Here is a 105,266-nt window from a genome sequence, read left to right on the forward strand (position 1 = left end):
GAGGTTATGTATAAAAATAGACAAGCGATGGGCGTTGACACCGTTAGAGTCATTCCTACCCAACCGTTTGACGAGGAAAACAATAGACCATCTTAAAATTGTGCCATGTCATACGCAAGTCTTTGTTCCATGTTCTGCGATTTCGGTATACGATCGAGTGCAAGATATATATATATATATAAACAAAGAACCAATATTGGTGATAATTTCATTATCAATTGGTTATACATATTTGACTGAACTGTCAACTATGCAATCGTGGCATACGATCAAAAAGAGTATCATCTGTAAATGTGGAAATGGGTGTGTCGACTTCGATTACATCCGACTGTAAACTGTCAAGACAGACAACAAAGATCAACAATCAGGGCACATGTCTGAACTGTTCTCATCGAATGCAAGGTTAACTATTGCAATAATACAAATCAAACACGAATGTTACAAATCTTGCAGTCGAGAGACCGTAGACAAAAACCACCGCAACGACATCCATGGCCCTCTATTCTGCCCTACCCACTCCGAGAATATTGATGCAAGTTGCATCTGTCTGGAAGGTAGATGGGGAAGAGACAAAAGACTTGGCGGCTGAGCTAGTTAGAGCCCCAGGGCGCAGTGACCACACCTGATGACATCTCAAAAGACCATCCTCACACAAAGGCTCGCAGTAACACCCAGCACAATACTTAGCTAGCTAGCTATCACAAAAAGACTTCAGGTTAGATGGATGCATTGTAGTAGAGCTACAGTAGCCTAATGCCGCGCCCAACATACCAGACAATAAGACTTGCACTAGTGTCACAATAAACTTCGGTGTTCTGGGACGAAATCAACATGATTGTCTGACATTCGTGTACACATTTAGTATGTAATGAACAACATTCATTCAACATTTCTAACCTTTCACTAGGACAAAGCAGTTGCTAATTACGTAACTGAAGCGCAGATAACGTTTTCCTAGACTAGCTCAAAATAGGCTTCGAAGACATCGAGCAACAAAAGACACCCAAATGACTAAAGATAACAAGGCAGAGAGCTAGCTGAACCCAAAGTAACAATCCATGTCGACATTTTGATCAAGTTGGTCGATAAACATGTATCTATCTGATATCATAAAGCTGACGTAATTTCGTTATCGTTAACACCAACCTTTAGGTTTGGAGTCGATGAGGTGTGGTTCTCCTCGGTGATGGATCCGTGTTGAATGCTTCGCCTTCAGTCCGCTGCACAGTACTATCTGCCTCAGGACCACGACTATTCGCGCAAAGAAGGACTACAAAATCGACGTCACGTATGGTTCTGAACTGCCATTGGTCTAACATAAACCTATCAAAACTCTGATTTAGCAAAACAAGAGCACGAGACATTTTCACAAATTCTCGTCTTTTCCAGCGCCTTTGTTTACCGATGCATTTCGGTCATCTTTCGTCTTTATTGTAACATTTTGAAGAGACGAACTTCATTGATTATTCTACCCGACAATCCACCCGATAATCATTGTATATGAAGGAAACTCCCGCTGTTACATTGTTATTTTGTAGATTTGTTCCTGTGGTTGACCTGTTTCTGAGGGTAACATCCCATGTTTTACAATGGTGTTACGTAACATGAACGTTTACTCGTGTTCTGATACAAAGTTTAACACATACATGATGCTCCTACATCCGACACGTTTCTCCCTGCCCTAACAGTTTAAACATGTTCTCTCATCCAACATATTCTCTCACCATATATGAGCCACACAGCACAATTTATCCAGTGACTCTCAACCCTGGTCCTCAGGGACCTCAGTCTTGCATGTTAGTTTTTTTCAAATGCTACACGCATTTTTTTTTGTACTTGTCCTCTTTTTTTTTTTTACTGAACACACAAATCATACAATTGCACACACAAAATGCAAAAGGCCTCGCTTCTCTTGCTAAATGAAGTACTGCATTCAAAATATCACAAACACATCTCAAAAGCACACATTTGTCTCATGTTGCAAATACTTTTGCCATTATATTACATTTTTGGATATATCATATACACACAGTTATTCAAAACCTAAAGGTCTTCTTTCATGAGCTCCTTTGTACATTTTTGTTCAAAATTTAAAGTAAATGGCAGAGACGATGAAAAATTCATGGTAAACACGAAAAACAAGTTTGAAACCAAACTTATTTTTTTACTATAAGCATTTGTGGTTGTGAATACAGTATTACACAGTACAAAAGAAAGAGAGTAGTAGGACAGAAACCAAACCTAATTTACTAAGATATTTCCCTGTTCCAACACACCTGATTCAACTGAATGGTCTTTACCAGGCTTCTGCAGAACTAGATAACAACCCATTCATTTGAGTTTGTGTGGCCAATTTCCACAGGCACTGTGTACTATAGTTATTATAATATATATTCTATAGTTCCAGTAACCTGTATGTGTCTCACCGACATCACCGACTGCATCACAGGCACTGTGTACTATAGTTATTATAATATATATATATATACATATATTTATATATAGTTCCAGTAACCTGTATGTGTCTCACCGACATCACCTACTGCATCACAGGCACTGTGCACTAGTTTTCACAAAATCTTATTGTAAAATCAAATTGTCCCACTCCACTTCTCCTCGATTGAAAAATATGAGATTTTGTAAAATTTTGTTCATTGATCTGGTCTGGATTGGTGGTGCATGAAAGCAAACAGATATTAAGCCATTAGAGGATAATGTGGTTTTTACCACATCTCTGACTAGTGACTAAGTACATTTTGGATGAAAGATTTGAGTGCTTTGTATTTTTTTTATGACCTGGACATTTCAACATTCATTACAATACACTCCTGGGAGGCATTACTGTAAGACAATAGCTCCTAATGCACTAGTGTGCAATCTGGCCATCTCTTACCATCCTCGGTGGAATCAGTTGAGAAAGAAAAAGACTGTAAATTCATAATCAAAGTATTTATCTTTTCATTTATTTGACATGCTGTCCTCTTATGGGAAGTTATTTTAGGTGGAAGAGCTATAATTAGATGCAAACCAAAATACACCATCCTCTCCTGTTTGAACCACAAAAAAACTGGGAAAAAACTAAGAAATGCAGCTCTAAAAAACGGTGTATTTACACAGTGTTGTATATATACAGTGCCCTCCAAAAGTATTGGAACAGTGAGGCCAATTCCTTTATTTTTGCTGTAGACTGAAAACATTTGGGCTTGACATCAAACGATGAATGTGAAACCAGAGATCAACGTTTCAGCTTTTATTTCCAGGTATTTACATCAGGATCTGATGCACAAATTAGAAAATATCACCTTTTTGTTCGAACCCACCCATTTGTCACGTGAGCAAAAGTATTGGAACATGTGACTGACAGGTGTGTTTTGTTGCCCAGGTGTGTCCTATTACATACATTATTCAATCAATAAATACCACTGAATGTCTACACTCAGGTTCAGATTGGGTAAGATAGGTTTTGTCTATGCAGACTGTATTCAGAGGTGAAAACAACATGAAAACCAGAGCGCTGTCTTTGGGTGAAAAACAAGCAATTGTGAGTCTTAGAGAAGATGGAAAATCAATCAGAGCCATTGCAGAAACATTGGCCATAGCCAGTACAACCATTTGGAATGTCCTGAAGAAGAAGAAAACTACTGGTGCATAAAGTAACAGACGTCGAACAGGTAGACCAAGGAAAACATCAGCAGTTGATGACAGAAACATTGTGAGAGCTGTAAGGAAAGACCCTAAAACAACTGTTAGTGAGATCAGCAACAACCTCCAGATGGCAGGAGTGAAGGTATCACTATCTACTGTTCGCAGAAGACTTCATGAACAAAAGTACAAGGGCTACACCAGAAGATGCAAACCACTCATTAGCAAGAAGAATAGGAAGGCCAGGCTGGAATTTGCCAAAAAGTACAGAGATGAACCTCAAAAATTCTGGGACAAAGTTTTATGGACTGATGAGACAAAGATTAACGTTTACCAAAGTGATGGAAAGGCTAAAGTTTGGAGAAAGAAAGGAACTGCTCATGATCCCAAACACACAAGCTCATCTGTGAAACACGGTGGAGGTAATGTCATGGCTTGGGCTTGCATGGCTTCTTCTGGGACGGGCTCATTAATCTTCATTGAGGATGTAACACATGATGGCAGCAGCAAAATGAACTCGGAAGTCTACAGAAACATTTTGTCTGCCAATTTAAGGAAAGATGCAACCAAACTGATTGGCAGAGCCTTCATCATGCAGCAAGATAACGACCCAAAACACACTGCCAAAACAACAAAGGAGTTCATCAGGGGCAAGAAATGGAAGGTATTAGACTGGCCAAGTCAATCTCCAGACTTAAACCCTATAGAGCATGCATTTTACCTGCTTAAGAGGAGACTGAAGGGAGGAACCCCACAAAACAAACAACAACTGAAAGAGGCTGCAGTGAAAGCCTGGGAAAGCATCAAAAAGGAAGAATGCAAAAGTTTGGTGACGTCAATGGGTCACAGACTTGCTGCAGTTATTGAAAGCAAAGGATTTGCAACTAAATATTAAGTCTTATTCACTTAAATATGTTTTAAGTATATCTGTTCCAATACTTTTGATCACATGACAAATGGGTGGATTCAAACAAAATGTGATATTTCCTTAGTTGTGCATCAGATCCTGATGTAAATACCTGGAAATAAAAGCTGAAACGTTGATCTCTGGTCTCACGTTCATTATTTGATGTCAAGCCCAAATGTTTTCAGTCTACAGCAAAAATAAAGGAATTCGCCTCACTGTTCCAATACTTTTGGAGGGCACTGTATATAGTATATATATATTTAGATTTTAATCTATTTTTGAATGCTCAGGGGATTGACACAGACATGTATCTGTTGCAGCCCTCTACAGTGTGCAGCGTAGCTGTAAAAGGGGATGAACTGAAGGGTTATTCCGGCAAAAACCCACTTTAAGACACACTGTCAGGGTTCTGAGTCCTGACACTTTCAGCATCTCCTTCTTTTTCACCATTTCACTCTGGGATCTTATACAGCATTTCTTCTCAAACCGGAAAACAAACAGTTCTTTGTGCTTGTAACGTTTTTTTCTTTTGTTCGCCGTTGCGCAGCCGTTGCTGTAGTGGAAAACTACCAGCGTCCCGTTGGAATGAGTGATGAAAGAGAGGCGATTGATCGAGACCTAAGCCGTAATCCTGGCAGGCTTCTCCGACCACACAATGGGGAGGCAGATATCAGCTGCCCAACCGTCACCCGGCAAAACGAACTCAGCCGCTCCAGGACAAAAGATCTGATTCTAACTGCCTCGGAGGAGTGCGAGGAAGACCCTCCCTGGATGTTGGGAAGGGGAGGGAGGTGTGCAGAGCCGGGTCTGTCTGGGCACTCTCTTCCCTTTTAACAACCAGGCCTGTTTTCTGAAACCATTTGGAAGCCGAATCCCCCTACATATCTAAAAATACAGTGTGTTAATACTAGATCCCCCCCCCCACTTCCCACTGTGTTAGAATTGTCTTTGTGTGCAGAACTGTAGTATTGTACACATTTCCAACATATGCTGCCTATCCACGCGAGAGTTGCAGGCCTGTGAGTGAGAGCCCAGGAGCAGGGACCGCAGTCAGGCCAGGTCAGCCGTACCGATACCTTCGCTCCAGCCTCCAAACTCTCAGCTGGAGACAAGCGATACCTGGCCTGTGTACCCGGTGGGTGACAATGGTTTTTCACAGCACGGGCCTTGCTGTTACAGGCACTTTGAGCCCCCCCCCCCCCCACCCCCTGTTTCTTTGAATAAAACATGGCCGTTACATAAGGCGTTTCCCGGCAGTCTGAGAGCTCGGAGGTTCTTTGGCTCATCTTTCAGACCGGCAACCTCATCTAGCTCTCTCCCGAATGTGTCTAGCTTCGCCACCTGTTCCAAAAAACGGTACTGTTTCAATGTCCAAAAACAGTACAGTCATTGAATTGTACAGTGAACTTATTCTTATCAGTAGTAAGTATATTGGTACCAGTATTACAATTTTACTGTTGTCAGGGATACTATAAACATGATATATTATCGGTGACTCGTGGCCATCGATGCTTCGTTTCTGGGAGACTAGACGGCTATTCAAACAGCCCCTCCTCCTCCTCCTTCATCCCTCGCTTTCTTCAATCCTCCTTCAGCCAGCCAGGCAGACTGGCACGTTCTGTGGCATGTGCTTCGACCAACCCGCCCTGCGCCCTCCCTCCCTCCCCCCCACCGCTCGTCTCCCTGGCATTCCCCCCTCCTCCTCCTCCCTACCCTGGCATCCGTCCCCCCCCCCCCCCAATCCCTCTCTCCTACACCCACATGCCGTCCCCTTCCTCACACCCACCACGCGACCCCCTTGCTTGTGGCATCGCTTTTTTAATTGGCTGTAATCGATGAGTGATCAGGGCTGACGCCGCCTTTCCCCCACCCCAGACCCAGAACACTGTGGTGTGGGAAGATCGATGCGCAAATCTGGATTTTCATACTGGTTTGTGAGGGGGACCGCCACTGGACCGCACTGTGGCTGTTCCATTTAATACCCTTGTCTGATGGAAAGGTCAGATTTCAGTTGACATCACTCACAGCATTAGTACTTTGTACCCTGAGGTGAATACAACACAGGCTGAATGATTTTCTACGGATCGTGCTACCTAATTAAATAGAATAGATGAATCCCGGTTCACGCCGCACAACACTCAGTTAGGTCTAATGTGATCGGGGGGGAAACAAAATGCGCCTGTGTGATCGAGATGCTGTTCCCGTCTTCCATTTTGCTCAGTCTAGGCAGGCTCTGTAAGACTGTGTTGTTACCATGGTAATTACAGCGTTTTATTTTTAGCTCAGGGTGACAGTGTTTGGAAAGCATATCAAGCCCACCAGTACCACAGATTGAAAGATGCACGTTTCTATTTCAACCTCCGACATTTCATCAAAAATGCATCGTCCCAGTTGACGCGCTTCTTTGGAAATAAAAACCCTCCTCTTGTCTCTGAGCTCAGGTCTGGATCTTGTGTGCTCAGCGCAGCCAAGACAAACATCCGTTTGCATCACAGACTGAATCTCTCTCATCAGCACCGTATCTCCAGGCTCAGTAGCCATGGCAACACCAGAGACAGACAAAAAAAGTCAGATGGCGGTGACTGCACTGTCCCTTCGACTGGATCCAGGGGCGGGGGGGGTGCTGGGGTGGGAGGGTGGGGTAAGGGTTTGGGGTTGTTATGGTTATTCGTGCTGGCACAGATGGGGTACATTAAAAAGGATCTTACTGCGATTAAACACGCCTCTAATCTTAGCCACCAGATGTTTTCTGACCAGTCAACCCTGGCGTTAAGAATCAGACCACTGAAAGCTGGGGCATGGCTGGATGAAGGAACCCAAGGGTCATGACGTCATCCCTCCCCTTTTTTATGTTGGATATAATGCCTATTGACAGAGTAGGCTAATAGTATGAAAACTGAAGAGAAGACGTCGCCATGGTGAATACAGTGAAAATAAAACAACGTGTGATCATTGAAACTTGTCAAGTTGAATAAAGAATAAAGAAAGATTATTCTTTGTTCTCCAGTTATAAATAACCCATGATAGTCGGGCCAGCAATTGAGATCAGGAACATAACAACAGTTGGTCATTTATTTTCTCCAGAAGAAAACGCCTGTAGAGATCAGATGTGGACTGAAAGCAGTCATTTGGGTTCCTTTGCTGACAGACAGGAATTGACTGATGTTGACTCTGACAGAATAACAGCCTCCATGCTGGGCCAGGCTGGGCACACAGAACAGACAAAAGCAGCATCGGCCCTGGATTTCAATATTCACTGCAGTTTTCAAAAGTCACTGCCGTTGTCTAGAGTCACTGCAGTTTTCAAGAGTCACTGCAGTTTTCAGTAGTCACTGCAGTTGTCAGTAGTCACTGCAGTTTTCAGTAGTCACTGCAGTTGTCAGTAGTCACTGCATTTTTCAGTAGTCGCTGCAGTTGTCTAGAGTCACTGCAGTTCTAAATATTTCCCTATCCTGGACCACTAATGAAGGCCTACAGAACACTTTATAGAATACTGTTTTCCCAGAATGCTACATCAAGGTAAGATGTGTCTTGAATACTGTTTTCTACAGTTTTTTCAGGAAACAAATATGTATTGCAAGTAGACAACATATTACTGCATTTCAAAATGTGCAAGCATGTTTTTAGGCCCAATCTTTGGGCTGTAGTGTTAGATGTCTACCGAAGGCTGTCCTGTCTATACAAGATCACCAAGTGCAGAGAAAATGTCACCACCTGGTGGTACGTCAATGTACTGAAAAGAAGAGAGTCTGATGACTGGTATAAACATAATTAAGAAAATGTAAAATCTTATAAAATCTAACACATATATACTGGATGATAAAAATCAATTAAAGGGCATAGAAAATAACGTATTTATTCAAAACATGTACAGTTACAATTGTTATATAAAATGCCAACACAGATATTGCACATACAACATCACAAGGACTACTGTGTTGTCGTATGAATATGTGTTTATCTGAGTGCACGGTCTCATTATCATTGTTATTACCATTAGTAGATGACAAGGTCATTAATAGGATCGAAACGACATTTTTATACAGTTTCAACAGTAGAACATGATTCACTTAAAAACCTTCAGACCAATGTTGTCGTTTACTCTGAAGATGGCACATAGTGAAACATGATTCACGAATTCCACAAGAAACAACAAATATGTCATAATACTGTTACAGAACTTCCATGTATTTCCTCCATGTGGCCCATTTGACTTACTGCATATCAACACATTTAGCAGCACGTTTAACATTGGCGTTGCCATCCACAGTCATTTGTAAAAAAAAACCTTAAACAAACGACATGATTGTGAAGCCTGTCATTGAAAAAGCTCATTACAGTAATAACAGCATGGGGTTAGGTCAGCAGTGCAGTAATAATCCTGAGAGGTCGTAATCAGGACATGATATTCATGGGATTAAGCTGTCAACGCTATCGCTTTTAGCAGACTGGGAGAAGGATTATGCTACATATTTGATGATCTCTGTTCATTGGGCATGTAGTTCCCTTCTTTTGCGTCCAACTTGTCTTCCCTTATTAGAAAGCCATCCTACTTAGACCACAGTAGCGGAAACACACCACACAAACACGCTCACAAAGAAATTCGTATAACAATACCGTCACAAATTTGCCGGGTTGGCTGACAAACCACAGCCTGCTTTTAATGATGTTATAGAAGCCTTCTTTGAGGGGGCAGGTATAATCAACTCCGGATCTCCCCCCCCCCCCCCCCCCCCCCCTTCTCGTTTCCAGTTAAATTGTCCTTCTTTTGCTATATATCCTAAGCAGGTTTCTTTTTTCTTTGGTCTTCAAACGAGATTGCTCTATACCTACGATCTCATTTCGCCATCTCTCTCCTCAGTATTGGATGCCGTTCCCACATCCTTCAAATCCATGACATGATGACTGGTGCCAGCCACCAGCTCGGAAAAGTGAACAGCCTCATCAAAGCAGTCTATTGATCGTTGTCGTGGTCAAATCCATCCGGGGCCAAAAGTGTTGGCTCTGACTGGGAGAAAGCAGCATTGTGTCAGGCCCTGGTCGCTAGGACCCCGCCCTGCTCTCCGTCCCTCCTGGGGGGGTCGGCGGAGGGTCCTCTGTGCTCGGGGACTGGGCGCCTCCGGGTCCATCTGATAAAGAGGTTCAGTCAGGATACTCACATGTGGATTTCACCATTTGTCTCAGCAAAAACAGGTTTGATTACGGAGGAGGCGTGGTTTTATCTTAGGGGAGAAAACTCCCTCTCTTGGAGCAGTTAACGTTGCATGGGTACATGCAGTCGTGGCCATAAGTTTTGGCAATGACAAATGTTTGCTGGTTCAGTATTTAAAGAAAATGTTTTCACATGTTTCTATAGAATACTGGAATCCAATAAGGCAAATTTCATATTTTTTTAAGCTTTTTGGGGGATAATTTTTTTTATATATGCAAATAGTCCCCTCTTTTACAGCAGCATCTGCTCTTAAAATCCAATCAGAATGACTGAGTGATTTCACCTGGCTAGAACTAGTTCACACTTTCCCCTGTGCTGATGATATGACTTACTGAAGTTATGTTAGCAGTCATTTTATGCCAAGGCCCAGCAAGCTTTGCAAACACAGAATGTATGTCGCTCCCAATACTTGCTATTATAACAAGGCAGGGGGCGTGGATTCCAAATCCCCCCCCCCCCCGGTGGGCAGGAAGTCAAATCAAACTTTTAGCCATTAGAACATTCAATGTCACGACAAACACGGTAGAGGATGCATGTGAGTGAAATTCGATGTGTGTAGAAGTGAGGTATATAAACAGTTTGTCCACATGCTCACACGTGGTTGGAAAACTGACCTGTCAGAGACAGCTCAGCCAGTTTGAGGGACATGTCTGTGGGATTGACCCCCACCGGGGAGCCCAGGATGTCCGGCAGGGCGTTTCGACGACCAGATCGGTCGGATAAGGAGAAGTCCAACACGGGCACTTCGGTCATCTCAATGTTCCACAGCAGACTGGAGAAAGCAGCACGACAGAAGTAGAGTTGTATGAGCAAAAATGGGTGAAAGATGAAGGTATGAAAGATTAGAGAAACAGGACGTTTGGTGGACAAAAAGATAGGGAGAGGAAAATTAGTATTATTGCACATTGGAAACGTTGCAACGTTTTTACTACCTTTGACGTCCACTAGAGAGTGCCAAAAGGAAGCATTTCATTGATTCCTCGTATTGTTTCTCCTCTGTGAGATGCTATAAAAAAGATTTGTTACATAACCACTCCATCTTGACAATCGCTCTTTTTCTTTCAAGGAGGAACCAGGCAAAAGCACCTGTACTAACTGTGCTACACTATTAATGTCAAATCACTGATGTAATGTAGCCATACATTTCAATCAGTTTGTTAAGATAACCCACATATACAATACACCATCTACTCGTCTTACACAGTCACACCCCTCCATCTCCATCACCATAGCAACCCCAAGGAGCTTAGCATAGAAACAGGTGGACAGAAATACAATGGCAATGAACGTGTTTCAAGCTGTTAACCAACCCCCAGATGTTGTCAAGCAATGTAAAAAAACACGCGCGCACACGCACACACATACACACGCAAACACACACAGTTTCTAAACCTCTCGTTTGTTCATCCTGCTTCCAGTGAGTCTATCTATATTGTATGAGACTGGAGAGGATTAACAAGTGATGGGAGGCTGACGGCAGATCACCAGCCCCCGTGCGCCCCCGTGTCTTTCTACTCCTTCCTCGTAGGCTTTGCTCGACTGTTTCTCTTCTCAGCCGAGGTCCTTCGCGTCGGCAGTGGACAGAAGCTCCTTCCCCCGAACGCTTCGTTATCCTCAAGAACACTGTCCGTCGATATACAATGTGAATGAAATCGATTGCGAGGCCAAACAGCGAACGAAGATGGCCAGACGGAGTTTGTAACTATTCTGTCCATGCGTTTTTCTAGCACATCACCAGCATCAGCACCAGCTCAACTGCAGACTTCCTCAGAAAGAGTTACGCAAGAGATGAGGGTTGGGAGAAGTTCAGGGTGACATTGTAAATAAACAGACACAGCCATGACTTGAGGCTGTTACCTGCTACATATAGGGCCCCGCATGGCTAGCACAGGACTGTCCCCCAAATCACTGCTGGAGTCGATTGAAATTCAGCTGCATCAGTTAAAAGAATTAAAACGCACAGAACAATTCCTTATCTGCAGTTATGGAAAAGTTTGATCGCTGATCAATTGAAATGTGTAGGAAAAGTTACTTTTACAATGCTGCTTTTGAGCTCAATCTGAATTGATCCAACTGTCACACAAATCCGGGTGTTCAGTACATGACACCAGCCCTCAGGGCTTGTGTTAAACCACATAGATCAATCAGATTAATTAATGTAAAAATCAATCTGTATAGTATATGATGACAGTCAGCTATCCACTATTTAGAAGACAAATACACGTTTTTACGTTTTTACACTCAAACTATGACCTAGAAGTTTTTGTGTCACATAATTTGACATGTAGGCTACTTGATGTCCAAAACAGTTCCCTGTCAAATGGAGCCTTACATCTTTAGTCTGCATTTTGCTCAAGAATAACATGCCCAGACTATTCAATCTTCAATTTACTGCGTTTCCCAGGTTCCTTCATAAGGACTTGACAGGCCGTGTTTCTCAGTTATTACTGTTTTGACTGCTGCTGCCAAAAAAATACATTGACTGACATTATGCTGACTACACACACATACGGTTTCAATAAGCCTAAACATTTCATACGAATGTAAAATGTAAAAACCAAAACATTTCAAAAGGTGGTCATTTTGAATTGAATTTAGGTTAGCCTATAGTAAAGCCTTCATGAGCATGTAGCCTAACCCCCATCGTTTCTGTGTATGAAGCAACATGTAAAAACATGCTGAGACTCACCAGTCACCATATAATTATTCAACACCGAAAAGACAGCACCGTTAGATTATGATAATCCCGTGTAAACAACTGTGCCGGTAATATCACAATACCGAGGCGTTAGGAAACCCGGTTATCTTAGCTGCTTCAGTTGATGTGAAATAGAGCGTATTGTTACCAGAGAGAGGACAGTACCACAGTAAAACATGAGGGGGTGTTTACATTGTAACCATAAACAGTTCCTCAAAAAAAAAAAACACCGGGATGCTCTACTCAAACTAACTTGGACGAAAATATTTTACTGTGCTATATCTATTTAAGATTTTGCCTGCTGTCAGTTAAACCACCGGCTTTCTGTCCGTGATTCATAAAGATTCGTCAACCATTCAAGAGAGTGATTTCAAATTTGGCGTGGGAAAAACTCTAAATAATAACACATGATCAGTCCAGTGTAAAAAATAAATTAAAATGTTTTCCTATAACAGGAAAATCTGTTCTGATGGGACTTGTGCGCTATCCAGAGTGCTGGTGCCGAACGAAAGCATCATCACCGACATACGCGACCAGGGATACGTTCCACGTTTATTTAACTGCAAAGTCAGATGTAATGCAATTAAATAAATATACTTGCTAAGTAAGATAGGCTAACACATAAGCTAGAACTGTAAAAACGTAACAAGCCGAGAAACACTAGAAAACGAGAAGAGAACGCTAGGGGGCGTGGCAGAATCCGTCTTCTTCCGCATTCTCCATTGTAGTCTAGTATGACCTGGTTAGCCAGACAACGGCTGGACTCTGCCTGAGGACGTAGACTTCTAACTGTTTGGTTTCAACCTATCGATATAAAAATGGGGGCTTGTATGGCCTTGTGCTCGTTAGCCAGCTGTGTAAGTACCAAGGATTGACTTGCATTTTATGGTCAACTTGTTGTTTAAAGCTAGGAAGATACTTTACGTAGGCTAGTAGGCTAGTTTAGGCTACGTTGCTGGCCTTTTTTAAACAATAATAATAATTGTTGATAATGTAGTTGGGCTGTTGCGTATGCTAGACTAGTTAAATAACAAGTATTCATGCCCTTTATAATGGTGATCAATAGATGTGGATAATAGTCGGATTTCCGATAGTAGCAAAGTCATGTGTTGGATTAATCATTATCTGGCAAAATTCAAGGAAGTATTCGTCACACTACAGTATTTATTTGCATCTGAGCTCAGATACTATGGGTTCGCAGTACTGGGTGTTTTGTTATTCTTGGAGAGCGATTACGTTAAAATGTGTAGTTACTGCAAAAATGGTTCAGAGACGTTAAAAACGATTTACATCGATTAATTGAACGATACATTTTTCACAAGATTATTTGTCTAGCTGACAATTAAGTTACTCATAATTCCAGTCTTTCCAGTCAAAAGGGACAAAGGTCAGTTAGTCGACCTAGTTTCTTTTTTATATTACCTGCTTCTTCTCTGCTGACTTTACAAACCAGATTGAAGTTGATGAAACCGCAGTCTGTCATGAGGTAGCTTATTATTGCCAATTGAGAATGTGAAGGAAAAAAACAACTTTGAAATTCTGATTGTTGGATTGGAATGTCTTGAATTATCTGTGAGAAAACAAGGCATATGGTCACAGGTTGGGTGGGGGTTAGTGGGACAGGTGTCCATTTGGGATGGTCATCTCCTGGGGTTTGATGACCCTGTGACTTGGAGAGAGACCCACAAAGGTGTTTAGATCTGGTGGTGAGATCTTATCCACTGGGAAGAGTTCATTTGGGGGTTTCTTGTTGGTCACTAGCTGTCCAAGTGATTCATACTGCCTGAGACCAGATACTCATTTGCGGCTACTCCTTTAAATATGGAGGCTGAAGATAGGTTAGTCATCAGAACTGGTGAGACGCTGTTTGGGCGTGCACTACTTCTGATCCCATCTGATTCATGGCCAGCTGGTTTTGTGTTATTGTCTTATGTTTGTGTGTCAAAGATGGTTATGTTGGTGTAATGGTTGTTCTGTTGAATAAATAAGAGTATGAATGACATTTAACCAGTTTAACGATCCATTCTGTCAAACTTCCACCCCAAGAAAAAGCAATGTTATCTTTGTATTTATTTCTGCTCCGCGTTGCCCACAGCACATGGTATACTAAACTCAAGGTAACCCTTCTTTATTTAATTGCCCAGGAAGTCCCATTGAGATGCAAGATCTCTTTTCCACCTTTTTACCTGGCCAAGATAACAACATCAAAATAATTACATTTAGTCATTTAGCAGACGCTCTTATCCAGAGCGACTTACAGTAAGTACAGGGACATTCCCGCCGAGGCAAGTAGGGTGAAGTGCCTTGCCCAAGGACGCAGCGTCATTTGGCACGGCCGGGAATCGATCCGGCAACCTTCTGATTACTAGCCCGACTCCCTCACCGCTCAGCCATCTGACTTCCGTAAATATCAACACAACTGAAGTCCTCCACCTCTGTCCTCTCTGCCAGGCGTCCTGTCTGTGTGGTTCGGCTCCCTGCCTCCTCTGTGGGTGCTGCCCCTCCTCAAGCAACTCCACCGTCACCAAACTGGTGTTCTCCTTCTTCCTCCTGATGGGCACTCTGGTGTCCATCATCATGATCCTCCCGGGCATGGAGACCCAGCTCCAGAAAGTGAGTAATCCTCCCTGCTTCTCCCAACACCCCCCACCCGACATCTCACTGTTCCCCTGGGCCTGCCTGGCACTGCAGCAGGGCTGCCCAACCCTGTTCCTGGAGGCGACACTTCCTCCAGTTCCTGGAGTCTGGTGTTGCGTGTTTTACTTTGAATTCCTAATCTGCACCCTGATACCAGATACACCTGGAGCGGGTTGCACCAATAGGATTTAGGACCAGTCTTAAACTAAGACTGGCGTAACTCAACGTTCTATGTCTAAAATGATGTTGCGCCTGTTGCACCACGCTGACTTAAGCTGCTTTTTCCCTAAGTCTAGTCCTAAATGTTACGCCCTGTGGAGAGGAGTCTTATGTTAAAACAGAACTTTTTCTGTGTTGGTTTCATTAGTAGGCTAATTTTCACAAAACCGTTGAGTGCAGCTAAAACAACAAGTAGCCTATAACAATGGTGCGTCTAATTTATAGATTGTATAATGAACGCGCTTTAAGACGTGAGAGAGTAGTGCGAGACAGAATTAACCCGCTGGAAATGTACAACGATGAGGAGTTATTTCAGAGGTTTCGTTTCAGTAGGGTTGAGATTTTTTCTCTAGTGGACGAACCGTCCGACGATTTGCGCTTTCAGCCAGACCGAAATGCTGCCCTGACGCCAACTTTACAGTTTTTAATTGCACTGAGGTTTTATGCAAACCGTGCATTTAAAAACACCGTGGGGGACATGATCGGCGTGCATAAATCTACAGCTCGTAGAGTTATTCGTAGGGTCTCGCTGGCACTGAGTCGCCGCCTACCGCATTATGTCAACTTGCCTAACGAGGCCGAGGCAATCGCTGTCAAGCAGCGTTTCCGCCAGGTGTCTGGCATCCCTGGTATCATCATGGTAAAAATGTATGGGTATCATGGCAACGCACGTTCCATTATAGAATTCCACGGGCACTTTCATGAACGCCCATGTTACCACCAGTCTTAGTTAAGACTGGTCGTAAATTCAGTTGGTGCAACAGGCGTTAGATATGGGCCTAAGACCGTTCTTAACTAAGACTGACTTAGGACTTATGACAGTCTTAGCAAAGACTAGTTGGTGCAACCCACTCCTGGTTCTAAGAATAAGCTGAATCATGTTTGTTACAGCTGGGTTCAAGTTCAAGTATTTTATTTGTCAGGTACACAGAACAACACCAGGTTAGACTGGGCACTGAAATTCTTAAGACAAGACAACGCAAGCACCTGGCATAACATAACATATAAGTACACGGAACATAATTTACATCTATGCTGAGTTTAAATAAGTGAAACTTCCTAAATATACAGATAGCAATAAATAATCGACTATACTAACCCTAATACAAAAATTTCCTAAATTACAGATAACAATAAATAGTACACTATACTAACCCTAAATGCACATAAAACCTGTTTCAACCCTATAAGCTATTCTAACCTATGTGGAGTACAGTACAATAGTGCAAATTTGCAGATCAGTGACTAAGTCAATGACCATACAGGAGCCTGGTGGCGAGGTACAGTAGTGCAATGTTATTGATAGTGCAACCAGTAGCTGAAAGTGACAGTGGGGTTGGAGTGTACACTTTGGAGTGCCAATCCTGACGTTTGTAGCATTTTTCTTGTCTCTTATTATTATTTGTGGAACTTTCTATTATTCTTCTATTATTATTTCTATTATTATATAAGTAATAATAATAGGATCTATTATTATTACCTCTAGATGGCTTTCTGGTAGCATTAAATGACCCCACGACGGCCCCTTTCCGTGACCGTGTTCGTCAAATGACGATCGCTCAAGTAACTGATCCTCTGTGGTTTTCCGTGTCGCCTGCAGATCCCAGGTTTCTGTCAGGGCGGGAGCAGCATCCCGGGCATCGAGAACCACGTGAACTGCGACGCCATCGTGGGCTTCAAGTCTGTGTACCGCATGTGCTTCGCCATGACCTGCTTCTTCTTCCTGTTCGCCGTGATCATGGTGCGCGTGCGCAGCAGCAAAGACCCGCGAGCCGTCGTTCAGAATGGGTGGGTAAAGCAGGTGGCTCCCCGATGGTTCACCGGATGAGTGAGCGTGCCATGCAGGCTGAGGCCCGACCGCAGGGGCCTGGGGTTCAACCCAACCTGGGCCCTCTGCTGCAGGTCATCCACTCTCCTTCTCCTCTGCCGTTCCTGTCCCACTTACCTGGAACTGTCCTTTGAGGATGAAAATGCCCCCCCAAATTCGATCAAACAAAGAAAAAAAGAAGAGTAAATAAATTCTTTTTGTCTGGCCTTTTGCTGTACTCGGGATGGGTTTAACTCAAGTAAATCGAGAGCTCCCATGTTCGAGTTCCCCCTCTACGTCACTTTTATAACGGCGTCTGCTATGTAAACATGAATATTCTCAATGATCATGGCTGTTAGTCATGTATAATAGGATCCTCAGTAGCTTGCTATGTCAGACTGTGTCAGCGTGTGATGAAACTTGCGTTTGTTCCCCAGGTTCTGGTTCTTCAAGTTTCTGATCCTGGTCGGGATCACAGTGGGGGCGTTCTTCATTCCTGACGGAACCTTCCACACTGGTACTGTGCTCCTCCATCTGTCCAGGCCTAGTTTGTATTTGACATCACTTCCTGTCAGCATCATTTCCTGTTGGCCCTCGGGTTCCTGTTAGGCCTTCAAGGACACGGAAACTTGGAACACGAGCGTGTGTCTCCAGGCTTGGGAGGTTGAACACTGTATGGATCTGTCTCTCTCGTCTTCCTTCCTCTCCAGTGTGGTTTTACTTTGGCGTGGTGGGCTCTTTCCTCTTCATCATCATTCAGCTCATCCTCCTCATCGACTTTGCCCATTCCTGGAACAAGGTGTGGGTGGGCAATGCTGAAGAGGGCAATAAGAACTGCTGGTTTGCTGGTGAGAAATGTTCTCAAACCTACAAGCAACGTACATTTGAACCTGCAACAATCTGCATTTGCAGTCAGATGATTTTATTAATATGAAAATGAGATGATACAATAGTGACTTTATAGTCAGACAAGGTCTGACATTTGTCTAACAGTAGCATGTTCATTCACAATTACTATACACCCATTAGTCATGGGCACAGCCATTTCTGACCATGTTTCTGACTGTGTGTGTGTTTCAGGCCTGCTGTCGTTCACCATCCTGCACTACGCCCTGGCCTTCACGGCCGTGGTGCTGTTCTACGTGTACTACACCCAGCCCGACGGCTGCACCGAGCACAAGGTCTTCATCAGCCTCAACCTCATCTTCTGCATCATCGTTTCCGTGGTGTCCATCCTGCCCAGAGTACAGGTGCTGACGCGTTCCTCTGGAATGACGGGGGTGCAGGCTGTTTGGTTACCGTGGTTATCATACAGTGGGGAAGTTCTTTGTGTGTGTGTCTGACTGTGTGTGTCTGACTGTGTGTGTGTGTGTTCCAGGAGGCCCAGCCCCAGTCCGGTCTGCTGCAGGCCTCCCTCATCTCTCTGTACACCATGTACGTCACCTGGTCGGCCATGACCAACAACCCTGGTGAGCCTCATCCCTCTCCTCTCAGCCCGCCCTCCCCCGCTCCTCCAGAGTCGAGGGACTTCCCAGTACTTTCACGTCGAATCGTTTGGCAGATGTTTTGTTGTTCATGATTCATGCTTCATTGGACAGTTTTTTTTATTATTTTTTGTAAGTGAAATGTGTCAGGATAGGCCGGGAGAGAGAAGGGGGGTAAGTCATGCAGCGAAGGGCCACGGTCGGATTCCTCTGCGGTTAGGCCTCTGCCTGCACTTATCTGGTGTCTCACCGGAATGCCCCTTACCCGACGGTTTGATCCATAACAGTCCAGACAGTATGGAGAGCACACAGCAGATATTCAAGACCAGGAGTGCACAGTTCAAACGCGTTGTGTCCGAAGTTCGAGCCGTGGCATGGTCTGTGTCTGGCTCCAGTGTTTCTGACCCGTCTTTGCCCCCCCCCCCTCACCACGGCAGCCTGGTCTCTGCTCCGGTGAGCCTGCTGTTAAAGCCCTAACGCTTCTGTGTGTGAGCCGCAGCCCTCCGCTAGTCCGTGTCACCCACCCAGCACACCTGGCTTGTGTGCTGTGATTGTTTCGCTCAGGTAGCCCAGACGCCCCCCCCCCCCCCCCCCCCAACTATCCTGCCCCTCATGTGTTGTGTAAACACGAGTTGACCCTGTGTTGATGTCGTAGGGTTAGAACTCTGCTGTCCTCGCCACTGAATACTTACCGGTGCTCAATGCTGTCGGCGTTATGCTCTTGATGGTTATTGTATTGTTGTGCATCGTATGATAATCGTGTGTGTGTGTGTTTTAAGACCGTAAGTGTAACCCCAGCCTGCTGAGTCTGGTGTCCAACACCAGCACCATCACCACCGACCCCAGCGCCCCGCCAGAGACCGTCCGCTGGTGGGACGGACAGGGCATCGTGGGGCTGATCATCTTCCTGTTCTGCACGCTCTACGCCAGGTACTCTAACAGATCGCTGGTCCCACTCCCTGGTGTCTGAAACATCTGCTGAGATGAGACCTTGAGAGATCTGTTCCAGAACATTCTGGCTCGCTGTAACCTATTCTTTCTGTCTTTCTGTCGTTCTGTCTTTCCCGTTTCTCTCTCTTTCTCTCTCTATCGCTCTCTCTCCCCCCTCCCTCTGTCCTCCCCTCCTTCCTTCCATCTCTCTCTCTCTCTCTCTCTTTCTCTCTCTATCGCTCTCTCTCCCCCCTCCCTCTGTCCTCCCCTCCTTCCTTCCTTCTCTCTCTCTCTCTCTCTCTCTCTCTCTCTCTCTCTCTCTCTCTCTCTCTCTCTCTCTCTCTCTCTTTCTTGCTCTCTCCTATCTCTCCTCTCTCTCTCTCTCTGTCTCTCTCTGTGTCCTTCCCCTTCGTCCAGCATCCGTTCGTCCAGTAACAGCCAGGTGAACAAGCTGATGCAGACCGAGGAGGGCGGGGGCTCCGGGGGGGAGGTGGGGGAGGACGGCCTCCGCAGGGCCGTGGATGATGAGGAGGAGGCCGTCAGCTACAGCTACTCCTTCTTCCACTTCAGCCTCTGCCTGGCCTCGCTCTACATCATGATGACTCTCACCAACTGGTACCAGTAAGTACCTCACACACACACACACACACATACTCACCTGGGGCCAGTAAGTTACACACGCACACACACACACACACACACACACTCACCTGGGGCCAGTAAATTACAAACACACACTCACTTGAGGCCAGTAAGTCACACACACAAATACACACACTCACCTGGGGCCAGTAAGTTACTCACATACACACACTCACCTGAGGCCGGTACGTTTCTCACACACACACACTCACCTGGGGCCAGTAAGTTACACACTCACCTGGGGCCAGTAAGTTACATACACACACACACATCTGAAGGATTCACAAGCATGTATGGCCTGGGGAACAGATTTAGTACTAGAAGTACATTTTGACAGTTTAATTCCAGATGCTTTACTTTTCTTGTTTGCCATTTCATCTGTAACACCTCCAATTCCCTCACCTTACCTAATATTTGGAGGTCTGTGAAGAAAATGGTAAAAAAAAAAAAAAAAAGTGACTTGTATTTTGCACCATCTCAGTGTGTCTCCTCCACCATTGTTCCACCCCAGACCAGACACCAGCACCCAGGCCATGCAGAGCTCCATGCCCGCGGTGTGGGTGAAGATCAGCTCCAGCTGGCTGGGTCTGGGCCTCTACCTCTGGACCCTCCTCGCCCCACTCATGTTCCCCGACCGGGACTTCTTCAACTGAGCGGGCGTGACCCCGGGCTGGAGGCAGGAGGCAGGAGGCCGGAGGCAGGAGGCTGGAGGCAGGAGGCTGGAGGCAGGAGGCAGGAGGCTGGAGGCAGGAGGCTGGAGGCTTCACTGCCGTCTCATATGAAGGGATTTTAAATGGATCCAACGAGGTGTTGGTTTATTGATTGTCTTAATACATTGCTGTTTGGCTAGTTTTTGGTTACTTTTTGGTTATTTTCTTTGTATTTGGGTGTCATATTTTGTTATGTTTAATGTAGTCTTGATGCGTTGTACGATTTAGACATGTCAATGGGATTTTGAGAATCATCTTGCCACGAAATGAAGTTATAACACTTGCCAATGATAACCTGCACTAAATCCTCCCTACCTTTCTGATGTACAGCACCTACTAGATATTACGATATGGATCTTATGGCAATACCATCTGTGGTCCTATCTAGCTACTGTACATCTAGGGTATCAAGCTACTGTAAATATGGGACATCTAGCTCCTCTACATCTAGGGTACCTAGCTCCTCTACATCTGTGGCACCGAGCGAGGGTATGGTGCTACCATCTACTTACTGTACATCTAGGCTGTGATGTGTCAGCGTCCAGGGTGGACTGGCTGTTGGGGCTTCCCGAGTGTCCCCGTGCAGAGCCCCAGAGAGGTGGTGTGTGAGGGGGGAGATAAGGGCCAGGCGACACACCCTAACCCCCCCACCGGGCTCCCTGTCCCCGCTCTGCTCTCTCGCTAGTCCCCGAGACGTACGTCACAGCTCAGAGCCCGGGGGGGGGGACCTCCACACACCCCCTGGTGACCATAGCAACCACCCATCCCCCCCCCCCCCCTACACACATGCCTCTACATGAGATCCTGCAAACCGACGACTCTAATGGACTTTTGTTCTTCTGTCCTTTATAACTAGCCCTGGATTCTGGCGTTCTAGCATGGCGGTACCCATATTTTGAGCGATGCTTACCCTGTCTGTCACCACCCTTGCATACCTATCTGTGGTGGTCACCACGGCCCATCTCTGGCCCTCACCATGCCCCTGTCTGACTGGGGCCAAGACACGGGCAGCAGCCTGCTCTGATGGAAGCTTCTAGGTTCTGTGTGGAGCTCTGCAGTGCAGTGGACCTCCAGTGGAATGTTAAGGGTTAGCTGTGTGCAGTGGTTTGGTACAGGAAGTTGAATCTTGAACACTAACGCTGTCAGAATGTTCTTTTATTTATTTTTCTGTGTGTTAATGCGATGTTACTGAGTCTGTGTGGATCTGTTTGGCACAAATTGAAAATATGTTTGTAAGCAGAAGCTAATGTAACAATGCATTTGAATAGTTTGTTGTTGGGAATTGATCTGAAATTGGAACATTTCACAGCGGTTGATTTCATTTCTCCAATAAAAAGTGTTTACCTCTGGATGTGGCTGGGTAAATGAAATAGGATCGATATTAGTTTTGCAGGTAGTAAGTCTTTGCAGAAGTCTCGTTCAGTTTCTGCCTCCGTCATCTCCTGCATTTCAGTTATCCATAACTGTTTCAGGACTCAAACATGCTGTTCTCTGACACGATAAGTACTGTGATGGAAGTGTTTGAAGGTGGACGTTGGAATTTCACCTTGTGATTTGTAAATAGCATTGTGACGAAATCTTCGACCCAGTTGGGGTTTGCTCTAAGAATTAGTTAATCGATTTGAGCGATGATCCTTCATTATTGAGTGATAAGGTGTCAATGCTGTAACCAATGTGCCTTCAGTCTCAGTCAAAATGAATCCGTACAATACCTTGCATGTGCAAGATATACTGTATGTGGTCAGAAAGGATCCAGGAACTCTAATCTAATCTGTTATTCTTAAATAAAGTTTCCATGCTGGTGAATAATTATCTTCTGACAGTCTTATATCTGTTCTAACAGAACCATTACGGCTGCCTAATCCCTCTTTCACAAGGATTTGCTTTGTCCATCATTGCCCACTAGGTGGAACTAAAGATCTTCCAATAATCTGATTGGCCAAATTGATAATGGAGAAACAATAATGAACACGAACCAAGATAAGGTATCCAATAAAACAAATCATTCTCATTCAAATCTAATTGCAAAAACAATATGAGTGTGAAAAAAATGGATGTGACAGTGAATTAATTTCATCAAACCACCATCAGAATTGTTATTGGCTCCACATGGAGATTCCCTTTTTAATAAAGCTTGCCCTCACCAACACTGCCTGCGGTTATAGGCAGGGGGTCTGTTTCCTGTCTCCTAGCAGTGACGCTGGCCCCCCCCTCGTGATGTTTTCATGTTGTCGATGGGTTTGGAGCCATCTACTTTCTTCACCCCGGCTGACTGGTTATCTTGTGCAGTTTGCTCGCAGTAGCGCGCCTGTTATCTGGGCGCAGGGTCTGGCGATAACATGCCCATCAGAATTCAGTGGTGAGGGACCTACGGGGTTCCGACAGCACCCAGACAGAGATTAGTGTGGGGGAGACGAGGGGGTGCGGGGACACCCAATGTGTCATTCACAGCTGAGCCTCCTCATGGGCCTCCTCATGGGCCTCTGTGCTACGCTGGGATGATTTGATGGGCTGTGACCTACAACCTACAAATGCTCCTGAACAGAAGTCACAAACGTTTCAATTTGAAATGGCTGTGTGAACGATGCACATACTTTAAGTGGTCTACCTTTCCATGCAAGGATAATATATATATTTTTAATTTTTTTATGACTGAAAGCTTGGGATAATGTTTCTTCATCAAATAATTTCACTGTCAACACATCGTCTGTCCATATCCTCTAAACCACCAGTGCAGCAGTATATGTTTGTAGCGATGTTGGGTTTGAGCAGGGCAGGAGTCTGTCCGGACCCAGGCTGGTTCTAGGGTATATCTGCCCCCAGCAGAGGCTTCTGTTCTGGGCTGGTCTGTCACAGGGACTGGGTGATCCCTCTGGATGACTTACTACCTTCTCACCTCGCTGGCAGACGGGGCCTGTTGAATTTGGCCGCTCGGAGTTGGCACAGTCTGGCACAGTCTGGACACCCTGAGTCCTGTCACACTTTCTCCCCCCCCCTCATCCCGTCACCCCCCCCCCACCACCACCACCATCTCCCTGCCTGTCTCCACCTCACCCACCCCCTCCAACCTCCCTCCCCCACCTTCCTGCCTGTGGCTCAGCTTCTCTCCCCCCCCCCCCCCCCCCCCCCCCCCCACACCCAGACACAGAGACAGCTAAACAGCCCATATCACAAAGTTGTCACAGAACCATGGCAGCATGCGGAGCAGTGCCATGCTGGGAGGGGGTGGGGGGGGTCGGGGGGGGGGGGGGGGGGAGTGGGGTGCAGGGTTACTGGTGTGAGGGGTGCATGCGAGCATGTTTGTCTGCTTGGGGATGAACTCAGGGCCTGCGTGTGAAGCTGGTGGCCCAGCGTGACCAGCAGAGTGGAAGTCCTGTCTTGTCTCTCACAGGAAGTGCACACCGGGGTGACAGTCAGCCGTGCTTGGTGGGTCAGCTGGACAGGGGGTCTGTCAGGTCTTATATCATCACACACACACACACACATGCGCTCAAAGACACACATGCGCTCACAGACACACTTAACACGCACACTCACGCACGCGCACGCACCACCCCCCAAACGCGCACACTTCCAGGTAGCGAAACGTCTACTGGCCCTGTCGCGACACACTTTCCACATTACCGCCTTGCCCTCTGCAGTACGCAGAGCAGGCCGATGTGAGCGACACATAAAGATCCTCTCGTCCAGACCTTATAACCCACTCCTCTTCACGAACCCCGTGGTTTTCCACTCCTAGTTGCCTCAGTTGAATGTTACAGCAGCTTTCTCTCTCTGGCTCCCTCTCAACACCTGGTCCCAACAGAGAACTCAGCTCATCGGCCTGTAGAAAGACCCAAAACACACCTGGAAGCCGTCATAGCACACAGCAACACGTCCAGTGTCTTCCACGGCTGCAGCACCTCGGACAGACACGCGTCCACAGGACTGACGGGGCCAGAGTGAGGGGGGGGGGGGGGCGAGCAAGCGTCCTGGAGAAGCTGCAGGTTCACACGGGATGCCTTCTCCTCCCCAGGGCACCTGCTCTATCAAACAAGCGATTCAACAAGCTGCCAGCCGTCTCACCTTCATTGCCTCGGTTGATAATGGGTGTCATTTGTCGTTGAAATGAGAGTTGGGGTGTTATAATGTGTTGGTAATTGAACCGTCGGGTGAAACAGCCGTGTTCAGCCAACCGGCACGGATGTTAATTACATGCTGTTAATTACAAAGTCCACAATGGCTGCTGGGCACATTTGTCCCCTGGACAGCACCACTTCTGTTTCACCAGCGTTGCTCCCTACAGGGTTTCCAGAACTTCCCTCCATCCTTTCATCCCTCGCACTGACCCTGAAACGCATACTGCACACGTTGGTGCACCACCAGAAAGACAAAGTGGGTTGAAGCTGTCGATCTCATGAGAGGACTCCTCCAAACTGCCTCTAAGCTGAACGGCGCACAGCACAGCCAAGAGACTCATCCTCGCTCCTTCTGGATGGATTCAAACAAGAGCGATGCGAGCGGGACACTCAACTGACCACCAGCACTGATTACGACAATGACTGGAAATGCCCGTCGAAGGTATAATCGCATTTTAAGTGTGTGATCCAGGCACAGTGAATTATGCTGTGCATGCTTGAAAGCTAATTGTGTCTGGACCCTGCTGGGATGAGTGCACTGGACACATTTACCAAACATGAAATCCAGGATGAAGACCCCATAGGGCCTGGGATAGGAGCGGCCTGATGATTGGTGGTTGGGGGTCTAGCACCTTCTCCAGAGGTGATTCCCCCCCATAGCCAAACGTAACGACTTTGCGATTGGTCTGTGCGTGGCTCTTCAAGTCATGTTCCCGTGTCTGCGTCCTCTACACTCTCACGGTCTGCCTCCTCAGAGAGAGAGAGGGAGGGAGGGATGGGAAAAGGGAGGGAGAGAGGGAGCGATTAAGAGATAGAGGGGGAAAAAGAGGGACAGAGAGAGGGGGGGAAATGGAAAAATCGAAACCCCAATGCAGGAAAAGACGGACGGTAAACGTGAGAAAGAGACGGCGAGAGATAGAGAGAGCGGAGGGGGGGGGGGGGGTGAGCGCTGGCTGCAGCAGTGCGGTGCAGTCCCTCTCCCTGGCAAGGAGACTGGCAGGCCGCGAGAGCGGCCCCGCGCGCATTCTCCCCCCCCCCCCGCTCCAAGAGAGCGGCTAATGCAGTTATATAACGAGGCAGCGCAGCCGACGTCTGCTCTGAGACGAGTGCCAGGTTGCTGTGGTTACGTAAGGCAGCCAGAGCCGGACGGAAGAAACACGGCCAACTCACAGCACTCTGTGTCCCCCCCCCCGTTCCACCAGACCTGTCTGTCACCCTGTCTCGCGCTGCTCCCCTCTCTCTTCCTGGGCCTCCCTCCCTCCCTCTCTTCCTGGTCTCCCTCCCTCTCTTCCTGGTCTCTCTCCCTCTCTTCCTGGTCTCCCTCCCTCTCTTCCTGGTCTCCCTCCCTCTCTTTCTTACCTGCGCATGTCTCTCCTGCTCGGCTGATGTGCTGCTGGCCTGAACTCCACTCTGAGGACACTGAACATGCTCGGTGCAGATACACTGACCCTTCTCAGCGAGACAATCCTTTTTGCGTTGTACAATGTTGTATAGAAAATATAAATATAATTTTAACAATAATGGGCGTACTGTATATATACAGTATGTGTGACATCAACAAAAATTGCAGATAGAAAATAGAGCAGAAAATCTGGAGGAACAGTATACCATTTAAGATTCCTGAATAACTTGAATTATTCCCTCCCTTCATCTAATTGCCCGGAAATAAACATGTTACATGTTGTGTTATGTGTGTTACATATTACATGTGCTGACTGGCCAGGTTGTTTGTTGTTTCTGTGCGTGTGTGTGCATGGGTTGCGTGTCATAAATCAACACCTGAATTCTCTGATGCTCATTGACCTTTAGAGCACCACTGGGTCTTGGTCAGTGAGGTGGTGTTCCTCCACGTGTCACCTCCAGAACCACCATAACCTCTTGACCCACCATGTCCCCGTCACCTCTAGACCCACCATGTCCCCGTCACCTCCAGACCCACCATGTCCCCGTCACCTCCAGACCCACCATGTCCCCGTCACCTCCAGACCCACCATGTCCCCGTCACCTCCAGACCCACCATGACTGTCACCTCCAGACCCACCATGTCCCCGTCACCTCCAGACCCACCATGTCCCCATCACCTCCAGACCCACCATGTCCCAGTCACCTCCAGACCCACCATGTCCCCGTCACCTCCAGACCCACCATGTCCCCGTCACCTCCAGACCCACCATGACTGTCACCTCCAGACCCACCATGTCCCCGTCACCTCCAGACCCACCATGTCCCCGTCACCTCCAGACCCACCATGACTGTCACCTCCAGACCCACCATGTCCCCGTCACCTCCAGACCCACCATGTCCCCATCACCTCCAGACCCACCATGTCCCAGTCACCTCCAGACCCACCATGTCCCCGTCACCTCCAGACCCACCATGTCCCCGTCACCTCCAGACCCACCATGACTGTCACCTCCAGACCCACCATGTCCCCGTCACCTCCAGACCCACCATGTCCCCGTCACCTCCAGACCCACCATGTCCCAGTCACCTCCAGACCCACCATGACTGTCACCTCCAGACCCACCATGACTGTCACCTCCAGACCCACCATGTCCCCGTCACCTCCAGACCCACCATGACTGTCACCTCCAGACCCACCATGACTGTCACCTCCAGACCCACCATGTCCCCGTCACCTCCAGACCCACCATGACTGTCACCTCCAGACCCACCATGTCCCCCAGACAGGCTCACACCTCCCAGGCAGGTGAGCTGTGCAGACGAGTGGGACTTTCAGCAGGAAACGTTTGTTCTCATAAATTTGAAAGTACATTTGCATATGCAGCACACACACAAACACACATGTGCTCTCGCACACACACAGGAACACACACACAACAGTTCCAGTTCATCATTTACATTGTTGCCAGGGTAACTGTGTATCTTCTTATCTCTAGGTCAGACAGGCTGTTGAAGTGCAAATTGCTGTTTGGGTGTGCGCACACACACACACACACACACAGAGAACCAACAGAAAACCTATGCTGCATGCACAAACACAAACAGATATGCAAACGGAATGAACCTAAAATACACTGACACACTCACACTTCCTGTCTCTGTCTCTCTCTATGTCTCTCTCTATGTCTCTCTCTCAACTCCTCGTGTGTGTTCTACCTATGCTGGACTGACCCCCAGTCTGGGATATTGATCTGAGGCCAGAGCCCCTGGTTGACCCCTGCCACAGTCCCTCTGTGGGTTATGCAATGTGCTAGCTTGACTGCTGGGTTAATTGACTTGAACTGGCCAGCAGAGCCAGACGTTGAGTCAGCTGCTGCTGGTTGCTGTCTTCCTCCCAGGTACAGTCACTGTGACTGAGGATCAGTACCTCTGGCTGGACAGCTGGGACAGTATTTGATGAAGTCCTAGACTGGATTGTGTGTGTATCCTAAGTCGAGAGCTTCTTATATCTCAAAGTTGCCTTTCCTGTGGTATCCCTACGCACTCTTGCCATAAACTGACTATTATGTCGGCAAAAGAGTTCTGTCTATAAAGGTGTTTCAGCAACCGTTACATGTCTTTAAAAAAAAACTAGAATTGGTTCGTGTTTAAAATCATGATTACAGAACGTTGCACTTTTAACAGTCGTCACGTCACCTGATTGCGGCCATAATAAATTAGAAGGAGGGGACTGATCAGGAACTAGTCTTTTTTTTTTACCAATCATTTTTTCCTTTCGCGCGCACAACCTCATTAATATTAATGTAAAATATTAATAATCCACAGAGAGACGGGAAGGGGGCGGGGTCCTCAGTACGTCTCGTGCGGGTTGGTGCGGTGGCCAGGAGTCCTTGCGAAGAGCGAGATGGTGTTTTTGTTGTGCTGATCAGCTGAAAGTGGCGTTTGTAGTCCCCCTGTTTGTCAACGCAGAGGGGGAGATGTAGCTAACCTTTTCAGTTTGGTTTCAAGGAGCACTCGCGCCAGCTCTGCTCTACACTCTGCGAAACATTCCAGGAAATGCGGTCTTCTGGCCCGTTCGCTTGAGGATAAATGGCTGCAACACGCACAGAATAGAAACCGTAAGTACTATTTTACTCTGACAGTAAAGTTATATAGCCTACGTATAAGTGTACTGTATTGCATATGTTCCTATATGGAATTCAGTTTTGTAATAATGTTGCCGAGTCCAACTGTGAGACTATACCGCCCTGTTGAAGATGACTTCAAACCAATGTGAACTTGAGGACGTCTGGTCTGAATATAAGTAGCCTATACTGTGTACATTTTAACTGTTGCCACGACAGATATGCGCAGTCAAGCATTTAACACTTGTGCCACCTGAAAGCAGATTATGTCACTCTGTTATTTTGTCAGAGACATGGATTCATTTGGTTTGTTATATTACAGTTTTGGGCAAATTCACGAGATTATTTACTCGCGATTGCAGTGTGTTGTTGGTACTAGGAGTTCTCAGAACAGTCGATTCTTCGATCGTGCAGCAACCTAATTCTACATAGTGGGACTGAACTAAAACCTAGAGCGCACATACCTTCAGAAATCCTGGCCAGCGTTCACCAAACATTCTTTTTTTCCCGTCGTTCAACGGACAACATGTTCACCATCTGATTATCACCTCGTAGCCTTCTCGGCTTTCAATCGAACGGAAAATCATCACGTTGGCTATTTAAGCATCGACACTTGTCTCAATAGGACAGATGATGTATGACGACTGACGATTTCACAGAAAATGACATCATACTTTTTAAGCGACCTTTCATTTAGTTTTGGTTTAGCAATCCGGGCATCTGTTTATGCACGCAGCTATGCTCACGTTGTTGCGCATCAACACATCTCCGAGTTATAAAGCAGTCTCTCTCTTTTAAACTGTCTATGGAAGATAAGATATCCGCCGGACGTTTTAATGCTCTTAGATATGCGGTGGCCGGTGGGCTTAGGAATGATCTGTTTGTTTGGTAAGAGACCGCTGCCTTATTGCGCGCGGCAGTCGCGGACAGACACAGATGTTGAGGCGTGCAAGGACAAAGAAATAACTACTGTTCAGTCTCTTTCTCTCTCTCTCTCTCTCTCTCTCTCTCTCTCTCTCTCTCTCTCTCTCTCTCTCTCTCTCTCTCTCGCCCTCTCCTTCTCTCTCCTTCTTCTCATCTTTCTTGAACATACATAAAAGGTGATGACCTGACTTGACCTGGCTTGCCTTCTATCCTCATCAGCAACCATGCAGGCATGAAATATCAAAAAACCTGCATGTGTGAATATTCTGGTTGTGATGTCACTGAAGTCCTCCTTCTCCCCCTGATCAAAGTTGTTCCTTCACTGGTCATAGTGACAAAGTGGAGGGAGGGAAACCCTCTGTGAAAAGGTCAAAGGGCATCAGAGAACACACGGCATCAGTCTGACGGTGCGCAGAGCTGCGCAGAGGGTTGTCAGTTTTCACCGATGAAACCTTGTGAATCCCCCTACCAAGGAACCGAGGTCTCGTCAACTCTGCCGCCTTGAGTCAACACTGCAGCACGGTAAAAAAGGATGAACGCAGCTTCCTCTGCACTTCAACAGTGTTATTGTACACTCCAGTGGTCCAGTCCAGTCCAGCATGGTCCAGCAGGGCTGGAGTCCAGTGTGCAGGCCAGTGCAGCCCACTGCTGCACAGCCCGGTACTAAGACTCCTTTGGAGAGCTGTCTGAGGAGAGAGGCCAATATTCAATTATTTCTTATCGAATCAGCACAAAGTGATGGCCTCAGAGCCGGGTGTTCCAGTGGGGCTCAGCGGGGGCTGGGGGGGGGGGGGGGGGGGGGGTCGGAGGGGGGGGGCTGGAGTGGGGGACCACTTGTGGTGCAGGCTGAGGACAGTGGTGGAGAGGATCTGGCCAGCTCCACGGCAGGGACGTCAGGATGGGTCCAATTCCCCGTAAATCACTTTGCTCGTCGGGGAACGAGCCTTGGAGCGCTCCCTGCCCTGCAGCACGGCTGCAGAGTCCACTACTGTCCGTGGGGTGAGTTTAGGTTTGCTGTTTACCGTAGTGACTTGGCAGGGACGCTGAGGGAATACTGGCTCGTTAAGCATCATGACTTTGGTATAAAACTCAAACTCGTGTGTTATTATTTTTAGAGCCTGTCATTACAGTGGCCGGTTTCATCGTTGGGGATGGAATTCCAGATCCTGTGAGGCTGGTTGTTGAGTGGCCTTTGGTGCGCTGTAATGAAGACAATTCCCCTGCAACCTGTGAGCCCAGGTCAAATTCATGTGGTGCCTGCACTGACACAAGCCTCTGGAGAGGAGGTCACTGAGTTGACCATGTCAGTTAATACGGTTCACGCAGGTTCAGGTTGTGGTATACTTTACAGTAATACTGTGGGTGTGTGTGTGTGTGAGAGTGTGTGAGTGTGTGTGTGTGTGTTTGTGTCTCCTGCGGATCCTGCCTGCTTGGCTCACACAGCCCTCCAGATGGGAGCGGCCAATTTCCTGCCAATTAATGCAGAGCCTCACACACACACACACACACACACACTCACACACCTTGTATACCACCGCCAACCGCCCACCCTCCCTTCCATCTCTAAAACACTGCCGTAGCCCAGCGGGTGGCTGCATACTGATTTGAACGTCTGAAAGGTGTGCAGACTCCAAGATGGCCGCCAAAGCCTGCTCTGCCATCCTGACCTGCAGCGTCCGGCCATGTCCAGCAGCGCCCCGAGAGGCTAATGACTGCCCTTCTTGAATTCACAATAAGGAAAAGTATCGGCGCATCAAAGTCTTTGCATTTCAATGACTCACTGGACGTATGGTACCAGTGAGGGGCTGGTGCAGGACTTCAAGCTCAGATGACTCAGTCAGGGTTGAGGAGGAGAGAGATGGCTGGCTGATTTACACACCTAATTGTGTGCTGTGCATGTAGGGCCCGCCGTGCGTGTGTGCGCGCGTGCGTGTGTGTCTGTGTGCGCGAGTGTGTCAATAGCTTTTGTAGTTGGCATTGTAGTTGTCAATTGTCCTGCCAGTGCTTGCTTTCCCCTGCCAGTGGTCATTGACACACACACACTCTGTCTCTCTCTCTCACACACACACACACACACACACACATACTCTCTCTGTCTCTCTCTCTCACACACACACACACACACACACACACACACATACACATACTCTCTCTGTCTCTCTCTCACACACACACACACACACTCTGTCTCTCTCTCTCTCACACACACACACTCTGTCTCTCTGTCTCTCTCTCTCTCTCTCTCACACACACACACTCTGTCTCTCTGTCTCTCTCTCTCTCTCACACACACACACTCTGTCTCTCTGTCTCTCTCTCTCTCTCACACACACACACTCTGTCTCTCTGTCTCTCTCTCTCTCTCTCTCACACACACACACTCTGTCTCTCTGTCTCTCTCTCTCTCTCACACACACTCTGTCTCTCTGTCTCTCTCTCTCTCTCACACACACTCTGTCTCTCTCTCTCACACACACACACTCTGTCTCTCTGTCTCTCTCTCAGGCTGTGTGTTTCTCGTGGCTAGTCCCGGGGACAGAAGTAAACAGGCGGACCCAACCTTTTCATGTCCCTGCCGCTGGTCATTAATCCTGTTCTCTGAAACAACAGGGAATAATAGAGACACTGTAACCCTTAGAGAGCGGGAAAAGGGCGAGAGAGTCAGGAACAAGGCCCACACACACACACACACACACACACACACACACATAGACACACACACACACACATAAACACATGGTCGCTTGACCCCTGACCTGCAGAGTACCACTCTGGAACTTTCCCCTCTGGTCCCAGCAGGCCCAGGCCCAGGCCAGTGTGTTGGCTACTCCTGTAGAGGTGGACGGGATGATACGGCACCTTATTAGCACACGTCGCTGTGTGTACGCCTGTGGTTGACTGGTGTTTGATGTTGGTTTTGTGGTTGTGGATGTCTGTTGGTCGACTGCCTGCACGGTACACAACAAACGTACGCCTCACGAGGAATTTCCGAAAGGACAAACTAATATCAACAGTATCTCTGTCTGGCGTTTCCTTATCATCCCGGATGGATGTGCGTTCGCCAGCCCTGCTCGGTGCCAGCTGTGGTTATGTAATACACCCTCTCACAGGGCAGCACGAGCAGACAGGCAAGGCTGGCGTAACTCCAGCGCTGGCCCCACCTCTGGTTAATGATTACTGTGTTGTTCGGAGCGCTCTCTCCGCCAGCCTGCAGCAGCGAACAGGGTTCCCCTCGGGCCTATTCTGTTACGGCAGGAGTGTTGCGTTCAGACGGCTGTCCAGCTGGAGGAGCCCGTCATCCTGGTCCCAGCCAGGGAGGGACGGGAGTCAGGGGAGTGTCGACTGAGGGCCACCGTGGGGTTTCCTGATGTGTTGGGCAGGGGGTAGGACTAGGGCTGAATCTAGTACTGGGACTAAAGCTAGGGCTGGGACTGGAACTAAGGCTGGGGCTGGGGCTGAGGCTAGTGCTGGGGCTAGGGCGGAGGCTGGGGCTAGGGCTGGGGGTGAGAGTATGGCTCTGATTAGATTTAGGGTGAGGGCTGGGGCTGAACAAGGGCTGGGGCTGAGAATGATGGACAGTATGTGTACAAGTTGTTCAGTTGCTCTCCAGGGGGGTGTTCAGGGTCCTGGTGGTCAGGGTTGGGCAGGTGGAGGCCAGGGGTCAGGGGTGTTCAGGGTCCTGGTGGTCAGGGTTGGGCAGGTGGAGGCCAGGGGTCAGGGGTGTTCAGGGTCCTGGTGGTCAGGGTTGGGCAGGTGGAGGCCAGGGGTCAGGGGTGTTCAGGGTCCTGGTGGTCAGGGTTGGGCAGGTGGAGGCCAGGGGTCAGGGGTGTTCAGGGTCCTGGTGGTCAGGGTTGGGCAGGTGGAGGCCAGGGGTCAGGGGTGTTCAGGGTCCTGGTGGTCAGGGTTGGGCAGGTGGAGGCCAGGGGTCAGGGGTGTTCAGGGTCCTGGTGGTCAGGGTTGGGCAGGTGGAGGCCAGGGGTCAGGGGTGTTCAGGGTCCTGGTGGTCAGGCAGACTGGTGGAGGTGAGGTCAGGGAGATGAGTAGGTTGGGTGAGAGGATGGTATCCCTCAAAGCATCAAGATGGCAGCACTTTGTCTTGTTTTCATGAATGGCCTTATATGTAGTTGCAGGCTTAGCCTTCTAATCCTAGCACTGTCTGGATCAGTCCTCACTTTGTGTGTGTGTTTGTGTGTGTGTGGCGTTGTGTTAATCCTAGTCTATAAATATGTATTTAGCTAGGGAGCTTTCCTTTTGCCTTGAGAGATCCGAACGCAGATGCATGGCTTGCATACTTATTGATCGATGTTGCAAGCAAGGTATAGCATTACACTGCTAGAGCTCTCTCTCTCTCACACACACACTGAACACACACAGAACAAACACAACACACAGACACACAAGCAGAACACACACAACACATAGACACACACGCAAACACACACACAAACAGACACACCCAACATCCAGCCCCCACTTACACCAGCACATAACCAACAGTCAACACACACACACACACAAACACGCACACTCAAAGATTAAAGGCGGGATTTGACTGGTCTCATGCCTACCACACCCCTCTCCGTGCGGTGTGTGTTAAAGGTTTTGTCATGTTTCGATAACCTCCCTGTTGCGTCGCTGTTGCAACTTGCCGTACTGGGTTGTTCATCCTTGTGTGTATCGTTTCCCTCCCAGACATTCCTCAGTGGTAAGGTAGTGTGCTCTGCCCAGTGTGTACGGTAGTGTGCTCTGCCCAGTGTGTACGGTAGTGTGCTCTGCCCAGTGTGTAAGGTAGGGTGCTCTGCCCCGTGTGTACGGTAGTGTGCTCTGCCCAGTGTGTACGGTAGGGTGCTCTGCCCAGTGTGTACGGTAGTGTGCTCTGCCCCGTGTGTAAGGTAGTGTGCTCTGCCCCGTGTGTAAGGTAGTGTGCTCTGCCCCGTGTGTACGGTAGTGTGCTCTGCCCAGTGTGTACGGTAGGGTGCTCTGCCCCGTGTGTACGGTAGTGTGCTCTGCCCCGTGTGTAAGGTAGTGTGCTCTGCCCAGTGTGTACGGTAGGGTGCTCTGCCCAGTGTGTACGGTAGGGTGCTCTGCCCCGTGTGTACGGTAGGGTGCTCTGCCCCGTGTGTAAGGTAGTGTGCTCTGCCCCGTGTGTAAGGTAGTGTGCTCTGCCCCGTGTGTACGGTAGTGTGCTCTGCCCAGTGTGTACGGTAGGGTGCTCTGCCCCGTGTGTACGGTAGTGTGCTCTGCCCCGTGTGTAAGGTAGTGTGCTCTGCCCCGTGTGTAAGGTAGTGTGCTCTGCCCCGTGTGTAAGGTAGTGTGCTCTGCCCCGTGTGTAAGGTAGGGTGCTCTGCCCAGTGTGTAAGGTAGGGTGCTCTGCCCAGTGTGTAAGGTAGGGTGCTCTGCCCAGTGTGTAAGGTAGTGTGCTCTGCCCAGTGTGTAAGGTAGTGTGCTCTGCCCCGTGTATAAGGGTAGTGTGCTCTGCCCCGTGTGTAAGGTAGTGTGCTCTGCCCCGTGTGTAAGGTAGTGTGCTCTGCCCCGTGTGTAAGGTAGTGTGCTCTGCCCCGTGTGTACGGTAGTGTGCTCTGCCCCGTGTGTACGGTAGTGTGCTCTGCCCCGCGTGTAAGGAAGTGTGCTCTGCCCCGTGTGTAAGGAAGTGTGCTCTGCCCCGTGTGTAAGGTAGTGTACTCTGCCCCGTGTGTAAGGTAGTGTGCTCTGCCCAGTGTGTAAGGAAGTGTGCTCTGCCCCGCGTGTAAGGTAGTGTGCTCTGCCCAGTGTGTAAGGTAGTGTGCTCTGCCCAGTGTGTAAGGTAGTGTGCTCTGCCCAGTGTGTAAGGTAGTGTGCTCTGCCCAGTGTGTAAGGTAGTGTGCTCTGCCCCGTGTGTAAGGTAGTGTGCTCTGCCCCGTGTGTAAGGTAGTGTGCTCTGCCCCGTGTGTAAGGTAGTGTGCTCTGCCCCGCGTGTAAGGTAGTGTGCTCTGCCCAGTGTGTAAGGTAGTGTGCTCTGCCCCGTGTGTAAGGTAGTGTGCTCTGCCCCGTGTGTAAGGTAGTGTGCTCTGCCCCGTGTGTAAGGTAGTGTGCTCTGCCCCGTGTGTTGGGACCGTCTCGCTGTCGACCACCTGATGTATTCCTTCTCAACCGGATACTTTCACTTTCTGCTCCCTTTCATTGTCTGTGATACATTCTGGGAATCACTGCTTGTTTATCTCTCACTCTCTTACTCTCTGCCTCCATCTCTCTGTCTGTCTGTCTGTCTGTCTGTCTGTCTGTCTGTCTGTCTGTCTCTCTCTCTCTCTCTCTCTCTCTCTCTCTCTCTCTCTCTCTCTCTCTCACACACACACCTAACACACATCAAACACACACCTAACAGACACCAAACGCACACCTAACACACACCTAACAGATACCAAACACACACCTAACAGACACCAAGTACACACCAAACACACACCAAACACACACCTAACACACACCTATCGGCTCCTCTTCTCCTCCTTTCCTCTCCTCATCTCCTTCTCTTCTCCTCTCGTCTCCTCTCCTTCTCTTCGTCTCCTCTTCTCTTCCTCTTTCCAGTTCTCCTGTCATCCTTTCATGGTCACCTCCTCTCCTCCTCTTAGCACACGTCCTTGTGATGGCACTCATTTCATTCCTTAGTAACACTTGGGGTTTGAAAACTCCCCTATAGAGGATATAGGTGAGCTGTGCCCTTACAGCTAGCGAGGCAGGGTCCAGACTTTCCCACTGCACCACCAGGTAAGGTCACCGAAAGAACATGCTATTTAAAATGCTTTTAATTATGCTCGAGTGTAGCGTGACCTGCTATTACTGAGAAGGCTATTCCCTCGACACCCCTTTCAGAAGCGAGCAGAAATAGTTCCTTGTGTGTGTGTGTGTGCGTGTGTGTGTGTGTGTGCGTGTGTTTCTTCGTGGGGATTTCCAGTATATTCGGAGGGTTGTTTATAGACAGCCGCGTCATGAAGGCTCAGCCTAAGTGATTGTGTTGGGGTGCGGTATATTTTCACAGCGCCTGTGTGTGTGTGTGTGTTTATACTCGGCCTCCAGGTATGTGTGTGTGTGTTCCCTGGCTGTTAATGTGTGCCTCCGGTCCTCTTTCTGCAGACCCATGGGGGGAGGGGGTGGGGGGGGTGAGAAGAGCTGGTTTGGGTGAAGAGGAACCTGGCTGTGGGGAAGACTTGGTTGTGGGTCTGTCAGAGCCCAGTTGTACGCATTCTCTGCCTTATCATGAAATTCACTGGACACCCACACACATTCACACACACATTCACACACACACACACACATTCACACACACACATTCACACGTTGCAGTTCCCAGAGCCCCAGTCCAACAAACACACACTCTGAGGCTGGCGCGCACACGTACATGCCTGGGCTAATCTCTTAACACACTGTCACTGTGTCACCGTGTGATGCTGCGGGGAACCTCCGTCTGCAAGGCTGCTGACCCTCAGGGGAGTCCCCCCTCTTCCCCTCCTCCCCCCCTCTACCCCTCCTCCCCCCCTCTACCCCTCCTCCCTCTCCCCCCCCCCCCCCTCCCCTCCCCCCCCCCCCTCTTCCCCTACTACCCCCCCCCCTCACCCCCCCGTGCCTAACCTCAGAGCTGCTGACGAGGGGTAAGCAGCCGTAATTGAGAAAATAAACAGCAGAGACCAAAAATAATGGTTGCCTCTCTGCAAGGAGCATGTTTGCCCAGCGCTCATGGATATTAGAGCCCTCTCAAACACACACTCTCTCTCTCTCTCAAACACATACACACTCTCTCTCTCTCTCTTCTCTCAGAAATACACACACTCTCTTATATACCCATACTCTCTCAAACACACACACATACACTCATGCACTCTCTTTCAGACACACACGCACACACACTCTCACATACACACTTTCTCTCTCTCTCTCTCTCTCTCTCTCTCTCTCTCTCTCTCTCTCTCTCTCTCTCTCTCTCTCTCTCTCTCTCTCACTCTCTCTCTCTCTCTCTCTCTCTCTCTCTCTCTCTCTCTCTCTCTCTCTCTCTCTCTCTCTCTCTCTCTCTCTCTCTCTCACTCTCGGGGGGTTACAGGGGGAGGGGGGGTCAGGGGAGGAGGGGGGGTCAGGGGAGGGGGGGGGGTTGTGTGGACGGAGGTGTTTGGCCTCAACCTGGTGGAAGTTTCCAGGTTCCCGGGGTTCTCACACTGTGGACTCTGACTGGGCATATAGCCAATCATATATTGGGGTGGCCAATCAGATTTCAGGGGTGGCCCGTGCCACCCTAGGCCACTCCCTGGACACGCCCCTGCTCTGAGGGTCCATGAACCACACCATGAACCACGCCATGAACCACGCCATGAACCACGCCATGAACCACGCCATGAACCACGCCATGAACCACGCCATGAACCACGCCATGAACCACGCCATGAACCACGCCATGAACCACGCCATGAACCACGCCATGAACCACACCATGAACCACACCCCGACAGGACTCTAATAAGATGATCAGCTGCACTCTCATACTGTGAAAGAGAGGAATGATGGAGAGGCATGAGAGAAAGGGAGTGTGTGTCTGTGTGTGAGTGAGAGAGTGTGTGTGTGAGTGAGAGAGGGTGTGTGTGTGAGTGAGAGTGTGTGTGAGCGAGAGAGTGTGTGTGTGTGCTTGCAAGACGCGCTGCTGTAGAAAAGGCTGTGTTTGCCTGCAGTGTGTGAGGAGTCCAACAGTCTCCCTTCATCATAGAGGCTGCTCCCTAGGGGGTTTCTGCCATTACGCAATACCACTGTCCGTCCCCCCCCCCCCCCCCTGTCCCCCCAGCATACTGAGGTAGTCAGCAGAGTTTGGGCTCAGGTAGTCTACCCCCTTCTCCCATCCTCATTTCTCCTCTCTTGTCCTGTCCTGTCCTCTGCCCATCTCTCCTCCTTACCTCTCCTTCTCTCCATCCTGTCCTCTCTCCTCTCTCTCCTCTCCTTCCCTCCATCCTGTCCTCTCTCTCCTCTCCTTCCCTCCATCTTGTCCTCTATCCTCTCTCTCCTCTCCTCTCCTTCCCTCCGTCCTGTCCTCTCTCTCCTCTCCTCTCCTTCCCTCTGTCCTCCCTCAGGGCTCAGCTGAATCAGCTCTCTCCACCAGAGTCTGAGAAGGTCGGGGCAGAGGCTTAGTCACTGCAGGGCTTGATTTTCTCATCCCGCCCTGTGCCACTTTAATATCCTTAATGCCCCCCCCCCCCCAAACACACACACCTTCCCTCTCTGGGCTGCTCCCGCCCCCTCCCTGATGACTGACAGGGCGGGCGGCCAATGGGGAGGAGGTGCGTGAGAGAGCGAGTGGGGCAGCGCGCCAGGGAGCGGAGTCGGGCACACTGTGTTCCTGGTGGGGCTCTGGGTCGGGGTGGGACGGTGTATTTCACTCTGACACCCGCGCCTTCGGGGAGGCTGGGAGGGGTGAGGGGTCCTCCCTCTTCCCTTCACTTCCACATTCTATCCTTTATCTCTCCTCGCCCCCCCCCCCCCTCTCTCTCTCTCTCTCTCTCTCTCTCTCTCTCTCTCTGACTCTCTCTCTCCCCCTCTTTCTCCCCTTCTCTCTCCCCCCCTCTCTCTCTCCCCTCTCCCCCTCCCTCCCCCTCACTCTCTCTCTTCCCTCTCTCTTTTTTTTTTAAAATGAGCGATATCCACCGTGATACTCTGTCCTGTCCTCTGACACCCCCCCCCCCCCAAACCCCACCCTACCACCTTAACTAACCAACCTTCTGCGGGAAACCCTGCTTTCCCATCACTCTCTGTCTCCATCTACACCTGTTTTCCTCCGTACGTTTGATCCTGCCTCTGCTGTCACACACATCTCCAGGACCACAGTCCTTCCTAGCCTGAGTGTGTGTGTATGTGAGAGTGTGTGTGTGTGTGACAGTGTGACAGTGTGTGTGTGACAGTGTTCGTGTGCGTGACAGTGTGCGTGCGTGCTGTCACTCTCAGTTGTGTACACGGTGAAGGTAAAGGCAGCTCTGTGTCTCCATGTATGGCTCATCTGCTGGAAGAGGATCTGGAGGATGTTTACAACGTCCCAGTCAGCAACATATCACGACCGTCACCAAGATCTCTCTCTCTCTAAAACACACACTCATTGAGATGGGTGAGAGCATAATAGCAGGGCCCACATCCCTCTCCCTGGGCCCGTATGGAGGGATCCATTACAGAGACCCATCGAGGGAGGTAGGGAGGGAGGGAGGGAGGTAGGGACGGAGGGAGGGAGGGAGGGAGGGAGAAATGGGCTTGCCTTAGGTGGGAAGGATGGAGAGGGAGAGAGATGGATGGAGGGAGGTTTGTGTGGGGTTGGGGGGGGGGTAGTGGGTAGGAGGGGAGTTCCCATGGGACACTCTGGTCCAGACATGCTGTCACACACGAACACACACTCACACACACACACACACACACACACACACGCCCCCTAATAGCAGTACTGGGTGTGAGAGGATCAGTCCTTCATGCCCTCCCTCGTTTCTGCACACCCAGCCACTCTCTCACACACACACACACACACACACACACACACACACACACACACACACACACACACACACACACACACACACAGGTTGTCTTGCTATCCTAGTGAGGACTGGCTATTCACTCCCATTCAAAATCGTTTTTAAATGACATTCAAGCATACTCTTATTCTGCTCGGGGTACTAGAGGTATGTAAGATACATTCTGTCTTTTTGTTCCCAGTGTTACACCTCTGGACCGAAATCCCTCGGATCTTAAAGCATTCAAACGTTTGTTTAGATGGGTAGCAAGATGTGTGTGTCTAACTCTCATGTGTGTGTCTGTGTGTGTCTGTGCATCTTTGAACAAACGCGTCTGCCAACGTGTGTCTTTCCGCCTGGTTGTCTTGCTGTGTGTGTGTGTGTGTGTGTGTGTGTGTGTGTGTGTGTGTGTGGGTGTGTGTGTGTGTGTGTGTAGAGAGAGAGGAGGGTCTGCAGGAGCTGTGGGGCTCTCCAATTCATGATGTCGTATTTACGGAAAACTGGACTCATTTAGCGGACGCATTTATCCAAAGCGACATACAGGGGGGAATTTGAACCCGCAAACTCTTGATTTTCCTTCAAGTGCTCCACCACTGAGTTAAACCTATTGCCGCTTGAAACACAAAAAGTTCTGTATGATCAGCTCTCATGCAGATGTGGCCCAATTGAGGTTACTGTTGGAGTGCTGGATTCTTACATTTACATTTGTTCATTTAGCAGACGCTTTTATCCAAAGCGACTTCCAAGATAGAGCTTTACAAAAGTGCATAGGTCAAGGATCATAAACAACGAGATAAAGCCAAAAACATTGTGTGTAGCCAAAACATGAAGCATACATTGTGAAAGGCAAATAAGTGCTAATGGGAAGAAACATAAGAGCATGTAGTTAAATGAGTTACAGTTAAACAACATGAACCTCAAAAGTGCAAGAGTGTACCTGTAGGACAGCAAGCAACAATAATATAATTCAAAGCGAGTACAAGAAGTTAAATCAGTTACAACTAGCCAAGAAGAGCAACAAGTCCCTCAATAAGAGTCAATGGTTTCCTGGAGGAAACTAACATCAGGTCCAGCAAATCATTCTAAGTACTGTTGTACTCCCGGAACAAGTGCGTCTGGAGCCTTTTCTTGAAGGTGGGGAGACAGTCAGTGTCTATGATGGAGGTGGGGAGTTGATTCCACCATTGGGGGGCAGACAGGATAAGAGCTTGGGTTGGGAGCGGGCGCTCTTGAGAGGTAGGCCACCAGACGGTAGTCAGAAGAAGACCGTAGGTGGCGGGTGGGGGTGTAAGGCTGGAGGAGAGACTTGATGTAGTCGGGTGCAGTCCCGTTCACCGCTCAGAAGGTCAGTACCAGGGTCTTGAATCTGATGCGGGCCGTGATGGGAAGCCAATGGAGGGAGACTCCGCTACTTCGAACAGTGGAACTTTTCATATTTGCTCTTGGGGTCAGATGGCTGAGTAGTTAAGGAATCAGGCTATTAATCAGAAGGTGGCCAGTTCGATTCCCGGCCGTGCCAAATGACGTTGTGTCCTTGGGCAAGACAGTTAACCCTACTTGCCTCGGGGGGAATGTCCCTGTACTTACTGTAAGTCGATCTGGATAAGAGCGTCTACTAAATGACAAAATGTAAATACTCTCTAGGTCAGATGTCCTTCCTGTAGTCACGGACGTAAACCGGATCCTTCCCCGCCATCTTCAGGTAAAACGTAGACCTTTTCCAGAAGGCAGTCTACAGAGAAGCATTTATTGATGCAGCCTATTTGAAAAGTTCTGGAAAAGTATACAGAACAAGCATACACAACAGTAAAAATAAATATATATATATAAGTACCGTTGTGTGGCCTACTGGCCTGCCATTCAAATCCTGTGTTTACATATTGCAGCTACTCTGCACGGTATCCGACAAAGTACGCCCCGAGGACAGAGTGTCAACAGTAGTCGAATAGCTGAATGTCACTTTGCATCTCTCCGCAGGTTTCCCCCAACACCGGGCCTCTGAAAGACAACTAACATGTCAGTATCGATCACGGCTCTCTGAGCCGTACATGCTTGTAAACACGCAACAGAGACCCAGGCTCTTCTAGCTGTGTGCAGCCAGGCATGAGTGTGAGTCGATGCCGGGTCAGGACACCTTCCCCTGCTGGAGTTACCTGGTGAGGCCCCTGGTGGAGTTACCTGGTGGAGATACTTAGTGAGGCCCCTGGTGGAGATACTTAGTGAGGCCCCTGGTGAGGCCCCTGGTGGAGTTACCTGGTGGAGATACTTAGTGAGGCCCCTGGTGGAGATACTTAGTGAGGCCCCTGGTGGAGTTACCTGGTGAGGCCCCTGGTGGAGTTACCTGGTGGAGATACTTAGTGAGGCCCCTGGTGAGGCCCCTGGTGGAGTTACCTGGTGGAGATACTTAGTGAGGCCCCTGGTGGAGATACTTAGTGAGGCCCCTGGTGGAGATACTTAGTGAGGCCCCTGGTGAGGCCCCTGGTGGAGTTACCTGGTGGAGATACTTAGTGAGGCCCCTGGTGGAGATACTTAGTGAGGCCCCTGGTGGAGTTACCTGGTGAGGCCCCTGGTGGAGTTACCTGGTGGAGATACTTAGTGAGGCCCCTGGTGAGGCCCCTGGTGAGGCCCCTGGTGGAGTTACCTGGTGGAGATACTTAGTGAGGCCCCTGGTGGAGATACTTAGTGAGGCCCCTGGTGGAGTTACCTGGTGAGGCCCCTGGTGGAGTTACCTGGTGGAGATACTTAGTGAGGCCCCTGGTGAGGCCCCTGGTGGAGTTACCTGGTGGAGATACTTAGTGAGGCCCCTGGTGGAGATACTTAGTGAGACCCCTGGTGGAGTTACCTGGTGGAGATACTTAGTGAGGCCCCTGGTGGAGTTACCTGGTGGAGATACTTAGTGAGACCCCTGGTGGAGATACTTAGTGAGGCCCCTGGTGAGGCCCGTGGTGGAGTTACCTGGTGGAGATACTTAGTGTGGCCCCTGGTGGAGATACTTAGTGTGGTCCCTGGTGGAGATACCTGGTGAGGCCCCTGGTGGAGTTACCTGGTGAGGCCCCTGGTGGAGTTACCTGGTGAGGCCCCTGGTGGAGTTACCTGGTGGAGATACTTAGTGAGGCCCCTGGGAGGGATACTTAGCGATGGGTGGGGGATGGAGGGATGGAGACCAGGGGTTTTGAGGGCAGTGGTTCCTCCCAGGCAGACTCTTTGCAGTATTAGGTGACAGCTGCTCTGTGGGTAACCAGGTAAGAGCAAACACAAAATCTATTGCATGCGACCACATATTCAACATTGATACTCTCCACCTCGCTCTGTCTCTTTTCTTTCTCTTTCCCCTCCCTCGGCTTGTGGTCATGTCCTGGCTCTGGTGTTTCCTGTTGTTCTCTCTCTACCCTTCCGTCTGGCTATAGAGATGCACCTGAGCGTTCAGTTAGTGGGATAAAGAGGTGGAGGGATGGAGGGATGGAGGGGTGGAGGGGTGAAGGGGTGGAGGGACGGAGGGGTGGAGGGGTGAAGGGGTGGAGGGGTGGAGGGATGGAGGGGTGGAGGGACGGAGGGATGGAGGGGTGGAGGGATGGAGGGGTGGAGGGATGGAGGGGTGGAGGGGTGGAGGGACGGAGGGATGAAGGGGTGGAGGGATGGAGGGGTGAAGGGATGGAGGGATGGGGGTGGAGGGGTGGAGGGATGGAGGGGTGGAGGGGTGGAGAGCCAGGGAGCTGGAGGGATGGAGGTGGAGGGTTGGAGGGGTGGAGAGCCAGGGGGTGGAGACCCAGGGAGGTGGAGACCCAGGGAGGTGGAGTCAGGTTTCCCCCCCAGCAGATCTTTATGAGGTGACGACAGAGGGAGGAAGGCAGTGTTGAGGCCCCTGACAGAGACGTATGACCTCAGCACTTTAACAGAGCACTTCTGGAAGGTCCATGTGATCTTAAGGGAAGTGTGTGTGTGTATTTGTGGATTATTTCTGGTCCAGACAAACCGTGTGTGTGCCTGTGTGTGTACCTTTTGCGTGCGTGTATTTGTGTGTTGTTTTTGGGGCCAAAAAAACTGTGTGTGTGCCTTTGTATGTGTGTGCTTGTGTGTGTATATTGTTTCTGGGCCAGGCAAACTGTTTGTGTGTGTTGTTTCTGGGACGGTGTGTGTGTGTACCGTGTAGTTGTGTGTAGTTGTGCCAGGCCAACCAGACTAGGCCAAACCAGCAGTCCAGAGTGTGAGACTGGTTGCTGACACACTTCTAACAGATTGGCCACACTGCAGTAATTAGGCCAAGCAGTGTGCAGCAGAGCACATGGAGTCAGTCACATGATGCCAGTCACATGATCGCCCCCCCCTGCATCTGAGGAGACCATTACAACTACCATTGATTATCTGCCCCAACCTCAGGATGCATGTAAATCAGTGGCAAGAGCATTTGACTGCAAAATCAAGAGATTGCAAGTTAAAATCCCCCCTGTACGTCGCTTCTAATAAAAAAAGTATTCTAAATGAGTAGGTTGTTCTTATTCTTAGGACCTTATTCGTTTACTTCAAACTGCCAGGTATGAGCACCACTCTGTTCAAACAGTGTCTAGTGTCGTAGATAAGGTGCTGGGATGGAGGTGAGACTCCCGTGTGCTTGCTTGGGCTTGGCAGGTGGTTGCTAGGCAGCGCAAGGTCGGGAAATGCCCCCAGCCCTGACCCCTCGGGCCCTGTGGACCAGGAGGGTCTGAGAGACAGCCCTGACCCCTCGGGCCCTGTGGACCAGGAGGGTCTGAGAGACAGCCCTGACCCCTCCAGGCCCTGTGGACCAGGAGGGTCTGAGAGACAGCCCTGACCCCTCGAGTCCCTGTGGACCAGGAGGGTCTGAGAGACAGCCCTGACCCCTCCAGGCCCTGTGGACCAGGAGGGTCTGAGAGACAGCCCTGACCCCTCGAGTCCCTGTGGACCAAGAGGGTCTGAGAGACAGCCCTGACCCCTCGAGTCCCTGTGGACCAGGAGGGTCTGAGAGACAGCCCTGTGGACCAGGAGGGTCTGAGAGACAGCCCTGACCCCTCGAGGCCCGGTGGACCAGGAGGGTCTGAGAGACAGCCCTGTGGACCAGGAGGGTCTGAGAGACAGCCCTGACCCCTCGAGGCCCGGTGGACCAGGAGGGTCTGAGAGACAGCCCTGTGGACCAGGAGGGTCTGAGAGACAGCCCTGACCCCTCGAGTCCCTGTGGACCAGGAGGGTCTGAGAGACAGCCCTGTGGACCAGGAGGGTCTGAGAGACAGCCCTGACCCCTCGAGGCCCGGTGGACCAGGAGGGTCTGAGAGACAGCCCTGTGGACCAGGAGGGTCTGAGAGACAGCCCTGACCCCTCGAGGCCCGGTGGACCAGGAGGGTCTGAGAGACAGCCCTGTGGACCAGGAGGGTCTGAGAGACAGCCCTGACCCCTCGAGTCCCTGTGGACCAGGAGGGTCTGAGAGACAGCCCTGTGGACCAGGAGGGTCTGAGAGACAGCCCTGACCCCTCGAGTCCCTGTGGACCAGGAGGGTCTGAGAGACAGCCCTGACCCCTCGAGGCCCGGTGGACCAGGAGGGTCTGAGAGACAACCCTGTGGACCAGAAGGGTCTGAGAGATGCTGTGCTGCGACGGTCCTGCTGTCGTAGACTGTTACGGACCTTCTCTAGGGGGGGAAGACCGTAACACTACCCAATGAGCCTACACACACACACAAGGACCGAGGACACACTGGGATGCAAGTAAACAAGGGTTTAATCGTAACACAAAAAAAACACAAAAAGGGAAAACACAGCCGACAGGGTACAGTGGAACTACGAGCGGTGCCAAAGGAAAGTAATCAACAAAAGAGTCCTATTCTACCTAACAAAAGACATCCCTATGCTAACAAAGCAGACATGGGTGGCACCCGCTCCTTACCTAAGGTGTTTAACAAGGGTTAGCTACGTGATGGGATGTATGCCCATGGGCAGCTTACCTGTTCCAAAGCCCCTGTACGACTGAACTAATAATAAAACAACGAAAAGCACGATACAGAGTACCGCCGATAACTTGGCAAATAAATAGGTATGAAAACAACGGATAACACTGACCGCGAGCAAAATGCACAAACACATACAAATGCCGACAGGAAGAACACACAGGGCTAGAGGCTGCTGAACATTACACAGAACCGGGTTTAAATGTGGACGGACAGACAGGTGATTGGTGGAGTGTAGTGCGTTGGCGTTGGGGGAGTGGTGACGGCAGCCAATCTTGGACGGAGATGGATGGCCGGAGGTGCACTGGTGACGGAGAGACGGGGCGGCAGCCAATCACAGACGGGCAACGAAAACGAGGGGGAAACTGAAGGGAAAAACAAGCACACAATACAGAGCACACATACCAGTAGGGCGAGGGACGTAACACTGTCAGGGTGAGAGGGGCGTCCAAGCTCTGTCTCCTTACAGGTAGATTAAGGTGTGGTTGTGTGTTACAGGTAGATTAAGGTTTGGTTGTGTGTTACAGGTAGATTAAGATGTTGTTGTGTGGTACAGGTAGATTAATATGTTGTTTTGTGGGACAGGTAGACTATAGTATGGGACTAGGGAGACAGGTGGCTGAGTGGTTAGGGAATCGGGCTAGTAATCAGAAGGTTGCCGGTTCGATTCTGGCCCTGCGTAATTATGTTGTGTCCTTGGGCAAGGCACTTCACCCTACTTGCCCTGTCCCTGTACTTACTGTAAGTCACTCTGGATAAAAGCGTCTACTAAATGACTAAAATGTAAATGACTAGGTTGTTGTGGGTTAAAGCTAGACTTCAATGTTGTGTGCGAGAGTTAGACTATGAGATTGTGTCATAGGTAGACTGTGATGGTGTGTATTATGGCAAGACTGATGCGTTGCTGTAATGGGATTGCAGCAGGGTTCTGGAAGAGACAGGATATATTCTACGCTGTTATGGATGGATGCCGCATAATCGGATGGTGCTGTACGGAAATCCACAGATACGCACACACACACACACACACACGCAAAGGCACCCAAACACAAACGCTGCCAGATGCGCTTACACCGACACTCATGCGTACACACACGCCCAAACACACACTCACACACATATTTCGTGGTTGACTCCAGAGGCACTTGATTGCCATGTGTGATGGATGACATGCCTGACTCAGAGCCTGACTCAGGCCCAGAGCTGCAGTCAGGAGACAGGGAGGGGAGGGCACTCAGGGGGTAGCCTCCCTGCCACCAGGTTCACTGCCTGCACACACACACACACACAGACATGAACATGTGTATTTACGCTCATACACACTGCTCTTTCCCAGGTGAAGACAGTCTAGATGGGGTGTTGACATCGGGTGTCTTCAGACAGTCGGGGCCTTGGCATGGCAGGGGGCACGGCTGGGCAGAGATGGGTGGAGGTGGGGGAGGTGGTGGAGGAGAAGCAGGAGGGGGAGGTGGGGGAGGTGGTGGAGGAGAAGCAGGAGGACGAGGAGGGGGAGGTGGTGGAGGAGGGGGAGGTGGTGGAGGAGAAGCAGGAGGACGAGGAGGGAGAGGTGGTGGAGGAGAAGCAGGAGGACAAGGAGGGGGAGGTGGTGGAGGAGGGGGAGGTGGTGGAGGAGAAGCAGGAGGACAAGGAGGGGGAGGTGGTGGAGGAGGGGGAGGTGGTGGAGGAGAAGCAGGAGGACAAGGAGGGGGAGGTGGTGGAGGAGGGGGAGGTGGTGGAGGAGAAGCAGGAGGACGAGGAGGGGGAAGTGGTGGAGGAGGGGGAGGTGTTGGAGGAGAAGCAGGAGGACGAGGAGGGGGAGGTGGTGGAGGAGGGGGAGGTGGTGGAGGAGAAGCAGGAGGGGGAGGTGGGGGAGGTGGTGGAGGAGGGGGAGGTGGTGGAGGAGAAGCAGGAGGACGAAGAGAGGGAGGTGGTGGAGGAGGGGGAGGTGGTGGAGGAGAAGCAGGAGGACGAGGAGGGGGAGGTGGTGGAGGAGGGGGAGGTGGTGGAGGAGAAGCAGGAGGACGAGGAGGGGGAGGTGGTGGAGGAGGGGGAGGTAGTGGAGGAGAAGCAGGAGGGGGAGGTGGGGGAGGTGGTGGAGGAGGGGGAGGTGGTGGAGGAGAAGCAGGAGGACGAGGAGGGGGAGGTGGTGGAGGAGGGGGAGGTGGTGGAGGAGAAGCAGGAGGACGAGGAGGGGGAGGTGGTGGAGGAGGGGGAGGTGGTGGAGGAGAAGCAGGAGGACGAGGAGGGGGAGGTGGTGGAGGAGAAGCAGGAGGACAAGAAGGAGGCTGAGGAGGAGGGATGGAGAGAGCTCTGAGAAGCAGGAGGACGAGGAGGAGGCTGAGGAGGAGGGATGGAGAGAGCTCCGAGAAGCAGCTCTAGTGTGACCGGAGGAGTGTGTCTCTGCAAGCGGAGATCAGTTTGATTGGTCGGGGCCTTGCGCAAACTCCCTCCTCAGCGGGGTGCCTGCTCTTACAGTCTGAGGAGAAGATGGGGGAGGGGGGGGGGGTAGTGTTTACCAGCGCCCCCCTTTCCTCCCACCACCACCAGCCCCCCACCCCCACATCCTCCAGCTTGGTGTTTGAACACTCTCAGAACGCAGCTCCCACCTGGGCCGGTGTTTGGACAAGCTGGGCACAAAGCTCCGGAAGCTCAAACCTGATTAGAGCGCTAACCGGTTCACCAGATCAGATGGTTGGGCGTGGTGGCCCGTCCCTCGGTCTCAGCCAATGGCACTGCAAATTGGACATAGAGAGAGAAAGAGACATAGAGAGAGAGAGGTGGAGGAAGAGAGAGGGAGAGGAGGAAGAGACAAAGGAGGGAGAGAGATGGGGGACAGTATAGCTCAGTGGTTAGAGTATTTGACATCAAAAAGAGGTTGCAGGTTCAAATACCCCTCATCTGTTGCTTTGCAGAAAAGCATCTGATAAATGAACACATTACGTCAAGGACAGCAGGAGAGAAGCACACATCAGATTGGAACTCTAACGCCCTATCAGGTGGCAGGTGTTTGTCGTCACGGTGATGAGATGCTCTCCAGGTAGTGTTTATGGTCTGCAGGTGTGTGTTCACCTGGTCATGTGGCCACCTGCCTGGGATGACCTCAGTGAGAGTTCATGTCCTGTCTGTGGGGTGTGCTGAGTCACGCCCCAGGGAGGGTGTGTGTGTGAAAGACACACAGAGTAGCGTGGGAGAACTGGCCGAGGAGAGCACAGTGGAGTCTCAATGCCCACGCATAGCGAGTGAAACCGTTGGGTGAAGGAGGTGTGTGTGTGTGGGGGGGGGAATGTCACTTTGCTATTTTGGTCCTCTCTCTCTTTCTTCTCTTACTTATTTATTCCGTCTGTCTCTCTCTCCCTCCCGCCCTCTCTTCCCCTCTCTCGCCCTCCCACTCTCTCTCTCTTTTGTGCCTTGTCACTCTGTCTTGCCTCTCTTTGTTTACCTGCTACTATCTGGAAAATGCAGATCTTCAGGGCTGGATGGAGCAACAGACAGACAGACAGGGAAAAACAGACAGGGACAGACAGGGACAGACAGGGACAGACAGGGACAGACATAAACAGACATACACAGACAGACAGACAGGGACAGACAGGGACAGACAGACAGGGGCCGACAGGGACAGACAGGCAGACGGACGGACGGACAGACAGACAAAGATACAGGGACAGACAGACAGGTACAGACAGGAACAGACAGGGACCGACAGGGACAGACAGACAGACATGGACAGACATGGACAGACAGGGACAGACAGGGACAGATAGACAGATGGACAGACAGACAGGGACAGTCAGTGACCGACAGGGATAGATAGACAGATGGACAGACAGACAGGGACAGACTGGGACAGTCAGGGACAGACAGGGACAGACAGACAGGGACAGACAGACGGACAGACAGACATAAACAGACAGTCAGGGACAGACAGGGACAGACACACAGGGACAGACAGACGGACAGACAGACAGACATAAACAGACAGTCAGGGACAGACAGGGACAGACAGACAGGGCTGCTTGTCGTGGGTTTGTGTCATCTGCTCATTCTCTGGTGCTGTTTCTACGGATACCATTGTTGGGTCTTTCACCAGAGGCAGCTTCACTCTGATGTTTAAATTCACCTACTACAGCTGCTGTAATCCTTCATTTTGTCGACTGGAGGAGAGTTGAGGGGGGAAATGAACAATCTGTGCCTGGTTACAGTACGCTGTGTGTGAGAGTGGAGAGTGAGTTCCATGATAGCCCAAATCTGATGTTTATTCCTGAAAGAGAGAGGGGTGAGTCAGAGGAGTCCGGATGACGCCAACCGGAGAGGCAGAGATGGAAGGAGAGAGGAAGATGGGGAAGAGATGGGGAAGAGGTGGGGGGGTGGGGTAGAGAGGGAGGAAGGGAGGGAGCAAGCGAGCAGAGTGAGAAGGGCGGGTAGAGAGAGGAAGGGAGAGAGGAGAGAGGGTGGTCAGTCTGTCAGTGTTTCACAGGATCAGATTTCTGATGGAGTGAGGATCAGTATTGATCTGCATTAACAAAGGACTCATGCTCGACTCCATTACCTGGCTGGCTGGTTTACTGTCTGTCTGACCGACTGACTGGCCAGCTGGTTCACTGGCTGGCTGATTTACCGACTGACTGGGAGGATGGATGGATGGATGGATACATGTATTATTTGCTGTCTACTCTTTCCATCTCCTTTCCATGCTGCTGTGTGGCTGGTTTGGTAGATCTACAGTATGTTTATAGATCTAGGAATTCACCCTGTTGAGTTTGTTCTACCCTTCTTGCCTTCCTACTGTAATAAAGTGCAGTATTAAGAGAGTCCGGTGTGTGTGACGTGTATACAGAATGTGTGACGTGTGTGTATGTGTGGTGTGTATGTGTGTAGATGTGTGGTGTGATATGGTATGTGTGATGTGTGACGTGTGTGTATGTGTGGTGTGTAGATGTGTGGTGTGATATGGTATGTGTGATGTGTGACGTGTGTGTATGTGTGGTGTGTATGTGTGTAGATGTGTGGTGTGATATGGTATGTGTGATGTGTGACGTGTGTGTATGTGTGGTGTGTATGTGTGTAGATGTGTGGTGTGATATGGTATGTGTGATGTGTGACGTGTGTGTATGTGTGGTGTGTATGTGTGTAGATGTGTGGTGTGATATGGTATGTGTGACGTGTGTGTATGTGTGGTGTGTATGTGTGTAGATGTGTGGTGTGATATGGTATGTGTGATGTGTGACGTGTGTGTATGTGTGGTGTGTATGTGTGTAGATGTGTGGTGTGATATGGTATGTGTGATGTGTGACGTGCGTGTATGTGTGGTGTGTATGTGTGTAGATGTGTGGTGTGATATGGTATGTGTGATGTGTGACGTGTGTGTATGTGTGGTGTGTATGTGTGTAGATGTGTGGTGTGATATGGTATGTGTGATGTGTGACGTGTGTGTATGTGTGGTGTGTATGTGTGTAGATGTGTGGTGTGATATGGTATGTGTGATGTGTGACGTGTGTGTATGTGTGGTGTGTATGTGTGTAGATGTGTGGTGTGATATGGTATGTGTGATGTGTGACGTGTGTGTATGTGTGGTGTGTATGTGTGTAGATGTGTGGTGTGATATGGTATGTGTGATGTGTGACGTGTGTGTATGTGTGGTGTGTATGTGTGTAGATGTGTGGTGTGATATGGTATGTGTGATGTGTGACGTGTGTGTATGTGTGGTGTGTATGTGTGTAGATGTGTGGTGTGATATGGTATGTGTGATGTGTGACGTGTGTGTATGTGTGGTGTGTATGTGTGTAGATGTGTGGTGTGATATGGTATGTGTGATGTGTGACGTGTGTGTATGTGTGGTGTGTATGTGTGTAGATGTGTGGTGTGATATGGTATGTGTGATGTGTGACGTGTGTGTATGTGTGGTGTGTATGTGTGTAGATGTGTGGTGTGATATGGTATGTGTGACGTGTGTGTATGTGTGGTGTGTATGTGTGTAGATGTGTGGTGTGATATGGTATGTGTGATGTGTGACGTGTGTGTATGTGTGGTGTGTATGTGTGTAGATGTGTGGTGTGATATGGTATGTGTGATGTGTGACGTGTGTGTATGTGTGGTGTGTATGTGTGTAGATGTGTGGTGTGATATGGTATGTGTGATGTGTGACGTGTGTGTATGTGTGGTGTGTATGTGTGTAGATGTGTGGTGTGATATGGTATGTGTGATGTGTGACGTGTGTGTATGTGTGGTGTGTATGTGTGTAGATGTGTGGTGTGATATGGTATGTGTGATGTGTGACGTGTGTGTATGTGTGGTGTGTATGTGTGTAGATGTGTGGTGTGATATGGTATGTGTGATGTGTGACGTGTGTGTATGTGTGGTGTGTATGTGTGTAGATGTGTGGTGTGATATGGTATGTGTGATGTGTGACGTGCGTGTATGTGTGGTGTGTATGTGTGTAGATGTGTGGTGTGATATGGTATGTGTGATGTGTGACGTGTGTGTATGTGTGGTGTGTATGTGTGTAGATGTGTGGTGTGATATGGTATGTGTGATGTGTGACGTGTGCGTGTATGTGTGGTGTGTATGTGTGTAGATGTGTGGTGTGATATGGTATGTGTGATGTGTGACGTGCGTGTATGTGTGGTGTGTATGTGTGTAGATGTGTGGTGTGATATGGTATGTGTGATGTGTGACGTGCGTGTATGTGTGGTGTGTATGTGTGTAGATGTGTGGTGTGATATGGTATGTGTGATGTGTGACGTGCGTGTATGTGTGGTGTGTATGTGTGTAGATGTGTGGTGTGATATGGTATGTGTGATGTGTGACGTGCGTGTATGTGTGGTGTGTATGTGTGTAGATGTGTGGTGTGATATGGTATGTGTGATGTGTGACGTGCGTGTATGTGTGGTGTGTATGTGTGTAGATGTGTGGTGTGATATGGTATGTGTGATGTGTGACGTGCGTGTATGTGTGGTGTGTATGTGTGTAGATGTGTGGTGTGATATGGTATGTGTGATGTGTGACGTGCGTGTATGTGTGGTGTGTATGTGTGTAGATGTGTGGTGTGATATGGTATGTGTGATGTGTGACGTGCGTGTATGTGTGGTGTGTATGTGTGTAGATGTGTGGTGTGATATGGTATGTGTGATGTGTGACGTGCGTGTATGTGTGGTGTGTATGTGTGTAGATGTGTGGTGTGATATGGTATGTGTGATGTGTGACGTGCGTGTATGTGTGGTGTGTATGTGTGTAGATGTGTGGTGTGATATGGTATGTGTGATGTGTGACGTGCGTGTATGTGTGGTGTGTATGTGTGTAGATGTGTGGTGTGATATGGTATGTGTGATGTGTGACGTGCGTGTATGTGTGGTGTGTATGTGTGTAGATGTGTGGTGTGATATGGTATGTGTGATGTGTGACGTGCGTGTATGTGTGGTGTGTATGTGTGTAGATGTGTGGTGTGATATGGTATGTGTGATGTGTGACGTGTGTGTATGTGTGGTGTGTATGTGTGTAGATGTGTGGTGTGATATGGTATGTGTGATGTGTGACGTGTGTGTATGTGTGGTGTGTATGTGTGTAGATGTGTGGTGTGATATGGTATGTGTGATGTGTGACGTGTGTGTATGTGTGGTGTGTATGTGTGTAGATGTGTGGTGTGATATGGTATGTGTGATGTGTGACGTGTGTGTATGTGTGGTGTGTATGTGTGTAGATGTGTGGTGTGATATGGTATGTGTGATGTGTGACGTGTGTGTATGTGTGGTGTGTATGTGTGTAGATGTGTGGTGTGATATGGTATGTGTGATGTGTGACGTGTGTGTATGTGTGGTGTGTATGTGTGTAGATGGGAGTGGTGTGTGTGTGTGTGTGTGTAGGGGTGTGTGTGTGTGTGTGTGTAGGGGTGTGTGTGTGTGTGTGTGTGTAGGGGTGTGTGTGTGTGTGTGTGTAGGGGTGTGTGTGTGTGTGTGTAGGGGTGTGTGTGTGTGTGTGTGTAAGGGTGTGTGTGTGTGTGCGTGTGTGTGTGTAGGGGTGTGTGTGTGTGTGTGTGTGTGTGTAGGGGTGTGTGTGTGTGTGTGTAGGGGTGTGTGTGTGTGTAGGGGTGTGTGTGTGTGTGTGTGTAGGGGTGTGTGTGTGTGTGTGTGTAAGGGTGTGTGTGTGTGTGTAGGGATGTGTGTGTGTGTGTGTGTGTGTAGGGGTGTGTGTGTGTGTGTGTGTGTGTAGGGGTGTGTGTGTGTGTGTGTGTGTGTAGGGGTGTGTGTGTGTGTGTGTGTAAGGGTGTGTGTGTGCGTGTGTGTGTGTAGGGGTGTGTGTGTGTGTGTGTGTGTGTGTGTGTGTAGGGGTGTGTGTGTGTGTGTGTGTAAGGGTGTGTGTGTGTGTGCGTGTGTGTGTGTAGGGGTGTGTGTGTGTGTGTGTGTGTGTGTAGGGGTGTGTGTGTGTGTGTGTGTAAGGGTGTGTGTGTGTGTGTGTGTGTAGGGGTGTGTGTGTGTGTGTGTATGCACGTGCACGCCCCAGGTGGCCTCCTTGTGGAAATGAAAGCTGTTTTTATCACAACACCTCTGTCTGAGCACAGAGAACTGAAATACACCCCTGCCCCCTCTGAAGCCAGACTTTAGACACACTCTCTGACTGACCTCTTTATGGCCTGGGTCTCTATGAAAGTCCAGAAATATGCCATCTGTGTACTTGTCTGTCAATTCACGGGCCGCTCATTTAGTCCAAATTACAGTCCAGAGACCCGCCGAAACGACATGATTGCTCCCGTAAAGTCTGATGTTCACATTTGAGGTGTCGCCCCCCTGTACGTTTACGCGTGTGTAACCTTACATATGTGTGAAATTGCTGCATTTAACCGGTTATGACTCGCTTGAGTCTGTTTCAGCGAGAAACCTTTTTGCCACAAAGTGTGAGTTTGGGTGTTTAAAATGCTCTGGGTCAGTGGCTATGGCAATGGACTCTAGATTATAGAGTTGTCACGGCTTGCTCTCAAAACCAACTTTCCAACTTTCAGACTCGCAAACGTTGAACGTCTAGGTGCAGACAGAGCATAGCCCTTCTCTCCTGGTAGTCCAGTCTTTATTATAAGAACATTCATTTAGCACGCTTGCATCCGAAGAGATACCGATGGGGATTTGAACCCGCGACCTTTAGATCTGCTGGCAAAATGCTTTACCACTGATCTACACACGTGCCAAGGAGAATGTGATATTTTCACTTGGGAAGAGTATAGGTCAGTGGTTAGAGCGCTTGATTGTAGCAGGTTCATGTGCCCCCCTTTTCTGTATGTCACTTTGGATAAAAGCTAAACGAACACATTATTATTGTTATCCGCAGTCTGCTTTCTCTGCCTAGAGAGAGAGAGAGCTCACATACTAGTCCACAGCTTGCCTAATCGTCATGTCAACAACTTCCCTGTCAATCACCGCCACAGAGGCAGTGTTGTGCTACCCCCTCGCTCCCCCCCTCACCCTGCCCCCTGTACAGTGTAAAGGAGAACAGAGGACAAAGGGATGACAGACGGCTGGGAGCTTCCCTCACAGGGAAGTACAGTATGGGCGGTGTCACAATGGGCTGTATTCACGACTAGCACAATCCAGGCTCCAGGTCCCTGACACAGCTCCAGCACCAGACCAGCACTGTCACCCAGACTGGCCCCACAGCTAGCAGGCTGGGCCTGGGAAGAACAGTCAGCAGGCTGGGAAGGACAGCTAGCAGGCTGGGAAGGATAGCTAGCAGGCTGGGAAGCACAGCTCGCAGGCTGGGAAGGACAGCTAGCAGCCAGAGAAGGACGGCTTGCAGGCTGGGAAGGACAGCTAGCAGGCTGGGCCTGGGAAGGACAGCTTACAGCCAGAGAAGGACAGCTCGCAGGCTGGGAAGGAAAGCTCGCAGGCTGGGAAGGACAGCTAGCAGGCTGGGAAGGACAGCTAGCAGGCTGGAGTAGGGAAGGACAGCTAATAGCCAGAGAAGGACAGCTCGCAGGCTGAGAAGGACAGCTAGCAGGCTGGGAAGCACAGCTCGCAGGCTGGGAAGGACAGCTAGCAGGCTGGGCCTGGGAAGGACAGCTAACAGCCAGAGAAGGACAGCTCGCAGGCTGGGAAGGACAGCTAGCAGGCTGGGAAGCACAGCTAACATTTACATTTGCATGTAGTCATTTAGCAGACGCTCTTATCCAGAGCTGGGAAGCACAGCTAGCAGCCAGAGAAGGACAGCTAGCAGGCTGGGAAGGACAGCTCGCAGGCTGGGAAGGACAGCTAGCAGCCAGAGAAGCACAGCTAGCAGGCTGGGAAGGACAGCTAGCAGGCTGGAGTAGGGAAGGACAACTAGCAGCCAGAGAAGCACAGCTAGCAGGCTGGGAAGGACAGCTAGCAGCCAGAGAAGCACAGCTAGCAGGCTGGGAAGGACAGCTAGCAGGCTGGAGCAGGGAAGGACAGCTAGCAGACAGGCTGCTAGCAGGCTGGGCCAGAGAATGACTGCTTGTAGGCTGGAACAGGGAAGGGCAGCTTGCAGGCTGGAGAGGCCACAGTGAGGGCAGCTTGCAGGCTGGAGAGGCCACATGGGGCCTGGGGCTTACCTTCATCACCAACAACAACTATTGACTGACACTGATAAAGACTGAGAGGAACCGCAGACCAGAAAGTGGGAGACAAAGAGAGAGAGAGAGACAGAAAGAGAGAGAGAAAGAGAGAGAGAGAGGGTGCAGAGGGGGAGAGGAAGGGGGTGGGTGAGAGAGAGAGAGAAGGATAGACAGAGAGAGAGAGAGAGATACACAACCAACCTCCCCCCCAACACACACGCACACAACCAACCTACGCCCAACAAACACACACACAACCAAATCCTCCCACCCACAAACCCTACCCCCCCATGCATAGACATACACACATCCTTACCACATCCCCCCCCACAACCCCCTGACCCGGGTCCTGATCGGACGTCCGTGTTGCGGGGCAGCCTGCCGGTGTTTATTTTAGAGCGTGACTCACAGTTCCTGCTCGCTGCCAGCGAGATGGCACCTCTACGGAACAGCAAGGCCTCCCCTCCTCCCAGGACACCCTCCCTCCTCTTCCTCGGACAGCTCTGCTGTCAACCTGGGCGCTGAATGGCCCTGACTGTCAAAAGTCTTTCAGTGCGCTGTGTGTGTGTGTACAGCGTGCCTCAGCTCTCTGAACGCTATCTGCTGCTTCCTGGTACTGTACATTCCTGTACACACACATACGCTCAGAGAGAGAGAGAGAGAGAGAGAGAGAGGGAGAGAGAGAGGGAGAGAGAGAGGGAGAGGGAGAGGGAGAGGGAGAGGGAGAGGGAGAGGGAGAGGGAGAGGGAGAGGGAGAGTGGGGGAGGAAGAGAGAAAGAGACAGAGACAGAGAGCCAGAGAGAGAGACAGAGACAGAGACACAGAGAGAGAGACAGAGAGAGAGCCAGAGACAGAGACAGAGACAGAGACAGAGAGAGAGAGAGAGAGAGAGAGAGAGAGAGAGAGAGAGAGAGAGAAAGAGAGAGAGGTGTTGTGGTGTTATTCTAGGCACGTACGGCAGGGGTTTCCAGAGCAGGCCGTTATCAATGAAGGATGAATCATGCTATCCCAACCTCGTTCAGACAATAGCTTGGTTGATGGTGATGGATTTCTGCTGCCCCGTCCCGCACTCCGCCCCCATGTGTCCCGGGCTCTGGGGGATGGCCCTGTGTCAGGCCTGTTTGTAATCTAATCTGACTGTGTTCACGCTGCGCTTGCCCAGTGCATTAGAGCAGCAGCGTCACTTATCCACACTTCCTTGACTTTGATTTGGGCGAAACCCGCCCCTTAATCGGCGCTGTGTTTTGGACGCATCGTCCCCGCCACAATGACGCCGAGCACGGTGACAGATTGGTGACAGATTGTGTCTCTGTCTTAGTTCTGTCACCAGCCTACATCTTGTTTGTTTCAGTGGAAAACATTTTTCTATTCTCTTTCTCTCTCCATCACTCTTTTTTTTCTTTTTTACCTCACCCCCTCCCTCTCTCTGCAACACACCCACTCAAACACTCATATCCGTTCTCGATCTCTCTCTTTCCATGCTTGTCTCTCAGTGGCTGAGAGAATCTACTGAGGGGTAAGATCAGACGGCTCTCAGGCAGGTAAACTGCTCTCTCTCTCCCTCTCTCTCAATCTCTTTCTCTCTCCCTCTCTCTCCATTTATTTTTCTCTCTCTCTCTTTCTCCCTCTCTTTCTCTCGCCCTCCCTCTCCATCTCTCTTTCTGTTTTTGTATCTGTCTTTCTCTCTGTATCTCTTTTTTTCTGTCTTTTTCTTTCAGTTTTTCTATATATTGTTTTTTTTCCTCATGCACACACTCTCTTTATTCTGTCCTGCCACCCCCCCCCCCCCCCCCCCCCCCCCCCCCCCCCCTACTTTTAACTCAGTGGTTTTGTGTATGTTGACAGAGTTGCTGTGACAGGAACGTTTTTGCAGTCTCTTGCAACCTTATTTACATAGCTCGTCTGTGGTTTTGTCAGAAAAGGAACATGATATAATTGTCTCGAATGTCTGAATCAGTCCTGTTCGTAATCTAGATTACTTGGCTACCTGAATTGGAGAGCTTCTTTTTCTTAAGATGAAAGCATGGTGGGAGAAGTGTGTTTAGGAGCATGTAAGGGGCATGGCTGTAAGACTTGTTACTCATTATCTAGCTTTGTCTTTGAAGGGAGAGCAGTGGAAGCCAAAAGGATGACTAATCAAAGCTTTCCATGAAGTGTTTGTGAGTGAGTGCCTGTCTGTCTGGGTGTCTGTCTGAAACTATCTGTCCATGTATGTATGTTGGTGTGTGTGTATAACCTTGCACCAGGCTTACAATTCATGAATTTAGGCAAAGTCCATTCACTTTCTCAAGTGGGTGGTGGGTGGCGTTGAGTATCCCAAAGGAAGGGAGAAGAAGATGGACAGACTTTGATGTCAAGACAATCCCTAAGGTGCTTCTCTTCAGCTGAAGTTTGAGTCAATTTGTAGCTACAGCTAGTTATGTTACCAGAGGGCTCTCCGGAACGTTCTGTAGACTCAACCGCTCGTTAAATCCTCTGTGTTGTCTAGCCACAGCCCGGCCACAGACGCTGGTTCCATCCCTCCGTGATTTACACGGCAGTATTGACCTGTAGTTCAGAGGGTTGTCTTTAATCAAAGGAAACACAGGAATGGCTGTGAACTGCCTGTCTTATCAAAGCTCTGTAAATCCCCCCTTGGACTAGAGCTGTCTCAGAGGTAAAGCCAGACACATCCAGCCAGTCACAACCAGACACATCCAGGCAGTCACAACCAGACACATCCAGGCAGTCACAACCAGCCAGCCATAACCAGGCAGTCACAACCAAGCAGTGACAACCAGCCAGCCATAACCAGGCAGTCACAACCAGCTACAACCAGCCAGCCACAACCAGCCAGCTACAGCCAGGCAGTCACAACCAGCTACAACCTACCAGCCACAACCAGGCAGTGACAACCAGCCAGCCCGAACAAGGCACCCACAACCAGCCAGCCATAACCAGGCAGTCACAACCATCTACAACCAACCAGCCACAACCAGGCAGTCACAACCATCTACAACCAACCAGCCACAACCAGGCAGTGACAACCAGCCAGCCATAACCAGGCAGTCACAGCCAGCTATAAGCAGGCAGCCACAACCAGCCAGCCACAACCAGCCTGACCCAACCCAGCCAACCACAACCAGGCAGTCACAACCAGCCAGCCACATCCAGGCATTCACAACCAGGCAGCCGCAGGCAGGCAGGCAGGCAGCGAGGGCGGGTGTGTGGTTGTTTCAGACAACTCCCCCAGAGAGTGTCTCCCCACCACAGTGGTAATGACCCCGGGTGAGTGTGCAGCTAATCCCCCATCTGGTTCTGAGAAACTCCATCCTCTGGGTTCTGTTAATAGTACGGTGCGACAAAATGGCGGATTATGGTGGTGTCTCCCCCCACTCCCCCTCAATCCTGAATCTGCTTAGCATTATAGCTGCAGGGTTTGGACTGGAGCTGCTGTGTTCCACACCCCCGAGTGCCCCGAACCACACAAGTTTCTGTTTCACACCGGGCGCTGCGCTCAGAGCTCCTCCGGTCTCCGGTGTGTCTCTCTGCCAGCGCTCCCAGCTTCTCCCCTCCTCACGGGGATGTGCAGAAGATCGTTTTGACACGGATACAGACACGGACACCTTTGACTTGGAGCAAACCCTTGAACACCAGGAGGTCAGAGGTCACGATTTTCAGCCGGAGCGTGCGGGACGTCAGGCTGTTCCGCCACTTCCTCTTTCCAGCATGCGTCTGTACTCAGAGAGGATGCTGGGAGATAAATTTAGAACCTTCAGCTCCCTCTCCATCTGCCGTTGCTCAGAGTAGGCTGGTTTCCATGGGAACCAGCGCCAGGCTACCTCCAGTTAGAGGGAGAGGGGGGGAAGAAGACAGCCGATTTTTTAAAGAAGCACTTAAGTGGGTTTATCTCTTCTCCAGGCACTAGCTAATTTCATGTTTAGCCCATATTCTTATCCATCATTACCAGCTGGAGAAGCACAGTCAGTTGTTGATGAGGAAATGAGAACAAACTAGGCTGGGACTGTTCATCTATCATGGTGTCTGCAGACGTTCATTAACAGTTGTGGCTGTACAGTACAGCCTAGGGGAGTGCTTCACAGCTCCTAAGCGACGCTAGCTAGCAAGCTACCTACAGATAGGGTTTGCCGTCAAATGCTTCACATTTTTGTAGATATCACCTTGACAGAATTGCGGCTGTGTTGAACATTGAAGTACGCCGCGTCACAGACTGGCACCTTATGGTTTTCTCCTGAATGGTGAGCTTTCAGCAGACCGCAGCCAGCGTGTTCATCAGTGGGCGTGGAGAGAGGGAGATAGAGGGTGAGAATGGGATAGAGAAACACAGGAAGAGAGAGGGAGAGACAGAGAGAGGAAGAGACGGAGAGGGAGAGACAGAGAGAGGAAGAGACGGAGAGAGGGAGATGGAGTTTTTGCGTGGGTTTGCTCACTCCCCTGAGTACCTGCATCACTATTTGTGTTTCTGCTGACGGAGCAGCCCCCTCACGCACACACACGCACGCACACACACACATACACACGGATACGCACACACAGACACACATGCACACACACAGATATGCCCACAAAGACACGCACACACACAGACACGCACACACAAACACACCATTTATCTGCTGTGTGTTCTCCACAAACAGATGGAATCCATGGACTGCTTCCCATCACACACCTGCATAAACACACACGTTTAAAACACAAACCAGCAAACCAACATCACTACAGACACTCATCCAACACCCTGACTATACTACCTATGGCTGAAGTAGTACTACACCGATACTGGAGTTTACTTGAATACAATTGATCGAGGGGCGTGTTCAGGGAGTGGCCTGTAATCTGATTGGCCACCCCAGGTGCCACCCAGCTATCTAACCTATTATCATTATCTGGCAGAACTTGGAATTGGAATTGGATGACGAGTAACCAACCTGTCATTTATAGGTGCATTACAATCTTAAACCTGAGCGGCAGTAATATGCCAGACTATTGTCTAGCCTGCGAACAACCCAGAGAAAGTTTGGGATTTTGAGCAGGGCGGTAATTGTTGAGTAACAGCTACCAATAAATCAACAGAAGAAGAAGAGCTGTCGACCACATAGGAGCGTGGGGATTCCACGTTGGTCACACCAGGGGCCTATTCCATAAAGGCCGCTCAAAAAAGCTAGACTTAAAGTCCTAAACCAGACTTGAATAAGTTTAATTAGTCAAGCGGGGCTTAAGCGGTTCCATAAAGGCCCATTTCAGCTCACGCAGTCCTACTAATTCAAGTCAGATTTACGTAGTCAAGCTAATTGCGCGTGCACCCTATTTTTTTACAGCCCGAGAGGTAAAACATGGATCATACAATCCACCACGGCAAAAGCAATGCACACGGCCACGTGACTTCTTCCAGAAATAACGTTCCCTTTAAATCGTGTACAATGACACCTCTCTCTTCCACCGCTTCAATCAAAGTAAACCGACACGCCATGATTGACGTCGTGAACGATAAGCTACGTAGGTTGAGGACCTTTTTAGACCTTCGTTGATTAAAAAATACCCTCTAAACTAATCTAAATTGAGTTTTTTGACATTGTTTAAAATAAATAGCCTACTATTAATTAAAACATTATCGAGTAGCCTAACTTTTTAACATGGGTTTTGTGTCGGGGCGGATTTAGGTTCGTTTTGCAATTATAGGCTACTGTTAACAATTATATTGCTATGATAATTATACTCGGATAATTTAGATTGAGATATAGGCCTATGCCTGATGCCTAAACATTTGAAATCACAAACTAACATCCATACATTTAACGGCTAAGGTGCGTATCAACGCATGCCTATCAACGCATTGTTCATCATTGTTTAATGCATTAGGCTAAATGTTGTAGCCTTTGTAGGCTATTTACGTTGATTTTCTATCATTTGAACATATTGAACTGATGAGAATAAGAAAATGAGAATATACGTGGTAACTCATCGTCTTCCCGTTGGGTTAGTGTTACAGGGAAGTCTGGTTAAGCACCAAGTCACGCTAAGCCTGACAGTTAGTCTGACCCTGACCAGACTAGTTTCGCAGCCTAAGTTGCCATAGTAACCAAATTCGAACTACGTTGAGCTAGCTTTATGGAACCGAATGAACTAGAAATGAGTCCGACTAACTGACATAAGTCTGGCTTATTTGGTGAACTCGCTTTATGGAACAGGCCCCTGGTCTTATTGTGTTAATAGCTATTTGTCGCTCCTGAAAGTTGTGAGTGGACTTGATACACATACTGTGCCAGAGGTTAAAAAGGTTTTAGCTGTAGTAAGCTAAGAACCTTGCCCTGTTTTTTCCGTGATGGTTGCTAGCAAACCTGTCATTGTTGTTTGTTGTTTGGTTATTGACAACAATGCTAATGCTAGCTGTGTAATTTGACACAATAACTGGCATGATTGCTTACACACCCAGCTAGTCTGACTCACATATGGGGAAAAATGCAATAGTGTATATCAAGCGTTAGTTTTGCATGTCACATTCATTCATTTATACATAATTAAATTGATTGTGCAAGCTATAAAATGATATTCGTCATGCGACTATTACAGTACGAAAATAAATCCAAACATTCAGGAATTATCCAAAATAATTAAATCCAAAACAGGACAGTAGGATCATAAAGTCAGTGCTAGCTAGTCAGAGGGAGAGCAGTGCTAGTCAGGGGATCATGACAGCAGTGCTAGCCAGTCAGAGGATCCTGAGAGTAGTGCTAGCCAGTCAGAGGATCCTGAGAGTAGTGCTAGCCAGTCAGAGGATCCTGAGAGTAGTGCTAGCCAGTCAGAGGATCCTGAGAGTAGTGCTGCCAGTCAGAGGATCCTGAGAGTAGTGCTAGCCAGTCAGAGGATCATGAGAGCAGTGCTAGCCAGTCAGAGGATCATGAGAGCAGTGCTAGCCAGTCAGAGGATCCTGAGAGTAGTGCTAGCCAGTCAGAGGATCCTGAGACTAGTGCTATTCAGTCAGAGGATCCTGAGAGCAGTGCTAGCCAGTCAGAGGATCCTGAGAGTAGTGCTAGCCAGTCAGAGGATCATGAGAACAGTGCTAGCCAGTCAGGAGATCATGACAGCAGTGCTAGCCAGTCAGAGGATCCTGAGAGCAGTGCTAGCCAGTCAGGGGATCATGAGAGCAGTGCTAGCTAGTCAGAGGATCCTGAGAGCAGTGCTAGCCAGTCAGAGGATCATGAGAGCAGTGCTAGCCAGTCAGAGGATCCTGAGAGCAGTGCTAGCCAGTCAGGAGATCATGACAGCAGTGCTAGCCAGTCAGAGGATCATGAGAGCAGTGCTAGCCAGTCAGGGGATCATGAGAGCAGTGCTAGCCAGTCAGGAGATCATGACAGCAGTGCTAGCTAGTAAGAGGCTCCTGAGAGCAGTGCTAGCCAGTCAGGGGATCCTGAGAGCAGTGCTACCTAGTCAGAGGCTCCTGAGAGCAGTGCTAGCTAGTCAGTGGATCCTGAGAGCAGTGCTAGCCAGTCAGAGAATTCTGAAAGCAGTGCTAGCTAGTCAGAGGATTCTGAGAGCAGTGCTAGCTAGTCAGAGGATCATGAGAGCCATCCTGACACTGGAAGGGATATACAGCAAGAGCCTCCAGCTTTACACATGGGTATGTCATACCCTGATAGTTCCAAATTTCTCTTTAGTGCTACTTTACATTGTTAATATCAATAATATTGTGGTTAATTGCCAGACATTGAAACTAAAGTTTAATCAAGGCAATTATATATGGAAAAGTGCAATACTTATTCTTTTGTTTTAGTCATATGGGTTGGTTAACATACCTCCTAGCATACTAAGAATGAGGCAGATTTTATTATCATTATGACAGCAACCCTTTGAAAGTGTAGTTTTTTTTCGTATGTAGCCTACTATTAGAAGCACAAGATCTTTAAATAAAGTATGGAACATTTATATTACATTTGTATGGTGCCACTGTGTTGTGATTGGTAGGTCTATTTATTAAAATAGACTAGAATTTATACACTGTAATGCTAGTAATTAAAGTAGATATGGGTAGTGGAGACAAATAATAAATGAATGCTATTGAGATGTGGTGTGTGTGTGTGTGTGTCATGCCACCCCTGCATAAGTCAGCCACCCCAGACAAAAAAGTATAGACACGCCACTGACACACAGTAGGACACGATTCTGCCTGTATCAGGAGTCGCCGTTACACACCCGCAGGTTAATATTAGCTCCAGGGTTTCGCTTTGACAACTCCTTTCTGAGGAATGTGCCCCTGCTAGACAGCTGCATCGGTGACTTCACTAACTGTAGGTTCGTACCGCGGAGCTCCTTAGCAGAACGGTGTCAACTACCATGCCCTAACCCTCACTGATTACAGCGGGGAGGAATTCACGTCTTCCAAAATGTTGCGTCTCCTGTCCCGACTCACGTAGACGAGTCGAGTGCCTCGGTTCACTGGTTCTGTTTCAGCCAGACATAATTTACCGAGGTACGGCTCTGTTTGAGACAGTTTGAAAGCTAACTAACTCGGTTACTGTAGCAACACCTGCTGTCAGTTAGGCTAGGCAGCTTGTAACAAATTAACCTGACATAGGTAGAGTAACTCTATGGGTAGAGCTAAATATTCGACATTGTTTTGTTTCGCAACGATACACAATGTTTTTTTGGGGAGGTGCAAAACCCCAACAATTTTTATTGATTCATATGTATGGGCTACATTGTTTGCCAACCACTGTTGACCATTTTGGTGACATTTTATAACTTAAATTGAACCGTAGCCAACTTTTGTTACCCTCTTTATTGGAAACCCAATTTTTTGGATTGCTGTGACAAACCTAGCTTGCACTGTAAAGTATACAGCCTACTCTCTGTCTGGAAGAGAAAAGATTGCAGGAGAGAGAGAGAAATGGGGAAAGTCCTTGTGAATGAACAGGAAGTATAATATCACCTCATGGTCTAATTGGCTGATATGCTTTGTGTCAGAGTGGATCTGGACTGATGTATGGGAGAGGAGAAAGTTCTACTCTCTTACATCCAGTACATCTATGTACTGAATATAGGATAATGTGTCTGTATGTATATGTACTGTATGTGTGTATTGTATGTATATACTGTTTGTTTATGTGTGTGTGTGTGTGTATACTGTATGTGTGTATTGTATGTATATACTGTGTGTGTGTGTGTATATACTGTGTGTGTGTGTGTGTGTGTGTGATGTGCTTCCTTAGTGCAGACTCTGGCAGGCATTCCCCTGATCTTCCTGGCAAAGCTCAGATGGCGTGTTTCCCTGTTCCGAGCTGCTAGTCTAGACTCCCATGAATAATGCACACGGTGCTCTCCCCCTCTGGAAAGCCTTCTAATCGCCCTGTTTAAGGTCTGCATCAATACCATGCCAGAGATCATTAAGGCTTTACACTGTGACGGCCTGCTTGTGCTCACACACCAAACAGGAAGAGGAGACACTCGTTATTCCCTTCTTCTCCGCTCATCTGCTCTAATTCTGCCCTGCTCTCCTCTCTTCTGCTCTCCCCTCCTCTCCTCCCCTGCTCTGCTCTGCTCCACTCTTCACTGCTCGGCTCTCCCCTGCTCTGCTCCACTCGTCACTGTTCTGCCCATCCCTCTGCTCTCCTCGGCTCTCCCCTTCTCTCCTCCTCTGCTCTCCTCTGCCCCCCTCCCCTGCTCTGCTCTCTTCTCCCCTCGTCTCCTCCTCGCATCTGCTCTTCCCCCCTCTCCTCTCCTCTCCCCTCCTCCCCTGCTATGCTCTCCTCTCCCCCCCCTCCCCTCCCCTGCTCTCCTCCCCTCTGCTCTCCTCCCCTCTGCTCTGCTCCACTCTCCACTGCTCTGCCCTCCTCTCCTGTTTCTGTGTGTTTCTGTCTGTCTACATTCTATCACCCTCCTACGCACTTGACTTCTTTTTTTCACTTCCTCCCACTCAACCTGTCTTTTCCTGTCTCCACTCCACTCATTATATCTCTCCGTCTCGCACTGTCATCTCCTTCCTGCTCCCTCTCTCTCTCTCCGTCTCTTTTTTCTCCTTTGGCTTATTCATGCTCTTTCTGCCTCCATTCTCTCTTTTTGCATTTCTGCTTTTGTCGTCTCACAAGTGTGTCTCATCTCATTTAGCTGCTGGTCCATGCTAAACATGAATGGCTCAGGGTAGACCAGTAGTAGCTCTCTGTAGTGCCTCAACTTATTCAGTAGTCTAGCTTTACATCAGAAAGTTAGTTAAAGGGACACCATTTCTTAAAAAAAACTAAACAAAGGTTTTGTCCTCTATAAACATGTTTTGTGAGCTAATGAGGCCCTGTGAAAGTTGTTTCGCTACACGGACAGCTCAGTGCCAGTTTCACATTTTTGGACCGATCCGCTACTTTCCAGCCAATTATGTTCCAGCAGTCCTGTTACAGCCAATCGCCTTCGACGAGGCGGGCTTTCCTAATTGGCTTATTTTGTGAAACCACTGTCAAACTCGAGCTGAGGGGAAAGCGCAGAAGTTCAGTCCAGAATTGGAGGCGCTGTTTCCCATATTTGAATTTCTATGATTATGTTACGTATTGCAGCTTTACTTCATGTACCTAGCCCTCGTGTGTCTAGCCGCAAGATTCTCTATGACGGAGAAGAGATGATTTCTTATAGGTATAGTTTGCTGTCCTTTGTAATTGCTCTGTGGTATGTCTGTAATCAAAGCATGTTCTGGCTGTGCTGTACACACCACATAGATGATCAGCCCCCAGAAGACATTGGGGGGAGGGGGGGGGGGGGTTGTTGGGTGGAAAGAGACCCGACAATCTGACAAGACGTTCCCAAAAGCAAGAGTGATCGCATGTTTCTTTCCCCCGTGTGTGTGTGTGTGTGTGTGTGTGTGTTTTTTCTCTCACTGTAAACCTGGTTGATAATGAAGGCAGATTGTGCTGTATTTTTTTTCCCAGCAACATATGGAGAGAGAAACCGTGGCTCATTAAAAACCTGTCTGGGTTTCCACGCCACAACTGGCACCTCCGTTGCCGTCTTCAGTTAGAGCTGTTTACCTAGCTGCCGGAACACTGAATCACTCCCCAGGTCTCTCGCCGTCTCTCACTTTCTCTTCTCTCACTCCCATGTATTTCTTTCTCTTTTTTTCATCTGATTCATCTCTCTTTTTCTCTGTCAGTATCACCCTCTTCCCATCTGTGAGCTTTTCTCAATATTACTGTGTACGCTGCTGAACTATGTTTGTGGAAATGAATTACTGAAGCACGTTTTTTGGTGTTTTTATTTTGTTGGTATATCCAAGTAGGATGTTGCTCTCACATATCTGACATGCACATCATTTACCTCAGCTACAGCTGTCCACACACACAGACACACACACACAGACATACAAAGACACACACAAACAGACATACAAAGACACACACAAACAAAGTCACAAACAGAGACACACACACACCGAAACAAACAGAGAGACACGCACACAAAGTCTCAAACAGAGAGAGACACACACACATCATACACACACATGCACACACACACACATCATACACACCTCATACAGACACATACATACACACAAGCACACACATAAGCCCTCAAGTAAACACAGACACACACAGAACTGGGAGCTGACAGGGTGAGTAGGAAAGCGGAAGGTTCTTATGATGATTGATTCAGTAGATGAGCTTCAGCTGGGGTTGTCTGCGGCTGGCTACGACAGCTCAGCAAAAATGTTTTGATTGGCTCAGGCTGCGCCCTGAATTGGTTTTTATTGGCTGTCGCACACAAATTTTGTGTGTATTGCTGGAGTTCTTGTAAGAAGGGGAAAACAGTGTTTAGTAAAAGATATGTGAAGATAAGACCGTCTTCTCCTCCTGCTCTGATACTGCCCCTAGTGGCTGTGTGGAGCACGGCAGTCCACGGTGCGTTCGCTGAAAGCTACTGGCTGTCAGGTCTCCTAGATTCACAAAACGACAGCCTTCCTCTTCTCCTCCTCCCTCTCGCCCCTCAACGTCGAGCGCCAGATCAGATAAGCTCAGGCTGTATTTCCAACGTTTGCTTTGACTCGGTGCCATAACATTGCGGTCTTCTCGGCGGGTGCTCCTCTGCTCCGTAGCTCCTGTCCGCCCAGCGTAGAGCAGCGTACCGTTAACGCTGTCTCGGCCAGAAGGCCCAGGTCAGACACCCACATCGGCCCGTCGGTAGCAGGAAGCAGTTGTAGAGGCCAGTTTCTCAGTGTGGAGGCTGTGTGCGAGACTGAGATCCTTTTACTTGTGTAACCTACTGGAGAGGCAAATCTGAGTGAGGGAGAGTGTTGGAGACGCTTATTTGTACAGCCCTCGTGGTGTTTGTGTGCGAGAGGAGGGAGGTTGTGCGTTTTGTTCTGGGTTTGTTCATCCGTGGGGTGTGTGTCTGTTTGCTAAGGTATTAGCATGCTAGCGGTTAGAGTCTAAAAGAGTGTTTTCTCCCCCCTTCAACACAGAGCGGGTCTTTGAGCACATTTAGATAGAGTGGCCTTACCCGCTGAATAGCAGCTCACTCAGGACCGTGTCACCGGCCAATCTCGGTCAGCGCCTGTCCTGATGACAGCAAGGCAGCATTAGCACGCTGCTGACGCTACCTGACTAACGTTCTCATTAGAACACTCAGCCCGGCACTCTGCCTGCCGTATTAGTCAGCGTGGGATACGATTGGATACTAATGACTGGAAACCTCCCACCTCCTTCATCAGGACGTGTTTGTTCACACGTCTTTTTGGGAGGCATTATCTGACACTCAGAGCGTGTCGGCGTGGGGGTGGCCTAATGCGGTATACGTGCCTAATTCCTCCGGATCTTCCAGTCAACAGTGACACACTGTCATGGTACGGTGGTGATGACGAATAGTGATGCCACAGATGTATGAGCCTTTTGTTTCCCTTCTCCGGCTCACAAGTGCTCTTCTCTGTGTTTGTGTGTGCAGACGCAGAGCCTCAGAGGAGCCGCGGAGAGAGAAGGAGCGGAGCAGAGGAGAGAGAAACCCAGCAGAGCTGTCAAGATGGCTCAGGGCGCGCAGAGACACAGCTGCCCGCCTATCGCTCTGCATCCATGTTTACCTGCATCCCCGCCGCTCCAGGGGGCTTTTTAATGATGTCTTATTTGGTCCTCTTGAATGACTTTTGGCCCGCACCAAAGAGGTCCTCTCCCGCGAAACCTTTCTCTGCGAGTAGTTGTTCCCCAGCCCTAGGCCTCCATGCGTCTCCCAGGCTAGCTCCATGAGGCCCCTTGACCCCCTGTGTCCGTGAGGCCCCCTCCCCACTCTATGGAGGCTGAGTCCAGCCATCCGTCCGATGGGGAACGCTCCGGAAGGCAAGAGCAGCCTCTCTCTGATGAGCCCCCACCGGGCTCCCGTCCACCGCACCCCCCTCCCCCCAACCCCCGGCCTGTCCACGGGGCCCTGGGGCGCCCCCACCACCGCCAGCCCCGAAGGGGAGACCTGCTGCTCCGGATGCAGCAGCACCGAGCTCCTGCCCCAGCATGGCAGGCCTCAGACGCCCCAGGGCCCTCTGCGGGCTGCAGATTCCCCTCCCCTTCGCCCTCCTCCGGTTCCCCCGTCCCCTCCTCCACCACAGGATGCCCCCCCCACGGGGGCTCCTCCCAGGCTGGCCAGGAGGGTTCGGAGGGGGCCAGCCAGCCCAGGCGAGGAGACAAGAAGCCCCCGAAACCGGGGAAATACATTTGCACTTACTGCGGGCGACCCTGCGCCAAGCCTAGCGTCCTCCAGAAACACATTCGCTCGCACACGGGCGAGAGGCCCTATCCCTGCGCCCCATGCGGCTTCTCCTTCAAGACCAAGAGCAACCTGTACAAGCACCGCAAGTCCCACGCTCACCGCATTAAAGCAGGCCTTGCTTCCAGCCGTGACGAGCCCAGCCTAAGCGGGCCCGAGGCCCAGGGGGAGGACCCCGAAGAGCCCACGGAGGGCGAAAGCACTGACTCGGAGGAGGAGACGGGCCGGCACCAAGCCTCATCCGTCGCCAAAGAGAGGCAGGGCCAGCAGAAGAGTGGCAGCGTGGGGCCGGGCCCCGAGGAGAGCCACCGGCCGGAGGACTCCCAGGCTGTGAAGCAGAGGTTGGCCATGAGGCTGAGCGAGAGGAAGCGCGGGCCCCTGGCCTCTCCGGACGATGCCCCCTCGTCCTCCTCCACCTCCTCCTCCTCCCTGGGCCCTGGCAGTAAAGGCAGCACAGAGTCCGGCTACTTCTCCAGCTATGGCAGTGCCGAGCTGTCCCAGGTCAGCCCCCCCAGTGCCAACGTCAAGACCTACGCCGAGATCATCCTGGGGAAGTACGGCCGGCGCAGCCCCCACCAGCTGCACCCCCATCCCCACCCGCACGCCTCATCCTCAGGCCCGGAGGAGAAAGGCCTCCCCTTTGGTGTACCCAAGACCCAGGTCATCGAACACATCACCAAGCTCATCACCATCAACGAGGCGGTGGTGGACACCAGTGAGATCGACAGTGTCAAGCCCCGACGTTCCTCCCTCTCCAGGAAGAGCAGCCTGGAGTCGCCCAAGTTCTCCTCCCCTTCCAAAGACCCGTACGTCTTCGAGCCCAAAAGCGACGCCCCTGGGCCAAGCGGCCTGGGGGCCCCCTGCGGACCGGATGGCGAGCCGTCCGGGATCCAGGTGTGCTCCACCGCGGTGCCTCTGCTGAGAAGCCACTCCATGCCCACCTGCGCCAGCCAGGGGGACCCCGCCAGCTGTGCCATCCCCCCGAAGGGCTTCCGTCTCAGCCAGTCCTTCGACGAGCAGCAGGCGATGGTGGCGGAGATGAGAGTGGGCCACGCCCAGCGCATGCTGAGGCGCCAGCCCGCCATCGAGATGCCCCCGGGTGCCGAACTTACCCAGGAGGAGGCGGGCCCCTCATCCTCATTCCCGGGGACAGGAAGCGAACCATCTCGCAGGCAGCAGGAGCCGGAGGGCAGTCGGGGCCCCTGGCTGTATGAGTGTGAGGCCTGCAGGGGCCGCTGGAACCAGAGAGACAGTTACGAGGCTCACACCAAGCTTTGCCCGGGCCAGCCCATCCAGGAGCAGCCAAAACAAGACGCCGGCGGCAGGGCGTTCCGTGGGGACCGCCCCCAGATGATGCACTATAAATTCCGGGCGCTGGCCATGGCGGTGAGGAAGAGGAGGAAGGAGGAAAGCCTGGAGGAAGACCCCCCGAGCCCCTGCAGTCCTGCCCCCCCCACCTCAGTGCCAAGCAGACCGGAACACGGCCAAACCTTCTCAGGCATGTATTTAAATCTGCCGATTGGTTCTTTCACTGTAAACTTTGCATTGACACCTCCTCCCTGTGGCGATAGCATGGTAACCCCCGTGGTTCTGTCTCCCCAGGTGCCCCCTCCCAGGCCGATCCCCAGCAGCAGGACAGGAAGGGCGTGTCCGTCATACAGCACACCAGCTCCTTCGAGAAGCAGGAGAGCTTTTCGATGGAGAGTCAAGAGGTGGAAGCGAAGGGGGGCCAGCCAACGCAGCCGCCAGAGCCCAGACCCTCGCCCACCACATCCCGCCTGGTCCGCCAACACAACATACAAGTGCCGGAGATTCTAGTTACCGTGGAGCCTGATGCTGACATGCCGTCCGTGTCGCCCCCGGCAATGGCGTCCTCGTCTAAGGTGTGGTAAACCGTTGTGTGGTGTGAGTGCTTGGGAAATTGAGTTTGAGTGAGCAACAGAATTTCTTGGTCCCTCTACGATTCTTTTTAATTGCTTTTTAATAGCCCTGTTATATAACAATATTATGTGACACTGTAGATGTCCTAAGAAGATTATACTGATATGAGATGGATCATTTCTTTCTCGTCCTTCCTTCCAGGAGATGGAGAAAGTGGAGGAGTTCCAGTGGCCTCAGAGGAGCCACAGTCTGTCCCAGCTTCCCGCAGAGAAGCTGCCACCAAAGAAGAAGCGTCTCCGCCTAGCCGAGGCCTCCCAGTCCTCCAGGGAGTCCAGCTTCGAGTCGGTGTCTCTTCCCCGCAGCCCCAGCCAGGAGAGCAGCATCTCTCACGCCTCCAGCCGCTCTCCCTCCCTGGAGGACCCGGGCAAGCCTGAGGGGGCGCTCTGGGGCTCCGGAATCCAGGGCTCCCACATGCTGACAGTGCCCTCGGCCTCCCACCCACACCACCTCCACCAACCCTCCAAAGAGATGCGACGCTCTGCCTCGGAACAAGCCACGGCCAGCCCCGAGAGCCAGGCGCCAGACGTGGAGACCAGGAGCAAGTCCTTCGACTACGGCTCCCTCTCCCCGCAGCAGTCTGCATCCGCCTGGAAGGAGAGGAGAAAGTGCCTGCTGGTGAAGCACGCCACCCTGGGAGAGCCAGAGCAGGACGAGGGGGCCTCCGGGGGTCAGCCGCCCAGGAACGGGAGCCCCCAGCCTGGGCCATCCTTCCCCGGCCACCTTGGCCTCTTCCAAGCTGAGGCCGGCACCTCAAGGCTCAACACGGAGGCCATCGGGAAGACGCTGCAACTGCTCCAGCCCCAGATCTTGCCTCTCCACCAGGCCCTGTTGCCCCTCCGGCCCCAGGGCCAGGACCCGCTCCCCCCAGGGCCTCTGGCCCAGCTGCTGCCTGCCACCACAGCCATTACCGAGGTCCTGTCCACCCAGATCATCCACAGAGCTTTCCTGCACACCCGCAGCGGCCCTCTTCAAGTCCACCCGGCACAGCTCCACAGGGTAGAGCGCGTAGGCATGCCTCTCCATCCCTTCTCCAACCTGCTCCCCGTCCAGTTCCCCAGTGGGGTAGGGACCAGCCAGGCCCTGTACCTTCCCATGCCACCCGGACTCACTATTCAGATGCCCTCCCACCATCCCGCCCTCCGAGAGGCCAGACCCTCCACCTCCTCCAGCTGTCCCGCCCCCGTTCCCCACTCCCTGGTCCCCGTCCCCTACAACCAGCACGCCGCCGTGCCTACCATCGCCACCTGCATGGAGCAGCTGACCCCCGTGGTGTCCCTGGTGGTCCCAGTGCGTCTCCAGACCCACGTCCCCACCTACACCAGGGCCGTGTACACCACCCTGTCCCAGATCTTGGCCCGCTCGCAAGACCCCATTGTCTGCACGGCCATGGTCATCATGGGGCAACTGGAGCAGGACAAACTGCAGAGGTCCTACCTGAAGCTGCCCAGTCCGGACTTCAAGAGCTACTTGCCCCTGTCTCTGCCCCTGGAGCTGGTCCCCAGCCCTGGGGAAGACTTCGGTCCCCTGGGGCCGGGGGGCAGCAAGCGGATGCTCTCCCCAGCCGCGAGCCTGGAGCTCAGCTCTGAGGCCCAGCGGCAGCAGAAACGAGTGAAGGAGGAAGAGGCCAAGGAGGAGGAGGTGGAGGAGGAGGAGGTGGAGGAGAGGGTGGAGGAGAGGGTGGAGGAGGAGGAAGAGAAGAGTAAAGGTTCTGGGAGCCATCTGGAAACGGGGGATCACAAGGAAGAGCTTCCGAAGAGGGTGGAAGGGGAGGTCGCAGCTGTGAAGGAGGAGCAGGAGGGCGAGGAGGTGGTGCCGGAGCAGGCGGAGCCCGACAGGGAGGAGGAGTTACCAGGAAAATCTGAGCCAAAGAAAGAAGAAGTAGAGGAGGAGGTCACCCAGCAGGCCAGCGCCCCACAGCCCCGGAACCCCGAGGCACGGGAGCCGCCCTCCTACCCCTGCCTCCACACCTCCACCTCGGTCAGCTGGTGCTACCTGAACTACGGGAAGCCCAACCCCTCGGCCCAGAGGGAGCCCCAGGCCTCCGTCTACTCCTCCTGGAGCGTCAGCGTCCACAACCCCAACCTGCCGGGCCTCAGCACCCGACTGGCCCTCGGCCTGCTCCGCTCCAAGCAGCAGCACAGCTCTGAGACCTACACCACGGCCACAGCCCCGGGCGCTGCCTCCAGCAAGCTGGTCCCCGCCAACAGCAGAAAGCCACGCGTCTCAGAGGTAAGTATATCAGCACTATGGAGCACACCGCAGGGAGGGGGAACGGGCTTGGTGCCTTGTGTATTTTGTAGCTGAGATGGTGTTACTTGGCCGGGAAATTCAGAACGTTCCTTGACTCTGACCACTGGAATACTGTTACAACTATGCACTTCTGATCCTTGATCTTCTGCTGTACTTTCTACACGCACTATTTGCCTTTCGATAAAAGCTCAATGAAAAACATTGTCGAAATGTGATGTAAACGATAGAAGGGGGGGGGGGGGGGAAACGATATTTTGTCAAATGATGATATGGAGTGTTGACGTGAACTTTATTTTCCCCTGTTGTCTGTTAATGTGGTGGCCGTGGCTCAGCCTTGGTGAATTTGCCTGTGTCTGTCTCGAGTGTAGGTACCAGCCACCCCACCCAGCGCCTCCCTCAGACTGAAGGAGCAGCGGAAGCCCGAGAAGGACGAGCAGAAGAAAGGGAAGAGAGAAGAGGAGGGGGCCTCCACGTCCAAGCACAGCGAGGCCCCTCCCCCTCCTCGTCTCAGCGGGGGAGGGGCCTCCATGTCCAAGCACAGCGAGGCCCCTCCTCCTCCTCGTCTCAGCGGGGGAGGGGCCTCCACGTCCAAGCAGAGCGAGGCCCCTCCCCCTCCTCGTCTCCGCATCTTCGAAGGGGGGTAAGAGAGAGACGTTTCCTGTTGATTTTTTTTATGACAAACACGCATCTGCATATCAATGAACTGCATATTCCTCTCTTCGTTGTAACCCTGAAAAGGGAGCATTTGAGTTCCTACTGCCCTCAGGGACTCCGCAGAACATGTTCCACTCTCAAAACGAACTACCTCATCTTCGGTTGCTTCTGGAATAGGGTTTGGAGAAACATGGGGGGGAGGTTGGGAGGAGGGGTGGGGTTGTGGGGGTCGAGGGGAAGGGGGGGGGGGGGAGGGGGAAGGGGGGGGGTTTCAGACAAGCCGTGAGTTTTCCTCCAGACTCGTTTCAGGAGAGATCCTCATTAGTGTGTGGATCCCTTCCTCACAGCTGCAGTTTAGCTTTGGAGATAAGAGAGTCCAGCACCTCTCGTCCTGGGGGTGAATGCAATAATTGGGTGTGAATATTGATCTAATTGCTGTGTGTTTGTGTGTGTGTGTGCCTCTCTGTCTGCATGTGGGTGTAGGTGCATGTGCGTGTAGTATTCCTCGTTGAAAGCCGATCTTCAGTCTTTCCTTTGTCTGACTGCCTCACACTATTTTCCTCTCTCTCCCTCCGTCTCTCTCTCTCTCTCTCTCTCTCTCTCTCTCTCTCTCTCTCTCTCTCCGTCTCTCTCTCTCTGAATCTGGCTTTTTTCCCACTCACTAACTAACCTGAGAGAGGTACAGTCTTTCTCTGTCTCTCTCTCTATCTCTCTCTCTCTCTCTCTCTCTCTCTCTCTCTCTCTCTCTGTCTCTCTCCTCTTTGTCTGCTTCTCTTCATGTTCTGTGTGATGTCATGCAAACAAGCGCAGCTACACTCTCCAATCCGCCACCATCGATTTTCCACACATCTAAACGGCCTTCATTTTCTCCAGGCTGCCTCTCATGTTCACTCACAACCAGCGACAGGGACTGTCCTTCACTCTGTGTTTTCCAGACACATGCCCGGTGGCAACACTAAACACGCTTCCGGTAAATTACTGGACACGCCAGACAGCTCGCCCGAGTGTTTGTAATCACTTTTACGTTTTCATCCTGAGCCAATCCCCGCTGAAAGAACTGCAACACAACAGTTGTTCCTCACTCAATCTGCTTCTTTTAGAACTGAAGGAACTGTGAGGTGACTATGTTGGTGTGTTACTTACTTACAGGCTAAGTTTGTAGGACGCTGTTAGCTGAATGCTGTCCTTTTTCTTGGTTTCCCTCCAGAAAAGACTGATACTATAGTGTAGGTACTCTTCCTTTTACAGTTGGGACATTGTGTCACAGTCTTTGTGAAATAACATCTATCTGGGATTATAATTTAGATAGGTTTTTCACCGTTTTATCTTGTGTGTACATTCGCTACATACATAAATTATATTGTGTCATTGACATTTGACCCAGCTTGCACTTGCATGGAGTAATTGTGTTACTTCAATGTTATACCTGAAAACAACACATTAACTGCCATGTGTTTCTTGGTTACTGGCCCTATAGATAAACATTCTCATCGCTGTCTGTCTTGTGACTGTTGAACAAGGGCGCCAATCTTTCTGCAATCTGCATCCTCCCAGGGATGCTTTGAGTGTTCCCTGATCAAAGAGGAAATGTGTGGAACTGGTGTTTGACTGTACCTGCACGGCGAGAGGGATATTTTTAGCTGTGACACCAATTGTATGCCAGTGTGCGGCCGACTGCTTGGACTCGAATGCATTATAACCGCTCCCCTGAGACCCACAGGTTTTCTCCGTTTTGAAATGAGACTTTGTGGCTCTTCAGAATGGGCTTCTGTCTCCTCAAACTATGCTCACACACACACGTTCACCGCAGAGAAATAGTGCAGCATGTGTTAGTTATCTGATCGAAGACAGACACTGCAGGTTGTGTAGAGGACAGCCCGCCTGGATGACAGAAACATGGCTTGTTCCAGTGTCTTCACAAATAGCCCCTTTTCGGTAAACATTAGCAGAGCGTATAAACAACAATTTAGCAGAGCTAAATGTGTCGTCTGATTTTTATGTACTGCTGCCTATTTTGAGCCATTGGCTGGAACCAGGCTTCCCTTCCTTCATTTTAGTGGGTGCTGTTGTTGGCCAAGGCCACCCCCAGGCTGCAGCAGACAGGCTGCTGTTTGTCTGTCTGTGCTGGGTGGAGCTGGGATGGTGGGGACTGCAGGGGGAAACACAGGAAGTCGGTTTGGAGGGACTACCCCTTCTACTGCTGCTATAAAAGAAACCTTTGTTTAGAGATGCTATCTTCACCCATCTCTCCCTCCTTCCCTCCCTCCTTCCCTCCTTCTCTATCACTCGTTCTCCATCCCTCTCTCTTGCTGTCCCTCCTCTCTTTGGCGCTCTCTCTCTGTATTGCTGCTTTGCTTTTACTCTCTCCCTCCTCTCTCTCCATCTCTCCCTTCCCTCTCTCTTTTTCTCTCTCCCTCCCTTCCCTCTATTTCTCTCCCTCCCTTGCCCTCTCTCCCCCCCCCCCTGTCCCCTGTCCCCGTCCCTCTCCCTCCCTCAGGTACAAGTCGAATGAGGACTACGTGTACGTGCGGGGTCGAGGCCGAGGGAAGTACGTGTGTGGCGAGTGCGGCATCCGCTGCAAGAAGCCCAGCATGCTGCGGAAGCACATCCGCACGCACACGGACCTGCGGCCCTACGTCTGCAAACACTGCAACTTTGCCTTCAAAACCAAAGGTGAGCAGGATCCGGGGGCTAGCCCATGCACGGGTCGTCCCCCCGGGTGTGGATGTGGGTGTGGCTCGGTGGTCATGGGTTCAACTCCCCTCCTCGACCCCCCTCCACCCCCCTTCTTTTTTGAACGTCACTTTGGATGAAAGCGCATGCTGAATCCTTTTGTTACGTAGTATTCGTGCTGCACAAACGCCTGTGGTCCGACTGAGCATCCTTGCTTGTGTCCTGCGAGGGGCTGTCTGACAGACAGACAGACGAATGGATGGTCTCTAGTACATGGGCTCCGTACACTGTTTGTCTCTGGCTGTCCGTCCCTCCCTGCATCCATCCTTTCTTATCTAGGGTCTATCTAGGCATTGATCTCCATTACTGTTGCTAAGGTAGTATAATACAGTGTTTTTGTTGCATTGTATTGTACTTTAGAGTGTTGAGTAGTGTAATATAGTGTAATGTAGTGTGGTACAGTGTCACATCTCTCTGTGTCTCCCTCCAGGGAACCTTACCAAACACATGAAGTCCAAGGCTCATGGGAAGAAGTGTCTGGTGATGGGCGTGTCCGGATCATCTATGGAGGAGGAGGAGCCAGAGAGCGAGACAACAGGTACAGGGAGGAGGGGGGGGGAGGAGGGGGAGGAGGGGGGGGAGGAGGGGGAGGAGGTGTGGGAGGAGGAGAAGGTAGAGAGGGAGGGGGAGGAAGAGGTGGAGGAGGAGGGGGAGGAGGTGTAGGAGGAGGAGAAGGTAGAGAGGGAGGGGGAGGAAGAGGTGGAGGAGGAGGAGGGGGAGGAGGTGTAGGAGGAGGAGAAGGTAGAGAGGGAGGGGGAGGAAGAGGTGGAGGAGGAGGAGGAGGTGTAGGAGGAGGAGAAGGTAGAGAGGGAGGAAGAGGTGGAGGAGGGGGAGGAGGAGGAGGAAGAGGAGGAGAAGGTAGAGAGGGAGGAAGAGGTGGAGGAGGGGGAGGAGGAGGAGGAAGAGGAGGAGAAGGTAGAGAGGGAGGATTTGGAGGAGGTGGAGGAGGGGGAGGTGGAGGTCTAGGAGTGACAGGAGCAGGAGGGCGAGGAGGAAGAGGGTTCTTCTCTCCAAGCCAAGATTGACAGTTTATGTAACTCTCACGTCCTGGTCTGTTCCTCGCGACAGCCTTCCCGAAGACAAAACGAACAAAAAAAAACACATGAAATGCCTTCCAGACAAAATATGAATAAATGATGAGTGTGTTGCATTGCTTTTGTCCCAGTTGCTGCTGCTGATGGGCTGCTGAGCTGCGTTTGTACGCCTCTTGTACCGAGCAGCGTTTCAGACAGACAGCCATGTCCGCCCCCTCTCCCTCTCCCTCTCCCTACAGACTCCGTGCCACCCACCTATCCCTTCCTCTCACCCCTCTCTCTCTCGCTCCCTCTCGCCAGCAGACTGCACTCAATGGCACCAAGGACATGCCATTCAAGCAGCTTTTCATTCAGAGAGCCATCGACAACAGTTTGTGAATGAAGGCTGCCTCACGATTTCCAGTCCGTGACAACCTTGTCGGACCCTTCGCTTGCTATTTTTAACGTCGGTTTGATAAATGGCCGACGTTGTTGTCCTTTGTCTGATTTCTCTCTTCTTTGTGCACTTTCAGCTTGTGTTAGGGAAATGTGCTGCTCCGCGTGTACTCATGGGTGTGTGTTTGCGTAGCTTGGCAACGCTTCAAGGGCTTCGGTGTCGTCTGACTTTGAGCCGAGTTATAGTCGAACGGAATGAAGTTGAGGGAGGCGTTGGAACGGTATATCTTGCTGAACGTTTACTGGGGGGTTCTGAAGGACGTTTGCCTCTGATTGGTCCAGGAGGAGACAGGGAGGAGCCTCCGGGCGGGCCCGAGCACCAGTTCTCCGACGTGGACGATTCCGACGAGGAAGACGACGAGGACGAGGAAGAGGAGTCCTCGTCCCATGACGACCCGCCCTCCTCCTGCTCGTCAGACACCCGCCCCTCCACCGGGGGGCGCTCCACCAGCAGCGGGCGCTCCCAGCACGGCCCCCCCGGCCCCACCCAGGAGCCCATGGGCCCCGGCCCCAGCCAGGAGGCCTCCCCCCGGCGACTGTGGCCCAGCGGGCGCGCTTCCTCCCCCGGGGGCCAGAGGGCGCTGTTCCCCCGGCGGGGCTGGAGCCCCTCCCCCCGGGCCTTCTCCCCCAGCAGCGACAGCTGCTCCCCCGCCCGCAGTCTCTCCCCCAGGCTGGACCTGTCCTCCCCCAGCCGGCACCCCTCTCCCTCCCCCGAGCGGGGGCCGTCCCCCATCAGTACCCTCTCGCCCTTGCACCCGCTCTCCCCCCTCCAGCCTCTGTCCCCCAGCCGCTACCGGACGAGCCTGCGGGCCCGGGCCACCCCCTCACCCCTGGGGGGGCGGCCCAGGCCGTCAGCCTGCCTTCCCTGGGAGAGCCCTCGGACCCTGGGGAGCCTCAGCCAGGTCAGTTCTTCTGGGTCTTTTTCTTGGGGTTTGGTTGTCTTGATGCTGTTGGTCAAGGCCTATTCTTAACACCCCAATTGTTAAAACGAGGTGCGATTATGCCCAAGCACGATCCAAAGCGCCTTTGTGTGAAGGTAAATACTCATTTTAGGGGCTACTGATGGTCTGAAGCTGTAACTACAATACTCTTCCTAGCGTTGTGTTTACCAAATTTTTGTCCCCTCTTCTGGAGGACGTATGGAGTTGAATTCTCTGCTGGCAGGTCCGGTTTGGTCGGCTGCCTGTTAAAAACTGCAGTGGAAGCGGCACAGCGTACACAAGTTGAGAGAGTTGAGGTAACCTTGGTGTTCTTGCTCTCCCTGCAGGAGGGATGCGGTACTCCACAGCTGATTCCTCCAAAGGCCTGCCTTTTCCCCCCGGCCCTCCGCCTGTCCCTCAGCGAGAGCCCTGTCCCTCCGTCCCCCCAGACACTGTCCACCTGCCACCTCTTCAGCCACCTGCCAATGCACTCCCAGCAGACCAGGGTCCCCTACCCGATGATCCCCATCGGAGGCATCCAGATGGTCCAGGCCCGGGCCTGCTCCCACCCCACCACCACCTCCCCTTCCTCCCCGATGGAGAGGCCGTCCCTGGGCCTGGGGTGGAGGGAGGCGCCCTGGGGCGGGACCTCCAGGACACGAGGGCTCAGGACTCCCGGGGACCACTGGTCAGAGAGCCAGGAAGCAGGAAGCAGCCAATCAGGGCTGCGGGTCTCGGGCACAGCCCCGAGACGATCCAATCCCGAGACAGAGACCGCAGACGCGAAGCAATACGGCAGCTTGCATAGCTCTTCCCACTCACACAGGTCAGCCGCTGAGACCACGGAACCCTGGCCATTAGGTAGCCCGGTAGAACCGCCCCCTGGCCAATCACAGGTGGAACTGTCTCAGGGGGAGGAGCCTCCTGGGGTGTGGCCCAGATCAACCGGTCCAGGATTGGCGGAGGGAGGGAGTAAAGGCGGAGCCTCAGACAGTACAAACCAGAGCACTTACTAGTCTTGACCCTTCGATACGTTGAGCATTCTTTTTTCGCTTTTTCTTTTGGTTGCTACACTTGATTTTTTTGTACAGCTTTGTTTTTTATACAGTTTTCAATACAATTGTTAACTTAAACGTTTGTTGTTCTGCAATATTCAGGTTTGGTATATGATGCACTTTTTTCTTTTTTGACAATAATATTTCTGTTAATCTATATATGGATATATATATACCCCCTTTCTAAGTATCTTTATTGATACCGCTATCTTAATATATATTTGAATATATTATGTAAAGATCATACGAGTACATTTGTAAATGACCAAAATCTTTAATCAATAATAATGATATTTCCATTTTTGTTTGTCCCTTTGTCCAGTATTACTCAGACTGTCGTGGTTACTTGTGCCTTTCTGTCCGGGTGTGTGTTGGAGATGTTGACAGCCTGAAGGGTTGGGTTGTTTGGGGTTGCTGTCAGGTGTGTCAGGATCCGGAGGGTTGTTTGGGGTTGCTGTCAGGTGTGTCAGGATCCGGAGGGTTGTTTGGGGTTGCTGTCAGGTGTGTCAGGATCCGGAGGGTTGTTTGGGGTTGCTGTCAGGTGTGTCAGGATCCGGAGGGTTGTTTGGGGTTGCTGTCAGGTGTGTCAGGATCCGGAGGGTTGTTTGGGGTTGCTGTCAGGTGTGTCAGGATCCGGAGGGTTGTTTGGGGTTGCTGTCAGGTGTGTCAGGATCCGGAGGGTTGTTTGGGGTTGCTGTCAGGTGTGTCAGGATCCGGAGGGTTGTTTGGGGTTGCTGTCAGGTGTGTCAGGATCCGGAGGGTTGTTTGGGGTTGCTGTCAGGTGTGTCAGGATCCGGAGGGTTGTTTGGGGTTGCTGTCAGGTGTGTCAGGATCCGGAGGGTTGTTTGGGGTTGCTGTCAGGTGTGTCAGGATCCGGAGGGTTGTTTGGGGTTGCTGTCAGGTGTGTCAGGATCCGGAGGGTTGTTTGGGGTTGCTGTCAGGTGTGTCAGGATCCGGAGGGTTGTTTGGGAGGGTTGTTGGTCGTCAGGGGAGATGAGGGTTGCATCAGACCGCTTCACAGGAAGCCTTAGCTGGAGAATGTCGCAAAGAAAATGCACTGAAGTCATATTTTGTATTGGAAAGATTGAATTTGAACTTATATCTCTGTACAGAGACGAGGACTTCGTATTTATTAGTTATGTGAGATGATTCACTGTATTATTACTGTTGTTGTGTTTTTTTACTTTTTCCGGGGAAGGGGTTGGGTAGAACCATAGCATTGTTATTGACTCCCAAATCTGTGTGTTTTTTATCGTTTTGTTCTCTTTGACTTGAAAAGGAGCTGGAGACATGAAAGGTCTCGGTGTGTTCGCCCCTGTAGGAGGATCAAGTGCCCCGTTTCACACGACGCAACTTTCTACGTCTCCCAACGAATAAAACAAAACAAGTGCACTCGACTTTCCCAGCAAGTCCTCTGTGTCATGACTGAGTTTCAAACATTTCCTACGTTGTTTTGAATACTTCATTCATTTCGAACAAATCATATTTCCAATCTGTGCTGACCCGATGCTGGGGCGACAGACTTCCTGTATCCTGGGTTAGTGCAGTGGCGTGTGGGGGGGGAGCGAGGCGGCGGGGAGAGTGGGAGTTCTAGAGGCAACGTTCTGGACACATTTTATGGTTTCCCTGTGTTATCAACCCCCTTGTGTGTATCAGCACAGCTTCCGCGGGCAAAGAGATTTCCTCCAGCGAAGGCGTTGGGAGGGGACATGCAGGAGATATTCAAAATATGCCATGAAAAAGGTTGATCAGATTTTCGTATGATCCTGATCAGAAGAAGAAAACGCATCATATTTACAGCGTAAAGCGTTAAGTCTCTCAGAATCAACTGGTCGTCCTTTCCTTCACCGCTCTTCGCTGACTGAAGACCTCGGCAGATCCATGGCCGTCGCCGTCGCTGACTGCAGCGCTACATCACTAGGTGTCTCCATTGAGTCATAGAACTTTCTGGAAGAACATGACTGGCACACGACTGTGGTACAGCCTGTCCAAGACGACGCTGGTGTCCTGGAGAGATAGTCGATAGTTTGTCAAGAACAAAAACCTCCGTCCTCACAGCGGGCAGTACTTCCTCACTGGGACATCATAATACAACGAGTCATCCAGGAGCTGGAAACTGTGTTCAAGTGTGAATCTACTAATCCCTAGTGTGAATGAGTGCTTACATATGGGTCAAGTGTTACACCCATACCAATCATTTCCGTTTGTATAACCTCAAACACTCGATCACCAAATCAAAGCATTAACCCTCTCATCTGCTCTTTTACGCGGCAATCGTTTACGAAACGGGCGTGACCGTCCAACCAATTTCCATGCCGTCGTCTGTTCATATCAAACGGCGTGTGTGGCCACCTCGCCTTCGGGGGTCGACCAGTTTCTGCTGTCGTCAAATGACAGTGCGTCGTAAACGCCAGGGCCTCGGTTATGTAAAGGCCAGCGCCACAAGCAGGTTGCTTGGGGTGACGGCGCGCATCAGAGGGTCGCTGGGGGAGGCTGTTGTGGCTTCACATTCCTCGGGAAACATCACAAAGCCATCTGGAGGAGCTCTATTTAAAAGTGTCCTCGCGTCGCAAATAGAAGAAGGGAGGAGAGAGGGGAGAAGGAGTTGATTGGCCGGGCGCAGAAAGAGGGGGGGGGGGGGTTGCTTACTAACGACGCGTGGAGATCCCGCTTTCCTAATGAAAGGTAAATAGTCTTCACCACCAGGAACAAGGGGAGGGAGGATAGGGAGTCCGCTGCCTGCTGTGGCGGTCCCACAGAGAGGGGAGGAGCTGCATCGAGTGCTTGTCTTGCTCTTCTGCTTTTCCTCTGCCGTTCGTCTTTGATATCCTTGTTTTGTAGACGCCTGCCTTCTGGAATATGCTGGGAGTGGACAGGGATGTGCTGGGGGGGACAGGGATGATCAAGGATGTGCTGGGATGATCTGGTATGTGCTGGGATGATTAGGGATGTGCTGGGGTGGACAGGGATGCACTGTGGTGATCTGGGATGATCAGGGATGTGCTGTGGTGATGTGGGATGCACTGTGGTGATCTGGGATGATCAGGGATGTGCTGTGGTGATGTGGGATGCACTATGGTGATGTGGGATGATCAGGGATGTGCTGTGGTGATGTGGGATGCACTGTGGTGATCTGGGATGATCAGGGATGTGCTGTGGTGATGTGGGATGCACTGTGGTGATCTTGGATGATCAGGGATGTGCTGTGGTGATGTGGGATGCACTGTGGTGATGTGGGATGATCAGGGATGTGCTGTGGTGATGTGGGATGCACTGTGGTGATGTGCCTAGCTGTGAAGCCTGAAGCAGCTGGCCTTCTGAAGGGGTGAACTCGTAACCTCCGGGTCAGGAATGTGACAAGGAATCTTTGCTCTCGTGCTCCGGAGCAGTGCGTAGATCTCATCCCCTTGTCACACATTCCACATATTTCCCAGAAGGGAAACCCAGCGAAGGTTTTTCTTTTTTTTCCTGTCTCGCATATCTCATTGGTTATCTGCATCTCTGACAGGTGATTCTGTAAATCCTGATGGATCTGATAATCTCCCATCCTCTAGGTGATTTAGACGGAGGGGCTTTCGGCTCATCTGTCAGGATTACGTTTTTAAAGATGACTTTATCATCCAGTTAACTACAGTACACATTTGACAACTGGGTTTAGTCTTCTGACCTGCATCCAACCCCTGCTATTATATTAGACAGCGCACATTGTTTTGTTCTTGCGTGAGTCACTGTTAAACATGACTGAGACGCATGACTACAATGTCTAGAAGGAAAAGTACCAGTTCGTCAAATCAGTCTTTACTTCGTAGAACTCCACGGTTTGCTTTTGTGAGGTAAATTCCTATGAACGTGCAAAGTCTATTTTATACGTCTGGAACACAAGAAATACACAACCCAGTTCTCTGAGAAATGACTGTATAGTGATACTGAACCATGTTTAGTATAGAACTCTAAATCAAGATCAATTCAATACAAAACAGGACAAAACAAAGCTTTGTCTTTGATATCGTAAAAGGGACTCCTCTGAGAGTTATCCCCTACAGAAACCTGCTCCCACCCAGATCCTAACCTTCGGAGAGTTCCCCGCCCCACCAACAAGCGACCACCCGGAATCCGAACCTCCAGACACCACCTGACTCGTCCTTGACTCATCCCCAGCCCGTGACTGACAGCTCCATGTACAGCTGGCTCATTTTCATAGCCATTTGCCTCATTTTCCTATCGGACGATTGAGAGGCTCAACCTGTCAGTCGTGTCCCATCTTCGCCAGAGAAAACCGGGGTCCACTCCCCTCCCGGTGAACCGGGCTAATCTGACCACGCAGAGGAGATTAACGGCCACCGCCATTTGCATGAGTAAGAGCTGCTATTTGGCTATCGGGACGTCCGTTGCATTGGACCTCAAGCGGAAAAGAATACGCTTAAATCTCGTGTATCGAATCAGCTCCTAATCCATTTTCATGACTTCATTACATTCCATCAATCTTTTTTCCACACCATTGAAAGTGTACTTGAAATGCACAGATTGGGTATATTCACATACTTATGGACACATTTGTTTAATATGTTTGTACTTTGTAAGTAAACTTGAAGTATGATCCTTTTTTGGGGTATGACAAATCCCGGACAGTTTATCACAAACCCGGCTCATGAGTGTTGTGTGTGTGTGGGTGAGTGAGAGGGTCATCAGAAAGTCAAGTACTAAAGAGTGTAGAAACAAAACAGTCACACCGAAAAACACACAACTCAACAGAAGGTGTTGTGTGTGGAGAGAGGTCTCTCTGAGGTATGTGACAAGCTCTCTCTTTACAGTGGAAGTGGACACACTGGGCCCAGGTGGACCAGATCAACCACCTCCTCACCTCAGTCCACCGTCCTGAAACGAGAGGGAGAGAGCAGAGGACTGCAAACAGAGGATTAGGCACCAACCCTAAGGCCCCTGGCTGTGTGGGTGGCACGCGTCCCGACAACCGTCTTCTTATCTATGCTTGGGTTCCACTTAGTCATTTCGCATCAAACACTCTACGGACAAACATTTGATAGAAACACGCCCGAGAACGTTGAAATAAAATAGCAACTTCTTTGACAGTGTGTTGTCATTGAACACAGAGTCTTTGAATGCCATGAATAACAAAACAAAGAATGCCAAGTCATTTCCTGAAATGAACATTGCTTGCTTGTTTTATGGTGGGTCATCAATGGTTGATGACCTGTGTATGACATGTGTATGAGCCAGGTTGTTCCTCCACCACAACCACACATGAAACGGTCACATCACGAGGGTGTTCATCATCACATCCTAAACCACCCACCCACGGTGTCGGATGATTTGTCTCGGAAATGTCTGTGTGTTTGATTTAGTAGATTTAGTAAGCCGTGGCCTTATCTCACCGGTGAGGAGGGGAAAAGGACAAACCTTCCGTTCCTCTATCCCTGCTCCGGGCTGCTGGGGATGTTCCCTCCGTTTCCACGGCGCCCCATCCCTCTCCCTGACCTCACCCATCAGCTATCAGCCGTTTATGCAAAACCTCCAATCGGGAGCCATCTCTTTCCTCTCGAGGCCCGCCCCTCTCTCCATCCATCCATCCATTCATTCGTCCCCCCTCTCTCTTTCACATCACCTGGACATGTCCGAGCAACATGTCACTCATGTCAACTGACACAGATACTGAATGTCACACATGTGAAAATGAATGTTTGGGAAGGGCTGAAGGGGGGGGGGGGGGAGGGGGGGGTGACATGTGGCGGGTGATAAGTCAGTCTTCCCTGTCTGCTGTCTGGGTGGCTTGTGTGTGTGTGGGGGGGGGGGGGGGGGGAGGGGGGCGGTTGTCGAAGCGCCAATATTCCTGGAACGTTCAGTCTGCTCAAACACACGGAGGTTGTGTAACAAAGGAGAAGGCGTGAGGGAGGGGAGGGGGGAGGCAAGGGGGGGGGGGGGGAGTTTGGGGAGGGTGGGGGGGGTGGGGCTATAAGTCAGTGCCGGAGCTCAGACACCTGCACACAAACAAGCAAGCAGCCACCAGGAGAACACTGCTCTCTCCTCAGAACACCTGAGGAGCTTACCCTGCAACCCAGCCAGACACCATGTCCTCTTACTGCCTCCTGCTGCTCCTCATCGCTGCGTGTGTCTCCATGCACGAGGGTGAGTGGGGTTCTGACAGGATACTAAACATTTGGGGGTGGGGGGGGAGTTCCACTGGCACGGAAAGCAAAGAATGTAGTGTTGTTTTGGAATGTATTTTATTCTGTGATTGTGTTCTTTTTCTGTTTTGTTTCCCCGAGCAGTTGCTGCTCTTTGAATGGCAACAACATTTGTGTTTTTGGGTTGAGTTCTTTAAGTTAATGCTGATCACTATTGTCTTTAAAAAACGAAGCAATTGAAACATGAAATTCAACAACGTGTCGAGTATTTATCGTATCGAAAACAAGGGCTGCTTGGGAGGGCAACATCATTTAAACAATTTAACAAATGTCCTTTTTGACTGCGTCTATGTGTCTCTACTGTACATGCAATACATTGTACCGTTAAGACAGGTGTTCATTTTGGTTCAAAGCCATGATGCATCAACGTAGATATTTGACTTAAGTTCGATCCGTGCAGACATCAAACCAGTGGCATATTTTCCTGTCCAGAACAATGAAAACATTGGCTCAAGTACAGTTCACGGTGTACTGTACCCAGTAATAACAAAGTGTCTCAGCGGTTACGATAAGTGTCTGAGCAGGCTCTGTCAGCACTTCACACAGCTCCACCTCTGCCCCTGTCTGTTTGAGCTGCAAACTAATCGAGATGTCATGGACCTTTGTTTACTCTCGGACTGTGGAGTGTGGGGGAGCCGGACGGTGACCGTGTTTACCCAGCCGGACCTGGGAGCTCTGAGCTAGCCCACAATAGCAGGAGCTCTGTTTCTCTCTGAGCTGATGACGTTCATGACAGGGCAGCTAGAAGTCTGGTGCGCGGGGGAATTAGCACACATTCCCCTTCCGGAACGAACCACTGAACTCACCCAACGACCCGCAAGAGTCCAAGAGGTGTGAAAGCTCCTCTGAATGTCTGTTTGCTTTCTGCGGACTTTCAAACCTTCTTCCACAGAATGTTTTTTTGGGGGGTGGATTTTGATTGGAGGGTGCCAGGGTTAGGATGCGCCTGTGTGGCGCGGTGGAGAGGACACGGCAGCGTGTTTGAGGTCTGCTCGTGTCTGCCCTGCAGGTGTGGGGCCCCCGCTGAGGGAACACCAAGGTTCGAGCGAGGCGGTCGGACCTCACAGAGTCAGGACCAGGCGCTGCGCCTGTAACAACCAGCTGGACTCTGAGTGCCACTACTTCTGTCACCTGGACATCATCTGGGTCAACACTCCGAGGTAGGCACCTCACAAACACACACACATGCACCCAAACAGACACAGACAGATACACACACACAGGCACACACACTCACACACACACATGCACTAGGTAAACACCCGTACACAGGAACACACACCTGGTAAGTACGCAGCAGATACCTAAGTCTTGATTCGACACAGGAGTGTTCATTGTTCTGGTCGAGTTCCATGTAGGTCAACTCTCATGAGATTAACCTGTAGAAAACCCTCCTAGTGTTGAAATGACGCGGCAGAATTTGCCGTGTACACTTCGACAGAAACACACACACACCTAATAAACATCCACACAAAGAAAAGTACACAGACCAAAAAGAAAGGTTGGTGACCTTCACCAACCTGTCACCAAAAACCGACGACAAAGACTTACATATTAGGGGGGTAAGGGTGATCGATGAAGGGGTTATGCAGTGTGTGGCTTCACAGCGTACAGAAGTGAGTTTGCTATCATCTTAGTTTATCCTGTGTGTGTTGGGCTGCACTTCAGGATTATGAGGATCCTGCCACAGAATGAATGATGCTGGCACCAGGCCATATCAAGGAACAAAGTCAAACATTATGGGTGTGTATATGGGTTACTGATAACATTTATAATTGTACCTCTCTCTCTTTCTGTTTCTCTCACTGTTACTCTCTTTCTCAATCTCTCCCTCTTTGTCTGTATATCTGTTCACCCTCCTTCTTTATCTCTCTCTCCTTCTTTTTCTCTCATTTTCCCTCCCTCCCCCCCCCCCCCCCCCCCCCCCCCTGCAGTAAGACCACGGTTTACGGCCTGGGCAGCCCGTTGGCACGACGCCGCCGCTCTGCAGGCCGCTCTGCTGGCCGCTCTGCTGGCCGCTCTGCTGGCCGCTCTGCTGGCCGCTGTGTGTGCGCAGACCCCGCCGACAACAGCTGCACCGGCTTCTGCCTCCGCAGGTGAGCTTGCACCGGTCAGGTGGGGCCGTGTAGACACGAGTCATGCCAGGGCACAGGGAGTGGTCAGAGCTCCAAAGTCAGTTCTCTGGAATCCTGTTATGCCTTGTCATGCTGTGTTGTGGCTTGGCATGCCAAGGGAGTGATCAGTAGCGTGGTTACTCCCGAAGGGGAAAGTGTCATAGCGAACTCATGCAGGAGACTGGTACACTGACCACAGAAGCTGTTTGGTTTGGGGAGCAGGATTAGCGTGTGTATGTAGGACTTTCTTAGCATTGAGAACCTGACTCTGGGATTTGTGGTTCCTTAGATAACAAAGGAAAAGATAATCATGCAGCTGACAGCTGGACTAACTCCCTGGTGAAACCTCAACAACCATTAGACATTTTGGGGAACGTCATGGAAAGTCGTGGTTACTTTTACGGCTTTCTAATGACGACTGTAAATCGTTAAGTCAGTCAGTAAAGATAAGGCATGTTGAGATTGTTATGTTTTCAACAAAAAGATAACGTTTTTTCTATCAATGAACGTCGAACTTCTTAGAAAAGGGTACATGAAGCAAGGCCGTAGCCATGGAGTAAACATTGGGGGGGACAAATTCTTTTTTGTTATGATCATTTCAGACAGCGTGCGTGGTTGCCTGTCCTAGCGTAGCACATTTATATTTTTATATCAGTATATTGGGGGGGATGAGTCCCCCCCCAATATGTATTATGATCACGGCCTTGACATGAAAGCAGCGTCACCATGATTTGTTTATTCTCTTGTTGGTTGGTTGTTTACTGCAAAACCTGTACATCGGAGTGTGATCATATTGTTTTTAGATTTTAAATCTAGTTGTACCACTTAACGCCTTATCTAGTGATTTAATTAAACAACATATTATATTTAAGGAATATTATCAAGTGAAACTTCCTTCTGCTCCGGCAGCCAAATGTACCTATTTTATACATAAGCAAGCTCATAACTGCCAACTCATTTTCATACGACCGCATTTGTTCTGACGGTGTTTCTCCTCCGCTCCTCTGCAGCCCCGAGATTCCAGCGTCCCTCAGCCCCTCTGAGAGAGCCAGTGGCTCCCTGCTGGAGATCCTCAGGTGAGCCCTCTCCCCGCCTCTCCGCCGCCCCGTCCCTGAACCATCCCAGCAGGCCTCTGGAGCCAAACACGCCCCCATGACCCGGTGCACTCCAACACGTTCAGTCAGGCCCCACTTTGAAAATGAAGAACAAATGAACATCACCCCCCCCCCCCTCGTCACTGCTCTTTCCACAGTGATGTACTATCTGTCTTCTGATCAAAATTATATCTATATCATCTAATCTCCCCCCCGCCGAATTCCCCCCTACAGGCCATTGTAATAAACTTCCCTTTGCACATAAACACCACCCCTCCTTTGCTCACCCCCTCCCCTCCTCCAACCCTTCCCCTCCTTCTCTCCTCCACCCCCCCACTGCCCCCTCCCCCTTACCCCACGTCCATGCTCACCCATGCCGCTGTGTCTGACCGGTGTCCCCCCGCCTCCCTGACAGAACGGTCTCCAGAGTCTCCCAGCGGCTCCGTCGCCTGACCACCCCCCGGCGCGAAATCGCCTCCGGGGCCGGCCGGCGCAACGGGCGCTAACCGGGTGGCGCCGGGTCGCGGGTGGAGTGGATGATGGAGGAGAGCGAGCGTCAGAACAAAAACTTCTCTTCGACGAGAGAGGAGCGCTACTGGAGGAGGCGGGCGGGCGGGCGGGCGGCGGGCTACAGACAGGTGGGACAGACGTGCCCCAGTCGGATCTGTCTGTTAGCGCTCAGAGAGAGAGAGAGCAGAGAACGTGACCGGCGCCTGCACACAGAGAGCCCGATCGGAAGCTAGACCTTTTGCCGCTCAGCGACAAAGCTGGCGTGCGGTCTAGGGGAGAGGTGGCAGGAGAGACAACCATGGTCCTGGCTGAGACAGGTCAGATAGCCACGGAGGAGGGGAGGAGGGAGAGGAGCTGTTCATATGCTGGTTGTGTGAGTTGACTATCAGAAGAGTTTGAACGTTGCTTCGGCGAGGAGAGGTGGAGGTGGGGCAGGAGGGATGACAGGCTTGGTGGGGGCGGAAGGTTGTCCAAGATAACCATCGTGTTTTTATCTCATTCGTTTTCCAAACGTAGTTTGTTAATCTCTCATTTATTCAATGCAGTACTTTTATGGTGATGGAGATTCAGTGTATGTGTAGAAAAGAAGAAATGGTGATATAGTTTATATATTTTACGGCTAACTTTATTACATGATATACAACTATTTATTCAATGCTTTGATGTGTTTTTATTTAGGCCACCTGTGCAATGACTGTGTATTCAATCAACGTGTGCAATAAATTTTGATGAACAGTTGAATCCCAGACATTATTCTCTCATTCTTTTTTAAATCAAATGCAGAAGGAGGCACGAGGTGTTCACTGTTCAATTTATTTAATCATTTATGATTAGGCTTTTATTCAAAATTGACTTAGGGTATCCAGGGCTTTCTACATCATCAGATCCTCCAGTCTCGAGTCATCAGAATATCTATGATCTTGCATCCACCTTTACGGTTCTGGTCTACCTACATAGTCTGCATAATACATTATGCAAAAAAATCATAATTGAAGATTCTGCAAGCTGAGTTGGTTCATAAGATAAATGGGTTTGCGGTCAAAAGTCTTGCGTTACAAAGACACCGGGATCAACATGATGGTTTTTGTTTGAGGGTTTGACAGGGTGGAAGGTGATGATGGTTGTGTTTGAGAACAGCATACCTGCTGTTGGTCCACATCCCCAGGGCTAATGCTAACACCTCGCTGGGTTCAGGGAGAGGTTCAAGGTGGATGAATGACACAGGAATCCAGGACGTCGCCCGTCTGCATTATGGATGAGCTCGCTAGGCGTTCCAAAGCAGCCTCCTGTTATCATACGGATCTGTGACAGAATGAAAAGAATGTTACGTTGCTCGGAGGAGGGGGAGGAGGGAGGAGGGAGGAGGGAGGAGGGAGGAGGGAGGAGGGAGGAGGGAGGAGGGAGGAGGGGGGAGGGAGGAGGGGGGAGGGAGGAGAGCCTCTGTGTCTGTCTCGAGTGGTGTGTAACTGCCTTGTCATCTCCAGTTCTCTCCTTTGCTGCCTGAGGCACTTGACATGATGCGCCCCAAAAGCGTGTGCGTGGCAGAAAAACACGCACGCGCACACAGAACGCAAGCACACCCGCGTGCACGTCACACGCACAGACCACAGCAGAAATGCACGCGCCTCGCACAATCACGCACACGTCTTCACACAGAAGGGACGTAATCATTTCGAGAATTCTCATCCATTCGCGCCACGGGAACATCGTTTTTTGCGGTAGCCCGATAGTCAAGTCGACCTCTTACTGTGTACAAGTCTGGCAGACGCAGTGAGAGTGACGCCCAGAAACCACTTACTGTCCTTCTTTGATGCCTCCGAATCCTGTCTGCCCCTTGCTGTGGGATTCCCCTGCGCGTGCCATTCCTGTCGTGCCTCCTGTCTGAGAGCACGGACGAGACTCCCTGCGGCCAGGTGAGCTGTGCGCGTCTGGATACCATCCCTACCCAGTCACCCGTCAGTGTCTACAGACTGACGGTAAATAAGGATAAGAGCGTCTGCTAAAAAATGACTATGTGTAAATAACAAGGCAAACACGGTCTGGCGTTTTCCCATCTCCTGCATGGGGCAGGGCCTCGTCCCAGCTGAACTGTAAACGTTCGTACAGCTCACGCACGACCCCCAACGCCGTCCTGACCCCCTCGGCGTCGGCGCTGCCCGCGTCCTCGGGGGAGGGGATGGGGCGGGGGGGGGGGGGTCACACGGTCGTCTCCGAAAAACAGGATGCTTTTTTCGCATTCCTGTCCCCCGTCCGCCATGTGGAGGCAGGAAGCAGGGGGGGGGGGGGGGGGGGCCCGCGGGCCAATCACAGGAAGCGGAGTGAAGTGGCAGGGGGTTGATAATGAGCTGGTTAATCCGTGCCATGTTTTGCTTTCCGACTGGTTCTTGAGGAGTTGCACCTTTGCCCTCCTCCAAAGGGATGCGAGAGCAAAAGGAAGCAAACATGAAAAAAGCAGTCATTAATGATAAACACTGGTTGCGTGTGATGTTGATGGATGCGAACACCTGGCTGAAAAACCGAACTTAAGTAGTTCCTTTTATTCCCATGCTGCTGGACTTTGGGGACAGTGGCAAACCATTTAACTTCCACGACAGCAAAGGGGAACTTTCCCCTTTTAAATGAGGAAATACGACACTGTTCGGTTTACATGTTTGTATCTTCAGAAACATCGTTTCTCCCACAGTATTCAAATCCAATTGAATATGTACAGCCCTTTTGACCAGACATGTCACTGAGGGCTTCACACATGCATTAGGGATATCAGCAAGCTGTCACCCTATGGAATTAAGCACATTTTCTTCGCAATCTTTCCTCCTGTTACGCAACACGCTCTGTAAGCGTGTCTGCGCAAAAGTCAATGGATATGTCTGTGAATGTTTAACTGGCTTGGCAGGTGCGTCCGAATCAGTTAGACGAACACCCAAATGAATCCATCAAGTAGAGGCAGAGACGGATGTTTGAGCAGTCAAAAGACCTGTGGACCGTGCTGGCTCGTGGGGTTTGTTTGCAATGTCGAAAACACTGAGCCATGTACGACTCGAACGGTAGCATGTCGAACAAAGTCGGACCCTCGAGAGAAATTGGAAACAAATTCCATCGTCCTCCACACTGTCTAGTGACTCACTGTTCAATCACTCTGTTGGTCGTTTGGATGATTGCGAGCGTCCATCTGAGATGGTGTAGAGAGTTGTCGAAAGTGTCATCGTGGGTCACGGGGTTCATTTAATCTTGTGGTACAGAAAGGTCAGTGTGTTTTATGTTATCTGGTGTTTTATAGTTTCGCTATTTACCTTGACGGTTACCATGAACAGATGCAGTGAAGCCTTCGAGAGCCACTCCCTTGCTGTCTCAATGTACGCAGTCATCCAGTCTATATCTATATCTATATATCTTACACATTATATGAGTCGACTCCAGTGACCTCGGATCAGTTCCACCAGCCACTTTCACGTATATATCAGTGATGTTCTTTCTTCACAGCCCACTCGCTTAAGGCCAGCAAGCGTAAGGGCGATGCCTCAAGTGTCTCCGATCAGCAGCTCACCAGAGGACAGGGACGAAATGTAACGTGTAGACACGGATCTCCAACTCAGGGATGGCTGGAGAAACGCGTGCTGAAACGAGCACATCGTTGACAGGAGAGCCCTCTGCTCCACTCCAACAGAACCAAACCCTGACTAACCCCTTCAACGTTTGTACGTTGTGGAGTCCACAACAGGAAGTTCTGCTTCCTCAGCAACCCAAACAAACAAACTCTTACTTTCGCCCCGCTTTCCTGTCAACCCCCCACCCCCCCCCACCCCCCGATAAATCCGTCTCACTCCCATTGTCCCGCAGTTGGCCGCGGTTGCAGCGACCCCGGGCGCCGTGTTGTGTCGGTTGCCTGGCAGGCTGGACCGTTGTGTTGTGTCTGTGATTGTGTCGTTTGGCGCGGGTGTAGCCAGCTAGCGGCTCACGTTGCTGACAGCCGCGACGCCTCTCATCGAGAAAACACACGACAGAGGAGCGCTCGCGCTCTGACATGAAAGATTTCGAAATGTTTTGTTTTTTTTCTCCTCCGTGCTCCTGTCGTGCTAATCGTGCAATCAGGGCTTGTGTAATCAGGTCTGCTTGAAAAAGAAATAAACACTGATTTTATCAGCACTCCTTCTGAAAACATTAAGGTTAACTACGTGGTGTCATTAAAGAGTGCTACAGATGGGACTGGGCTGGAGGCGTTTACATGGGTCTCAACAGCTCTGGGTTAAGTGGGTATCGGGCCTCCTGCACAACTCTGTGGGAGACCCTGTTTACCAAACCGTGTTTGATTACATGGAAGCCCTTCACCACTGAAGACAAGGAGAGCCAACGCCATCCGACGCCATCCAGCCTACAAGCTCAGGACTTTGGGTGACGTTGTCGCTGTGTCAGTAGAATACTCCGGATTGAGCCAGTGAAAGCAGGAATTACCTTCCACATAAAAAACTAGTTCGGAGGTGGTTCGTAACAAGCTGCATGTTCCTGGAATGTGAAAGGAGGCTGTCCTGACTCGAGGGAGATCAGGCTGGTGGGGAACCAGGCATACCTTAACAGTTAAATACCCACCTGACCAAAGAGATGTCATTAGTCAAGTCTGATGCCAAAAACAGGCTAATTATCCGGTGTGCTCAAACAGCGAGTTAATGTTTGAGCCTGCGTCAGCCCACATGGCAGAAAAAAAATAGTTTTGTGATGGCACATACTAGAGCGAAGCCAGGCGCACTGCATGGCGCTTAAAGCTCAGGTGATTTTCACAGAGCCCCTCCTGTTGTAAGATCTAAAGAAAACGACCTCTCACACGCAAGCATCCATCAGACGAGACGTCGATACTTTAGACGTGCTCTGCTCCTAAACGCTGGCTCTGGTTTGACTCAAGGCTCCTCTTATGTAATGGAATTGTGTGGCTTGCAAGGTCGTACCCCCAACAGCGTGTGAGTGAATCACCGGACAAACAGACACTGGATCTCACCAGTGAAGACAACCAGTAAGCTCTGGTCTAAAGTGGAGCCTGGAAAAGATGTAGGAACGGACTCTCTCCATCTGAGTCTGATTGGAGATTGTCTCTGTCTTGCTGGTGCTTCAGGGCAGAGCTATGTGTGCTTCGTCATCACGGAGGACACAGTGATGGGATTTGGAATGTGTTCCGTCGAAGTCCCTCTGGGATCGGATGTGCGAGCGTGAGGTTGTTCTCTCTCCAACTGCAAATTCAGCAGTTGGGAATGTCACATCTCCAACAGCTCATATTGTGTGAATGATATGGTCGCATGGCGGAGCTCACTCCTGCTGACACACAAATCTGGTCTTCGTTATGTTTGACGAGATATATTTGGACCGACAGGGTCACACCATGTTGACCCTAATGATTTAACATGCTTACTAAACACCCCTAAAAAAAGGGATCGCATGTCCCACGCATTCCTCAGCCGGTCTCTGTGACATCTCGGAGGATCAGAATCTTCCTTGATTGATCCAACTGATGTTCCTCCATGGGACAGTGATAAACAGTCTACTAGGTGATGACGATGGAGCGGGAGAAAAACAAACCCCGTAGGTCCTCCGGACGGATGGAGTCGGCAGTGCAACCATCTGCAGCTGTGCCTCACAAACAAGGACATTCATTTCTCCGTGGGCGGTTTCCTGGTCGGTACCACCCCCTGGACGCTGTTATTGGACACAGTCTATAGGAGGATGCTCTCCACAAGAGGAGACAGCATGCTGTAAGGCCCACCGAGGGGAGGCTGGTCTGTCGCGATCAGAAACAGACACAGGCCGTCACAACACGCATCTGTCCCTGGCTCTGTAGCGTGATCCGGGATGTTTCTAGAGCACCGGGGGGGGGCAGCGCGGTCGTGTTTTCTTGTGTAGGAGGAGACAGCTGGCAGTCGTGTTGTTGTCAGGATCTCAGACAGACGTTGGAGCTGGGAGGGTGCAGTGGTGTGGGAGGCACGGGGTCATATCGTCCTGTACGGACGGGGCCGTTCTGTCCCTTGCTGTTCGCCACCTCTCAGCCTCTCTGGATCTCCAACCATCTCTGGAGGAGGGGATCCCTCGCTGAATTGCTCCTTCCAAAGTTCGTTCAATTTGTCTCTGTCTGTTTACCTGGGCGTTTGATCTTGTCTTCTTTTGGGGGGGTTTAGTTTGGTTTAGGTGCAGTTCTCGGGGCATGTATGTGAAGCTGTCCATGACGTGGCTTGTAAAAAACGACCATGCACATAAAATCCGATTTGATTTGAGCAGGAACAGCCGAAGCAGTCAGAGCAAAGGGCACAGAGTCATTCTCTAAACACGTGGATTGAAATAAAAGATTTACTTCAGACTCAATCTTCTATATGACACTGCATAAGGCCTGCCTGTTTTTTCGCCCCCCTGGAAGTAATTGAACATAACGGTCTATGAACCATTGTTTTTCGCCCCCCTGGAAGTAATTGAACATAACGGTCTATAAACCATTGTCGTTGCTGGTGTAGCGTGGTTCGTTCTGCGTTGTGTAGTTTCAAATAGGACACTGCCGCAACAGAGGATCTGAAAGTTGGAGTCTTTTTTATTTGCGTGCACACGAAGACACAACACATAAAATATGTTAGCCCTTTATGCAACTCCCAGCCCTCAGCCACCTGCTTGAGCACAAGGAAACGTACTCAACACTATCCCCACAAACTACAATCGGTAGGCTACCATAGTTAACGAGCACTGTGATATTTGTTAACATACATTTTTATAGTGTCCACACGGTAACAAAACATTGTTGTTTGAATAACATCATGTTGTGTAACATTACCACAGTTTTCAAACTATCAAACTTTCAAACTATTCTTGAAGTCAAGGACAATACACCTTGCTAACCGAAGGTGAGGTCGAAGAGAACAAAAGGTAGATGTGAAAATACAGATAACCCACGATGGGTCAAACCAAAATATACAAATCTTTGACAATCACATGTATGTACAATATAGATATGGAAAAAGTTTTTGTAGACCAAAAATTAACATAGCTATCCATCTGTAATAAAACATTTTAAAAACCACACTGAAATATCATTATCATTATCAAATGATTAACATCCCCTCTTGACCTGACCTTGAATTGGTCCTTGTGTGCATAATCTAGGGGAACAACATCACACTGCTACACTGGGTTGCTACCATGCGTCACTTATCAACAAGGAAGTTAAAGTAGAGAGCTTTTATTCCAGGTGACGTCTATTGTGCTGTAATCTATTGACAAATGCTCAATCCATCTTAAATGTAATAAGGAAATATAGGGTCCGACACCAAACTCATGTACTTGTAGAAATACCCTCGACACCAAAGATTTATTCTTTTTATTATGACAATGGTGATTATGCCCTTTGAAGGTTATAAGACACTGAAATGTGTGCTTTAAGTTTGTGATAAGCACATAAAAATAATACTTTTTTCCTCGAGTAATAATAAAGAAGCTGTCTTATATTCATTAGTCTCATTGTGTTGTGCTTGGAAAACTGCCACATTACCCCCCAAAAATATATATTTTTTAATATTTATATATAGGTATTGGTTTCGGCAGGTACCAGAAAGAAAATGTTGGGACTCGTACTCAGTCCTTAGTAAATTGTATTGGTGTCTCCTTAGCTATTATTTCCACCTAGACCAAGTTCTGATCTGGGTGCCAGACATTACACACTGTAGGATTAAGCACATTTAAAATACAATAGAACTGGAAGTCAGATGGCTGAGCAGTGAGGGAGTCGGGCTAGTGATCAGACGGTTGCCGGATCGATTCTCCGCCGTGACATTGACTACGCCAAATGACATTGTGTCCTTGGGCAAGGCACTTCACCCAACTTGCCTCGGGGGGAATGTCCCTGTACTTGCAGGGACATAGTCGCTCTGGATAAGAGCGTCTGCTAAATGACTAAATGTAAATGTAAATAAAATAACAATGTCAGTGCTATTCATTGTGTTGACTGAATCATGATTTTCTGCGACAGATCACTCCCACCTTGTGTGAAAGGACTGTGTGTTCGTTATAGCCCCATAAAGAGACACGAGACAGGCTCTGAAACTAAAGGAAGACATGCCAGATCTTTCTTAAATAATCAGATGACGTCTTCCTTCTCAGGCAGTGGCACCCCCAGAAATATTTCATGGGGGGGACTGGACATCTGGGGGTGGCACACAGAAATCAAAAACCATAACTGAATTTCAGGAATTCTATAATGCTGTTGTAGTAGGATAGTTGAAGGCTATGTCAATAAGAGAGTTAAAGAATCGCATACTGATATACTTTGGTTTATTATTTGATAAATAATGTTACAACTTATGTGTGCATAGACTAATAATGGTAGAGTTAACTTCAGTAATAAATAACAAAGTACAAAATGCCAGACATGTGACTTGGGCCAGTGGGGCTCAGAGCAATTGCATTAGGGTGGCCGTGGCCCCCCTGACACCCCCCCCCCCCCTAGTGCCACTGTCCTCAGGGAACCTGTCTTGATCCTTGGTGTTCTCTGTTCACATCTCTTAGTAATAAGGAAATGTCCACTCCTATCAGTCAACCACTCAACATGAAAGGATGTGTTATAATACACAAGTGTTTCCCTCTCTGGTCTAAAAGGGTCAATAAATACCTGTTTCAGTCATGTGCCAGTACACCAGCTGAGAGAGGGTACAGGGCCAAACTGAGCTTTTGGTGTTGCATTCAGGATATAATGTTGTTGTTGCATTGTGTCTTACAGATTGTTCCTGGGCACCGACCACTGTTACACTGTCAGAACTGTGGACTTTTAGTTCTTGATGATCTGCTGCACTTAACCAGAAGTGCAGCGTCCTTTCTCCTCTGTTGTTCTCCCTGTACACCAACAGCTGCACCTCCAGTCATCCGTCCGTAGACTCCTGACGTTTGCGGACGACACCACCTTCATTGGGCTCATCTCTTGTGGAGACTAGTCTGATTATAGGTTGGAAGCCGACAACCTGGTGACCTGGTGCAGCCAGAACAACCTAGAGCTAAATGCTCTTAAGACAGTGGAGATGGTTGTGGACTTCAGGAAGAATACAGCCCTATAGGACTTCTACACAGCCATCATTGAGTCCATCCTCACCTCCTCCATCACCATCTGGTACGCTGCTGCCACTGCCAAGGACAAGAGCAGGCTGCAGCGTATCATCCACACTGCTGAGAGGGTGATTGGCTGCAATCTGCCTACCCTCGAGGTCCTGCACACCTTAAGGTCCCTGAGGAGAGTGAGAAAGAATGTGGCTGACTCCTCCCACGCCGGACACACTCTGTTTCAGCCACTCCCCTCTGGCAGAAGGCTGCGGTCCATCAGGACCAATGCTTCACACCACACAAACAGTTTCTTCCCCTCCGCTGTTGGCCTTTTCAACAAGGCCAGGCGTTCACACTGACTTTAAATGGCCGCATTTCCCAGATTCGTTAAGAAGCTCTTAACGCTAAGAGTAGAAGCGTTCTACGAGCGTTTTAAGAGCGCTCTTAGAACGCTCCTGAGAAGCTCTTAGCATTAAGAGCTTCTTAACAAATTTGGGAAACGCGACCAATGACTTTAATGTCTTAAACACATTGCATTTTGCATTGCATTACACAATTGTATCTTTTGTACCATTTGTATATTTTTTTATTTGTATTTTTGAAATTTTTATCTTGTAAACTATGGCAACTTTATATTTCATTTTATATTTTACTGCATATTTTTATTAAATTCTAAATCCAGTTATTGCTAGTTTATGTACCCTTAGTATAGTTAGACCTCATATTTAAATTAAGTTTCCTATATGTTTAATGTTTGCACCTTCCTGCCAAAGCAAATTCTTTGTCTGTGAAAACTTTCATTGCGATTAAAACCAATTCTGATTCTGATTGTGATGATTGACCTGTATGTGAAATATGAACCCTTTTCTCACCGGCCACTAGATGGCGCTCTATACTCAATATGTTTGGTGTAACGCCAGGTCAAACCTATATCCAATTTGCCTTATTTTGGAGTGATGCAATCTGGGCAACATTAGACCTCCTGAATTGACCACGAGGTGAGCACCATTAATTTGCTTTGCCGTGCAAATTTTTTTTTGATAAAGTGATCCCCTGCTCAATTATCTGGTGATTTGAAAAATGTTCTAACAGCAAAACCAACACATATAGCAATAATGATTGATGTTAGATATTTTGATATACAAACGTTTGTTTTAAGCATATTCGCACCCTAAATGTCAAAATCTTTGGGATTACTCATTGAAACGACGACATCATATTGCTACAACATCAAATGTACCAACCTACGGGAACTACGCTACACATAGCCTAAGCCTAATTGCAATTACGGTAGTTTTATATCAATGCGCTTTTCCCTACAATGCTTGTCGGGTATTGAAGTCATCCCATCCCCAAAACACAAGCCAATTTGAGAAGCCCACCAGGGATCTCCGTTTCGTCAAAAGAACTACTGCTACCACAATGCCGTGTGTGTTATTTCCGGTAAGTAGCCTACAGAAAAAAGTTTCGACGGGGAATTGTGAAAAATGTGTTGGCTGAGGAAATGACCGAGTAGGTATTTAAAATAGACTGCCACAGATTCCTGAGGAAGGAGGAGGAGGGAAGCGCGTGAAGTCAGAGGACAAGGTACGTGAGTGCTGAAGTAAGATTGGAGGGAGTCCAAAACGTGAAAGAGAGGGAAACACTCACTACAGAACAATGAAAGTTGCTTGGTAATTGGAAGAAGAAAAAAAACATATATCCCTTTGTGCTTTAAATATAATATTTATAATAACAACCAAAGTCAACACTTTTTTTTATCAGTGTTTATACATAACCCAGTTATTTGTTCATCAAATCACGGCTGCTGTATTGTTCGCGCGGATCCGTTTTTCTGGACTGTGATGCTCCACACTTTGCAGACCAAGCACAATGGATGCGCTTGATGCTCCATTAGATGTTTCAATTGATTTTTTCAACAGTTAGAATGTCGCACTCTTTAATGTAGCCTACAGCCAGATAAAAAATAATAATATCACGCAGCCTAGTCCAATGCCTGGTGTTTACAACGTTTCATCTGCCTTATTAACGACCCAGGTTTAACAGTGCTGTCTCCATAGCGTAGTAGCCTAGTCATAGCTCATCTATTTCATTATAGGCTACACTGAAGTGCCAAAGGTCTGTAATCTAGAGCAAACATTTATTTTGTATAGATTAGGGAACAGTTATCTTTAAAAAACATTCCCTACAGCTATGCAATGTTGCGTTGTAGCTATACGCACTCCATACAACTGCAACAATGTATCTCCTCGTCATCTGTAAGCGATCTAAATACCACGCGTCCATTCGGTTCGTCCCGACTGTCGCGTGTTGTAGGTTCAATACAAATAAACACCGACCGTGCACTTTTTTTGGTAATCACACTCGATAGTTCTTTTGAATGTAATCTAATCTTGATTGACGTCGCAGTCTGTGTGTGACGCTTTGGTTATTTCAGAACGTTTTTGTCTTCAGGTATACCGGTATTTACATGACCATTTCTGCTTCAAGAGGGGTGAGTTGCTTTTCCCGTATAGTGGGATGTGAAGTGTTGAGTTTGCAGCGACTTGTAGATGCATGGTTTAGAGTGAGGCAAAGAAATGAGACTATGCATAGACCTTCTCGCTCATCATCTTGATCCGTCCCGTTTCACTATACCGAGCCATACCAAGCTCATTCATACCGAATACTGATCATATAATCGCATCATTTAACTGTAATTGAAAAGCTTAATTTTGAATTTTTAGATGATATTGGAAGTCGCCGAGTCTACAAGGGCACAAGTAAGAGATTAATTTGAAAATATGCGTTGATGTGTGGATTGTGGCATAACCGGCGTCGATGACACAATGTATTAGTGGTTTACACTTTTGTGGTATTGCCTATCTAATAGTTGATTTTAGTTATTCTATGAATAGCCAGATAATTGCAAATAATAAAATTAGTGTAGTTCAGGTGTGTGTGTGTGTGTGTATGATAGACGGAGAGATAGAGAGTGAGAGCAAGAGAAAGTAAGAGAGAAAAAGAGAGAGAGAGAGAGGGTCTTGGTTGTATGATATGAGTGAATTAGTGATCGAGTGACTTAATGCGTGAGTGAATTATGTGTGGTTCTAAATCTTTTGAAAGGAGAGAGTGATCGAATATGTGAACGATTGGTGGTCATATACCTCTGTTGAGGTAAATGAGTGAAGATCGGTTTTGCATGTATTGAGGGGAGTGAGTGATCGAGTGAGCTTGTTAATGTCGTACCATTGGACAGTGCAGTCCTCCACAGCATCGTTCAGTCCACCATCCTCATAATTTTGGGACCATCTTGCTTCTTCGAATAGAACAAACACTCTGTCCTGCCTGAGAATGCTATCTCTCCACTTCAAATTTAAAAGAGTAAATTTTCCCCCAAGAGTGTTATTGCTTGTCGAGTCTTTATATAGATCCATTCTCATGAGTTATGACCTATTTATAAAAACACTGTGTGTGTTAAATTAACACTTTTCTGGCTGTGTTTAACCATCGACAGCTCTGTAGTGAATGTACTCTGAGGAAATGCAGCTTTAGCGATCTGGCACCCCTGCCCCTTGCTGCTGTGCTGCCCAGTAATGGACGATTAGAGATGGACCAAGCTATCGGCCGGTCGGGATTGATTCAGTTAGCCCAGGGATGAGACTCATGTCTCAGTCTGAGGTTTCAGTCTGAGGTTCCCCCACGTGGGACGTAGCCAATGGTATCAGCATCCCCCCTGCAGCCTCCATCCCTCAGCCTCCATCCCTCAGCCTCCACCCCTCAGCCTCCCTCCCTCAGCCTCCCACCCTCAGCCTCCATCCCTCAGCCTCCATCCCTCAGCCTCCACCCCTCAGCCTCCCTCCCTCAGCCTCCCACCCTCAGCCTCCATTGCTCAGCCTCCATTGCTCAGCCTCCATCCCTCAGCCTCCATCCCCTCAGCCTCCATCCCTCATCCTCCCACCCTCAGCCTCCATCCCTCAGCCTCCATTGCTCAGCCTCCATCCCTCAGCCTCCATCCCTCAGCCTCCATCCCCTCAGCCTCCATCCCCCAGCCTCCATCCCTCAGCCTCCCTCCCTCAGCCTCCATCCCTCAGCCTCCCTCCCTCAGCCTCCCTCCCTCAGCCTCCATCCCTCAGCCCCCATCCCTGCAGCTTCAGATGGAGGTCATAGCCTCTCTGGATTCATAATGCGTATGTGCATGTGTGAGGCGTAGGGATTCTAAGCTGTGGGTGTTGGTGCATGTGCGTGTGTGTGTGAGAGAAAGAGAGAGAGAGAGGAAGTTTTGTGTGTGGGTGTGGACATGTGTGCATGTGTATGCGTGCCTTGATGTGTGTGTGTGAGAGAGGCTGTCTGTGTGTGTGAGAGAGTCTGTCTGTGTGTGTGTGTGTGTGTGTGTATGTGTGACGGAGTTAAGGAACACTCGTTTGTGTCTGTACTCATGTTTTTAGCGTGCGCCTGTGCCACTTCAGTCTGGAGGCCTCCATCTGCTCCCTTAAAGTTGGAAAAATCACACGTTTCCATCTCTCAACGCTGAGGCGCGGCGGGGCTGTGAACACGCTGCCTTCTGTGGCGCGCTGCCCCGGAACGAGCGGAGCAGAGAGAAGTCAAGTTTG

The 105,266-nt window shown here is 50.0% G+C and overlaps 6 protein-coding genes and 1 long non-coding RNA gene across 10 annotated transcripts in view; 3 read left to right on the plus strand and 4 right to left on the minus strand.

Annotated features, from left to right (window-relative positions):
• stmn1b (stathmin 1b) overlaps positions 1-1,266 on the minus strand; it is a 3,099-nt gene extending 1,833 nt beyond the window's left edge. Inside the window, exon 1 of the mRNA XM_047043565.1 lies at positions 1,147-1,266. The gene's annotated coding sequence lies outside the window, so the exon portion shown is untranslated. The remainder of the gene's footprint in view (positions 1-1,146) is intronic.
• Positions 1,267-9,274: 8,008 nt separating this feature from the next.
• LOC124478364 (cAMP-dependent protein kinase inhibitor alpha-like) lies at positions 9,275-13,079 on the minus strand. The gene is made up of 3 exons (XM_047036651.1): positions 12,451-13,079; positions 10,376-10,533; positions 9,275-9,678 (listed from the first exon to the last, which is right to left on the minus strand). The coding sequence occupies exons 2-3, from the start codon at positions 10,512-10,514 to the stop codon at positions 9,593-9,595; spliced, it is 225 nt and encodes a 74-aa protein (XP_046892607.1). The 5' UTR covers positions 10,515-10,533; positions 12,451-13,079; the 3' UTR covers positions 9,275-9,592.
• Positions 13,080-13,186: 107 nt separating this feature from the next.
• serinc2l (serine incorporator 2, like) lies at positions 13,187-22,237 on the plus strand. The gene is made up of 10 exons (XM_047036640.1): positions 13,187-13,316; positions 14,911-15,072; positions 16,916-17,103; positions 17,560-17,639; positions 17,833-17,970; positions 18,203-18,372; positions 18,501-18,591; positions 19,386-19,536; positions 19,954-20,157; positions 20,690-22,237. The coding sequence occupies exons 1-10, from the start codon at positions 13,278-13,280 to the stop codon at positions 20,829-20,831; spliced, it is 1,365 nt and encodes a 454-aa protein (XP_046892596.1). The 5' UTR covers positions 13,187-13,277; the 3' UTR covers positions 20,832-22,237.
• Positions 22,238-28,711: 6,474 nt separating this feature from the next.
• On the plus strand, positions 28,712-83,105 carry LOC124477942 (transcription factor HIVEP3). Of its 3 annotated transcripts, XM_047036029.1 has the most exons (11): positions 28,712-29,028; positions 42,105-42,162; positions 42,438-42,616; positions 69,880-72,184; positions 72,289-72,569; positions 72,769-74,856; positions 75,246-75,517; positions 78,029-78,204; positions 78,695-78,802; positions 80,016-80,635; positions 81,001-83,105. In XM_047036029.1, the coding sequence occupies exons 4-11, from the start codon at positions 70,219-70,221 to the stop codon at positions 81,667-81,669; spliced, it is 6,180 nt and encodes a 2,059-aa protein (XP_046891985.1). In that variant the 5' UTR covers positions 28,712-29,028; positions 42,105-42,162; positions 42,438-42,616; positions 69,880-70,218; the 3' UTR covers positions 81,670-83,105. The 3 variants fall into 3 exon arrangements, with proteins under 3 accessions (XP_046891985.1, XP_046891992.1, XP_046891978.1); XM_047036036.1 differs by lacking the exon at positions 42,105-42,162; XM_047036022.1 differs by lacking the exons at positions 42,105-42,162; positions 42,438-42,616.
• On the minus strand, positions 29,037-33,576 carry LOC124475507 (pre-mRNA 3'-end-processing factor FIP1-like; the record flags this gene model as incomplete). Its single annotated transcript, XM_047032181.1, has 4 exons — positions 29,037-30,069; positions 32,519-32,556; positions 32,715-32,906; positions 33,294-33,576. Coding segments are annotated over 4 exons (582 nt in total), but the record flags the coding sequence as incomplete, so codon positions are not given.
• LOC124477965 lies at positions 42,613-43,919 on the minus strand. Of its 2 annotated transcripts, none has more exons than XR_006957194.1 (3): positions 43,529-43,919; positions 43,303-43,340; positions 42,613-43,214 (listed from the first exon to the last, which is right to left on the minus strand). It is a non-coding gene; the product is annotated as an uncharacterized LOC124477965 (long non-coding RNA). The 2 variants fall into 2 exon arrangements; XR_006957195.1 differs by having other exon boundaries at positions 42,613-43,189; positions 43,303-43,390.
• A 4,574-nt stretch (positions 83,106-87,679) lies between the features above and the next one.
• On the plus strand, positions 87,680-92,426 carry LOC124478333 (endothelin-2). Its single transcript, XM_047036590.1, has 5 exons — positions 87,680-87,849; positions 88,918-89,068; positions 89,843-90,004; positions 91,033-91,098; positions 91,532-92,426. The coding sequence occupies exons 1-5, from the start codon at positions 87,792-87,794 to the stop codon at positions 91,620-91,622; spliced, it is 528 nt and encodes a 175-aa protein (XP_046892546.1). The 5' UTR covers positions 87,680-87,791; the 3' UTR covers positions 91,623-92,426.
• Positions 92,427-105,266: the final 12,840 nt, after the last annotated feature.

This window comes from Hypomesus transpacificus, chromosome 2 (assembly GCF_021917145.1).
Source record: "Hypomesus transpacificus isolate Combined female chromosome 2, fHypTra1, whole genome shotgun sequence".
Taxonomy (NCBI): domain Eukaryota; kingdom Metazoa; phylum Chordata; class Actinopteri; order Osmeriformes; family Osmeridae; genus Hypomesus; species Hypomesus transpacificus.

Excerpts from the sequence above, each read along its gene's own strand:
- LOC124478364 (XM_047036651.1), bottom strand. The coding sequence starts at position 10,514 with ATGACCGAAGTGCCCGTGTTGGACTTCTCCTTATCCGACCGATCTGGT. Across the intron at positions 9,679-10,375 it reads GGCTGAGCTGTCTCTGACAG|ATGGACCCGGAGGCGCCCAG; the intron begins GTCAGTTTTCCA and ends CCTCTTTATCAG.
- serinc2l (XM_047036640.1), top strand. The coding sequence starts at position 13,278 with ATGGGGGCTTGTATGGCCTTGTGCTCGTTAGCCAGCTGT. Across the intron at positions 19,537-19,953 it reads TTCTGCACGCTCTACGCCAG|CATCCGTTCGTCCAGTAACA; the intron begins GTACTCTAACAG and ends CCCTTCGTCCAG. Across the intron at positions 20,158-20,689 it reads ACTCTCACCAACTGGTACCA|ACCAGACACCAGCACCCAGG; the intron begins GTAAGTACCTCA and ends GTTCCACCCCAG.
- LOC124477942 (XM_047036029.1), top strand. The coding sequence starts at position 70,219 with ATGGAGGCTGAGTCCAGCCATCCGTCCGATGGGGAACGCTCCGGAAGG. Across the intron at positions 74,857-75,245 it reads GAAAGCCACGCGTCTCAGAG|GTACCAGCCACCCCACCCAG; the intron begins GTAAGTATATCA and ends TCTCGAGTGTAG. Across the intron at positions 78,803-80,015 it reads GCCAGAGAGCGAGACAACAG|GAGGAGACAGGGAGGAGCCT; the intron begins GTACAGGGAGGA and ends TGATTGGTCCAG.
- LOC124478333 (XM_047036590.1), top strand. The coding sequence starts at position 87,792 with ATGTCCTCTTACTGCCTCCTGCTGCTCCTCATCGCTGCGTGTGTCTCC. Across the intron at positions 87,850-88,917 it reads GTGTGTCTCCATGCACGAGG|GTGTGGGGCCCCCGCTGAGG; the intron begins GTGAGTGGGGTT and ends TCTGCCCTGCAG. Across the intron at positions 91,099-91,531 it reads TCCCTGCTGGAGATCCTCAG|AACGGTCTCCAGAGTCTCCC; the intron begins GTGAGCCCTCTC and ends CCTCCCTGACAG.